The 144,179-nt window shown below is 43.8% G+C and overlaps 1 protein-coding gene and 1 pseudogene across 1 annotated transcript; both read right to left on the bottom strand.

Moving 5' to 3' along the window:
- Window positions 1–43,355: 43,355 nt before the first annotated feature.
- On the bottom strand, window positions 43,356–70,957 carry TGM3 (transglutaminase 3). The gene is made up of 13 exons (XM_063087547.1): window positions 70,896–70,957; window positions 70,142–70,344; window positions 69,542–69,781; window positions 68,860–68,978; window positions 67,359–67,487; window positions 64,152–64,329; window positions 63,912–64,047; window positions 55,499–55,602; window positions 53,301–53,546; window positions 50,959–51,264; window positions 48,479–48,636; window positions 43,885–44,018; window positions 43,356–43,503 (listed from the first exon to the last, which is right to left on the bottom strand). Exons 1-13 carry the CDS (start codon window positions 70,955–70,957, stop codon window positions 43,356–43,358), a joined length of 2,163 nt encoding a protein of 720 aa, XP_062943617.1.
- Window positions 70,958–121,698: 50,741 nt separating this feature from the next.
- Window positions 121,699–122,066, bottom strand: LOC134370507 (mitochondrial pyruvate carrier 1-like; annotated as a pseudogene).
- Window positions 122,067–144,179: the final 22,113 nt, after the last annotated feature.

Consider the following 144,179-nt stretch of genomic DNA (forward strand, 5'->3'; position numbering starts at 1 on the left):
CAGATGCAGCTGAGAGAACCCAACTGTTCTCTACTAAGCTTTCCATTTAGATAGAGATTTGTAAAAAACAAACAAACAAACAAACAAAAAAACAATGCCATTCTGACTAATGCTTTCTTTTTGGGGTAAAAATACAGTTTTTTAAAAATAAATATGTTATTTGTGTTAAGATGCAGTGGGTTGATTAGTTTTGGGGTTTTTTTTGTTTTGTTTTGTTTTGTTTTTTTTGCAGCTGGCTGGTAACAGGGATCAAATCTTGGACCCTGGTATTATAAACAACACGCTCTAACCAACTGAGCTAACCAGCCAGCCCTTATTAGTTTTTAAATGGATTAATGAATAAATATTTTGTAAGCTTCTCAGTGTTAATTTCCAAATAGGTAAATATCCACAGGGATAACCCACATAAACAAGTGCTCTTTGGGGCCGAGCCCGTGGTGCACTCGGTAGAGTGCTGCGCTGGGAGGGCGGCGACGCTCCCGCCGCGGGTTCGGATCCTATATAGGAATGACCGGTGCACTCACTGGCTGAGTGCCGGTCACGAAAAAACGACAAAAAACAAACAAACAAAAAAAAAACAAGTGCTCTTTGGGGTTCTCAATAATTTTTAAGAGTGTAAAAGGGTTCTGAAATTAAAATGTCTGAGAATTGCTGGTCTAGAGTATATCCTTTCCCTCTAGGATTCCAGTTCTGTCCTTTAAAAGAAAACTGCAGACTGACCAAAATCACAGGGCTTGAGGCTGTGGCCTCAAGTGAAGTTGGAAAAATCCAGGGCAGCTGTGCTCTGCAGGGGGCATCCCAGACTCCTCTGGTGCTGGGAACCCCCATTTCTAGAACCCCACAGCTCCAGCAACCATGGGCCTGGTGCTGCCCATGGGCAAATTCCAAGGTCGGAGCAGCTGGCTGGACAGAGGATCCCCTGGGTGCGCCAGCTGGGAGGCACCTACATTGTCTTGGGAATTCATCCTCACAGGCAATGAGTCAGAAGGACCCATCAGAGCTAGACCTGGACTGGTCTGGTCCCTGCCTCCTCTCCTCTCCGGACCTCTGTTAACCTGGCTATAAAATGAAAAATGATACTGCTCCCTCCCAGCCCTGGACGAAGTCATTGGGCAACTAATAAAAGCCTGTGAAACTCTAACTCATCTCTACATCACCTCATCCTGACAGTAATGACTGCAGTGACACAGTCAGCCAGCATTCAAGCTCGGGGGTGGGTGGGGGGTGGCGCTCAGCAGCCAGCAGGCAAGAGCTCTTGATCGCCGTCAGCAGATCTCATTCTTGTCCACTGTATACCGGCCAGAAGCCTGGGGAGGGGGCAAGCCAGGAGGCCAGAGGCACCAGGTGTTGCTCTGTTCGTCCATCTGTCCATCTATCAATCACTATTCAGACCCACAGGCTGCTGTGAAGCTGCAAAGAGCTCACTGTGTTATAGCTTTGGATGTACAGGAGCCACCTCTCTTACGATCCCCTCAATCCATTTATTTATCCATTCTTCATTTATTCACTCCTTCCAAAATTCATTGAACAAACACTTGCTCATGCCCACTAAAGGGTGAATCACTCTGGAGCCTACTGAGATGCCAGTGGTTGTGACACTTTTTCTTTGAATGTCTAGGTATCACCTGATTCTAGATCCTCCCCTTGGTTCATACTTGGCTCACTCATTCTGTAATGGGGATAGTGTTTTTGAAATATTTTCAGCTGTATTCCCGTAAGCTGTGTTGCCCTGGGACTCCCCACCACAGAAAGCCAGCACTTTCTGTGCTTCAGGGAAAGGGCAGAGGGGCGATGGCAATGGGCTGTGGTCCACCCTGACTGCCCAATTAGGTGTTCTTCTTTTTGTTTTGTTTTGTTTGGTCCCTCATAAGACAATGTTGTCTTTAAAACTAGCTTTGCCAAGAAAGGATTAGTAAACTCTTTAAACTTCCATTAACAATCAGGAGTCAAGCCTAATGCACTTATCCATCAAGGTTACTATAAGCCAAGGCCAGAGATCTCTGGATACGCCACTTAAGGGGAGCCCTTTCCACCAGGCAGGTGAGTGAAGCCCCCTCTGCTGACCGTGGGAAGGAGAAGGGAGACCAAGGGAGGACGAGCAGGTAGATTCTCTACCTGACCTCACCTTTCTGGACCAAATGTGTAGTGGCTACACAGTTTCAGGGAAAAAGCCAGAATTAAAAGGGCTTTTGCCAATTAACTTACAGTAGGAAAAAAGTCAGAACAGTGGTTGCCTTTGGGAGTGGTGTGAGGACAGAGATTGACTGGGAAGGGGCATGAGAGAAGTTTCTGGAGTAATAGTTTGTTTTATATCTTGATTGGGATATTGGTTGCATAGACATTTGTTAAAATTCAGAAAATGTAAACTTGAGATTGTATATTTTTTTGTATGTGAGTTTAACATCTCCCCCAAAAGAAAAAGCTGTAAACGAATTTTGAACTCTAGTTAAGGATAGGCATGCTGAAGTATTTAGAGGGAAGTGTACCAATGTCTGTAATTTACTTTTAAATGGACCAACAAATAAGATGGTTGGTTGGATGGATGGTTGGATGGATGGATGGATGGATGGATGGATGGATGGATGGATGGATGATAAAGCAAGTACAGTAAAATAATGGTAGATTAATGATAGATTCTTAGGAGGTGGGTATATGATGTTCACTATTAAATTCTTTTAACTCTCCTTTATGTTTGAAAAATTTTATAATAAAATTAAAAAGGATTTTTGCCTGTAGAAAAAAGTTTTTTTCCTGCTCTCACACCACAATCAGCACAGAAGATCTCTGTGACCAAAGTTATGGGGTTTCTTCCCACACATCAAGCAAGCCATCAGTTCTGCAGCAGACACTGGCTGGGTGTCCTCTAATCCAAATCTATTCTGACACTGTCTACCTGGTGATAGCCTCAGATCCCACAAATTAAGAGCTCAGTCCCCAAGACTGCCCCCACTTCAGATGCCAACTCCAAGTCCAGGCTTCTGGAACTTCTGACCAACCACCTGCAAATTGGGGTTCCCACGACCCCCTTCTTGGGTTCAATTAATTTGCTAGAATGGCTCACAGAACTCAGGGGAACACTTACATACATTTACCACTTTATTATGAAGGACATTACAAAGAACACAGATGAAGAGATGCATGGGGTGAGGTGTGGGGAAGGGGTGCGGAGCTTCCATGCCCTTCTCGGCTGTGCCACCCTCCAGCAACCTCCACGTGTTCAGCTATCCAGAAGCTCTCCAAACCCAGCCCTTTGGGTTTTTATGGAGGCTTCATTACATAGGCATGATTGACTAAATCACCGGCCATTGGTGATGAACTTAACCTTCAGCTCCTCTCCCCTCCACAGTTTGGAGGGTGGGACTGAAAGTCCTGCCTTGGTCTTCCTGTGACCAGCCCTCATCCTGAAGCTACCTAGGGGCTGCCAGCCATCAGTCAACTCATTAACGTAGAAAAAGACTTCACTTTGGAGAGTCCACAGATTTTAGGAGTTGTATGCCAGGAGACGGGATGAAGACCAAATACATACTTCATAATATCACATTGCCCCATGTGGTGTCATGTTGTCTACTTGCCAAGCCCCTTCTGAGTACCCTTGCTATATTTTGCAAATTTACAGCCTCAGCAGTCTCACTATCCAAAGGTAGAACACAGAAAACTCAAAGCCCTGTCTCCCTTGCAGGTAGGATGCCCACCGGTGACATCATATCAGCCTCAGGCAAGCAAGACTTCCAGCTCAGAAGTGTGCAATGACACGGACTCTCTGCATGACCTGTGTTTGCTGGCATGGGTGGTGGTAGAGGCCAGCTTCTGCGGGGATTATGGTCTCCCGGGAGTTGCATTGGCAGAGCAGGGGCAGGAGCATCAGTCACAGTTGCCATTTGCTTTCTTTTTAGGCCAGTTCTGAGGCTTGGGGTAAGATTCTTGGAAGTGGGGTGCTTCTGATAATTCTATGGATCCTCCTCATCCTTTGTATAAACTCATTTTCTTCCTGAAAACAGCATTAGCAGAGAGAGAAGACTGAGAGGTAGGCCTGAAACAAGTTTCCTGTCCACAGCAGGCAGAGATCCAGAGGTTCCCACGTGCCCGAGGGAAGGCAGTGGAGATGCAGGAAGGGTCTGTTGAGCCGCGGTGGCCTGGGGTTGGCACAGAAGCCATGGAGAGTGAGAACTTCTCAACTGGAGACCCATGGCTGGGACCACAGCCTGCAGTCCCGGGAGCCAGCGCCACACCCAAAAGGCCAGATAGGATCAGGCAAACATGAACGGTCCCCAGTCAAGGACCAGACCTGAGAAGTCTCTCTGTAAACAGAGGTCATGTGGGCCCCAAATTCCCTCAGGTAAGCCCCCGTTCCAGGCCTCCAGATGCAATCCTGGAGAAGATGAGGAAAAGAAGGAATCTGAGCATTCATGCAGGGGCTGGATCACCAGTATAAGATCACTTGGACTGGAGGAGTCTAAGATGTGATTGACCCAAGTTTGAAATGTGTTTTTCCTGCGACCCAATAGTACCAGGGCTCATAAAGACTAGATTAGTAATTTAAAAAATTCAAGAGAGGTATTTTCTTTACCTTTTTGAGGAATGACGACGCTCCCATTTGCTGCGTGCTTCCAGTGTGCCGGGTGCCGCTCTCACCTGCCTGTTACGTATTGTTAGGCACCAGTGTTTGTTCCGCTTTTCAGGAGAGGCAATTGAGGCTGAGAAAGGATACGTATAATCCTCAAGGTCACAAAGTCGATAATCGATGGAGTCAAAATTTGAACCCAGGCAGCCTCAGTTTAGAATCCGTATTTTTAACCATGGTGCTATGTGGTGAATTAACTTTCCAACCCCACTACAACTCTTTTAGAGTTTCTTCAGTTCTCTAATAGACGGGTAGTGCTACCACAGGCAAGGACAGGCTCAGCAGAAACACAGGAGGTGGCTGGGCTCTGGCTTCGCTGGTCCAGTTATCACTTCGTTCAAGATTGTGCACTTCATCCTGCCAACCACCAAATGTTTGTTAGTGCCTACGCTGGGCAAGGCATTGTGGATGAGTGAAGAGTTAGATACTACCTGCTACCAGGTGTTGCCATGTTCAGCATCTCTTCATTCATTCATTTATTTGTTTGCTCATTCATTTATAAAATGTTTATTAACACCTGGCAAGATGATAATGGGTGGGGTGGGGATAAAAATGAATAAGACACAGTTTCGAGCCTTAACGAAACTCAATGTCTATGAGAAAGAAAAATAAATACACAAAAATATCAACATATGGTAGAATTTGATGATTACTAACAAATGCATAAACAGAAGACTGACGAGGTTAGCTCAGATCTGGGAGAGGACACTTCCAGCAAAAGTTTCCTGGCAAGCCCGGGGAAGACCAGAAAATCATTTAGCAAATCTGAAAACACTATTCCTACCCTGACAGTGGAGAAACCCAGGCAGTGGTGAAAGCCAATCCAAAAATCATTGCAGAATCCCCCGAAGGCTCTGGAATTTGACAAATGCCTCTGTAAATGGAGGCTGGAGTGGAGGGGCTTATGTAATAAAATAAGAAGCCCGTGGCGCACTTGGTAGAGTGCTGCGCTGGGAGCGCGGCGACTCTCCCGCCGCGGGTTTGGATCCCATATAGGAATGACCAGTGCGCTCACTGGCTGAGTGCTGGTCACGAAAAAGACAAAAAAAAAAAAAAAAAAAAAAAAAAAAAAGAAGTATTGGTTGAAAGTCTATGAAGCAGTCAATTCCAGGCCCCCTTCCCACTCTGTGAGCTGAATGACCTCCCCTTCCCCGGTCCAACAGATGTCTGCAGCTTTATTGTTTGGAGAGCGTAAAACAGAGCAGCAATTTTAACAACTGGCAAGCATTTGGTGTTGAAATACTGAGTCTGTAGAAGATAAGCAAATGCAAAGCCTATACTTTGAATCATTAATTCCAGGAAAAACAAAGTGTTGTTCAGGAAAGGAAAAGTAAACATGCTTTTATTACATGGATCAACTGTGAATTTACAAAGTTGTAACAACGTAAGGACCAAATAGTAATCTAACTGGAACAATGACATAACAACTGGGAGGATGGGAGATGGGAAGGCTGTACTTGGGTATGGTGGTGGTGGGAATGTAAGAGGACTAAACTCTTGTTTACCACAGTGGGAAACCACTGGACAGACGTCACCATATTTCTGACAAATCAAGAAACAGCAATTATATTTTAAAGAAAATATTACTTAGAGATATGGATGCAAATTTTAAAATAATCAGGTTTTAAAAAAGGAGTATTTGTTTTTAAATTTTTTTGTAACAAGTTCCTTCAAACTTAGCAGCTTAAAATAACATCCATGGAAAACAGTGATAGCTTCTCCAAATTTAAGGGTAGAATTACCATATGACCCAGAAATTCCACTTGCAGGTATGTACTTGGAAGAATGAAAAACAAAGACTCAGACAAGTACATTACATGCATGTTCATGGTAGCACTATTTACAGTAACTGAAAGGCAGAAACAACCCAAATGTCCATCATCAGATGAATGGGTAAACATATTTGGGGATATACATATCATGGATTATTATTCAGCAATTAAAAGCATGGTAGGATGGAAGTCTACCAATTTAAATGTTATCCTTGGGTCCACTTCTAGTCAAGATGGCAGAATAGACAGTCCCCAGCATCACTCTCCCACAAGTCAACCAATTTACAACTATAAAAAAGCAATGACAGCCAAGCTGGGGCTGCTAGAGCTCAGGGGAAGAGGAGGAGAGACCTACAGACTGCATGAAGGCTGGAGAAGCCATGAGAGAGAAGGAAAGAACTGCTCTGACTGATTCGAGCCCTGGCCACATCCAGGCTGGAGCTGCTGAGTGCATAGAGCAGGAGCTGGCAAAAGCCACAGCTGTACTCTTCGGATGAAGTTGCTTGGAGGCGGCAGGGTAGAAGAGGGCCTTGGTGGCCCCCAGACCAGCAAGACCACTAATAGGGTTCCTGTGAACCCACATAGGAGTGGGGAGCCACAACAACTGAAAAAAGGAGCCGCTCAGAGGCCAATGAGTCATTGAAAGGGACCGGCACATGGCAAGTCCCATGGGAAGTGTTTGCAGCACAGGCAGTGGGTGAGACGTGCCCACCAGGAGAACACTGGGGCACAGCAAGGACAGCTGATCTGCCCCCCAATCACCACAGGACCACTCAGTGGAGACTGGTCGGGAACGCAGAGTCGCATGGGTGCAGTTTGATGAAGACTCAGGCCCAGATCAGAGTTTCTACACAAACCAGGTGCACCGGATCTCTCGAGAGCTGGAAGAACCTATAAAGTCAACTATTAAATCCTGAGCTGCACAAAATGCCTTTCCTAGGGAATCAGCAGCAAAGCAGCAATTTAGCTCAACCACAGAGCTCAAGTGCTGGTCCCCACAGGAAGTTCCCCCATTTTAGAAGCAAAGGACAACAAATCAATTCTAGTGCAGAGTTTAAATGGTGGGAACAGCAAATAATCTGACACAGAAATGAAAGAAAAAACAAAGTACCCGCAACCAGAGACAAAGTTTTATATCAACTAGCAAATGTCTCATTTCACCAAAGAACACCTATAATACATAGAAGGACCAGAATTCCCCTGGGCTACCAAGCCAGAAAGCGGGGAGGGCTGGGGCCTCAGCAATGACCCCCCAACACCCACAACCAATCTTGAGGGTGAGGAGGGCCTAGGCCACGGCCCCCGACATGCCCAGCCAACCCAGTGGTGACCACCGAGCCACCCCAGGAAGCACCCCAGGGTCTCCCAGCCAGGTGGTGAGGGACCTCGGGCCTCAGCCATGCCCCACCCCTCACACCCATAGCCAGCCCAGTGGCGACCACCGAGCCACCTTAAGAAGCACCCAGGGCTCTCTGGAGCTGGGGCAGTGGGGGCCTCGGGCCTCAGCCACACCTCACTGACATGTGTAACCAGCTCAGTGACCACCACCAAGCAAGAAGAGCCCTGGGTTCCTGAGCTGGGATGGTGGGGGGGTGAGGGCTTTTGCCACACACCCCTGACATCTGCATCCAACCCGGCAATGACCAAGCCACCGCTGGAAGGCCCTGGTCTCCTCTGTGGGAATGAGGGAGGTGCCACAGGCCTCAATCCCACCCCTCCTCCTTCCTCCTTCTTCCGTCCATTTCCTTCCCCTTCCCCTCTGCCCTTCCCTCCCAACTGCTCCACAGCAACGTCCTAGAACGTAAAAAATAATATTAATAAAATTACATTTTATTTAAAAAAATTTTTTTAAGTAATTAAATAAATAAATGTTTTTTTTTTTTTTTTTTAACACAAAAACACCCTCACAGAAACTCCCAGAATAATGTTTGACCAAATATCTGGCACCCTGTGTTGCAGTCAAGTTGCCACATAAAATTAACCACTATAGTGGTCATGTTATAATTCTGTCTACCACAATAAAGGAAAGAAGTTGCCACTGGAGAGTATGCAATTGGGGAAAAGGGAGTGGGTGACCGATGTTTTTCATGCAAACTTTGTAAGTTTATTTGACTTGTCCTTATGTCTAGGACATGCATCATGTCCCTCCCACAGGGTGAGAAGTCTGTGGTGTCATGTCTGCATGGAGCCTGTGACCCCATCTTCCATCTAGACCATGTCTGGGACCATGGACTTCCCTGGTCAAACAGCTCAGAGTCTGCTTCTAAATCCTGAACAGGTCTCTTCCCCAGGCCAGTCCTTGGTGGACTGGACACTGTTGTGTGCATCTCCAGACCTGAAAATCAGGCCAACTATTTGTGATGGGTGCAGATAGCACTTAAACATGTTGGCTGAGGCGTCTTTATTTAATTAAACTTTAAATTTTAAGATAGTTGTAGATTCACATGCATTTGTAAGACACACTCAGAGAGATCCCAGGTATTCTTTACCCACTTTCCCCAAATGGTAACATCTTGCAAAACTATAGTACAATATCATAAGCGGTATATTAACATTGCTATAATCCACCAAACTTACTCAGATTTCCCTAGTTTTTACTCATACTGATGTGTGTGTGTGTGTGTGTTATGAGTGTATATATTTAGTTCTATGCAAATTTTATCACTTGTGTAGGTTTGTGTGTCCACCACCATAGCCAATATACGGAACAATTTCATCACTAGAAGGATCCTTGGTGTTTCTCTTTTATACCCGTGTCAACCTCTCTCCTACACTTCCTCTGACCCATCTCTAACCACTGGCAACCACTACGCTGTTCTCCATTTCTATAATTCTTGTCATTTTAAGACTTATATAAATAGAAACATACAGTATGTAATCTTTTGGGATTGACTTCTTTTCCTACACAGTATAATTCCCATGAGCTTCTTCCAACTATTGTATGCATCAATAGTTTGTTCCAAATGCTAGCCAAGATACAGAGAACCTGGATCAGTCACATATTTCTGATGAGAATATAAAATGTTACAGCCACTCTGGAGACAGCTTGGCAGTTTCTTACAAAACTAAACAAGCAATTCCCATACGACCCTACAATTGTACTCTTTGGCATACATCCCAGAGAGAAGAAAACTTATGTTCACACAAAAACCTACGCACGAATGTCTGTAGCAGCTTTATTCATAACACCCAAAGAAGAAAATGGCCAATCCTTCAATGGATGAATTGTTAAACTGCTGTACACTCATACCGTGGAATTCTAAGCAGCAATAAGGAGGTACAAACTATTGATATGCACAACAAATCAGAGGTCAATATTACCTTAATACCAAAACAGGTAAAGGCAGTTCAAAAAAATTGGGGAAGTGCTCTTGTTTCTATTTACCACCAGCTATTTCCAAAAATTAGTGTTAATTCTTCTTTAAAGGTTTGGTAAAATTCGCCCATGAAACCGTCTGGGCTCAGAAATTTCTTGGTGCTGGTTGTGATGGGATTCCTCCCTGCTAGTGCCACCCAGCACTTGGTGTCTCTGGGTGGGGAGGGACATCTCAGGCCCAGCAGAGAAGGAGAATACTTCCCCTGGCTGCTTATTTTCAGTGGTCTCCTGACTGGTTCCCTTGCCAGTGCTGCTGAGTTTGCCTGGTGTTGTTGAAGGGACTTCCTGTTCCACCCAGGAGAGAAATCAACCTACCTGGGCCACCTTCAGTTGCTATGTTGGGGTTGGGTCTGTGTCACCTTCTTCTGTCAGGTGGGGCATGTAAGATGCTTTGCCACTGTGTTGTTGTCTTAGTCCATTTCTGTTGCTTATAAAAAAATACACAGAACTGGGTATTTTATAAGGAAAACAAAATTTATTGCTTATTGTTTCAGAGGCTAGGAAGTCCAGGGAACACAGATGCTGAAGGTCTTGGTGGTGGTGACAGTGATGGCAGGGTATCACATTGTGAAAATGGTGAAGCAGAGAGAGCAGACAGAGAGAAAGACAGACTCTCCTCTTCTTTTAAAGCCCTCTGACCACACCCCTGACCACCATTTTTCATCCATTCACTACTGCACAGTCCTACAATCCAATCACCTCTTCAAGGCCCCATCATTCAATGACCATAATAGGATCTCCCACCCTCTTAACAGTCACAGTGGAGGCTAAGTTTCTAATACAAAAACTTGGAGGACACAATTCAAGCTTCAATGAATTTTGAGGGTACATAATTCAATCCACTACAGTTGTTCTTCCAGTCCCGGGGTCTCTAGCCAACTCATCTTCCTCTTCCCTCCTCTCAGAGTTCTCCTTTTGGTGCCTCGAGTTATTGCTACAGCATATAGTTGTCCTGAGTGAGAATGAGCAGGGAGATCAAGTCTATGCCATCTTGTTTGGACAGGGAATCCCGAGGTGTGGCATCCTGAAGGGTGGCACAGAACCATGGGTGGGAAGGAAGGTGTTGCTGATTTAGGGCTGGGGCTGGGGGGTCTTACTTTTTCTACACTATCATTTATGGAACAAAATCAGAGCAGTCTAAAATTCATGACTGGTCTCCTAGGTAATTTTGAATATATATTTGTCAAGGCTGGAGAAGACAACACATATTTTTAAGCAGCATATTAACTTGGTTTATAACTTTTTAATATTTACCGACAAAATCTGTGGGCCTCCATTTCTATTCTTGTCCCAGCCTGGAAAATGCTAAGGGCAGACCTGATGGGTTTATAAACCATTGATAAAAAGAAAAAAAAAAAAAGTATTTTCTTCAAAAGAGGGAAAAACATTTTCTTATCTCATCTTTTTAATGAACTGATTAGAAAAAGTGAGCTTTATTTTATTTCTTCTTTGCATGTTTTTAAGAGTCATGAGGAATATGACGGGGTAATACACCAGGAGAGTCTGGCATCAGTCCAGGCTGACTCCAGCTTCCTGCGCAGCAGGGTCTTCCCATCAAACTCTTAACTTGATAGATATTATTGCTTAAGATCATGCTAAGAAAAAGGGAGCAGTTGGTTTAAAGAAAAAAATTAAGTAAAAAATTTAAGTAAATAGAAGATTCCTGGAAAACGAAGAGTAGAAAGCACCAGGAATATGTCTCCCAACCTAGACAACAATTGAATGGGCAGAATCTGTCTGATAAAACTATTAGTGGAACTCTGGAGTATACTGTGACTTGAAACTTCCAGAGGAAGGCTTGGATGGAAAACTGCAGTTAATTTTGGTCAATTTCAGCTCTTAGCACAGTAGCAGCTACCCATCTCCCACAGTAGGCAATTGAACATGCTTTCTGGGAGCAGCTTGCAGGCAGCTTGCAGGAACCGATGGAAGCAAAATGGACCCTGCCCTCCAAATATCAGGGATCTGTGCTCTGATCACTGATTGCTGCTCCTAATCACAGAGGTGCAGCTAAAGAGGTGGGTGGCCATTGGTGTTGCACCTCCCCTCATTGTTGCAAACCCCTTCCTCTCCACCTGAAGTGAATTCCAGGGGATTTAAAGGTGCCGTTCTCCCATCTTTACTTTCTTCCAGGGTACCATTCTTTATTTTCCTCTTTTTACCCTTTTAGGAGCCAGGTATCAAAGACTAGAACATTCAAAAGCAGCTGCAAAATGGAGAAAATTGAAAAGTTACTGCACATGCCCACTGAAAGGTGCAAGCTCATGGAAGACCTGAGAAGATGTTATGTTTACACCTCAGGACAATTATTGATACAGAGACATCCTACAACAATAATTAAAAAAAAAAAAACAGAAATAAAACTCAGCAAACAATTTTTAGAGTTATCAAATTATTAGATTGCAATATCCTGTTTTCAATAAAAAAAAAATCACAAGGCATACAAAGAAACATGAAAGTATGACCACTTAAGGGAAAAAAACAGAAACAACAGAAACTGTCCCTGAGGCAGGCCTGATGGTGGATCTACTAGACAAAGACTTTAGAGTTTAGTAGACTAGACAAAGATTTTAACTGTCTTAAAGATGCTCAACAAACAAGAAGAAAATGTGGAGAAAATCAAGAAAACAATGTATGAAAAAATGAAAGTATCAATAAAGAGAAACCAACAGGAAACTCTGGAGCTGAATAGTACAATATCTGAAATAAAAATTCACTGGAGGGATCCAAAGGCATATTTGAGCAGGCAGAAGAAAGAATCAGCAAACTTGAACAAAGGACAATGGAAATTATCAAGTATGAGAAACAGAAGGACAAAAGATTGAGAAAAGTAAACAGAGCCTTAGGGACCTGTGGGACACCATCAAATGGATCAACATACGCACTGTGGAAGTCTCAGAAGGAGAAGAGAGAAAGAAAAAGGCAGAGAGAATATTTGAAGAAATAAAGGCTGAAAACTTTCCAAATTTGATGAAATACATGAATATAAACATCTGAGAAGTTCAATGAACGTCAAGTAGGATAAACTCAAAGAGACCTACACCAACACACATTATACTCAAACTGTCAAAGTCAAAGATAGAGAGAGAATCTTGAAAGCATCAAGAGACAAGTAATTCATCACATACACGGGAGTCTCAAAAAGACTATCAGCAGATAGGGTGATGTCATCAAGCTGGCAGAATAGACAGTCACCAGTGTCCCTCTCCCCCACAATAAACCAATTTACAACTATTAAAAAGCAAACACTTCAAACCTGGGACTGCTGGAGCTTAGGGGAAAAGGAGGGGAGACTTGTGGAGTACATGAAGATGGGAGAAACCATGGCAAGAGAAAGAAGAAACTGCCAACTTTTTCAAGCCCCAATTGCATCATGGCTGGCCCTGTGAGAGGCAGGAAGAAGCTGCAGCACATACAGAGCAGGAGCCATCAAAAGCCACAGCCGAGCAATTTGTGAGAAGTTCTCTGGAGTCTGCAGGGGAGAAGAGGGCCTTGGAGCACACCATACTAGCCCCCAGGACTGAAAAACCACGGACTGTGTTCCCATGGACCACATAGAGTGAGGGGCCTCAGCCGACAGAAGAAAGGAACCACCCAAAGGCTGGTGAGTCATTGTGAGAGACCATGCATTGCACACCCCATGGGAAGCATGTGGAGTGCAGGATGGATGCTGGTTCACCAGGAGAACATTGGGATTCAGAGCAGGCAGCTGATCTGCCTTCCGTCTCCACTTGCCCACTCAGTGGAGACTGGTCAGGGCGATAGAACTGCAGGGGTAGTTTGCTGGGAAGACTCAATCCTGGCCCAGAATTTCCACAAAGCCCATATGTATCTGACCTCACAAGACCCAAGAGCAATTAAAAGGCCAACAATTAAAATCTGGTCCACACCAAAAGCCGTCCCAAGAGAATCAGCTGCCAAGCAGCAATTTAGTGCAACCACAGAGCTTAAGTGCTGGTCTCCACAGGAAAATCCCTCAATTTTGGAATTAACCAAAACCACAGACCAGAGACAAAGCTCTGATATTAACCCGTAAAGGTCAAACACTACCAAAGAACACTATAAAATCTGCAAGAGGTAGAAGTCTCCTCAAATGCCCAGAAATCAACATAAAGACATAAAAATCAAGAAAGAACAGAGATACATGACACCAACAAATGAAGCATCAGCAGTGGACCCAGAGGAGCCGTGGATTTATGAAATATCTGACAGTGAATTCAGAATAACCTTCTTAACAAGGCTTACGGAGTCACAGAAAATATAGATAGAAAATTAAATGATATCTGGGAAACAATTCAGGAGCAGAATGAGAAACTTGCAAAGGAACTGAATCAATTAAAAAAATAGAAATTCTAAACATAAAGAATACATTTTCTGAACTGAAAAACTTGATAGAAAGCTCCAACAGTGGACATAATCAAACAGAGGAAAGAATTGGTGAGCTTGAAGACAGAACATATGAAATTATCAAATCAGAGGAGTATGAAGACTAAAGGACAAACCTAACAAGACAGTAACATACACAATGACCATATAAGAGATAGGCAATATTAAAAGATGCAACTTGAAACAAAAAGTTGTCAAAAAGTGTGTGTGGGGGGAATGACACCAAAGCGTAGAGTTGGCTTTGGTTTTATTCTTTTTTCTTAGAAATCAAAGTTAAGTTGTTATTAGTCTAAAACATTCTGTTATAACTATAACATGTTTTTTGTTAGGTTCACGGTAACCATAACACAAAGTATAAGAGTCATACTAAAAATAAGCAGTAAGAAATCAAAATACACTCCTAGAGAAAAACACTAAATCATGAAGGAAGACAGTAAGACTTGAAAAAAGGATCAGCAAAACAATCAGAAAAAAATGGAACAAAATGGCAGTAATAAGTACTTATATACCAACAATATCTCTAAGTGTAAATGAATTAAATGCTTCAATTAAAAGACATGGAGTGGCTCAGTGGATTATAAAACAAGAACCAACAATACGCTGCCTACAAGAAATTCACTTTGCCTATAAAGACACACACCAACTGAAAGTGAAGGGATGGAAAAAGATATTTCATGCAAATGAACAAAACAGCAAGAGTAGCTATTCTTATATCAGATAAAATGGACTACTAGCCAAGGAAAGTAAAAAAAGATAAGGAAGGTCATTATATAATGATAATGGGATCAGTTCAAAAAGAGGATATGACAGTTCTAAATATATATGCACCCAACTCCAGAGCACCCAGTTATATAAGCTATTACTATTAGACCTAACAGGACAAATAGACTCCAACACAATAATAGTTGGGGACTTTAATACCCCATGTTCAGCAAAGGACAAGTCATCCAGACAGAAAATTAACCAGGAAACATCAGAAATAATGTCTACTGCAGGCCTACTTACTTAACAGATATTTATAGAACATTTCATCCAACAGCTGCAGAATACATATTCTTCTCAGCAGCACCTAGAACATTCCCTAGAATAGACTATATATTAGGTCACAAATCAAGTCTCAACAAATTTCTAAAAATTGAAATCATATCAACTACCTTGTCTAATCACAATGGAATAAAACTAGAAATCCACAACAAAAGAGGCACTAGAAACCATACATATACTGGAAATTAAACAACATGCTCCAAACAATAAATGGGTCAAAGAAGAAATCAAAAAGGAATTAAAAAAACTCCTGAAGACAAATGAGAATGAAAACACAACATACCACAACCTAGAGGATACAGCACAAGCAGTTTTAAGAGGAAAGTTTATAGCAATAAATGTCTGCATCAAAAAAGAAAGATTTCAAATAAGCAACCTTACATTACACCTTAAGGAGCTGTAAAAACAAGAACAAACCAAACTGAAAATCAGAACAGAAGTAAATGAATTAGAGACTAAAAAACAACACAGAAGACTGATGAAACGTGAGTTGGTTTTTCAAAAAGATAAACAAAATAGATAAGTCTTTAGCTAGACTAATGAAGAAAAAAAGAGAGAAGACTCAAATAAAATCAGAAATGAAAAAGGAGATATTACAACTGATATCACAGAAATACAAAGGATCGTAAGAGACTACTACAAACAGCTGCATGTGAACAAACCAGAAAACCTAGAAGAAATGGATAAATTCCTGGACACATAAAACTGATCAAGGTTGAACTAGAACTAGAAAAGCTAAACAGACCAATAACAAGTAATGAGACTAAAGCAGTAATAAAGTCTCCCAACAAAGAAAACCCCAGGACCAGATGGCTTCATTGCTGAATTCTACCAAACATTGAAAGAGGAATTAATACTAATTCTTCTCAAACTCTTCCATAAAACTGAAGAGGAGGGAATACTTCCAAACTCATTCTATGAGGCCAACATCAACCTCACACTCAAATCGGAAGAAGACACAACACAAAAAGAAAACTACAGACCAATACTCCTAATGAACACAGATGGGAAGATCCTCAATAAAATACTAGCAAACAGAATCCAACAACACATTAAAAAGATCAATCACTATGACCAAGTAGGATTCATCCCAGGGATAAAAGGATGGTTCAACATATGCAAATCAATAAACGTGATACACCACATCAACAGAATAAAGGAAAAGAACCATATGATCATCAATAGATGCAGGAAAAGCATTTGACAAAATACAACACCCATTCATAACACTCAACAAATTAGGTATAGAAGGAATGTACTTCAACTCAACAAAAGCCATATATGACAAATCCACAGCTAATATCATACAGAATGGACAAAAATTGGAGGCTTTTCCTCTAAGATCTGGAACAAGATGCGAATGCCCACTTTCCGCACTCTTATTCATCATAGGACTGGAAGTTCTAGCCAGAGCAATAAGGCAAGAGAAGGCAATAAAGGCCATTCAAATTGGAAAAAAGGAAGTCAAACTATCCCTATTTGCAGATGACATGATTGTATACATAGAAAACCCTAAAGATGTCACCAAAAAATTACTAGAACTAATAAATGAATTCAGCAAAGTGGCAGGATACAAAATTAACACAAAAAGATAAACAGCCTCCCTATACACCAGTAGTGAAATAGGTGAAGAAGAAATCGAGAAAGTAATCCCATTCACAATGGCTACCAAATGATGAAATACCTAGAAGTAAATTTGACCAAGGGGGTGAAAGACCTCTAAAATGAAAACTATAAAACATTGGTGAATAGAATTGAAGAGGACACAAATAAATGGAAAGATATCCCATGTTCTTGGGTTAGAAGAATTAACATCATCAAAATGTCCATTTTATGCAAAGCAATGTACATATTCAATGCAATGTCTATCAAAACACCAATGATATTCTTCACAGAAATAGAAAAAACAATCTTAAAATTTGTATGGCACCACAAAAGACCCTGTATAGCTAAAGCAATCTTGAACAAAAAGAACAAAGTTGGAGGCATCACATTTCCTGACTTCAAAATATACTATAAAGCTATAGTGACCAAAACAGCATGGCACTGGCATAAAAACAGACAAATAGACCAACAGAACAGAATAGAGAGCCCCCAAATAAGCCCACACACCTATAGACAGCTGATTTTCAACAAATGTGCCAAGAATATACAGTGGAGAAAGGACAGCCTCTTCAGTAAATGGTGAATACTGGATATCCACATGCAGAAGATTAAAATTAGAACTGTATCTCTCACCATACATGAAAATCAACTCAAAATGGATTAAAGACCTAAATTTAAGACCCCAAACTATGAAACTACTAAAAGAAAACATAGGAGTAATGCTACAGGAAATGGGAGTGGGCAGCACTTTTTTGAGTGAGACTATAGAGGCACAGGCAACTAAAGCAAAAATAGACAATGGGACTACACCAAACTGAAAAGCTTCTGCACAGCAAGGGACACTGTCAACAAAGTAAAGAGACAACCTACAGAATGGGAGAAAGTGTTGTCAAACTACACATCGGACAAAGGACTAATATCCAGAATATATTAGGAACTCAAACAACTCAACAGCAAAAAACCAAATAACCCAGTTAAAAAATGACAAATAACCCAGTTAAAAAATGAGCAAAGGAAAATATACATCTGACAAAGGATTAATATCCAGAATATATAAGGAACTCAAACAACTTTACAAGAAAAAAACAAGCAACCCAATTAAAAAAAATGGGCAAAAGAGCTAAGTAGGCATTTCTCTAAGGAAGATATACAAATGGCTATATGAAAAAATGCTCAACATCACTCAGCATCCGGGAATGCAAATCAAAACAACACTGAGATACCATCTCAGCCCAGTTAGGATGGCTAAAATACAAAAGACTCTGAACGATAAATGCTGGCGAGGTTGCGGAGAAAAAGGAATTCTCATACATTGTTGGTGGGACTGCAAAATGGTGCAGCCTCTATGGAAAATGGTATGGAAGTTCATCAAACAATCACAGATAGATCTGCTATATGACCCAGCTATCCCACTGCTGGGAATATACCCAGAGGAATGGAAATCATCAAGTTGAAGGTATACCTGTTCCCCAATGTTCATCGCAGCACTCTTTACAATAGCCAAGAGTTGGAACCAGCCCAAATGTCCATCATCAGATGAGTGGATACGGAAAATGTGGTACATCTACACAATGGAATACTACTCAGCTATAAAAACGAATGAAATACTGCCATTTGCAACAACATGGATGGACCTCGAGAGAATTATATTAAGTGAAACAAGTCAGGCACAGAAAGAGAAATACCACATGTTCTCACTTATTGGTGGGAGCTAAAAATAAATAAATAAATTCACACACACACACACACACACAAAAGTGCTCAAAATCACTGATCATTGGGGAAATGCAAATTAAACCCAGAATGAGTTATCATTTCATCCCAGTTAGAATGGCTATTATCAATAAGACAAAATAACAAATGCTGATGAGGATGCAGAGAAAAGGGAACCCTCCTACTTTGCTGGTGGGAATGTGAGTTGGTACAGCCATTGTGGAAAAATGTATGGAGGCTCCTAAGAGAACTAAAAATAGATCTACCTTACAACCCAGTTATCCCACTACTGGGTATATACCCAAAAGAAATGAAATCAATATATCAAAAAGACACCTGCACCCCATGTTCATTGCAGCACTATTCACAATAGCCAAGAGATGGACTCAACCTAGATGCCCATCAACAGATGAAGCTATTAAAAAACTGTGGTATATATACACAATGGAATACTATTCAGCTATAAAAAGAGACGTTATTCTATCATTTGCAGCAACATAGATGGAACTGGAAATCATCGTGTTAAGTGAAGTAAGTCATGCACAGAACGACAAATACTGCATGATCATAGCCATATGTGAAATCTTAAAATGAAAAAAAAAAAGTGGTTCTTATAGAAGTAGCGAGTAGAATAATGGTTACCAGAGGCCGAGAGAGGAGGGAGTGAGGGAAAGAAGTGGTAGACTAATGGGTACAAAACTATGCTATGTATCCTAAGTGAATCATTGTGCAGTATATACATGTATTAAAACAACTCACTGTACCCCACAAAGACGTACAAGTAAATGTTAAAAAAAAATAAAGAAGAAAAGGAAAAAAATGTATGACTACAGGCAAAAAAAAAAAAAAAAAAAAAAGGCTATCAGCAGATTTCTCATCAAAAACTTTGGAGGACAGAAGGCAGTGGGAAGATATATTCAAAGTATTAAAAGAAAAATAAAAAAACCTGTCAACCGAGAATCCTGCATGCAGCAAAACTATCCTTCAAAAGTGAGGAAGAAATTAAGACATTCCCTGATAAACAAAAGCTGAGGGAATTCATTACCACTGGACCTGCCGTAGGTGAAATGAATGGACACTAATTAAAAGCCGTATGAAGAAATAAAGGTAAATACATGGACAGTAAAGGTAAATACATGGACAAGTATAAAAGCTAGTATTACTGTGACAATGGTTTGTAAATTCATTTTTTGTTTTCTACATGATTTAAGAGACTAATACATTAAAAGAAAACAATTATTAGTATAAAAGTTAGTATTATTATAACTTTGGTTTGAAACTACGTTTCAGGACTCCAAGTTCCCAGGACTGCACCTGGGAGTTGACTCCACTTCACTTGCCCCCTGCCTCTGATCTCCTCCGTCTTTGTGTTCTGGCCCCAGAGCCCACCAGGACCACACATGAGGTCTCTCTTCCCAGGCTTTGGGAGTTCCTGGTGGATGGAGCCTTTGGTGGAGTTGGTGTCTTATCCTGAGTTTTATAGGATTTTTTATAAGGGACTAACATTAAGAAGCATCATTAGTTTGTGGTTTTGAACACACAGTGTATAATGATGTAATTTTGTGAAACTAACAACCGAAAGGGTGGGGATGGAGCTGTAAAGGAGGAGTTTTCATGTTACTGAAGTTAAGATGGTATAAATTCAAATTAGAGTGCTATAACTTTAGGATGTTCAATGTAATCCCCATGGTAACCACAAAGGGAATAACTATAAAATGATTCCAGTATGTGAGGTACTTAGAGCAGTCAAATTCATAGACACAGAAAGTGGAATGGTGTTTGCCAGGGGCTGCGGGGTGGGCACCGTGGAGAATTACTGATTAATGAATCCAGAGTGTCAGTTTTGCAGGATGAGAAGAGCTCTGGAGACGGATGGTAGTGACAGCAGCACAACAGTGTGAATGCACTTAATGCCACTGAACTAAACATTTAAAAATGGTTAAATTGGTAAATTTGATGCTATGTGTATTTTACCACAGTAAAAAAAAAGTTGGAAAAAAGTTTTTTAAAGGTCCTATTTTGGGGGGGAGATGGAAATGTTCTACATTTTGATTTGGGTGGTAATTACATGGCTGTATACAACTGTCAAAACTCATCAAACTGAACACAAAATCTGCATTCTATTGTATGTTAATTATATCTCAATAAAAATAAAACAACATTAAAAGGTAAGTAATAATAGAGTCAGTAACTCTCAGAAAATGGTGAAAATTGTGAAGACGGTTTACAATTGACAGAAGTTTGGCATTTATAGATGGATGACCTCAGAGCCATCCTCTGTGAGACTTTATAAATCCTTGTGCTTGGGAAGAAACCATTGCTGGTGACAACAGGGTAATAATGACAATCAGTTGTGACTGTTCAGTACATTAACACTTACACAAAAATTTCAAACATCCCATATGAATTTGCTTAAAGAGGCTGAAAACAACCGAATTACGTGTAATTATTTCCATTTTACAGATGAGGAAACTGAGGCTTATGGGGTATTTTGGCCATGGACTGCACCTGGGAGTTGTCTCCACATCAATTGCACCCTGCCTCTGATCTCCTCTGTCTTTGTGTTCTGACCCCAACCCCCACCAGGACCACACATGAGGTCTCTCTTCCTAGGCTTTGCGAGTTTCTGGTGGGTGGAGTCTTTGGTAGAGTTGGTGTCTTATGCTGAGTTTTATAGATGGCACTCTTCAGCAGGAGAGCAGACTGATGCCTATCTTGGGGAGCTGCCCTCTGACACAGCCCAAAGTGACTGTGTCACTGGTGGGTGGGGACCCAACAAATAAACCATATACAGAACAAATAAACCCTCTTTGCCTATCTTGAGCAAACCCTATGGCATGAAATGTCTGGGGTGCTGGCCAGGCCTGGCAAAGTTAATGTCAAGAGGATGAAACAAACCTGCCCACTGAGCTGGACCATGTGTTGGGGAGTTGACCCGTGCTGTGGATTGAATGTCCCCCCAAAACTAATTGAAGCTTGGCCCTTATTATAATAGTGCAAAGAGGATGGGGAATCCTGTTATAATATTTGACAGGTGGGGCCTTTAAGAGGGGATTAGATTGTGAGAACCGTGCCCTCGTGAATGGACTAATCTATTCATGGAGTCACGGGTGTGGTCATGATGGCTTTATAAGGAGAGCGAGTGAGAAGGTTAGCTCTCTCTCGCTCATGCCGACTCTTACCACGTGATACCCTGAGCTGTTGTAGAGAGTCACTGTGAAGAAGACCCTCATCAGATGTGTTCCCTGGACTTTGGACTTATCAGCCTCCAAAACTGTAAGAAGTAAATTTCATTCTTTCATAAGTTACCCAATTTCAGGTATTCTGTTATAAGCAACAGAAACAGACTAGACTAATACAAACGCCCTCCTACAGGTACTGAGAGGATGTCAGAAGAAGTATCCAGTAGATACAACACGGGGGGTCTTCACTACCCCATCTTTCATTCTCTTCTCTTGTCTCAACTAGTACAGATAAATATACATGAAGCAACAAATTGAAAGTGTATAAAGTTAGAATAAAAGCTCCTTCATTCCACTACTGCTATAACACCCACCCTTCAGGCGTCACCACGGTTGAGTTTTAAACAGTGATTCTTGAACTCTTTTTCTACTCTAAACATTACCTTGGCTGCTCTCCTCCATGCTCAGGCACTGTATTAGTCCATTTCTGTTGCTTATAACAAAATGCCTGGAACTGGATAATTTATAAAGAAAACAAAATTTATTGCTTACAGTTTCGGAGGCTGGGAAGCCCAAAGTCCAGGGAACACATTTGGTGAAGGCCTTGGTGGTGGTGACAGTGACCAGGGGTCTCACGTGGCAGAAAATGGTGCAGCAGAGAGAGAGAGACTCTCACGTGCTCTTGCTTTAAAGCCCTCAGAACCATACCCCTGCCCACCACTATTAATCCATTCACTCCTGCACAGTCCTACAATCCAATCACCTCTTCAAGTCCCCACCTCTCAATTACCGTAATAGGATTTCCCATCCTCAACAGTTACAGTGGGAATTAAGCTGTAATTTAATTTGGGGGACATAATTCAATCAATTCTCAGCAGGCACCAACAACAGATGTCCAAAACTCATCTTCTTATCTCCCCCAACCTGCTCTGATGGTGTCATTTCCCATCCTCTGACGCCAGCTGGAAGCCTGGGGTCCTCTTCTACTCCTCCTGCTCTCACCACCCACATCCAGTCACCACAGCCTGTCAATCATGGTCTTTTTTACGTAAAGAATTTTAAATATTGTATGAAGCCAACTTATTGATATTTTCCTTTTGGCTACTTTTTCCTGACACCAGTTGGCTTCTTGGAGGTAAGTGGGGAAAAGCTACGGTCACTGAGAAACTTGGATGAAGAGAGTTTAGGACAGTCATTGTCACGCATTCCAAAGAGGAGCCCTGGCAAATGTCTTGGGAGGCATGTTGGGGGCAGTGATGAGGACTGTTCTAGTTTGGGTTCCCCTGGAAACAAAGCTGAAGACAATCATGATGCGTATAGTTGACTTGGGAGGTGAGGATCATGAAGAGTGTCACAAGAAAGGGATTAATGTCAATACTGTGTGTTGATGAATGAATTACTATGGCCATCTGGGGCTTCATTTAGCTGGAACTAAATTTTCTCTCTCAGGAACTGTATGGAATACATCTTAGAACTGTCCCTCTAAAGGACAGTAGGGCTGATCCCAGTCTCCACTGGTAAAGGGTCACCTCCAGAGGTGTTAACTACCCCACACTTCTGGAATGCAGCCTTCGGAAGCTCCTCTGAGAGCAGAGTGGAGAGATGCATAGCACGTGCTTGATATGGGACCCTGCAGTGGTGGATGGCACTCTCTACCCCAGCTGTGCCCACCACAGGAGGGAGGTAGAATGAGCTCCCCATGCCCACCAAATCATGGAACTTCCCCGATTACTTTATCTACATAAAAGTTCCATTAGTTGTTTGATATGAAGGAAGCATTTTGCAGCTGGAATCATTTGAAAGCTTTTCTTTACAGTCTGATTTCAGCACTAGTGGGAAGATTCACTCTTCCCCCTCCCTAATGAGTACATAAACGTATATTCCCAATTCCCTGGCTAGTGCCTGAATTCCAGCATTAAAATCTTAGTCACTTGTTCAGTTCACACTGGACCTCTGTTAAGATGCAACTGCCCTGAAACGACCCTCTCAGAGTTGCCATTTATGCTCAGTGTAATTACTGCTTCAGATGTGATTTACATGGCTATTTCGCTGTTTTCTGTCTTTGTTCTTCTGTTACTTCTTTTGTGTTAAATATTTTCTAGTGTATCACTTTAATTTCTTTGTTGTTTCACTGTAATTGTGAGCTATTTTTTTAGTGGTTACCTTGGGGTTGCAAGTAGCATCAATTTTAAAAACAATCTAGTTTGGATTAATACCAACTTAATGTCAATTGTGTACACAAGCTTTGCTCCAATATAGTTCCATTCCCTTCTCCCTTCCTCGTGTATATATTGTTATACAAAATACTTTTTTATACATTATAAAGCCATCAACAAGTTTTACAATTGTTGTTTTATGCTATTGTCTTTTTAGAAATTATTAATTTTTTGGAATTGTGCTAAAACATACATAGCATAAAAGTTACCATTTTAACCATTTTTAAGTGTACACTTCATTGGCATTAAACACATTCACATTGTTGTTCGACCATCAACATCATCCATCTCCAGGACTCTTCTTATTTTGCAAAACTGAAACTTCATACTCATTAAACCATAGCTCTTTATTCCCCCTCCTCCCAGCTCCTGCCAATCACTATTCTACTTCATGTCTCTATGAATTTGACTATTCTAAGTGACTCATATGAGTGGAATTATACAGTATTTGTCCTTTTGTGACTGGTTTTACTTAGCAAGATGTCCTGAAGATTCATTCACATTGTAGCATTTTTTAGAATTTCCTTCCTTTTTTAAGGCTAAATAATATTCCATTGTGTGCAAAGGTACTTCAAAAAGTTCATGGAAAGATTCGTGTTTTATATATATATATACATGCATTAGTTTCCACAATTGTTATTTATTATTTTTTTTTTAAAAGATGACGGGTAAGGGGATCTTAACCCTTGACTTGGTTTTGTCAGCACCACGCTCACCCAGTGAGCTAACCGGCCATCCCTATATAGGGATCCGAACCCACGGCCTTGTTGTTATCAGCACTGCACTCTCCCAAGTGAGCCATGGGCTGGCCCTCACTATTGTTATTTTTTATTAAACTTTTTTTCTGAGATAATTATAGATCCACATGCAGTTATAAGAAATAATACAGAGGATCCTATGTACTCATGACCTAGTTTCCCCCAATGGTAACTTCTTGCAAAACTACAGCTTTAATTCCATTTTTCCACAAACTTTTTGAAGTACCCTTGTATATACCACATTTTGTTTATCCATTCATCCTTCAATGGACACTTGGGTTTCTTCCACCTTTTGGCTATTTTAAAGAATACTACTATGAACACGGGTGTACAAATATTTCTTTGAGACTCTGCTTTCAGGTGTTTTGGTTATATACCCAGAATTAAAATTGCTGTATTACATGGTAATTCTATGTTTAGTTTTTTGAGGAACTGTCATACTGTTTTCCATATTGGCTATACCATTTTACATTCCCACCAACATAAGGATTTTACATTTCCACTATTTACTTGGATAAAAAGAAACCGAGGCACTGATAAAATATCAGAGAATTTATTTGAGCCAATATATGTGACTACAGCCTGGGATGACATAGATTCAAGAGGACTTGAGCCATGTGTCCCAATTTGCAAGCCAGGTTTCAGTATTTTTAAAAATCACAGAGAAAGGGAAGACAAAGGAAAAGAGGGGACAGCCCCTTAATCACTACATCAGGTTTTTCTTTGGTGACTTAGTACCATATAGGCTAATGATTGGATCTTGTTTACATCCTTTTGACAAGCAAGAGTCACAAGATGTTTTTCACCATATCTGAGTTAATTGATCATTTCCTCTGGAGACAGCATGTCCAGCTTCCAGGTTAAAATGGCCTTATGGTAAATATTTCCAGGATGTCGGGAGGGGGCTTCTGGCTCATTTCAGGTCCTCCAAACGCATTAGAAATTTAGCTGGCCACGGTCAGAGCAGATTTCCGGTTTATCACCACCAACCCAACACAACGTGAGGGTTTTACATTCTCACAAATACAATACATGTGTACAAGGATTCCAATTCCTTCACATTCTTGACAACGCTTTTTATTTTTGTTTTTGTTTTTTAATAGTAGCCATCCTAATGGGTATAAAGTGGTATCTCATTGTGGTTTTGATTTGCATATTCCTAATGATTAGTGATGTTGAGCATCTTTTCTGTGCTTATTGGACATTTTGGTCATTGTATATCTTCTCTGGAGAAATATCTAATCGAGTCCTTTGCCCATTTGTTAATTGAGTTGTTTGTTCTTGAGTTTTAGGAGTTCTCTATATATTCTGGATATTAATCTCTTATCAGATATATGATTTGCAAATATCTTTTCTCATTCTGTGGGTTGCCCTTTTACTCTGTTGAGAGTGTCATAAAAGTTTTTAATTTTGATGAAATCCAATTTGTCTATTTTTTCTTTTGTTCCTGTGTCCTTGGTGTTATATCCAAAGAAGTCATTGCCAAACCCAACATCATGAAGCTTTCCCCTTATGTTTTCTTCTAAGAGTTTTATAGTTTTAGCTCTTTAATTTGTTTTGAGTTAGTTTTTGTATATAGTGTTAGGTAAGGGTCCAACTTTATTATTTTGCATGTGGATATCCAGTTTTCTCAGCACCGATTGTTGAAAAGACTGTCTTTTCCCCCATTGAATGGTTTGGTCAGCCTGTCAAAAATAATTTGACCATATATGTGAAGATTTGTGTCTGGGCTCTCTATTCTGTTCCATTGGTGTATATGTCTTTAATGCCAGTACCATACTGTTTTTACTACTGTAGCTTTGTAGTAGATTTTTAAAAGTCAAATAGGAAAAGAACAGAGTTACAAAAAACAATACATTTGTGCTTTTAAAAATCTTTACCTATGTAGTTATCTTTACCAGTCTTTTCTTCATGTGGATTTATGTTACTGACTAGTGTCCTTTTATTTCAGTCTAAAGAACGCTTTTTAGTATTTTTTGTAGGGAAGGTTGGCTAGTGATGAATTCTGTTTTTGTTTATTTGAGAAAGTCTTAATTTCTCCTTCACTTTTGAAGGATAGCTTTGATGGATATAGAATTCTTGATTGACAGTTTTTCTCTCTCAGCATTTTGAATATGTCATCCTATTAATTTCTGGCCTCCATGGTTTCTGATAAGAAGTCAGTTGTCAGTCTTATTGTGGATTCTTTATACATGATGAGTTATTTTTCTCTTGATTTCAAGATTCTTTCTTTGTTTTTGTCTTTAAAAAGTATGATTATGATGTGCTTAAGTGGGCATCTCCTTGATTTATCCTACTTGGAATTCTTGGATTCATAGATAAAAATTTTTCATCAAATTTGAAAAATTTCATCCATCATTTCTTTAAATACTTTTTCCATTTCTTTTCCTCTCTTGTCTCCTTCTGGAACTCCCATTATGTATATGCTGTTATGCTCGATGATGTCATACAGGTTTGTTTTTCTTTATTCTTTTTTCTTTCTGTTCCTCAGACTGGATAATCTCAGTTGACTTATCTTCATATTCACCAATTCTTTCTTCTACAATCTGAAATCTGCTGTTGGGTACCTCTTGGCAAGTTTTCATTTTACTTATACTATAAAAAGTCATACTTTTCAACCCCAGAATTTCCATTTGGTTCTTGTTTATAATTTCTATCTCTTTATTGATATTTTCCAGTTGGTGAGACATCATCCTTACACTTTCCTTTAATTCTTTAGACATGTTTTCCATTATTTCTTTGAACATATTTATAATATCTGATTTAAATCTTTGTCTAGTAGGTCTAATACCCTTTGGGGCAGTTTTTATTGAATTCTTTATTTCCCATGTGTGGGACATATTTTCATTTCATGTATATGTCATAATTTTTGGTGGAAAGTGTACATCTAAGATAATATAGGGGTCCTTCAAAACGTTTTTGGAAAATAGTATTAAAAGATAATACTAATCTTTCCATGAAGATTTTGAAGTACTGTTGTATAATGTATCAACTCTGGAAATCTGATTTCTTCCCTTTTTTTGCTGTGTTACTGTTTTTGTTGTTGCTGTATTTGCTCAGTTGGCTTAGTGGTCAACTAATGACGGATGAGAGATTTCCTTACATTCCTTGACTGATAATTTCTTAACCCTTTGCCAGTGCACTCTGTGTGTGTGTTGGGGCACATCTTTATCACTCAGGCAGTTTTTCACCTTTGCTTCACTCTTTATTTCCTGCTTGTCCAGGGCCTCAGGCCAGCCAGAGGTCAGATATTGGGGTTCTCTCTCGTCTTTCTTGAGCATGCACACAGAACAACCTTCTAGAGCCTCAGGAATATGTCAGATCTTTTTGATGTGGACATTTTACTCCCCAAATCTTCCTTTTAAGTTTTTGACCTAGGCCGGCCCGTGGCTCACTCGGTAGAGTCACTCGGTAGAGTGCGGTGCTGATAACACCAAGGCCGCAGGTTCGGATCCTATATAGGGATGGCCGGTTTGCTCACTGGCTGAGCATGGTGCTGACAACACCAAGCCAAGGGTTGAGATCCCCTTACCGGTCATCTTATTTAAAAAAAAAAAAAAAAAAAGTTTTTGACCTGGTTGTTGTTTGAACAAAATGGTGTCAGTGCCCCAGGCAGCTGCTGGTTTTTTTGACAGACACCCTGGAGATAGGCTTTTCTTTCAGAGCAAGCTCCAGGTTAAGTCAGAGAAGGACAACACTGTGAACGGATCTTTTCCAGGGAGCTACAAGACAAATCAAACAGTAGCAATTCTCCAGGGATGGGTCTTTCTGAGGTGCCCAAGCCTGATTTTTCCCTTCTGGTGGCTGCAGGCTGCTAGTTTTACAGATACAGGCAATTATGAGGCTTCTGGATTTAAAGGCTACCACAGAGAAGGAGAAGGGGGAGGGAAATAGGTCAAGTTTCAAAGCCACAAATCCTAGCGTTCTTATGGAGATTCGGCCATTTTTCTTGAGTAAGTGCTCCTCAGGTTGTTGCAGATTGTTGTAAATTTGGTTAATTTCCAGAGTTCTGTAAAAGTTGATTTTGACAATTTTTGTCCAGATTTTAAAAATTTTATGGAGGTCCTCATTCCTGAATTCCCACCACCAGAATATGCATTTTTATGTGTGTATATATTTTTTACTACGGAAAATTTCAAACATGTAGGAAAGTAGAGAGAATAGGATAATAAAGTCCCATGTACCCATCAAGCCAGGTTCAATAAATATTAATCACGGCTGACTTTGAGTTTTTCATCTTAGCCTGTGTCCTGAGAAAGCAGAGCCTGAGGCAAAGACATGCAGATACCTAATTAATAAGAGCTTTCCCAGAGGCAGAGCCAATACTACGGTGTGATACTGAACTAGCCACTTGCTAGGTGCACCTGATTGCCCTTCAGAAGCCATTGTAAACTGCTTTTCAGGACCATGCATCTGGGTGAGAAAGGTGGAAGAATTTATCCATTGAACTCTGTCTCCCTTTGATGAAAGGATTATCAGACAGGGCATGAACTCCTGTGCACTTTCAGCTGCACATGTGTGGATGCTAAGCTGGGTCCTTAGCACCAGAGGGGATGTCACAGACAGGGACAGAGTCCAAAGTGCAAGTTCAAGAGGAGGTGCTGTCAGGTGCCAGAGCTGGATCCTGCAGCGGTAACTGTGACAAGTGACAAGTGAACTCAAGAGAATCTGGGGTGCCTGATACACATCTATGCTCTACCCTGACCCCATGTCCCCCTCCCATGCTGGATTAGGACATACGCTTTAAACAAGCTTCCCAAGCACTTTTAATGCACTCTCTAAGGTGTTGGTCCTCATTCTTGACTGCACATTAAAATCTCTGGTTTCCCAACTCTGGGTTTGGCTAGTTGTTAAATTCTGGAGGCTGATTCCAGTCTAGGTCTCCCTCTGCTGGGTATTTTCAAGATTGCAGCAAGCTGTCCCTAGACCTCAGCATCCCTGGGTCTTTTCTCAATATTCAGCCCACAGCTATCCACATCCATCCCTGTGATTCCCCAGAGAAGGGAGCCTCTAATCTGCCTTAGGCAAACCCTCAGAACTCAAAGATGAGCTTCAGCCCAGGCATCTCCTTGGTGCCATGGACTCAGCCCTGATTAGAGCACTTCCGCCCAAAGGGGATCTTAAACCTCACCTCCTTCAAAAGTCCTCCCAATTACCTCTGGGCAGAATGAATTGTGTCCTCCCTGGCACTATCTAATTCTATGCTGTAGGGTGGTGGGGAACCATCTGATTAGAATGATGCCAATGCCTTGCCCTGGCAATAATAATCAAAGCTGACCTTTACTAAGCACTTACTCACTTCTAGGCTTTCTTCTAAGTGCTCAATATGCATGAACTCAGTCATCATCACAACTCTGTAAGGTGAGCACCACTCTTATCTGCATTGTACAAATGAGGAAACTGAGGCACAGAGTGTTTAAGTGATTTGTCCAAAGCCATACAGTCAATTAAGGGCAGAGCCAGGAACTTCAGAAAGTCTGGTGTAATGCATAATATTATATATGCAGGTAGAACATTCCTAATCTGAAAATCTGAAGTCCAAAATGTGCCAAAATTGGACACTTTCTGAGTTCTGACAAGACGCCATAAGTCCTCATTTGACAGGTTGAAGTCAAAACACAGGCACATAAAACAGTTTATTCAGTGTCCCCAAGGGAAAAAAAGACCTCCCAAGCTCCCTTCAGCTGCAACATATCTATTCTATACACACTCAGAGTCTCCCTTGCAAGCACACCACATAGGGTAAGAAAATGGCACGTGTGCAGTCAGGACGTGCCAACAGCAGGGTCCTCACGATGCTCCACATGGTTCCAAGACCCACGTGCGTTACTCACTGTGTTTTTGTGCTTATTTTCTCCTCTGTGGTGTAAAGATATTGTTGAAAATGCAAATATTCCAAAATCTCCAAAATCCAAAATCTGAAACACTTCTGGTCCCAAGCATTTCAGATAAAAGATATTGAACCTGTGTTGTTACTGTGGCCAGGTACCATAGGCGACCTGAAACCCACGATCACATTAGGTTTGCAGGTGAGAGGTTGGAACTCAGAGAGGAGGAGTAAGAAAATGGAGCAGCTTTGGTCTGCCTGTCCCGTGCTCGCCTAAACCAGGGTGCTTCTGCTGGCAGAATCCACCAAGTCTGCTCAGTGGACTGTCTGCCTCAGATGCATCTGGATGCCATAAAACTGCATATTCCTTGTGATTCTGAGACAGCAAGTTTGGGCATGGATTTTGAGAATTTGCATTTTATTGCACCCCCAGTTTTGTTTTGTTTTGTTTTTAAAAAAAGATGACCAGTAAGGGGATCTTAACCCTTGACTTGGTGTTGTCAGCACCACAGTCTCCCAAGTGAGCTAACCAGCCATCCCTATATAAGGATCTGAACCCTATACTTGGTGTTATCAGCACTACACTCTCCCAAGTGAGCCATGGGCCGGCCTTAAGCACCCCCAATTGATCCTAATTCACACAAAAGTTTGTGAAGACCTACTGTTCTGCCCCCACCCCCCCATTAGAGCACATCCTACCAGTCACCTTAGATAAAAATTGCTCGAGCATCTGTCTCTTTTTCTCTGTAATGGTTAAAAATGCTTTCTCTGCAAGTAACAGTATCTTGAGATACAGTTACTGAGAACAGTATCTGAGAACAGTGGCTTGAATCCTAAGGATTTTTATTATTTATTTAGTAAAATGTCCAGAATTAGTCTCAAGACTGGTGTAGCAGCTCAGTAGTGCCACCAAGGACCTCATTCTTTCACCCTCTCTGTCCCACTCTCCTTGGCTGTTGGCTGTTCTTCATGCTTGTTGTTTCTTTGTTACAAAAGGGCTGCTGCAGATCCGGACATCTTGTCCAAATAGTTACTTTCCCAGAACTTGTTGCTGCAAGGGCATAGTCACGTGACTTAGGCTCAGCCAAGCAGATGTTCTCACCTGGAATTTTCAATTGGGAGCTAGTGGCAAGAAGAAGAGGGAAAAATAGGTACTCCATTCTAGGGGACAATGATGACGGTTCTGGTGGCTAAAACAGATTCTCATGCCACAGTATTCTCAGGTCAAGCAATGACGTCCTCACCTGATGGGTTTTGTGATGAAGTTTTGACCGTGGTGCTGGCTCTGTGGCCACCATTTGCTCCTGCCTGTTTTCTAAGCCTGGTTCTCCAACTTCTCCAGCTAGTCTGTGAATTCCCTGGTGTCTTTTCAACATTTTCTCCTCTCCTTGATTCAGCCAGTCAGTTCCCATTGCTTACAGACATGCTTGGCTCCTTCAGGTCTTAGCTGAAACACAATTCCACAGGGAATCCTCCCCCGGCCACAGGGGAACCTTATCTATCATTCCCTGGACAAAGTCTGTGTCTTTCCTTCATCACACATATCACAACCTGCCAGCATTTATCCGTTTACTTGCTCTGTCTAGCTCCCCACTAGGATATGAGCTCCATGAGGCCGTGGGCCATTGTGTTCTTGTTGCAGACATAGTGTCTGATATGTAGTAGGTATTCAAAACAGTTGTGGTTGACTGAATAGATGAGTGGATGTGTGGAAGATTAAAGAGGATTGTTTTGTGATGGGGCTGGCCTGGGAGTCACCAGATGGGGAGATAAGCCTCTTACTTCCGGTCACATTCCTTCCTCCGTAGTCACCTGGAGACTCCCAGTTCTGCTCCTTCATGATGAGCAGGCAAATCATTGACTACAAGAGGGCATCACGAAGAGAAAACCATATTCTTAAACAGAGTCACAGGGTTGCCCCTGCCCTGAGTGGGGAGGGTGCCCGCCTCCCCAACAAACAGGCACCAGCCAAGCACAACAGGGAGCAATAACAAAATAATAGTCAGAGAAAGGCTATAATTGGCTTTAATGCCAGTGCATAATGTTTGCTTAGACATTGATAACCCTGGAAATGATAGGGGAGACATTAATGACACTGGAGATTATTCACCAGGCTGATGTGTATTTGGGCTTGTTCCAATTACTATTGCTGCATAACAAACTACCCCCAAAACTAAGAGGTGAAAAATATTCATTTATTATTGTTAAGGGTAAGGATTTTGGACAGGGCATGCTGGGGGTGGCTTGCCTCTGCTCCACAATGTCTGGGACATCAGCTTGAAGACTCAAGAGCTGAGGATAACTCAATGTCTAGGGCTGAAGTCACCTGAAGGCTTATTTTCTCACATGGTTGGTGGTTGATTCTGGCTGTAGGCTGGAACCTTAGCTGGGCTATTGGCTGGAATGCCTATGTGAGGCCTCTTCACGTGGTCTGGGCTTCTTTACAACATGGTGGTTAGTTTCCAAGGGTGAGTGTCCCAAGAGAGAGAGAGGCAAGCAGAAGCCGTATTGGAAATCTTTTCCAATTTATCAGAGGTCACATAACACCACTTCCACTGTCTTCGACTAGTCAAGGCAGTCTCAAAGGATAATCTATGTTCCAGTCTCAAAGGATTGGGTCTGGAAGAGCGTATAAAATTAGAAATATTACTGTGGTCATTTTTGGAAAATATAATCTGCCACAGGGCTCCTCCTCCTGCTCCACCCCATTAAATAGGAATTAACCTATGCAGTCAGGATCAGGCTTTTCCAGGTCCCCTTCCACCTGACTCTCTAGTCTCATGTCCCGTGGGTTTAGCAACACACCTTCCCTCTTTGTGTCTCCCCCTGCCAGGGTCTGAGGCCTACTGCCTGAACTGAGGAAATCTTAACATTCTTCAAGGCCAGCTTATCTGAATCCTCCCTGATTGCCCCAGTGTCCCAGTTGGACCATAAGTCTTCTTTTTCCTCTGAAACCTCCTTCTTCCAGGACTGATGTGGAGCTCTGAGCACCTGGGACCTTGATGAAAGATGCAGCTTTGACACCCTGGGCTTGGGCCAGGTTCCCAGGACAGTGATTAGGGGGTCAGACACAGAGAGGTGGCTGATGAGGGGTCAGAGTGAGCCTGGAGGGGGAGGTAAAGAGCGTCCCATTTTGGAGGCACACAGAGCTGTTCCATGAGACCTGGAGACATCAGTGGCATGCCTCCATTCTTCACATCCCACACCCAAGCCCTTGGCATGTCTTGAGGGCTCTGCCTTCTCCACGTCTCGGCCCACCCACTGCTACCACCCTGGCACACACTACCAACATCCATCTCTTACCTGGAGGGTCATAGTAGCTTCCTCCACGGACCCCTGCAGCAGCCAGAGGGATTCTTTCAAAACACAAGTTGGATGCTGTCACTTCTCCGCTCAAAACCCTCCTGGGCTTCCCATCTCATTCAGAAGAGAAGCCAAAGTCCTTACAATAGCTTACACAATCCTAGATGACCTGTGGTCCCCTCCCACCACCTGCGATTGCCCTCACCCTTACTTCCCCACTGCAGGAGCGCTGCTTCCTTTGTGTTCTGCGAATACACCAGAGATGCTCCCACCTCAGGGCTTTGCCCACTGTTCCTGGACTCTCTAATTTAGGTTTGCACTTGGCTCTCCCTCACAGTCAATGTTGGGTTTCTACCCAAATATCACCTGTCAGAGGGCCTGCCCTGCCCTGCCCTGCCCTGCCCCTCCCCACGCATGCCCTCCTCCTGACTTTTATTCATCTGCATACTAATCATTACTGGGATTCATATTTTGTATTTATTTGATTATTCCTCTTATCATCTATCTCTTTTTACCTTCTCCCACCTACACCCCAGTACCCACCCTTCTACCCTCATGATGACAAACTTCCAGAAAGCACAGATGACATGTGCTGAATCCTCAGAACCTAGTCACAGGAGGGCCTCATTAATCATCTGTGATGCAGTGAAATCTTGGCCATGGAATTTAATGGGCTGGTGACCCTGGGAGGTCACATAATGCAAGATGAGGTGAATCGAATTGCCAGTGTCACACACAAAAATATGAAAACCTTTCTGTAGAGTTATGCCCCCAGCCCCCACAGGCATTTCACCATTAAACAGAAGGCTGGGCCTTCAGCCTGAAGCACCTGCCACTAAATGACTTTACAAATGCCTGTAATTCCCCACAGACCAGTGGGAGGCGCCCCACTCTCATCCCTAAGGGCTCAGAAATATTGGGAAGGGCGCACTCCCAACTGACAGCAGGTGTGTCCTTTGGGGTGGAAGAGGAGCGGGAAAGGGGGAACTGTCTATTTTTTTACTCTCTTATATGCTTATATATTCAAGGAATTTTATACTGTGAACATATATATATATATATATATATATATGTATATTTGGCAGCTGGCCGGTATGGGGATCTGAACTTGTGACCTTGGGGTTATAAGGCTGAGCTCTAACCAACCGAGCTAACCAGCCAGCCTGTGGATATATTTGTATAAAAGTATTTTGATGTGTCTGTATATATTTTAAATTTTTTATTTGATGAGAAAAAGCAAATTTACTAGAGTGGCCATAAAGTCTGAATACATAAGTCATACTGCCTTATTTTCTTTCAGATTGAACCTCCTTGATTTTGTCTTCTGAGGCATGCTAAAGATGCAGGTTTATGCGATAAAAATTGAGGCCGTGTGAGGGACTGCTGGAGGTGGTGCATTAACATTCCACTTTCACTGCAGTTTTGCACAGCACATTGTCTGCCTTACGGAGAACAACATGTTGAACTTACCTTGTAATGTCACTGAGCATATCATGTGTTGTAATGAGATATCAACAAATCATTTCATGCATATTTACCTATGTTTCTACCTAAAAATTGGTAACCATTGACAGATAAACAAATGATTGCAATAAAGATACATGAAGACTAGTATGAGAGCAAGGAATGAAGAAAACTTGCTCGAAGGCTGTTTCCTCATTGGTACCTGGGTGTAAAAATGTCCTCCTTTGATGGTTGTTAGGAGAAGAAATGACATAATGGCAGGGGGAGCCCCTGGCATTGGGAAGGCTTGGGATTGAAGGCAGCTGCCTGAGGCAAGCTGATTCCAAGACAAGCGGAATCAAAGTTGGGAGGAGAAGGTCTAGAGCCAGAAGCAGGACTGGTGAAGAGGCTGCTTCTGGGAAGAGGAGCTCTGGCGTGCCCTTCTGCTGATACTTCTCAGCATAGGAATGAGAGAGCCGGTAGCCAAGCTGTCATAGGAGAGGAGGCTGGGAGGAGGCATTTCAGAAAGACCGCCTCCCAGGGCTGGGTGCCCAGGCAGAGACACGCTCCCATGAGTTTCTGCAGCACTTATTTCCTTCTCTCTTTGTAGACCTGTGATGGTATTTATCAGTGGCTCCTTCTTTAGAATTTGTGTAAGTAGCACTGTGTAACATACAGATTGGGCACTAGAGCCAGTCTACCTGGGTATGAATTCTAGCTCTGCTATTTACTAACTCTCCTGTGACCTAAGTAATTCTAAGTCTCAACTCCCTTATGCATAAAATGGGGATAATATTAGTACTTTCCTCAAAAGATTGCTAGAAGGATTCAATAAATACCCATTAAATGCTTATAACAGTGACTAGCAGAGTGTACACTCTAAATGAAAGTTAGATATTACAAATTTTTTTCAGACATTCCAATCAGTCCATTCATTTGTTTATCCATCTACAATCTCATTCACTTCTTTGGCTCTTTTGTAAATATTTATAGTGGTTAATCTATACTAGACACTGTGCTAAGTATGGAGGATGTAGGGCTAAAAGAAATATGATTCTTGTCCATGACAAGTACATAGTGTAGGAGGAGGGAGGGTAGATATATGCCAGATGACTTTAAGCCAAAATGGTATAGAAATTCATATGCACAGTGAAGGGGAACCCAGAGAAAGGTGGGACCAAGGGTGCTTGGGTTGCCACAGGGTGGGAGGAATGTGCAAAAGGTTTCCCAGAAGAGGGGACATTTGAGCTGGATGCTGGAGAGTGAATAAATGTTTTCATGGAGATGGAAAATAATAATAGTTAACAATACCCTTTACTGCATAACAAACCACATGAAAACATAGTGACAAAACAACAACCAGTTCTGTGGTTGACAATTTGGTTTAGGATCAACTGGGTAGTTTTCTACCAGTCTTCACACCAAAATCAATTTCTTTAGTAGCTGTGGAGATATTCTGAATATCTATTTCTTCTTGAATTGAGTTTTGCTAGTTTGTATCTTTCAAGGAATTTGTTCATTTCATCTAGTTGCCAAATTCATTTGCGTAAGGTTGCTCATAATATTCCTTTATTATTCTTTAAGTAGATGCAGGGTCTCCTATTCCTGATATTAGTAATTTGTGTCTTTATTTTTTCCTGATCAGCCTGGCTAGAGATTTATCAATATTATTCAACTTCTAAAATAACTCACTTTTAGTTTCATTGATTTACTATTTTGTTTTTCTATCTTCTATTTCATTGATTTATGATGTTTGCTATTTCCTTTCTTCTGCTTATTATGGGTTTAATTTCTTCCTCTATTTTTAGTTTCCTAAGGTAGAAACTAAGTTAATTAATTTCTTTGTTTCTAATACAGTAATTTTAGTGCTAGAAATTTCCCTCTAATTACTGCTTTAGCTATATCCTATACATTTTGATAAGTTGTGTTTTTAGTTTAAAGTATTTTGTTTTATTTATTTTTTTGGTGGCTGGCCAGTAGGGGGATCCAAACACTTGATATTGTTATGAACACCACACTTTAACCCACTGAGCTAACCAGCCAGCCCCTAGTTTACAATAATTTATAATTCCCTTGTTTAATTGCTTCTCTGACCCATGGGTTATTCAGAAAGGTTTTCTTTAGTTTCTAAATATTTTGGGACTTTCTGGACATATTTATGTTATTGTCTTCTAATTTAATTTCATTGTGGTCAAAGAACAGACTGTTTATATTTTTATTTTTCTTGATAGATCGATCCTTTTATCATTATAATATTATTCTTTTTTCTATAGTAATGATTTTTGTCTATTTTGTCTGATATTTGTATAACTGCCTCAGCTTTCTTTTGGTTACTATTTGTATGGTAACCTTCCCTTTCCATCCTTTTACATTTAACCCATTATGCGTTCATCCTTGAAGTTGATTTTTTTGTACAAGCATGTAATTTGTTGCTTTTTATCAAATTAATTTCATTCAGTTGCCTTTTAATTGGGTGTTTAAGCCATTTACATTTAATATATTCATTAATATGGTTGGGTTTAAATATACCACATTGCTTTTTACTTTTTTAAATCTCTTAACTGTTCTTTGTTCCCTTTCCCTCTTTTTCTGCCTTCTTTTTCAATTGAGTATCCTTTACTATTACATTGTATTTACTTTGTCGATTTATTAATTATAACTCTGGGGTTTTCTGTTTCTTTTCTTTTCTTTTAATGGTTGTTTCAGGTATATAGTATACATCTTTAACCTATCACACTCTATCTTCAAGTAACATTTTAATTCTTTATGTATTATATAAGAAATTTACATCAATATATTTCAATTTCCCCCTTCCTGGCCATAGTACAATTATTTTCATGCATTTTATTTCTTCGGTGTTGCTGTTATTTTTGCTTTAAATGTAGAGGAAGCCACCACTGAATTTCTTAGTGATGTTGATGCCTCTGTCACCAACTCATTACTGATGGCCTTGTTGAATGGTGAGTGTGTCCCCAGGGCCCTTTGATAGAACATAAACCTTTGCCAGGGGAGTAGTATCTCTTGGCCCCTCATGATATGTCAAGTCCAGCATGCCCACTTCCCTGAGCCTTGTGATTCCTCTCTGATCCACTATGACAATTTAGCCATTTCAACTATTCTCAGCATAAGACATCAATTTTTCCAGGTGTTTGGAGCCACTGAACCACAAGTTTGCACCAACCCCCAGAGTCCTTACTGGGGTGTTAAATCCTGTATCATAAAGGAATGGCCCCAAATCAATACATTCTTCCTCATTCAGGGTAATGTCCCAGCCCTCTTGATTAAGTACCCTCCACTCTCACAGTACTTCCCTGATCCTGCTATTGCATAATGGCTAATTTTTGCTGCTCCTTTGGAACACAGTTCCTTTATTCTCTTATCATATTGGATTCTTCCCCAGCTGAGCTGTGCTGCAGCTTAACATTATTTATCATCCTGGATGCCAAGAGAGGAGGTAGAAACAGATTCAGAGTGGGGCTCCTGTTGCCTTGCAGGGAAGAGGCTTCTTCAAAGCCTTCCCACATGGCAGTGGTGGGGAAGGATACTAGATTTTAATAGGAAGGGGGTCAATCACCTCTATAGGTTCTGAGGGTTCAGAAGAGTTTGGGAGGGCAAAATCTTTGAGGGCATCAACCCAGATGTACCCATTCCATATTGCCCAGGATGATATGAGATGAAAATGGGGTTCTCTTTGACAGCTGGATGGCAAGTGATTCAATCCCAAATTCCCAAATTACTGACTGGTTTCTTATGCCACTCCTGAAACCAACTGTCAGCTGGGTCCTCCAGAAAGCAGACACTGAGCTGTAGTTAGGAGTTTAAAAATGTTTATTAGGGGATAATGCCTTTGAAAGATAAAAGGAGGAGAAAGCAAGGTTGGACAAGGGAGAGCCTCGGATTCCAATGCAGATATGACAGTCTCAGGAAACCCAATGGGGATTCCCAGGGAAAATATTGCCCACTAGAGGAACCCAATGTTGGGAAGAGATCACCAGGCCTTGGTTCCCCTTCTGGCTCAGCAGTTTCTTGGGGCTACCCAGGAAGAGCATGGCCTAGGCTTGAAAGCTGAGATGGAGCCTGAAGGTGCTAACAGCTAGAAGCTGCTAGCAAATTGCTTTCTTTGCAGCTGAACAAGTTCTTTCATGAAGGGACAAATGAGTGACACCCATCCATAGCTAAAACAGAAATGGACCAGGCTTCTTCACATAGCAATATCGGGGCAGTGTTCCAGGAAGGTGAAAACAGAAGCACACAAGGCCTCTTGAGGCCTAGACTTCAGTGGTCACACAACCTTACTTCTGCCGTGTTCTATTGGTCAGAGCAAGTCAAGGGGCCAGCTCTGATTCAAGGGTAGGAAATAGACTCTACCTCTTGGTGGAAAGAAATGATGAAGTCTCCTTAAAAGGGGCATGCTTACAGGGATGGGAGAAGTTATTGTGGCTGTCTTTGCAAACAACCTGCCAAAAATAAATATCCTCAGATTTATTAAATAAATAAATATCATCAGATATTTATTAGATATCTGATGATATTTATTGAAACTCTAATGTGCACAAGGCATATTAAATCTTCATAAAATAGGTTCTATTCTTACCCTCATTTTACAAAACAGAAAATCTAGGGAAATAGAGGTTAAGCAGTACGATCGAGCTCATAAATCTAGTAAGAGATGGAGCCAGGCTTTGAGTGGAGGCCGATGGAACAGTGTGTGCAGTAAAGGGTCTGCACCTTCTCTGAATGGTGTGCTCCTGATGGTAGGAACTGTGATTCCTTCATCTCTGTGTGCCTGGCTGCTAGCACAGTGCCCAGCACATGGGAGACTCTCAATAATGTCAGTACAGCTAAATCAGTCAGGAAGCTTTAAGTACAATCTATCCAACTAGAAATGCCTTGAACAGTAAGAACACTTATTATCTCACTTAGTGATCCTGGAGATTGGTAGTTTTAGTGTTGGTTAATTCAATATGTGTCATCATTGTCAGAGCTCTGAGTCATTTTTTTTTATCTCTCTTTGTTTTCCCTCATGCCTACAGAAAGATTGCCACAGCTCCAGACATAAACTTTTCAGGACCCTATTCAAATTAAAAAAGGGCAGAGCTTCTCTTTCCCAAGTTTCTTTTTTTATCAAGGAAAAAATATTTTCCAAAAGCCTGTCATAAAACTTCCCTTACATCCCATTGGCCAGACTGGGTCACATGTCCACCTCCAAAGAAATTCTCCACCCAAGAGCGTTCCCAGCTTCTCTCTGGCCCTGGGCAGGTGGTAGGGCGTACCCGATGGATAAACTTGGGAAGAATAACTAGGTGTGTGTGACTCAGCTGAGCCTTTTGTCCTCTCAGCTCAAGGTAAAAACCCCACAGCTCCTCCAGGTTTTCTGCCCCTGTGGAAGGGAGCACCAGCCTCATCCAGCAGTGCCCATTTCTCGGGGGACAGGGCAATGGAGACTGCTGGTTACCCTTCTTTCTATAGTAATAGAAACCCTGAGTATGAGCTGGGTAAACAACCACTCAGCTGATGACCATACTTCCCAGCCTCCCTTACAGCTGCGGGCATGTCACTAAGTTCTGGCCAATGGAATGTGAGCAGAAGTAAAGTGTGTAATTTCAAACACCAACTTTTGTTCCCTTAGTGGGAAAGAGGGTGCCCGTCTATTCTGCTTTTCTTCCTTCCTGCTGGATGGACTGCAGACACTATGCCTTGAGCTGCAATAGCCATCTTGAGCCACCGGTGGAAGCTACAAGTGGAGAATGGCAGAGTAATGAGACAAAAGAAGACTGGGCCCCTGAACTATCTCCCTGGGATCGTGCCCAAGAGAGGAATCGATGCCCACCTTGTTTAGGACCCTGGTATTTTGGGTCTCCCTGCTGTGGCAGCTAATCATATACCCCAACCAGTACAGCAGAGTGGTCTAAGTCTGGGGTTCAGCTAGCCAGCCCATGCGCGTCTCACACTATGCTACGACTTCCAGCTTCTATTCTACCCAAGCAAATGCAGCGCTGTGGCCTCTGCCTGCAATCCCTTTGTTTTATGGCTAAAACCATAGAGAACCCAAGTGGGATGGAGGGTACTTGCTGATGAGGTTGATGCCTGAGGGAATTACAGTCAGGGGCAGGCCTCACATAGATGGGAGGACATGGAAATCTCTGGATTTCTTTCTTCCTCTCTGAGGCCAGAGCTGATGTCTATCTATTTTGCCCTAACCCTCCTCACTGGAGATTGGGGCAGAGTCTCTGAGGAGGAAAGGAATCCCCCTATCCCCAAGCCAAGGCAAGGGGCGAGCCCCAAGAATCCATTTGGAGAGGGTGGCCAAGCTTGCCAGAGCTGGATGCCTTCTCCAGGGCTGGGTGCCTTCTCTGGGGCAGAGGCTCAGGACCAGCTGTGCTCAGGCAGAGTTGGGGCCTGGGAGAGCTCCTGGGAGGGCTTGATATAAGGAGCAAAAGGGGACACAGGTTCTGGTGCTGACTTCCCAGGGGAATTCTGGAGGTAGGAAGCCCAGGTGGGAGCAGCTCATGATGCAGAAGGAGAAAGCAGCCAGGGACAGCCTGCTAACCCGCTGCCTGGTGGGGTAAGGAGGTGAGAGCTTCCCAAAGGCTAGTGGGCCCCGTGAAAGGGAACTGGGCTCAAGCCATCCTGCAAGCGGCCCTCCTTCCAGGGCAGTTAGAGGTAGCAGGGTCACCTGCAGGGCTGAAGCTGAGGACCACGTGGCCCGTGTCAGGCAACAAGCAGCACAGAAAGCCTGCATTTAAACACCGCAACAGAGGCATCGGTGGCCACGTTACATCGGCACAAGTCAAAAGACCATGGTTATTTTCTTCTATTTCTCTCTCTTCTTGCTCTGACTCTGAAGGATCTAGCAGCAGGAGGGGAGGAAGGGAGGGAGGCCGAGGGGTGGACAGTGCCTCCTTCACAAGCAGGGGTCAGGCCTGAGTCGAGCACAGGGGAGAGGCTTTGAGCTGAGGTGAGGTTGAGGTTTCTGTTGAGACTGAACTGGTCCCTTACACTCGGAAGTGGAGGCAGAATTGCCAAAATGGGATTAGTCAGTGCAAGGGACGGGAAAGGTAATGGGACCTGCTTGGGGTTATTTTAAGGAGCAAAGGCTGAACAACCATCTGAGCATGAATGAAGATAGAGAAGGTTCTGGCGAGTTAGCAGGGCCGTGGCCAGCTGAAGGACACTGTGTCCTTGCTACAAGAACAGGAGCATGGCACAAAAGAGGGAGAACCCTAGCATGAGCAGATGCCAGGCCACCACCACAGCCTGGTCTGCCAAAGGGTTCCAGCAAAGGCTCTGATGTCCCTTCTCACTCTGACGTGTATAGAAAGCCCTGAAAGAGTGTCCCTGGGCACACATAGACTGCTCGATGCCTACTGTGACCAAGAGCTCCCTCCCAGGGCAGCCTCATCTATTTCTGGACATCATATTAGAAATAGTTCCTAAATTGACTTGAAATGTCTCCCTATCTTTTTTTTTTTTTTGGTACCTGAAGCCAAGCAGAACAAGCCAACTCACTTTGGACATCGGAACACAGACAAAAAGGCCTCCCCAAGTGCATCCCCTCCAGAAGGGCATGGCCCCAGCCCCTCTCTCCTTCACCAGCTCAGGTGGAACAGCAGTCTTGCAGAGTGGTTCTGTGTGGTCTCATTTGTTGAATATTTATTTTGAGTATAAAGGTGTGAATGCTGTGGCTGATGATTAACCATCCCCTGCCCTCCTTAGTGGCCCCAACTGCAGGCTGGGGATCAGCGCACAGTCCAGACTGGCTTCTCCCCAGATGCATTCAGAGATTCCCTAGGTCAGGGGCCACTTGATCCTGCAGCATTGAAGGGCTTGAGGGATGAACAGGGCCATGGGATACACAGAGCAGGAAGCCATGGGGAGAAGTGACCAGGGGACATGCGAAAGTCATCAAGTCCTGGGCCGGGATGGGCCCAGCCTCCACCTGGGGTATGGGAGGATGGAGGCTGCACTGGAGCCTGGAGGTCCACCTCCAGCACCCGTAGGGGATGGAGTGGGTTTCCCAGGCTTGACAGCATGGGCAGGGGTCTCACTCCACAGAGGAGCCTCCCTGCTCTGTGTTACCCAAGTTTGTGTGGGGGCCACCAGGGCCCTTCACTCTGCCACGTCGATGGATAGCATGGCCTTGATGGCGGGGAACTTGTTGCAGGAGAAGTCTGCCAGCAGCTGCTTGGTGCCACTCCGAGTGGGCAGGATCTCAAAACGGACCCGGGACTGCTCCTTGGGGCTCAGGGTCGGCACGCTGGTGGGGAGGAGCACAGATCAGTGCTGATGTGAGATACCCAGACCTTGGGCTGGACGGGCCTTCTGCGGCCTCATGTCCTGCCTCTTCAGTGATGACTGGACGCCTCCAGCCCTGTGACCCTTCAGCAAGGGAAGCGGAGGGTGGGGGGATGGAGAGGGTCCCATGATCTCCCAAATATGTTAAGCCCCGAGGGCCAGCTCTAAGTTCTGGGGACCTAGGCTTCCCAGGAATTCAAGTTTGGTGAACGGCCAAACCAAATGCAAATGCAGGTTTTTAAGTTCCAAGACTCCCAACAGAGTGAAGAACCCAAGGCCAGAGGGAGTCTGTCTGCCCTGCCCCTCCCGACATCCCGCACTGGCCGCCAGGCCTGGGACTCACTCGATCTTGAGGTTGCCCCGCAGCAGGCCGCTTCCCTCCACCATCAGCACACAGTCCTTCACCGGCTCGTCCAGGGGGTTGGAGAAGAGCATCTGCACGTTCACGGGCTTCCGCACTTGGGCCTGGTCTAGCACCTGCGGGGAAGAGGGGCCACGAGTCAGGACGCAGCTGCCTGGGCCCTGCTGCTACTCGGTGAGGGCTTGGGGATGGGGAGGATACCACTGAGGATGAAGGAAGGGAGGACCACTTGTGTAGCCCTCCTAAGTGCCAGGCAGCCACCCAGCGTCTGTGCTGGGGTTTCCTCGGACATTTCCATCATCCCCATGCTGTGGACGGGAGGCCTAGGCTCAGAGGGAGGAGGGGCACCTTGCGGCAGAGCACACTGTCACTTCCTTGACGAGTTCACAAGCCCCGGTCCCAGTTCATCCAGGGAAGGGCGGCCCCTGTTTCCCAGAATTGACCAAGCCACTACGTGTTCCTTAAGACTTATGTGGACATTTTTTATGCTGAATTTGATCACATTACTTTCCTTGAACCTCCTGCTCCTTGGCCCTGTTTCTTCCCTGAAAGCCTCAAATCTCCCTCCCCGGGAGGCCCCACAGGTATGAAAGAAGGTGACCACAGGCCCCTGAGGCTGCTCAGACCCTGGCTCACAGCAGTAGCCCTTTCCGATCTTCTTTACAGGTGTTGGGTTCCCCCACCTCAATCCAGGTCACTCTCCTCTGATGACACCCCAGTGTACCAAAGCTCTTCTAAACTCCTGGAGCCCAGAAGGTTCCCTGTGTGCCATGTTGTGGTCTGGGCAGGGCTCCAACACTGCACTGTCCTTGGTCAGGGGTCAGAGAAGGTGGAGCCTGGGTTTTGGATGAGAAAAGCAACCTGGACCATGTACTTACACCGAAGGATAAAAGCTGTGTGCTTCTGCCAAGAGCCTGCTGTGACTCTGGGCAGACAAGTCATCTCTTGGGGCCTCAACTTCCCCAACTGGTAAAGAGAGACAATCACCCCTCCCCTCCTAGAAGAGACCACATGAGACCATGGAGGTGGAAGGAAGCATTTTGGAAACAGAAATTGAAATTATATGGCTGATGGATTTCTTTTCTTCTTTTGAGGATCACTGGAGGTTCCTGGCTTTTGCTTGTCCTGTTACTAATCCTCACAGCAAACATTTTACAGTGACACAGCTGAAGTTCACACAGGCTCAATAATTTGGAAAAGTTCACACACTAGGAAACAGTGGAGCCCAACTCGTTCCAAAGTCTTTGCTCTTTTCGTTAGGCCCGCAATACCTACCAATAATTTGTGAATAACCGAAGCATTTTAGAGACCATTTCTCTCACGGAACTCATTTAAATATATGACATAATTTGAAGAGTGAAGCATAATTTTATGCCATAGGGATATAATGAAGCTACATAAACGGTACCACATTTTTTACATTGATATTTAATTTGAGATTTCCATGGATTTGTTTCTCTTTATTACTGTTTACCACTCTCTCCTATTGACCCAAATTTGTAAATGCACCCAAAGGAGAGGATGAGGGCCACCAAAACCAGTGTCTGATTGCCACAGATCATGGCTCAATTTGAAGGACATCACCCTTTGGAACAACGTTCAGATTTTATGGTCTGATTCATGGTCTAAGGTCCTCAATGCTAATTGTCAATCAGTGTAAGATGAGATAATAGGATTTTACCCAAATTATCATCTTTTCGTACAGATCATCTTCATGAGTTTAAAAATCTGTGCCCTCCTCTGAAAGAGTTACGCATTGATTAATTCAATCAAGACAAGAATATTTTGATCCTTTAAAGGCTTAAGTAGAGGAGGAAGGAAGATCAGGGGCCTTTTAAAAAGATTAAATAAGAAAATTCTTTTTTTTTTTTTTTTTTTTTGTCTTTTTCGTGACCGGCACTCAGCCAGTGAGTGCACCGGCCATTCCTATATAGGATCCGAACCCGCGGCGGTGGGAGCGTCGCCGCGCTCCCAGCGCCGCACTCTCCCGAGTGCGCCACGGGCTCGGCCCAATAAGAAAATTCTTGATGGCACATTTCTAGCCTGTATGTATTCTGATTTCCTTTCTAAAGATATAGTATCTTTAAAGATAAAGTAGACTCGATCCGGAAATCCAAAAGATGTAGAGCAAAAGTGTTGAATAAAAAATAAACGCTATGAGAAGATTTGAGAATATTACATAAGAGAATATAAATGGGAAAAAACTAGCTTCATTTAAACAGGGATCATTTTAATGCAGAATGTTTTCGTAACTGAGCTGGCTGCTTGCCAATGTCATTTTCTAGCCTCAGGAGTTGGAATGGGCCCTCAGCTGTCCACTTTGTTAACAGAGATGGGACTGTTTCTTGGAAATGCCTTGTGAAGCGGGAGAGGCTTTAACACGCAGGGGACAAGCATGGACCGACAGTGAAAACGCTCCTGTGGGCAGGGAGGCACACCAGCTCGGAGCCAGGGAGCTCTGCTCTAGCCCTGCCCTGGGGAGAGGGCTATTTCTGTCTTACAAATGTTATCTACTGAGGATAGGTGCCAGGGGAGATGGTGATGAGCCCAGAACAGAGGGAACACCTGCCCTTGCAGGTTTTGCAGTTGGGTAGGGAATGGCAACCAAATAATTGCACAAAGATACAATATCAGCTGGGACAAATGTCACGAAGGAAGAGGACAGTTCTGAGGGCCTATAACTGGGGGCCATGCCTAATTTGAGGGGTCGAGAAAGGCTTCCCTGAGGAAATGACACCCTGCCTGGGAAGTATTTTATTATCCCATGACAGAGCTAGAGCAACTGAGACTCAGATTAAGGGACTTGCTCAATGTCACTGCTGATAAATGGTGGGGCCCAGATACAATGACAGGCATACTTCTCCTCCTTTCTACTCCCCTCCACCCCAGAATGGCTGTCTAGTCACTGGCTCCCTAGCCTCTGAGGTGGGGGACCCTCATTCTTTCTTTTTAAAAAATTGAAAAAAAATGTTTTTCAAGAGTGGATCTTGCTAAGTTGCCCAGGCTGGAGTGCAGTGGTTATTCAAAGGCGTGATTCCACTACTGATGAGCACGGGATTTTTGACCTGCTCTATTTCTGACCTGGGCCAGTTCAACCCTTCTTAGGTAACCTGGTGGTTTCCTGCTCCCAGGAGGTCATGATATTGATTCGGAAGTTAGTGTGGACACCCAGTACAGCACACCACAGCCCAGAACTCCTGTGCTCAGGCAATCCTCCAGCCTCAGCCTTTTGAGTAGCTGGGACTACAGTTGCATGCCGCCACACCTGGCTGGGACCATCCCTCATTCTGGTCCAGACTAGCCAGGTCAGTGAAGTGGTGTGATTGCAGGCTAGACGTGAGGGAGAACGAGACCCTGCATCAGAGTGGGCACCCTGGCTCCCCCTGCCCTCTGTCTGAGGTCAGGAACTCCAGCAGCAAGGGTGTGGCTCAGAGAGGGGTGGGGTCAGGTTAGCCACAATTATCCAGCTCTTCTAGTAATCTGGGTCTTGGGCAGCTGGTGGCATTGTGATTGGACAGGAAAAGGCAGTTACTGTCTAGACAGCTGGGGCAGATGGCAGATACAGCAGACGAGGGAGGGGCCTGACCCATGAGGCTTTCAGTTGGACCTCAAGTAAAGCCCCCATCTTCCCTGCCCATCGTCTGCATACCCGTGTCCAGTCTCTTTCCCCTCAGATCTGTGCTGTCTGTCTCTGGCACCCTCTACCCTGGGCTGGCAGGATAGAGCCCAGAGACCATAGGGTGAGGGACAGGCTGGGAGTCAGAACAGGTGCTCCTGCCTGGTGCTGAGGCTGGACAGAGTGGCACCAGGGGCCTCCCACAGACCTGCAAGCCCCTGCATGCCTGAGCTCCTGGGAGGGAGCCTGGGAGTGGAACCTGCAGATGAAAGCAGGCCCTAAAAGCAGACAACAAGGAGTCCTTGTTCTCAATCACTTTGAAGATGCCGTTGCTGGCTACTGATGTACCAGAATGTCTTGGAAAGGGCAGGGCCTGAGGTCTAGCCCTGGCTCTGGGAGTAACCAGCTGTTCCCTATGGGAGCATGAGATTAGGCTCCTAGTGGCCCATAATTCTGTAACTCGGGAGTTGAGAGTGGAGAATGCACGAGAATCAGGCCTGTTTCTGATCTGGTCCGTGAACAGGGGACTGGGCTGTGGCCTTGGAAGGACACATCAGCTCCCCGAGGGCAGCACCCACACCTGTGCCTCTCTTGATTCTCAAGTCTGGCAAGGCCCAGAACACAGCAGATGCTCAGTAGCTGAGTGAGTGGGGGACGAGCTGAAGAGAGAACCTCTAGCCTCCTCCTCTGCTGATATCCCCAGTGGGTCTAGACCTGAAACCAAAGATGCTGCCAGGCAAATGTGCCCATTTGTCTTGCCAGACAGGGAGCAGGAACACTGGCATGGGAGTTCTTGGCTGATCCATTTGGCAGAGGCTGAGCCCACATGGGGCCCATTCTCTGCCCTTCCAGCGGGAAGGGGCCTTCCTTTGTGGCCTGGGAGGGCTGTGGCTCATGGGGGCTGGTGGGGCTTGTGGGGGCCAGGCTGGCTGGGGGAGGCACCCTGTCCCATCCCTTTACCTCCAGGGTCAGGGTGGGGTTGTCCAGGATGACATCCCGCTCCACCACCACCTCGGCCTCGTCAGAAACCTTGCACACGGCTGTGATCCGGATCATGTTGTCCGCCTTCAGGTACTTCTCGTACTGAGCATACGAGATCTTCACGGGCTGCTGCACTTCTGGAAGGAGAAGCCATGGAAACAGAGTGAGGGGGAGCAGGAGCACCTTCTGAAACCTGCTGCACTGATGCCAGGCCAAGCCAGTGTGGGCGGCAGGAGTATCTGCAGCCTAGGGCTTGGCTGAGCCCTCCCTGGGCCAGGCCCTGTGGGAAACATCCCTCTGTTCTAGGCAGGCCCCAGAGGAGGGGCCAGGGAGAGACCAGGACTCTGGAGGACGGACTTGCAGGGGCTAAAGCTACAGCTGCTTTCCCCCCATCCTGGAAAATGCCAGAGGACGAGTTTCCTTCTAAGGGGCAGGGGAAGAATACAAATGTTAGCTGATTGCCTAGTGACAGTGACAACAATGGTGACAGCACAATAACAGGGTATTGGCTAAATAAATGCCTAGGATCCTCCCAGGCATACAGTAACCTGGGATTCCATTGCAACAGCATCCCCAGGCACCTTCCCACCTCTGGTCTCTTCTGCTTCTAGATCATCCACGCACTAGTCGGACAAAGCTTTAGAAGGCTTGGTTTTTTTTTTTTTTTTTTTTTCCAAATCTTGTCACACCTCTTCCCTGTCGCTTCAAAAATCTTCCGCGGCTCCTCACTTCCTTAGGGATGAACTTCAGACCCTTCACTTGGCCCTGAATCACCTGAGCCTAACTCACCTCTCCCCTAAAAGAACTCTCCACCCTTCCCATGGCTCCTTAGACAAAACAGGCACATTTCCACCTCCACGCTTTGACTCACGCGATCCCCCGGGGGGGGGGGGGGGAAATGCCTTCCCCCAGCTCCTCCCCACTCACCTGGCTCCTCCCCAAGCTCCAAGTCCTCTCTTGTGACACCACAGGCCACAGGACCTCCCCCTCCTCTCATGGTCCTGGGCACTGCTCTTCCGCATGAGGTCATGCTGGGTGGCCTGTAGGGGGGCTGGCACCCACAGTGTCATTAACTCTTTGAGGTAAGGTTGCAAGGAGGAAGCTGCCTCTGCTTTCAGCACTGGAGGAATTTGCCACGGCTGCCCCAAATGTGGAGAGGACAGTGGAGTGCCTCGGCTGGTCCAGCCCTCTCAGCCAGTGAGCACTGGGGCTCAGAAAGGGCAGGAGACTTAACCAGGGTCACCCAACAAGTATGTGACAGCGTCAGGACTCTAGGGCCACTTCACCCACCTCCCTCCTCCTTCCCCTTTCACTCTGCTGTCTCTTGCAAAAAGACTTTTTAAAAATCATTTCCTTCACGTGATTTTTGGGGAGCCTCCAAAAATAGCTCTTCCTTTGGGATTTGAAGGTAAACAAAAGGCAGGCAGGTGCTTCTGATATTGAGAAGATTTCTGCTAAAATTCTGCTGAAGACAGATTGCTAGGGGATGCTGCCTTCCAAGAGGTGTAATACCTCTTGGTTTCTCTGCAGACATTGTTCTTTGAAGATGGGCTGCATAATTAATCAGTTTTTATTAGTTCTTTATGTGAAGTAAATAACCACCCCACCCTTGTTAATCTGCTTTGTAAGTCCAAACTTTTCATAACAGCTTGAAGATTTTGTCAACGTGGGCGCACCTGCATTCTGATCCTTCCACAGCACCAACATTTATCTGCTCCGTGTGTTCCCTTCCCACCTGTGCCACCTAGGGGCAAGGAGTCACTGTTCCTCCCAAATGCTCAGACCTCTAAGAAACTCGTCACGGTTGTCAGGAATCAAGACACTCCATCCACCCCCTGGCAGCTGCAGGGGGGACATTGGGCAAGGGTTCAAGACCCTGTGGTATATGGCAGCCCTTCTTTGTGGGGTGGGGGTGAGGTGGGAGGGGGTGGCATACGGGAGAGGTGGCAGCAATACAACATAGAAGACAGGGAGTGGCACTGGATTTAGCATCAGGAAACCTAGATCCAAGACTTTGGCATTGCCATTTACTAGCTATGACACTTATTAATCTCTTAGGTAAGTTACAAATCTCTGCAGGCCTCAGTTTCTGCCTCTGTAAAATGCACACTGAAATCTGCCTTTTCTTAGAAGGTCAAATGAAGTAGCATGTAAGGAACCTCTCTGTAAACTGTGCAAGGCAGTATATACCTGTAAAGGATATTGTGCCAGGAACTGCCAACGCTTCCCTCCTTCCTCCCCCAGGGCGTAAAAGGATTTTGGTTGGCACCACCCTGACTTGCACTGTTGAGTGACAGCAACTTCCAAAGCATCAAAACCCAAGGCTTAACCACAGAGGCCATTCACTGCTCCGTCCTTAGTCAGGTGACTAAACTGGAGCCCAGTAGGAACCCTCCAGCCCCAACAGAACATCAACTACCTTCGATTTGTGGAGCCCCACTGACTCCAGGATGAGTTACCTTCTTCAGGGTCCAGAGATATTGTGACGGAGTCCTTCCACACCTCATGTACAAGTGTGCCATTGTAGACAATGGTCCAGGCTGTCATGTTTACTGTCACTGTTTTCACATCACTGGTCAGGTTTTTGAGCAGCAGGACCAGGTTAACTTCTTTGCCCACTGCCAGTATGCCAATGATCTTGAACTTCCCAGAGATGCTGGGCTCCTGTTCCTCTGTTCCAAATCCTGCAGATGTTGGGCCAAATGATGCATTGGGTTTAAGTTTCCCCAAAGCCTTCTGGTACACTTGTCTTTCCTGGCTGGAACCTGTGTGATAGGAAAAGACAGATGATCTCAGGGATATGGTGGCAACCTGGACAAAGGATAGTGCCCTGCCTGGAAAGGCAGCCTGGGACTAATACTGGCTCTACTGCCACACTGCGACGCTATGCTGCTCCTCGCCACTGTCCAACCGCTTCTGGTCTCTACTTCAACCTCCTTAACACAAGGCTCACAGACCAGCTGGCCTCTGGTGCTTTTCCAGTCAGTTCTAAATTTCCAGGAAGCTGTAGGAAAGTCTTATCAGCACCTGCACAAAATCACTGTATGGCTTGCTAATTTTGTTAATTAAGTTAGATTTCATGGTTTGGATTTTTTTGGTTTTTTTTTTTTTTCCAATAAAAGGTCTTTCCTGAGACTTAAAGAACAAACAGATAATTTTTAAATAAACAAAAATTGAGCCGAAAAAAGTTAGAATGAATTCATAAGCAAAAAGCAAGGTTTTGATTTAGAACTGACTTCATTAAAAAGTCTTTCAAAAGGCACTTTGAGAAGCAAAGAGTGACACTTTTGTCTGTGCCAGTGGAGAAGAACTTCCCACGGCTGGTATGGTTCCAAGTTATGACTGGTCTAAACTGCCAAGAGACTTCAGGTTTCAAAAACACAAGGGCTGAATAAAAGGATGGGTTTTCTGAGTCTGACTCAGGTTCTGGGTGCTGCTGAGCATGACAGCATAAATAGCCATGGAGAATGACGGTGATGTACCCCCAAATGGCTCTTGGAGCTGAGTAAACCAGCTCCGAGCATCTGAGCTGCGGCTGAGGAGAAGGTGATGACAGGAGCACCACACAGGTACACAAAGAATAATGGCCATGTTTATATCCGCAGACCACACTTGTGGTCTCCCACCTTCCCTAACCAACCTGGGAAACTTTTGAGGCACTGGATGACTTTTAAGCATGTCACAACTCAGCAAGCCCTTTCCCATAAGTTATGTGTAACAACTGGCAGAGACCTCAGAGACCAACTCATCCAAGTCCATCGTGTTAGAGTTAAGGCCATAAGAGAAGTGACAGGTCCTGGACACTCTGGGAATTAGGGGCAGAGAGGCGGCCCATCTCTAGGTGTCTGAACCACCGGTCTAAGGTCCGCCCTCCCCCCCCCAAAAGGAGGCAGGCCGCCAGTTACCCAAGCTGAAAGCTCCTGGTGGGCTGGCTTCCTTTTGGTGCTTTCCCATTCTCTAGTCAAGTCGTAAGTCCACACCCAGGGCTGATGGCTGTGCAGGGATCTGAGCCTTCCTGTGCCTGGGACCTTGAAGCAGGTGTGTTTGCACAATGAAGCTCAGAGCCTGATGCCTATATAGGTCACCCCCTGGGCTTACTCAAGACTAAGCTTCCTGCTGTTTTCTCCCTTTGGTGTTGCTATTACATAAATGCTTAGCAACCCATTTTATGAGCTTTTCCTCCCTGGGGCCCTCAGAGACAAGCTGGTATCATTAGGAAAGAAGAGCTGAGCAACATCAAGCAGCATGATCTGTCCTGCTGTCACGCAGGAGCTGGGACATTGCCAGGAGTCCTGCATTGACCCCCACCCCCCATCCTGGCCACACCTAGCTCCTCTCCATTGCTTAGGAGGTTTGACCTGGACAGCCAGAGCCCCCAAGAAGCAGAATCAAGGTATGAGAGAAAGGTAAGGAACCCTGCAGGATCATATATCCATGTAAGCAGTGCCTACAAAATAAGTCACCTTGGGAGGTCATTATTCCAGTGAAGCTTCAGATGTTCAAGTTGATAAAGATCACCACTGCTATTTATTAAGTCCTTAGTATGTGCCAGGCACTGCTCTTGACACTGCTACATGAGCTCATTTAAATCCGACGGAAGATAGTCTTTGCTAGTCTTAGTTTACAGGTGAGGAAACGAGGGATCAGAAATCATAAGATGCCTGCTTGAGGTCGCACAGTTGTAAGTGGTGGGACTGGAGTTTACCATCTGCCCCGGGTCATTTGTTCCCTGACCCCCACTCTTGTTTCTACATCATGACATTGAGCCCCGCGTGGCGCGGCCCTGACAGCGCTGTCCTACCTTCCGGGTACTTGTACTTCTCCGTGATGTCCACGCGGGAGTTGCTGCCTACTGCCTTGGTGCTCATGTACTTGCCAACTGAGCGAGTGTCCAAGGAGTTCTGCCTCTGGGTGCCGTTGGAGGTATTGTAGATCCAGGTGATGCGGTCGGCATTAACCTCCGCGAAGACGAAGGGCATGTCGAAATCCAGGTTCACGTCACCCTCTCGGACAGCGGTAACCGAAGCGGGGCCACACTGGAACACCCCTGGGGTCCAGGATGCAGAGGTTGGGTGCATGCCAAGGCTGGGCCTATCTGTGACATCCCGCCAGGGCCTGCTCCTGCGGGGCCTTCCACAACCATCCCAAAGCCCTGCTTCACCTGGACCAACTCCTTCAGACCTGACTGTCTGCCTGACTCCTCTGGCATTCAGCAGAGACCCTCCGGGGCTATTGCTATCTTTCTGCAAGGGCACCCTGGTCCAACGCCACCTCTCTGTGAGACTGGCTTAATTCTACATCGTGGGTGCCTAAGGTGCTGACCTGCTGCCCTTGCTCTGTTTCCTAAAGAGGAACGCCTTTCTGTCTTGGGCTCAGGGCTGCTGCCTCTTTTCTACCTCTGCAAATCATTCTACCCTAGAAGGTCGTGATATCACCTTCCTATTCCTGGAAGGATTCCCTGAACACCCAGACCACAAGGGTCTCTTGCTCCTCTGAGCTCCCAAGCCCTGGCTGTCACTTCCCTCCTCTAGCACTCAGCATAGGTAGCTCAGATGGATGGATAGATGGATAGATAGACAAATATAGATAGATATAGATGGATAGGCAGATATAGATACATGGATGGATAGATAGGTGGATTGATTGATTGATACAAAGATGTAGATAGATGGATGGATGGATAGATATAGACGGATGGATAGATAGGTGGATTGATTGATAGATATAGATAGATGGATGGGTGGATAGAGATAGATGATACAGAGGTAGACGGATAATATAGACATAGGCACAGATATATAGCTGTATAGACAGTTTCACACAGAGAGTGTCCAACTGAAAGAAGACAAGATGTAGCAGAAAAGAAAGAAGAGTGTTGTTCCATTTGTGTTTACAAAATAAACAAAAAAGACACACACACATACATACACACACACACTTTTTTATGTACTTGGAATAGTGACTTTCAACTTTTTTTACCATGACCCCTCAAAAGAAGTACATTTGACATCTTGGCACACGTGATACTGAAACAAAAATTTCATAGGTGAGTACAATGCACCCTGATATTTTATTTTATTTTATTTTTTTCTGCCTTTCCATTCCATTCCATTCCATTTTCTTTTCTTAAATGATAGCCACAACCCACAAACTTGACTTTATAAACACTAATGGGTTGCAATGAAAAGTTTGAAAAGAAGTGGCCTGGACATATCTGGAAGGTTATGCTCCAACCCCCAAATCCAGTAACACACTTTGCTTCTGGGAGAGGGGTTAGGAGTTGGGGGTAAGACAATGTCCATTGTGAGTCCTTTTAGAATGGTTTCAATTTTTTTTAACTACGTACACATATTACCTTATAAATCTTTTTTTTTTTTTTTAATGTTTGAAAGAAACAACTCAAAGCAACGGTAACAGACAAGACATGCTCTAGAAGTCAGAGGAGGGAAGAGGACAGGCTCCCAGAGAGACTGGGACCCAAGTCCTGATGGGAGAAAAGAGAGGAGAGGCCAAGATGGGAGCACAGGCCCGAGACAGGGACAAGGCAGCTTGGCAGAGGGATGCACGTGAAGGGGAGACAGCTGCTGCGACCATGGTCATGGAGACCTTGAGCTGAGCGGGGAATGGGGGATAAGTCCCAAGGGCAATCAGGAGCTACCAGGTTTCTGCATGGGAGGAACAGGCTGCTAGAGGCAGCACAGGAAAATTATTGGCAGAGGAGGCTTTCTGTCCCTTGGCTCTGGCACGTGGCAGGGCTTCCACGGGAGCAATAGCAGCCAGTGTGGGTGCAGGGAAGTCACCCTTTTAAACAGCAGTCCAAGCCAAATAAAACTCGGAGGAGAAATCTATTTTTAACATGTTTTTGTTTTAACCCAGTCATGCATTCCAGAGATGAAGAGGGCTTTTGGGTCAGTTCCCTGTGCTGCTGTCCACTATTGTAAATAATAAAGAGGCTCATGACTTCAAGCCAAGCCCAGAGAAGGGCCGGCAGTGAATTACCTTGGCTCCTCTCCTGGGGGGTAGCATCCAACACCTGCCATCCACTGTACGAGGGGCCCAGGTCAGACCGCACAAACCAGCCTTCATTCCAGACATGGAAATTCCTGCAGAGAGAACCAGACACTGCAGAGCTTGCACAGACCACACAGCAGGTGAGTGGCAAAACACCACATCTCTGACCTGACAGTGCAGTGCCCCAGTAGCCACAGAGTGACTGTGCAGCTGTTGTGCTAGGTCTTGGTGCACATTGTCTCACAGAAATCCTCACAGCACTGTGAAATGGGTGCTAAGTGGAAACTGAGGCTCAGAAAAGTTAAGGAGCTAACAATGTCAGAGTCAAGGTTTGGATCCAGATATGCCTAGCTCCAAAGCCAAAGCCTTGACCACCATGCTCCACAGTATTTCTGAGAAGCAGAAGAAATCTAGGTTGGAGCCAGCTACGCAGCGGGCAACCTGCCACAGTTTTCTCTCTGCATCCTGTGGGGGGACAGTTCTGTAGTTGGCGTGGGCTGAAAATGAATGGGCTTGCAGCAGGAGTGACAGGTTTGGCTAGGAGCCACGCAGCCTCTTGGCTGGGGTCTGAATTGAAGAATGAAATATACCAGTTCTAAAATAGTCTTTGTCAATGTCGTCACTTTGTGCCCCAATCTGTAAGCCTCAGTCACTCCTTGCCCCTCACCAGGCACAGCCAATTAGCCAAAGTCTTATTCATCCATCACTCCATTCTGTCCTCTCCTCCTCTCCAATCCACTGAAACCACAGTAACACTGGCTTTGGCAATTTTCAGTCCAACTTGAAGAGAATATAAGTCCAACATAAATCCAAGTTCTAGCCAACTTGCAAAAAAATTTTTATACTCATGAAGTGGGAAAGAGAGTTCTAAGCAGACCATCCACTTCAGAAGCAATAAAAAAAAGACTGATATATTTGACTAGGTAAAAATATTAAACTTACATTAAAATTTAATTATTAAATATTATTATTAAATTATTAATTATTATTATTTATTATTTTATTATTACTTAATTATTAAATATTTAATTTAAATATTAAACAAACACAAAAAACCTGTAGTTATGTTTCTGGTATGGAGGATAAGTTCATGACAGAGAGACCCTTTTACATATAACAATAAATTATGAAAAAAACCATTATGAGACAACAGCCTGAGAGTGAACAAAGCAAGGAAGATTTTAGAGGGGAGTTAAAACTTGGAGAAAGCTGCCAGCATGGGGGGAGTTGCACTTTCTGTGACTTTGCTTGAAGGACAGGCCACAGTTGGAGTCAAGTGCAGGGCAGTGAAAATTTGGTCAGTTGGCCCACTTCTTTCTGACCCAAGGAGCCAGGAAACAGAGCCTGAGTCAACTGGAGTTGCTGGAGAGTGAGGGGGTAGTTCTGGAAAGAAAGAGTCAGAGAAATGGAGCCCCCAGATTCATCTATATACTCTGTCCAAACCTCTGGGTGACCCTGGAACCATGCATGTATGAGGCAGACTGCAAGTAGTTCAACTAAAGATGAAGGATAAACTGAGATTGGAGCGGCTGCCCATCACAGGTGAGACAGTTTACAGTTTGAGTCTATCCCAGGTGAACCACTAAAACAAAATAACAGAATCCAGACATATCCAATGTCCAATGCACAATGTGAAACTGCTCAGCACTCAAAGAGCCAGAAAAATGTGACATCCTCTAGGGAAAAGACAATTAATAGAGACCAACCCTAAAATAATCCAGATGTTGGGACTGTCAGTCAAGAACTTTAAAGCAGCTAATATAACTATGCTCAATGAAATAAAGGAAAATATGCTTATAATGAATGAAAAGAGAGGAACCCTTGGCAGAGAAAAAGAAAATATAAAAAACTAATGAAATGAAAAATTTTAACTGGAAAAAAGTCCAGTATCTGAAATTAAATAATTCAATGGATGGGTTTATTAGCAGAGTAGAGATGACAGAGGAGTCAATAAACATGAAGATAGATCCTTAGAAATTTTTCTCCAAGAGAGAAAAAAATTGAAAAAAATTATAAAGTAGAGAAAATATGTACAACATGTTTGCTAGATATTTACTATATGAGAGTACTTCAAAAAGTTTTTGGGAAAAATAAAATTGAGAGATAATATGAATTTTTCCATGAACTTTCTGAAGTACCTCATATTAATATTATAAATTATTTACAAATCAATAAGAAAAAGACACAAAAGAAAAACACACCAATAAAAGGCAATGAGCAGGCAATTTTTATGAGGAATACCTATGATCATTGAACATATAAAAATAGTTTTAACCTCAATACTATTAAAAGAAAATTCAAATGACAAAGGGATACCATCACAGAGATACGTAGATTACACCTATCAGATGATCAGAGATTAAAGTTTAGGATGATACTCATCATTGTACTCATTTCAGGTGGGAGAACAAGCACTGTCATACACCACTGGTGGGAGTTTAAGTTGGTATGACCTTGGTGGAGGGCAATTTGGCAATGAGTATAAAAAAACACCTTTAAAATATACATATCCACTGAGCCAGTAATTCCATATCTAGGAATTTCTCCTATAGAAAAACTCACATGAGTGCACATAGATGTATGTGTAAAGATGTTCACTGCATCGTTGTTTATAATAGCAAAAACATTGGAGGAAAGATTCATCAATATGGGAATGGCTGGATAAATTGTGGCACAGTCATGCAATGGAATATCACATAGATGTCAAAAAGAATGAGCCAAATCAATCTAGTACTTATATGGAGAGATGTCTAAAATATATCATAAAATAAAATACATCAAGTTATATATCTGTTTGTGTATATACATATGATGAATCCATTTGAATTTTAAAAATTATACATTAAAAAAATTGGATAAAGTTAGTCTCCAATACTTGCATTGTCTTAGCCACCATGAACAATTTGGTGCATATGTTATACTTATATATATGGTGCATATTAGCTAAGTTTTACATTATTTATTTTTGTAATGTTTTTATTTTCTATAATGAGAATTACTCATTACTTCTATAATTAGAAACTAAATGAATATTTTTAATGAATATGTATATTATATAAATGGTAATAGCTAACAGAGTATTAACATAGCAAATTAAGTGCTCTAACTGCCTTACACATATTAACTCATTTAATCCTTACAACACTCTATAAGGTAGAAATAATTATTATCCCCATTTGACAACTCTGGAAACAGACACGGAGAAGTTAAGTGACTTGTTCATGGTTTAAGAGAGAGGAAATAAGCAGAGAGGGATTTCAATCCAGGCAGAAGGGAGAAAAAAGGGAAATTGATATTATAGTTAACAGCAGGGAAAGAGATAATGGTTCAACCATATAATGGAATATGATGCATTTAAAATAATCTTATTTTGAAGATTACTTAATGACATGTGGGAAATGCTCAAAATACAATGTTTAATCAAAAAACACATGATTAAAACTGATTGTGAAGTGGTTGGTTTCTAGGTGTGGGAAAAAGTAAGATGCATCTATTAAATGCTCTGTCTTATACTCACGCCTTGTAAAACGTATAATTTCAATTCTATAATCAGCAACAACTAATAGAGAAAAGATTGGGTAGAGAACTATCAAATGTTAAATATATGTGAACGACAGTATGACAGATGATTTTTACTTCTTTATATATTTTGAAATTTCCTATTATTGTGAAAAAAGTGATCATAAAAATTATCTCCAGGAAGACCCACCAGGTGTCTTTTTGAATGGAACTTTAGGGTTGGTTAAAATTCAACAAGGAAAGTCAAGGGAAGATAATCCTAGGTGGGCGAAAGGGGCCAGGGAGGGAGAGAAAGTGGTGAGAACACCAAGTTTCACATTCATTTCATTCCAAGGGGAAGGGCGGGGTGGTTAAAAAAAAAATTGGTAAGTAGCCATGTTTTAATACTTAGTTACAAGGTGGGAATTTAAGACAGAGCAGATAACAAATACATCCTGGTTCCTCCCTCATGCAGAAGCCAACTTCTTTAGTCACACATATTGGGGATGTGCACCTTTCACATGCCCATGGGTGCCATCACGGTAATTCTGTTTTGAGTTTCTGGTTGTGTGCCACCGTCTCCCTGCCACCCCAACTTTGAGCTCTGTCCCTGTCAGGAGAAGGAGCTCAGGAAAAGGACAGGCTGTAGGCATCAGAACTACCTGAGGCATTTATCAAAAGATGCAAATTCATGCCCCTCTCATCTCCCCCACCCAAGTTAGTTCTTATGTAATCCTTGAAGTTTATAAACTACTGCTCTAGAGAGAGCAACTGAGCTATGCTTACCTTTGAGCTCACGGGGTTAAGAGACCGTGACTAGAAAATGGCCCCAAATCTCCACCCTTTCTGTAGGCAAACTCCTAATTTGTCCTACCTAATGCAGTTCAGATAATACCTCCACCAAAGTCTTTCCTGACATGCTGAGAAAGCACCAGCCATACCTCTGTGCTATCTCTGAATCTTGCACAGAATTCAATGATCTCACTGCTTCTACTCCATAATCACCAATCTTTTTCTGCATCTATAAACTCCCCTAGCACAGTTCCTGCATCTTCCTCCTCTTGGTGCCCGATGTCCAGTGCGGGTATGTACTGAATCACATTGACTTAATTGGACTGTTTGGGGGCAAGGCATTCTTGCAGCCTTGGTTTCCTCACATTGGGGGCTGGCTAGGTGTTAGTGGAGGCAGAAATTCAGAAGCAGAGGCTACGGAGAGATCGCATTAGGGGCCAGGGATTTAGCCAAGGTGTGGGTGCCAATGGCTCTTCTTCAGAAGCACTGCCCACCTCCACCTCCCTGAGAGGGCTGGGCAATCCCCATGTGCCTTGGAGCTCTGCAGAGTCTACAGGTAGAGTCATGTCTGTGACTCTAGAAATTAAGGGATCAAATCAAATGAATTAAGAAAACAAGCCAGGAATGTCATGATAACCTTGGCCAACTGTTCCAAATCATTTGGTTCTGCTGAACGACTGAGCAAGCTCCAGAAACCTCCTTCGTAGTGGCCCCAAAGGGAACTGTATCAAAGAAGCATCCCAAAGTCAGCTCCCCACAAAGCGTCCTGACTGAAGAAAGTGAATACTCCAGAGTCTTGCGCCTTTTAAGCCAAACCACTGGCATGAGCAGAATGCCTCAGAAAAAATTACATCCCACTGGATGCTGTGAATGTGATTGAAAGAAAGATCTGGAAGAAATTGCTGAGGTCCCCTGATCTAGTCCTCCATTTTTCGGGTGGAAAATTGAGATGCAAGAAAGTTAAGGAGCTTATGTAATGTCATATGTTTAGTTAGAGTGCCTAAAGGTCTTTAGCTGTTTACCATCAGACAAGTCACTTCTCTCTGGCCCTTTGTTTTCTCATCTACAGAATGAGCAGATCCTTGTCTCAGGTCCCTTCCAGTCCCAATGTTCTTTGACTTGGTGGAGTTCTGTTTAAGGACATCTGAGTCCTACCCCTAGCTCGAATACTAATTCACAACGGGACCTTGGGCAAGTCATTACTCTTCACAGAGCCCATGAGACAAAGTTTAGTCTTACAAAGTAGTGGCATTTGCTGCCTAAGTGTGAACCAAAGAACCAGCTTCTCCACCTGAATGTCTTGGACAGCACCCAACCTAACCAGTGCTGCCATTGGCATCCAGCCAGCCTCCTCTGGAAAATCTCAAGGTAAGAGCTGGCAGATTTCTCAAACATCAGTCAGGAATAATCACAACATTCTCTGGCATCTCTCTGGTGCTTTATAGTTTACAAAGCTGCCTGGGTTCAAGTCCTGTCTCCATCACTTTCTAGTTACATGCCCTTGGATGAACTGCTTGATCTTTCAGTGCCTGTTTCCTCAACTAGAAAATGGGGATGATAATAATAGTGCCTACTCATCAATTGTAAAGAATACGTGTAAGCACTTAGGACAGTACCTGGCGCACAACAATTGCTCAACAAATTATGAGCTGCTGCGGTTATCATTGCTAAGCACTTCTGCTGCTTAACCCCATTTGATTCTCACAGTCTATTATGTTAGGCAAATCTGGACAAGGTTCGAAAGCTTCCAAGATTTATAACATACAAGGATTCAGACCAAAACTTTTGGTCCAAACCCAAGCTGTCCTTATAATAGTTAGTAATTTCACTCCAGGCAGATAATGACACTTGGTTTAATTCTCCCTTAGGTGGGATTTACTGTAGAAGGGGTGAGGTGGGCTGGAAGCTGTAGAGAATTAAATAATTCAAGCTGGTAAGAGACTTGATTTATATTCACTGATGGAGAAACTTGAGACCAGTAGGATGAGTTAAGTTGTCTTGCACAAGTCCCACAGCAAGATGGTAGTAGGGCTGGAACTAGGGCTTAGGCTCTCTTCCTCATACCATCCAGGGCTGGTTCCCCAACTTCTGCTGACAGGGAATGGGGTAGGGAGTGACCATCAGCCCCCACTGCTTTCTGAGAAGCATTCAAAAAGGGGGTGGGAGGGTGAGGGGTGACAGGACCCTCAGGAACAATCAGAGCCTCTGGACCTGGCACCCTCCCATGAGGCCAACAGAAATGACAGTGGAGCCACCATGGAATCCCTCTATCCACCCATACCTGTCCTAAAGGTGATTATATCTGGAAAAAATGATTAAGCTGATGTGGGATGGTAGTGTGAACCAGTAACCAAGAGACCTGGGTTCTAATTCCAAATTTAGCTTAAAGGCCCCACCTTCCTGCTTCCAGGAAGCCTTCCTTGAAGATTCCCTCCCTGAGTTCCCACAGTGCTTACTGTCTGAATCACTCACCTGGCACAGAACACCATGCAGTGTAGCTAAGTAGCCTCTACTAATGGCATCCCCACCCTTGTCCCCTAACAGCACCATAAATGCTTTTAGTAGAGGAACTGAGTCTTAAGCTCACTGGTTTCCCCGCAGTTTCCAGTGTGCAGAATAATCACAGAAGGGTTATACCAAAGGGGACCCACAACAAAGATCAGTCATCTTATTTAAACAATCATCCCCTTTTGTAAAGGAAACCAAGGCTAGAAGTGATCAGAACTGGTTGTGATGGGATTTTGTACACAAACAACAAAAGAAAAATGCAAGGAGAAGAAAAGACATTCATTTATGAGAAGCCAGAAAGCAAAACTTTGCCACAAGTAGCAATTCATTAGAGAGAAAGTTGAGCGTGAGCAGATCAAGAAAGAAAATCTTAAAAAAAGCATTCTCTCCCCCATGAAACCTGAGAATCTATGTGTCTCTGGGTGGATCATGTAAGCCTCACTCTCCTTTAGAGGGGAGGGGATGCTTTTATTTCTCAGTTCAGTGGTTGGCACAGAGTTGTGGTTTGTTTGTTTTAATAGCTGTTTTCATTAATTTCTATTTTCTTTCCCTTTATTCCATTAGTTACACAAAGCACATTTCAGAAAACTTGGACCTACTTATTCTGGGAATAATAAGTAATAAAAAATATTTTATATAGGCCATCACAAAGTTATACATCTGGAAATAAGATGGCATTGCTGTAAGGTTCTCTAGCCATACGCATGTGAACAATTATATGTGTGTGTATCCTTTGAAATGGATTTAAACACAATAGATTATTGACATATGTGTGTGGCACTTTATATATAGACACATAAATATCTATGTGTCCATACAGATATAGACACAATTTTCAACTACCATCTGGTAATAACTTGGCATATGATATATTATCTTAAATAGTTGTAACAATATCTATTTTTATGTATATGTACTTCTCTAGTTATAGATATCTCTATACATTTTACATAACCTACTTCCAGTTGGCATTTGTACATGTATGTATAAATTACATATCTCTGTGTGTGTATGTAGCCACATGTGTATATGGCATATTTATGGTTAGAAATATATATGCTCAGATACATCTAAAACTTTTTATTTTCATCTGGAATCCCAAATAAACTTCTAACTTTTCATTCTGTCAACGAATGTACATAACAAGTATAGACACATTAAAAGTAAATGTTTTACTTTTCTTACTCTCTTTAAGAAAGCCCATAAGTCATATGGGTTGCCTAAAATGAAGTACATTTCTAAATCTCACTGGAAAATCGATAGTTTCAACTTTTATCATTTAAAGTTGCATGGGAGCTAATGGATCTCATAAATTCAGGGTGGTTTCACAGAGCTCATGAACCACGTCTTTCACTGGTGTCAGACCTTTCACCTGAAGGCAGCGAGCTAGAACAGACCAGCAGAGTTTGCAGAGCACTGAGAAGAGGTGTCTCATGTCCTGCTATATGTGTGATCAGCACAGTAGCACTTCTATTCTAAACCATGTCCTGACATGTTACTTGCCTCCTAACTCCTGTTTGGAGCTGGATCCCAGGGGAACGGTGAGGCCAAGCAGCTGCTCAGCCTCGGTGCTTGCGGCTCAGCAGTAAGGTCAGATGCTTACCATACGCTATCACTGCCTTTGTCCAGGGGGTTTCCCTGGGCATCGTAGTACACATCCACGCTGAGGTTCCGGTCTGTGTCGTGAGCTGAGTTGAAGTTGGTGATCACCCGGGAGGGAATCCCCAAACACCGCATCACTGCAAGTCAAGGTCATTGTGAGGACTCGGGTTGTGGAGACGGTACCTCGGCTCACCCCACTCCTGCCCACTGACCCAGTAAAGACACATCACACCCGAGGTACCTGTGTTGAGGGTCCCGGCAAAGACCCAGCACTGGCCATATCGGACTGGTCTGAAGCCAGATTTTTTCCACTCCTTGAGGATCTCCACGCTGCCATTCCAGTTCCTTGGGTCCCGGCCACCCGTGTAACTGCCACTCCAGTTCCCAGCAAGTACACCGTTGTCATCATTGCCATTAATCTAGGCAGAATCCCCCCCCCCCCACAAATGAATCAACATCCTGCCTTTCCTATGGAGAGTGAAATGCAGAATTCACAGGACAAGGTGGGGAGATGAGAAAGGAAGTCAGGGGCCATCGAGTGGACTTTTCTGTGTCTTTCCAGGTGACTTGAGGATGATAATTGTAATAATAATTCCTTAGGGGTATTGAGAGGTGTGTGAGTTTAGGGGTGTTTTGCCTAATGGCCTGTTTGATTATCCTTGATCTATTCATCAATTCTGTGCTGCAGGGTGACATGGTAAACAAAGACTCCACAGCTTGTCAGTGGCAAGATAGGGTCAGAAATCCAGCCTGCAGAGGACATCTTGCAAGAAAGAACTCACAGGCTACCACTGATGTCTGTCTGTTTGGGAATCCAAGGTTAGATACTCTTTCTTGGTATACTGGTGGTCTAAAAAGATCACCTTAGAACCTTAGCAACTAACTTCTTGGAAAGAATAAAGATGGAATATTGCTTTTTTTATTCATTCATTCATTCGTTTGTTCGTTCGTTTATTTATTCACCTTAATGCATGGTTCTAGAATCCATAACACAATCATAATGCAGCGTGAAAAGAGCATGGACTTGGAATTGAGATACCTGAGTTCCATTGTCTTTTAGAGACACATAGTGAAATATCTACAGCAGAAATGTTGTCAAATGATGTAATGTCTGGGATTTATCAAATAATCTGTGGAGGGGGTGGTTGGAGGTGAAACGAGATTGGACCTGAATAGGTAACTGCTGAAGCTGATGATAGGTCATAAGAGTTCATTGTACAAGGAGTCTTCAAAAAGTTCATGCAAAGATTCTTATTGCCTTTTAATTCTATTTTTCTATGAACTTTTTGAACTACCCTCATACTTTTTTCTCTACTTTTATGTGGGTCTGAACTCTTCCATAATAAGAAGTTATGAAAAGAGACAGAGAGAAGGAGAAATCCATGCGACAAGACCCACCTTGCCACTTAGGTAGGTGATCACGGGCAAGTCAATGCACCTCTTTGGGCCTTAGTTCTTCACTTTCCAATACAGGTAAAATAGCAACAAATGAACCCTAAGGTGTCTTCCAGCAGCCAGGGTCTATGTAACTTTGACTATTTTTTTTTTATCCCAACTGTACAATGAGAGGCTGGGCCAGGATCTCTGAGGGCTTCCCCAGCCTGAGTCCCATTCCCTTTCTTTGGAGCATCTATAAATGGCAAAGGTGATGAGAAACAGACAGTCTGGAAACAGAAGGATCCTTGCCCAGGACAGGCCAAGCCCAGCCTTCCTGACCCTTCAGTTGCAAATTCTGCACCTCTTCCAGGAGGGCTTGGGCTGTGATCACAGAGTCAGTCAAGACGGGGCCTCCTCCACGATGGAGGATTGTGCAGCCCCTGCCCATCTCCTGAGTCACTGAGCTCCAGCAACCAGCGTGGTAATCAGCAGGGTCATCTCTGGCTGAAAACTGAGCATTTCAAAGCCCTGCACAAGCCATAATTAGCTCATAGCCCAGCCCAACAGGGAGGTCTGGAGAGAACATCAGGGAGGCTCAGCTGAGGAAATTGCCTCCAAGATAAAGTGGTTTGGCCCCAGGGTGAGAGTGAGTCAGCTGTGGAGCCAGAGCCAGCTGGCCTGCCCCTGTCTCCTGGGCCAAGGAGGCTCAGCCTCCTAAGCCTACCTGAACTCTCCCTACACTTGACCTCTGCCCTGGCTTTAATCCCATCTCCTCCAGGCCATTCAGTTCTTGAGGTTCGGTTCCAGGCCCACTTCCTCTCTGTCCCCTGCCTCAGCCACTCTACTCCTCACTGGTCACCTCAGGGCCTTCACGTCCCCTGGGCCTACCCCTCCCCTTTCCTGCAAGGCTCGTTTTAAGACAGCTCTTTCAAAAAATGCTCCCTGATTAACCCCAGATATTTATCATGCAGCTAAAAGGTCGTTCAAATTTCTAACCAAATAACTAGCTCATTAGTTTGGAAATTATCCAACTCAAAAAAGTAAAGAGACCAAGAAAGGCCTAAACCATGAACCAAAAAAAAAAAAAAAAAAAAAAAAAAAATCCAACAGTGAAAGACACTGCTGGGTAATTGCTTAGTTTAAGAGGGTTAAAGTTAAAGACTTCCTTTGACTTTTTGCTTTTGTTTTGTTTCTTGGGCGACTGGCTGGTATGGGGATCTGAACCCTTGACCTTGGTGTTGTAACACCACACTCTTACCAACTGAGATAAACCAGCCAGGCTGACTTTTTCTTTTTAATTTGTACCTTTTGAGCCAGTTAATCCCGTGTTTGGACACTTTCTGATGGAGCCATGCTCTACACACTGAGTGCAGAGCCGTAGATTCCTCTGGCGTCTAGCTTGTGTGTGTGAGTGTGGGTGAGTGTGTGTGAGAGTGGGTGACAGTGAGCGAGTGTGTGTTGTGGGTGGACAAGTCTCTCATGAGGAGGGAAGGGGTGAGAGGAAAGAGGCCCCGGGCAGGTGGCTGGCACCCTTTGTTCTGGTTTGGCTTGGGCCATGCACCTTGAGCAAGTGATTTCCGCTCCTGATTCTTGCCCCATTAGGTAACGAGGGGGCCGCTACCTTTCCATTCTGACACTGAGTGCTCTATGCTCTGGAGGAGATGGACTAAATTAAAGGAGGTCAGCCCTGCAGGCTCACTAGGGGGGCTCGCTTTCTTTCCCAGGATGCCCGATGGAGGAGCAGAGTCCAAGCTTTGCACCCTCCTGTCCCTGGTGGACACCCAAAGGGCAAGTTTCCTTCTCATCTGAGAGAGGCCTCACAAACAGCGGGAAGGGTTTGGGAGCCACCCAGACCTGGGTCCAGATCTGCCTCTGCCACTCACTTACCATGTGTCTCAGGCAGGCCCGTTAACTTAAAGGCACCTCAGGTTAGCAAAATGGGGATGGTCACAGCCACCCCCTGTATTAGGAGAGGCTTCAGGAAGACGACATATGTACAGAGTCCGTGCCTAATGATCCCTGGTGTTAATGTCTAGTAACGGTTAGTTATTATCATTTCCCTATTACTCACCATGGCACTCAGCACCCGGCCAACATATTTGGGGTCATTTCTTCGGGCCACGTCACTAGCAGGGTCACGGCGGAAATTCAGACTCTTATCCAAGACTGACAGGCAAATGCTCAGAATGTCATCTTCAAACTGTTCAAAATGGGTCCACGTGTTACAGTGAAAAAAATGACAGGTAGCGTTGGCTCACTGAGGCTACAGGCTCCACACAGGTAAAAACCACAGGTACTATCAAGTCCTTTCATTCTGTGGCTTCCAGAAGTGGGAGGTACTGAGGAATAGCCACCGCACCCAGCCTTGAATGCTGCAAACTTATCCAGAGCTCTCGCTATGCCGAAGACCCTGTCCTGACTCCCCTAAAGTGAATGGGAGAGAGCGTGGCATACACACTCCCCCGCTGCCGCGGACTCGTGAACGAGTTGCTTGGCCTGTCTGGCCTTGACTTCTCCATCTGTATAACAAGGGGTCAGGCCAAGCTAATCTCAATGTCTCCTTCTAGCTCTGAGTATAATCCCAAGCATATTATTTAGACTCCTGGGGACCTAGATATAAATTAGATAAAATATCTCACTAAATGATGTATTTGAAGCCATTTTCACAAAATAAGACTTGTTCTTAAGTCACTGCTTCTTAAACAGAAGGCTGAGCTCCTCTCGCCTGAGGTCCTTGCACGTGCTTTGCCTTCTGTCTGGAACGCTCTTCCCCTAGATATCCATCTGGCTCCCTTGCCTCCTTCAGGTTCCTGATCCAAAGCTCCTTCGTAAGTACACACCATCAAAAAACAGCGTCCCTTCCACCCCTAGGTGCCCTCTTCTTTTAGATTAAATTCGACATGGAAACACAACATATAAAACAGATAGCAGACTTGCTCTGGTTGACTACAGAATGGGGTCTGGAGATAGAGCAAGCATCTGCCCACCTCCTCCTGGATAGCCAAGGCACCCAGCCCGAGGTCCTTCATTCTAATGCCTTTATGTATCTTCTGGAAGAAAGAAAAGGTGGATAGGCATCTCTGAAAGTTTTCTAAGCTGAGCAAACCTGGGACTCTGTGGACTCAGATGGGGATCATGGTAATAAAGGACCAAGAGGCTATGCCTTTGAAAGGCCAAGTTCACATGCCAAGGACGTTTCATCATATCTGTACATGAAATGAATAAGAGACAGTGCCTTACTGCTCTGAGTGTCTCTACTGGGCCATCTACTTACTTGTGTAGCACGGCACCAATAACACTTCATTTCATCAATTGAGTTACATGTGTCTGTCTTGCCCCCTAGATTGGGGTTCCCCTTCAAAGACAGAAGATCTGTCTTATTCATCTCCTGTATCATTAGTGTGTAGCCTGGGACCTGGCACATAGTAGGTGGTCAATAATGTCTTCTGAACGAATTAATGAATAGAAGGGCCTACAAATGGACAGATGGACCTTTGGCCAATCTATGGGGGAAGCTGCCAAGCTTCTTAGGTGATAGGGACATTCCCCTCAGCTCCCTATGACCCTTTTACCTGTCCGAAGTTCCAGCCAACCATGCTAATTCGATTTGTGCTTCCCACATAGATGATGCCGGCATCTTCTTGAACATACTCTTCTCTTTCAGCGCTGTTACTCATGAAGACGCTATCCTCTGTTTGACACAAAAAGCAGATACCGGGGACTAGAATCCTACAGAGGACTCTAGACATCAGTCCTCCAGCCATTCCTGAGGACTGGCCTGGGGATTGGAGCTGGCCCCATCTTCAGCCCTTCCCCCAACCTCCACAGAGGAACTGTGCCATGGGGACAATGAGCTGGAAAGAGATGCTGGGATGACTGGAGGATCTGAAAATGACACCCCAGGGATGAGACACTTGCTCCTTCAGGCTGGTAGCCACCTCCATGATAGAATTGTGCTGTACACATTGTCCCTTATAATTTACCACATTATGCAGTTTGTAAAGGTTTGTGATGTCCACAGTAGCCCCAGAGAAAACAGCAGGATGTCCATTTAATGGACAGGAATTTGAGGCACAGAGAGGCAGTGATTGCCTGGACTGCCACAGCTAGTTAAGTGGCAGAGCTTCTTACTTCTAGCTTCTATGTTCTTTCCACAGCCCACAAACTTTCCCTAATTAAACCTGAACCTGCAAAGACTATTCCCCCATCTCCTTTCCATGGTCAGGGTTTAGATCAGAACTGAAAGATTCCTACCTTGCAGCCAAGGGTTAAAGAGCAGTATGAATGCCCCAAGATTCAGAGAAGAGACATGGCCCTGGGAGGAGATCTGAAGGCTCATTTGGTATCGTCCTATGGGTGCATTGGCAGGACTGGAGACGGAGATTGTCAGAGTGTTGTTATTGCTGGCCCCAAGCACCGCACGCCAGCCACCACTATTCCCATTGGAGAGTGGAAACACAGCCTTAGTCCTGGCTGACTCTGAGGGTTTAGGCCCTGTCAAAGAAGATAGAGGACGAAGGAAACCAAAGAACACTGGTCAGACTGTAGGGAGAGATCAGGTTCCAACGTAACCGCGGGGGCCCTCTGGGGGACATCATCCAGTGGAGGACACCATCATCACACTGGAAGTAACTGGACAGACTCTATCAGCCAGACCCCTCTTGATATGAAGATGACAACTCTCAGGTTCAGAGATGCGCAGCAACACGCCCAATGTCATGCTGAATCAATGGCAGAGCTGGGCTAGAGCCCAAAGACCGGGGATACCAGTTTGGCTGCCATCACCCCTTGGATGCACAGTCTCAGGGCTACTCAGGAGTATGGGGGGGATAGGTGGGGAGAATCAGCAGATACCTGTGGAGACTGTGAACTCCAGAATTTCTCTGGAGTCCAGATTTCGGTTAAAGATCAACATTAAATTGAAGGGTTGGCCTCTCCGCAAGGGGGGCTCCTGGCTGGAGAACTTGTCTGTGTGATGCGCAGAGCGGTTGGAGGTCATCTGCCAGTTGACACTCTGGAGTCCTAAGGCTGTGAGACAGAGAGGAGAGCCTGAAGTCCTGGGAGGCGAGGAATGGAGGTGTGGGAAAAGGGGGCAAGTTCCCCAAGGGGCAGCTTTGGGGTGAGGCTAGTTAGGGCTGAGCCACATTTCTAGGGAGAATCACATTGAAATCTGAAGACCTTGACCCGTATAGCAAGAACGTCACAACCTTTTCTATTCAATCTTCCCAGACTCAGAAACCCTAACTCACATGACACGAGGTCACAGAAATGCTCTGCCCTTTCAGACAGCAGAACCTCTCCACATACTGTCCCCACTGCCGAGAGTGTGTTTCCCCCTCCACCTGGTGAACTCGGCCTTCCAGAACAGGCCACGTGCTCTGTGACACTTCACCCAACCAGTCAGGAGAATGGTGTCACCAGCGCAAATACGTTTGTCCTGTTTTATCATCCCTCATTATTTTGTAGATGGGGGCTCCAGCAGAACTGGGAGGAAGGGAGTTCTCTCAACCCTGGTCTGGCCTGCTTTCTTGTCCCCTGTGTCTCCCCAGACACCAAGGGCCTTTTTCCACTCCCATTTTCAGCAAGCGTTTACTTATGCATCCTTTACCTTGTCCATGTTTGCAGGGCCTTTGTGTCGGTCTGGGCCTCCAATGCCAGGAGGAGAGCCATGTCTCTGAGCAGCATTTCTACGCCTGAAGACTGGGAAGTCACTGGCTCAGAGAGGACTTGCAAATGCTCACTGGCAAGAGCTGTGTATAGGAGCCAGTCAAAGGCCTGTGGAGTCCCTGGATATGATGCCAACGACAAACGTCTCCAAAACCTTGCTCCCCCACTTCTTACATGGTTGTGGAGGTGACAGAGCTAAACTGAGAAGGGTTTATAGAGACAACACGATGTGTGGGGAGTGGAGCCCATATAAACCTTTTGGGAAATCTTACTCCTTCAAATTAGGTTTAAGACATTATGTCACCCATTCCTCTGCAAACCAAACTGGTCTCTGTCTTTACGACGAGGCCACAGCTATGATGAGAAAGTGATAGCCCATCCCAGGGCTAGACACAATCCCTTTTTTATGTGTCTGTTTCTCTCCATCAGAATGTGCCTTCTTGATTTTTATATGCTGATGTCTAGCACATGGCTTGACTGTACTAGGATAATTAAATAAATAAATGAAGGAAGGAACAAATGAACAAAGAAAAAACTAATGTCATGAGATGACCATCATGACTACAGCTCAAAATTTCGTACTTAAGGAAAGGTGAATACGGGGCATGTGTTCAATAAACATATATACAGAGCACCTATTGTTTGTAGGACACTATGTTAGGCACAGTGTTGGGAGTGTAGAAATACCTGAAGTGTAGTTTTACCTCTTAAGGAGCTTTAGCAGCGGGTAAGCAAATGTAAGTGATAATGAACGATAGAATAGGGTAAATCCAGACGTCCCTGATGAAAAGTGCATGAGAGATGCCAGCAGAACAGTCACTTTTGGCTGTAGGGAGCAGGAAAAGCTTCATTGAAAATGCTGGTTCTTGCAAGGAGAGAGCATTTTGTTCAGTGCCACTGGGGCAACCTGCATTCTAGACAACGAGGAGAGGCTCCAGAGGCACAGGAGGGCGTACGTAATTTGGCTAGAGCACAGGCTCTGCTCTGAGAAGAGAGAAAGGTGGGACAAGATTGAGTGGGGGACCAGGGCAGGGCTGGGGAGGGGACTCCCATGAAGTAGATTTGGGGACCAGGCAGAGGGTCACCATAGATGCTCTCTCAAGTAAAATGCAGGCTCTCTGGGGTGGTGAGCCAAACACTCCTACTGGAGAGGGGGGCTCAGGAGTTGGTCTCGCCACCAGCTCAGGGAGCTAAAGGCTCATTCATTCATACATCCACCCACTCATTCATTCATTCATCCAACAAATATTTATTGAAAGAATAAATTAATACATTTTTGCACAAATTCAGGGAAACTAAAACATTCATGCAATGAACAAGAATCTAGTGAATGAAGGAAAGAGAAAAGGGAGGACAGGAGGGACAGAGGGAAGGAGGAAAAAAAGACGAACAGTCGCATACACAAATACAGACTGGAGACAGCCCAGATCTTAGACATTCTCTGGCAAACACTGAGCTCTACATGGCTTGTACACAAACGGGTTTCCAGGTTTCTCTAGGGCAATGGCCCCTGACTTTTTCAATCCCTGCCTCCTACCAATCTTGCTCACTACCTTCTGTGCACCCCTGCCAGTTGATACTAGGTAGCACTTTACTTTCTGTCTTGTCTTAGAAAAAAGAAGGGTTTCAGACCACAGGAGCCTCCCCAGTAATTCCTCACTCCCGTCAACCCCAAAGGATGCACGTCCCTCTCCAGGTGAAGCTCATATCCTAGACCACAAGCTCTTTGAGAGCAGAAAGTATGTCCCCAGATAGGCCTCTGCCCAGGAGGGACTCCACATTTCTAGCTGGCATCTGCCTCCCCTCCAGCAGGCCACTCCCTTCTTTGCTCTAGCAAAGGTTGTGCACTATTTGTTGTGGCTGTGTCAATAGCAGAAGTCTCTCCTACTCATCCCAAACAACAGCTCGTCCTATGGAGAATGACAATGAAAAGACTGAGCTCCAGAGTGCCTAGGCTGCAGAGACGCCATCCCACCAGGGACACCTGCAGAAAGGAGGCGGGGGGCACTTATCATGCCCCACCCTGTGAACTCCGGGGTGATTGTGGTGGTGATGATCATAGAATTAGGTGAAGTTTATGGGCATCTATGTGCCAGTCATCATTCAAAGTGTTTCCATGCTTTAGTCCATCAACGCTGTGAGGTGGGCACTTGTAAGATCTTTTTTTTTCAGAGGGGGGAGCCAAGGCATAGGGAAGCCAGGTACTATGGTCATGGTCACCCCACTCCTGAGCTCACACTCACCATCTCTGCCTCTCTGCCACCAAGCATGAGCCTGACAGTTCAAAGGAGCCTTGCTCTGCATTAGGGTGGTTGTGGGATATGCAAGGCCCCCCTGAGCTGAAGGGGGAGAAGTGGGATTCCCACTTGTCATCAGCCTACTGTATGTCAGCTGCTATTGACAGTATACAGAACACTTTATGTATATCATCGATGAACTCTCACAACCAGAAACCGAGGCTCAGGGAGACAAAGTGCCTTATCTGAGGTCCTATACCTAGCAGTCGGCAGAGCCAGGATTCTGCATCCAGGTGTCACGTAATAAGAAATATATATTTGGTCTCCACCTTTTCCTGGCACACAGCTCCTAACACCCTTGGCATCTCTGAAATGCTGAATGTCTTTTGGTATGTTAATGAGATGACTGTTGTCTGGGGGCTCCTGCATAGTCTCAAGATGGGTGCTGGTTGTCAGGGGAACCAACCACATGGTCAGAGGACTGGAAATTTCAGTCTCATCCCCACTCTGACCCTCATGGAATGGGGAAGGACGGGAGATTGACTTAATAGCCAATGACCAATCACTTAGTAAACCATGCCTAGGTAATGCAGCCTCCACAAAAGCGCAAAAGGACAGGGTTTGCAGAGCTTCCAGGTTGGTGACTACGTGGAGGTGTGAGGAGGGTGGTCCCCCGGAGAGGGCATGGAAGCCCCGTGCCTCTCCCCCATACCTCACCCCTCCCCCATACCTCACCCCTCCCCCATAACTCGCCCCTCCCCCATACCTCACCCCACGCATCTTCCATCTGGCTATTCCTGAGTTGTCTCCTTTCATAATAAATCAGTAATCTAGTAAGTAAATAGTTCTCTTGAGTTCTGTGAGCAGTTCTGGCAAACCCTCAAACATGAGGAGGGGATTGTGGGAACCCCCCTTAGAGCCAGTTGGTCAGAAGCACAGGTGAGAGCATGGACTTATGAATGGTTTCTAAAGTGTGTGGAGGGGGTAACCTTGTGGGACTCAGCCTTAACCTGCGGGGTCCATGCTAACTCCAGTTAGTGTCAGGACTGCGTTAAATTGCAGAACACCAGTCTGTGACCACTGAGAATTGGAGAATTGCTTGGTGTAGGGAAACCCCCACCCTACACCAAGTGGGAGAAGTGGCTAGAAGTATTGAGAATAGACTGGAAGAAAAAAGAGTGTTTCTTTTTCACAAGTTCTTACTGACCCTACTTACTGGCATGGTCCCTAGTTCTCCTTTTGGAAGGGGTCCCGTGGAGGACCTTGAGTCCAGAAGGTGCCCTTGGAGGCGCGGGGCCCTCACTATGCATTGCCCACCCCACCCCCACCTGTATCCTGACAAGTAGGAGTGAGTGAGTGCCTGGAAGGGATGAATGCATTCCAAGAGGGCAGACTTCAGGGGGCTGAGTAAAAGGGGAGCAGCATGCCTGTGCATCCCTGCGCGGGGAGAATAGGCCAAGAGCATGCCCCTAAATCCTCCTGTGTGGCTTCTAAAGCCCTTCTCCTTCCACTGGCTGCCTCCCTCAGTCATTGTCCCACCCCAGAACCCTAGGATCGGTTCTGCCAGCCCCCAATCAAGGATCTGATGATTCGTCTGTGGATATCTAAGGCCTTTCCTCCCCCCCACCCCTGCCACTACACCACCCTTGACAGAGCGCTGATCACAGCCTACTCTGCTGGAATGTGTTGGAAGGGAAAGGGAGAGAACATAGCTAACCATGGAAGGTTCTTCTTGAGTTTAGAGCTTCATGTACATTTATGAACCTCAGAGCTGTTTTCTGCACCAGGCTGGGTGAAGGGAGGGGACAAAAACATCATCTCTACTATTAACTCATCAACTTACACACTTAAAAAACATCAGAGGGAAAAGAAACCCTAGAGACAGATCACATGCTCCTAACCCTTACTCTGCATGTGAAGACACGCAGAGGTGGTTTGCCTTCAGAGGTATGTCTCTGGATTCCCATTCCAGTGCCCATCTCACGATTCCAGGAACCTCCGAGTCAATGCTTAGCTCCAGTGTCAGGCCTGGGGCAATTTCCCTGAGAATATCAATGCCACCAGCAGTCCCAATGGGGCAGAGACTGATACATGTCTATCCTAATCTTTATTTGCTCCTTCCTTCCTGGTAATAAAATCCCCCATAGCAATAGACCCTACGTTTCCCAGGCTCCACTGCAGCTGTGTGGTCACATGAATAATTTCTGGCCAATGACTTGTAGGCAGGAGTTCTATGTATTAACTTCCAGGGAGTCTCTTTTTCTTCTTTTTATAAAATTGAAGTAAAGTGTACATGACATTAAAACCACCATTCTGACCATTTAAAAGTGTACAATTCAGTGGCACTTTGTACATTCACAATGTTGTGCAACCATCACCACTATCTTGTTCCAGAACATTTTTATCATCCCCCAAAGTAACCCCCCCTCTGCAAACAGTCACTCCTCATTGCCTCCTATGTCCAGCCTCTGACAATCACTCATCTACTTTCTGTCTGTCTCTATGGATTTGCCTATTCTGGACATTTCATATAAACTTCATATAAACGGAATCACACACTATGTGGACTTTGGGTCTGTCTTTTGTCACATAGCCCAATGTTTTCAAGGCTCATTCGTGTTATAGGATGTATTAGTAGTTCTCGCTTTTCTTATGGCTGAATAATATTCCCTTGTATGGATATACCATACAATGTATGTTTATCCATTCATCTGCTGATGGGCATTGAGTCGTTTCCACCTTTTGGCTACTGTGAATAGTGCTGCTATGAACATTCGTACACAAGTATTTGTTTGACTACCTGTTTTCAATTCTTTTGAAGTAACTTCTCTTTAAAAACAGTTGGCAAATGCTGGCCCATTTTCCTCTCTCTTCCTCCACCTAGCTGTCTGGAGAATGGGTGTGATATGGACAGGTCTCCGGTGGCCGTCTCAGACCAGGCAGGGCTGTACCGTAGAGTGGGGAAGTTGACAGAGCCTGGACCCCTGAGGATTGGTCAGCCTTATCTGCCCAGACTGCCTATATCCAGACCTCTTGCCTAAGGAAGAAATAAACTTCTGTCTTATTTATTTTTCTAAGCCATTGTCATTTGGGGATTCACTGTCATTCACAGCCAAACCTAATCATGTACACCTGTTAATGTAACCCTTGTTCACTTATTCTGTGGTTCACCTTTGGCAGAGGTAACATGAGAAACACAGAGAAGCTTCCAGACTGTGAAAAGGAAGTTACTAGTGAGCCGTCTCAATCTTCATCAGCCTGGCTCTGTAATCGAGTCACCTGCAGCAAGCAGGTGAGAATGACTTGGTTGCTGGGTGTGTGACTGGGGTTTTCACCTCCTATTCCTGGAAGGACCTCACACCACAGAGGAGCTGGCAGGTGGCCCAACATGGCATGATGGACACTCCAGTGGCGGGGACTCTGCCAGGTGTCCCAACTCTACTGCCCACATCCCTTCTCTAGAAATGATGTAATTTTATCTTGCAGACTTCTAGAGTCAATTAGGGCTGATAGAAATACTAAAAATCATCTAGCTGAGTGGATTTTGAGCTTCTTTGATGGAGACCCCATGAGGAAATATATTCTACACTGTGTTTACCTACTTGGATCTATAACTGACAGAGTTTCACAAAACAGTACAAGTGCTGCTTACTATAACGTACTCTGGTATTTTCTTTTCTGCTTCATTCTTTTTTAAAATTGCTGGTCACAATTGACTAAAGTGGTTTCACAACCTGCTAATGGGTGGCAACTGGCACCTTGAAAAGCAGTGATGTAATCTAATATTTTCATATTACAGGTCAGAAAACTGAGGCCCCGAGAGGGGAAGCCATCTGCAGAGGTCACAGAGTAGTTTGGAAGCAGAGCTTGTCCCAGAAGCCAGGTCTCAGACATTAGCCACTGAGGGGCTGAGTCATTCCCAACGCTGCCTCCTCTACCCGCCCCCCCAACCCCGCCTCTGGACACAGGGAAAGGTGGCTCCAACTCCTGGCCAGCCCCACCCCTGGCTCCAAGGTCACGGGTGCATTCCTGCTCAGCTCCCTCCTCTCCTTTCTCTCTTTCTAGCCTGGGCCATTTCCTTTCAGCTTCTCCCATGTTCAGACACGGTCCAGTCCTGTGCAGCACAGGTGGCATAATTTCTTGGCAACCAGGCAGTGGGAAGCCTGGGGCTCTGCTGTGGGACAGAGCGAGGGGCTGGTGAGGCTCCCTGGGACGAAGAGGAATGAGCCCTGGACTGGTGGCCTGGACAGGCTGAGAGGCCTTGGGCAAGGGTCTCCATGTCTCTGAATCGTACTTTCCTCACCAGCAGAAAGGGGATAATAAAACCTGGACACCCTCCCTTGTAGGGTTGTTGTTGGGATCCAAGCACTGGGGCCCTCAGAGGGGGGGAAATGAACACCTTGTGAGCCCACATATAAAGGCAAAAACAACACAGGAGTAGAGGAGGGTTTGAGCTTTTTATGGGCTGCTCTGAGGACCTCTTATGTGCCACTGTGCCAAGCATCTTATATATGTTATGTCCTTTAATAGTCTCAAAAACCCTATGATGTTCTTATACCCATTTTACAGATGAGGGATTTGGAAGTAAAGTCAGGTTAAGTCACTTGCCCAATATCACATGCTCAGACAGAGCCTGGACCCAAGCCCAGACTGGAAGCCTTTTTTCCCTGACCAGATATGACTCCAAGCCACTGCCCTGCAGCCACCCAAGTTGGTTGTGGTGGTAACCATTCGGGCACAGTTCCTGGAAGCTTCCAGAGAGAAAGGGCCATCTACAGCCTACTCCCTGCCTAGACACCAAGTGTCAGGGTGAGAGGAGAGGAAGGGCTCTTTGGCTAATTGCCCTTCCAAAGAGAGTTTAGAACCCTGCAGACCAGTGGCTGTCAGCCCTAGCTGCACAGAAGACTCCCCTGGAGGTTGTTACATTGGTCTGAGCTCCACCCCAGACAAACTCAGTTAAATCTCTGGGTTAGGGACAGCACTGTTACTCTTTTTAAAGCTCTCCAGGTGATTCTAAGGTACAGATAGGACTGAGAATCCCTTCCTTAGGTCTCTGTATCCTTTTACACTCATGGAAGCTTTCATGTTAATTATCTCACCTGAGCCATGCAGACTCCTTTGGAACCCTCCTCTCAGCCCCCACCAAAGAACTCAGGACCTTGTCCCCTCCACTCCTAAGTGGCAAGGAAGAGAATTTCCTCACTGCAGCGCACGCCCCAGCCCGGCATGCAGGCCCTCCGGAGGAGAGTGACTGCCCCACCTGTGGAGCACAGCCCTGTAGGGTGGAGGCAGCAGGGAGAAGTTATTTGAGGTGAACAAGAGGAACACATAGTCGCAAGAGCTGGGGACTTGGGAATGTACGAAGGGGCTGGCGAGGGGGACGTGGAAGGACTTGTGCTAGCAAAGCTCTTAATGGAGAGTTCCCCTGGGAATTGCACTTGACTGAAAAATGGGCTTCATCTCATAGGGTCTTTTCTTAAGACCTCAAGGCAAGGAGAAAACTCATGAAGGAGGATCCCAAGTAATAATAAGGTGTGGTGACTAAGCATCTGTGAGGTGGATATCCCAAGAAGCCCATTGTAGAGATGGGAAGACTGAGACACACAGGTTACGTGACCCGCTCCAGACCACTCAGCTAGAAAGGGACGAGCTGAGATTCAATCCAGAGAGCGACCCTGGACTTGTGCTCTCAACCCCTCGGCTATCCTGCCTCTGCACATAGCCCTACAGTAACGCAATCTCATTTCGGCTATTATGAAGCTGCCGGGTGGCCTGTCCTTGGTGAACAGGAAGCAGCTGCAGCCCAGGTAAGAGACAGTGGGCAGGGCAGAGGCAGCTGGTCCTCACTTCAGACACTGAGCAGCTGGAGCCACAGGATGCTGAGCCCAGATGGGGCATCTGCTTTTCACAGTGTGCAGATCTTGCTCTGGTTCCAGATGGCTGAATCAGGGAGTTTTAGAAGATTTACAGAAGAGAAGAAGGCAGGAACCCAGGAGGAATTCCTGACTGCTTCCATGGGAGAAAGTGCCACTGTGTCCCAGCTTTAGGGGAAAATGTTTTGTGGCAGAGCCACAGGCCCAGATGTTGCAATGTTGCAGGCCCTCTGGAAACTGGGAAATGAAGCCCAGAGAGGGTAAGTCCCTGAAGCCAGGGCCAGTGCTCCACCCACCAAAGTAGTTGGCAAGAAAGCTCACTGCTCCAGCGAGACAGAGCTGTTAGTCCCCCAAACAGAGGTTCTGCTCTTTCGCACGCAGAAGTTGGGGTTTAGGTTTGTACCTCGAGAACTCTGCCTCTAATCCACGGCCTCCAAGTGGCTTTGGGGACGGAGAGCAAAGCTTTCCTTCCACATTGGGCCCAATCTGTGTTTACAGTCTGCACTCCTGTTCCCTGGAGTGCTGAACAGGCCAGGCCTCCTCCACCACCAGGGTTGCCACCCACGGCCCAGGCTGCCCTCTGCACCAAGGGGCAGAATAACTGAACACCCTCTGATTCCAACAAGAGCCTTAAATTAGGAGCTGGACATAGGGTCCTCTCAAACCAGCACACATGTGATCCTCACACTCCCCGGTCACACCTGCCTACACACCCACCTTTATTTTCCTCTTCCCTCTGCCCAGAACATCCTCACTCCACAAAACCATTCCAGACCAAGTGTAACTCATCGTCCATGACCAAGTGCCATGAACTGCCCGGGGCTTTCCTATCCCAAGTCCCAGCCAAGATTAATCTCCTCCTCCTTTCCGTCCCCATAGCACTCAGTTTGCATTTGTCGTGCAGCCTGATGACAGCCCACCCTGCCTGCTGCTTACCTATGGAGTGGCATTACCTAGCACTACTAGACTGAGGGCAGAAACTGCACCCACTTATCTCTGTTCTCCATGGCTCCTAGCTCAGCCCCTTCCCGTAGGTGTCCAACATGTACTTTCATTCACCAAAGAAACACTGAGCACTTCCCGGCTGAGTGACTGGAGGCTGAGCTAGGAGCTGCATGTGCGACAAATTTAAGGTACTAAGAGTATTCACCTGTGTCTCCTCCATGTTTTTTTTAATGGCTTTTCTCCCAACCAGCCATTGTCCTTATTCCCCAAGATCACCTCTGATTTAGATGTTGAGCTCTAAGAGCTCACTGTATTAATGAATCACAGGAGCCATCACAACAGGCCTCGGTGAGGTCAAGTGGGGCGGGCTCACACTGGGCAGGCTGTGCACGTGGGCCCACCGTGCATCCCGGACAGGGCTGTGTGCGTACACCCCGAGGGGCTGGGCACATGCTGGGGCCCATCCACATCCTGTCCCTGGTTTCCTTTCATGGGGAGAGAGAAGTCCGTACTGGAAGGCCCTCAAGGTCTGTCTATTTCAAGCCCTTCATCCTGGAAACCTGAGATTTGGTAGTGGCAGGAAGCACACAAGCAGTTCGTAGCAGAGCTCAGATGAGAAGCCAGGTTCAGAATCACTTTCCTGTGTCCCAGATGTCACACACACTCATGTATGAACTGAGTTCTGGTGGCAGGACACTGGAAAGGGCACTGCTGGGGCCTCTTAGGGATCCGCTGCCAACTTGCTGTGTGATCTTGATAAGACTCACCCCTTCCTGGGCCTCAGCTTTCTCCTGGGGGGAGGGAGGTGAGCTGGATGATAGCTAACTTCCCCTCTTGCTAAAGTCTGCAGGATCAGAGCTCCTCTTAGCATCCCAGCTGTGCTGTACATTCACAGGAGGACATGCGAGATGGGCTGGGACCCATTTTAGCAACCATCCTGTCCTGGTCTTCGTGATTTCTGAAACAGCCAGCATTTGCCTTTTGCATCTGGCTCAGTGATTTCTTTGGCAAACCTTCCTAACCTCCATTTACAATATTTTACAGGTTTGACTCATGCCTTGTTTAGGTTTGGCGTCACTGTCAAGCCACTAGGCTGAGCACCTGTGACAGGTGGTAATTAGCATGCTGCTTAGCAGAGGTGCTGATTAACAAGGGCCCAAATCCTCGACAGTAACCGCAGAGTTAAAGAACCTGTGCTGCCTGTTGCTCTTTTTCACCCCTTCCCTGGTGCTGTGCGTAAGCACCGTGGCAATCTTGTGGCTCACCTGCTCCCTCTGCTACTGGTAGGCTCAGCTCATCAAGTAGTCACTTTCAAAGAGCCTGCTGGCGCTTCCGATGTGTAGTTTACTTAGCATTCCAGCGAAGCCGATGTTTTCTTTCAAATCAACTTACATGCTGTCACTCTCTCACTCCCTTACAGCTGAGATGTGCTGTGCTTTGCCCAAGCTACTGACAGCTGGATCAAACATCATTGGAAACCCGGGAAGCAGGTCCCATCTGGCTTGACTTGACGTTTGACAACCAATGTGTAAAAGGACACCAACAAGGCAAAGGTCATCCTCTATCTAAGGGGACACGACCTCTAGCTGCATTGAACACCCTGCCCATTACTTAGAACTACATTCCAATCATCTTCCATCTGGGAATGTCCTAGAGGGACCAGGCAGCCACTGAGAAAGGGCCATCTCTGAATAGAATCCTAAAATACTAAGACCCAGTCTTCAGGACCCCCAAGGCAGACAGATGTCCCCCCAGACACTCTGGCCTCTCAGTTGGCTCAAGGCAAACACGGCTTCCAGCGAGGACCTGGTGGAGACGGTGCCACACTCACCAGTCATGTTGCGCCTTCCTTTGCCTCTTCTCGGGCTCGTCTGGAAATGGCACGGACAGACAGTGTGGGGAGATGGCTGCCAGGGATTGCCTTACCATTTATAGAAGCCTCTCCTCCACACCCCAATTAGAATTCTAATGAGGTGGGAGAGGCACCAGGTCATTCCTGTAGTGCCTGTAAACGTTTCACTTACGACATACTTGTCACCCAATGGAAGGTCATCAAGCTTGTGCAAGACCAGCTTGGGGAGAAGGGAGGAGATAAGACAGACACCTGAATAGTTTGCTTTTATGATTTTTTAAATAGATGAACAATTTCCTGGATTGTAGCATTTAGGAAACGATGCCATGTGCTTCTCGAAGTATCTTGTCCAGATCTGACAGTAGGAGGTTCTCTCTGAGTCAAAGAAATGTCTCAGCAGAGTCCATAAGATTGTGACCTCCTTTCTGGCTATTTGCATATATTAGCGTTTCCCCTTGAACCAGGCATGTGAGACACATCATAGTTCGTCTGCTCTGGGTCACAGTGCAGCAGAAAGAGCATTTGGTTTGGAGTTAGAAGCCCTCGGGTCCAGGGCTGGCTGGGTCCTGGGCCATCACTAAACCTTGAAGCCTGGAAACCTGGGTTGTGATTGGGGATAATCACGCCCACCCTTCTCAACTCACCAACATTCACATGAGATGGTGCGAGTGCAAGATGCATGTGTGTGTACCACCGGGGATTAAACCCAGCGTCGCCTGAAGGCGCAGGTCAGCTCGATTCCAGATCGATTCCAGATCGGAAGGAAAACTATTCTTTTTAACGAGGCAACAGGAGTAGCCTCTGGGCTTATGGTTCTGACGGAGTAAGTCACCGACCCTCTCTGGGTCCAGCTTCTGTGTCAGTTAAACAAAAAGGTGTGGGGAGAAGCTCTGACAGTTCACATTTTTTTGTTTGCTTGTTTGTTTTTAAGGAAATATGTTTTTCCAAAGATCCTATTATGAATATATTCGAGTATCAAGATTTCCTGTGATAGACAGTGGAGATAATATATTTTTAAAAAGTAATGCTTCAAGGAGTCATGACAGAGCAGACATTTCCCAGTGCGGGAGTGGAAATGAACGCCGAGCACAGTGATGATGGGGGTGGATCTTTAGGGAGGAGGTGGGGAGGCTGGATCTTGAGAAAGACAAGGCTGAATACACAGGTGGCTTGGAAAAATTCATAAAGAAGAATCAATGCCCTTCCTTCCTCCACCCTCTGTTCTCCATTTGAGGACCTCTAGTGACATCGTGCCTCACAATGCACTGGGACTACCAGTTTATGTCCGTCCCCATCCCTCAGCTGAGCTCCTTGGAGGTGCAGGCTACATATTATCCATATCTTCTCCTCAGAACTTAGCATTGGACTTGACCCATGGCAGGAACATGCATTTTTGAATAAGTGAATCAACTGGTCACTGTAAAGATGGGAGTAGTAACAACCACGGATTCAGTGGTGACTGTGGGCAGGCACTGGCTAAACACTCCACATATATGACCTTTTCATCTTATAGCCACCCTGTAAACATAGGTACTATTATCACTGCCATCTTACGGGGGACAAACAGAATAACCTGAGTCTATGCACATGAGATTCATACCCAGAGCCCCTTGCTTAACCTCGAGGCTGCTGTCCACCTGTGGTGGGAGCTCAGCCTTTCCCAGGTCTCTGGGGCGGGCCCCTGCTGTGGCACCAGCTGTGATGCTTTCATTCTGCCAAGTCAGTCCTCCCAGGAACCCCAAGAACTGCTGTGTGAACCGTGTGGGATGAATGGTGCAAAAGTGCTCCTGATGCTCTCAAGCACGGCATAAGGAAAAGGAGGGGTCTTGCTTACTGTTATTGTAGTCGGCCCAGCCCGGAAGCTGCGAAGAACAGGACCCTGGGCATTCCTTTCAATGACTTGACAAAGCAAACCTGCGGAGGTGACAGGCAGGTGGTGCTGCCCTTAGAGGAGCCTGAATCCATGCAGAGTTGGGTGCAAATTCTGGCTCTGCCTAGTCATCTCTCCTCTCAGAGCCTCTGTTTCCTCATCTGTAAAACCGAGGTGGATTTGCGGTAAGAATACAAGGAGACAATGAGTACAAATTGCTTAGCACAGCATCCGGCACAATCTAGTGTGAGAAGTTAGTATTGCTATTATTAGTATATTTATTATCCCTAAAGAACGCCACAGTCTCAAGTGTTGCCAATTTTGCAAGGGGACCCACAGGTTTGGATAGTGGTACCTGATCACATACCACTTAGTTCGCCCTTGGGAGGGTCTGGAGTCTATACATAAAACAAAAGTTTATATCATTTTATATTATTTATTCATGTATTGAAACATGATTGCTTGTACATATCTGTGGGGTACTGTGTTGAATATTAATACCTGTGTGCAATATGTGATGTTCACATCAGGATAATTAGTATATTCAACATTATACAATGTAATCATTTTTTGTGGTCCTTTACCCATTTCTCGCTAACCCTCCCCTTCCCCTCTCACTTTCTAACCTCTGATAACCTCTGTTCTCTCTTTTTGAAAGTTCAAAGAATTACTGTGATTGTTGTATCTTTCTTTCTTTTTTATTTGTTTATTTTTTAAGCTCCCACTTAAGAGTAAGGACATGCGGTATTTCTCTTGCTGCGCCTGGCTTATTTCATTGAACATAATTTTCTCTAAGTTCATGCATGTTGCTGAAAATGGCAGAATTTCATTGTTTTTATTGCAGAGTAGTATTCTATTGTGTATATACATCATATTTTCCTTATCCAGTCGTCCCTGGTAGCTGATCAGTCCTGACCCCGGTGTGTGGTGTGGTAGGAAAATAACCTGAGTTAGATTCAGAAGACCTGGATTCAAAGCCTGGCTCTGCAGCTTGCTGGCTGTGTGATCTTAGCTGAATCCTTTCACTTCTCTGGCCCTCAGTGTCCTTCACAGCCTGGCACACACATCTCCCAGGGCAGTAGCAAGGCTTAGAACCACAGGGAAATCATGGTTATGGAGTTCCTTTGTAGACAGGCTGGTGTCACACAGACATCAGGGACTTCTGCCTCCACTGCTGCTCCAGCCAGGCTTGCCTGTAGTCTGTTCACTGACCAGCAACGGGGCCCTGACAGGAGTCTATGCTGAGTTGATTTAATGTTAGCTGCTGGAGGATTGCACCCAGCTGCAGCCGCAGCCCAACCGCAGCCGTAGCCCCAACCTGCAGGCAGACTATAATTTGCACACGATGTCACAATTTCAGCCAAATGATTTTTCAGTTCATAGGTGGAGTCACCCAGCTACGCTCAGGATGAAATTCCTGCTTGGCCACACTTTCTGCACTTCAGACTCCAGTTAAGATGGAGCATGTGAATGCAGGCTTTTAAAAAGAGAAGCTAACTGATCAGTAGCTTTTTTCTCCCTCTAATTAAGGGATTTAGAGTTTCTGAAGATTTCACAACACATGTAGAGGCTCAGAATCTTAGAAGAATTTTTCCAACCCAGACTATCTCCCAGCACAAGAATTCCCTTTCCGGACACATTTCTCCTGACAGCTCCAGCAAAGGGGACCTTACACCTCTCACAGCAGCCCGTGCTTGTAGTAGAGAAGCTCTGGCTGTCACATTAGTTTCTAGCCTGGTTCTGTTTAAGGTCTATTTCCCCCCACTTCATATGAGCTCCGTGAGGGCAGGGACTTTGTCCAGACTGATCACAGCTCCATCCCCAGTGCCAGCGTGTGCCTAGGGCATGTGGTGGGCTCTCCACAAACTTGGGCTAAAGTGTATGGAAAGGACCAGAAAGCTCTTCCTGATTTAAACTGGAAATTTATCTCCCTGGAGCTTCTACCCAGTGACTTTACTGCTTCCCCCAACCCCTCACTGAGACCACATAAAACAAGCCTGTTTCTTCTTTCATCCAACAGTGACCATGTTCTCCCCCAACTCTGTCAAACATCTCTCTCCCTCCCCAAAAGTCTTCTCTTTTCTAGGTTAAACAGCAGTTTCTTCAACCATTCCTGATGAGTCATGATCTGGAAGCTTCTCACCACCTTGTTGCTCCTGTGGACCACGTTATTCCCTTCTTCTGAAAACTTTAATGACTCCTCATGGCTTAATACAGCCCAAATTCCTTAGTCTGGCTGTCAAGGCTTTCCAGAATATGTTCAACCTTCATTCCAATATATTCTAGTATTCTTATCTGAACTCTCATATTCAGCAAAATGTGTCTAATCATTTTTCTTAGAGCCTGACATGATGGTTCTTGCCTCTACACCTGTTTATAAAATGTATCTGCCTGGAACACCTTCCGTATTCCACATGTATCCAAGTCTGTCACCACTGCCCGAAGCAAGTCTCCGCTCCTCCTGAGCATTTCAGTGTGTTGTTATGGAAAGAGGATTGGTAATAAAACAGGCAAACCTAGGTTGAGGTCACATTCTAACTGTATGAACCACCTTGGGCAAGTCACTTAACCTCTCTGAGCCTGAGGTTGCTCCTCCGGAAAATGGGTATGATGCTACCTGCACATCCCTCCCTCTGGAGTGTTGTGTGGAATCATGAGAGGACACGTATGAAAGTCCCTTGTAAATGGCAAAATGCATTGACTTCCCCATCTCTGAGCCTCTTGAATGTGCCATGTGCCATTTGTCAGGTACCTAACAATACATGATCTAAGTTTGTTAGTAACATTTCTGTGAGTACCCTTGGAGTGCAAGATCCTCCAGGAGGGGAGTATGTGTGTCCACATGGTTGGCCACCATTCCTGATGACAGGCTCTGTGCTGATAGTTCCACATCAGTTAACTTTTAAGCCTCCCTAGGAGATAGGTATTACTATTCCATCTCATAGATAAGAAACCAGAGACTTGGAGAGGGTAAGTAACTTGGCAAGGTAACACAGCAACCAAGTGGCAAGGCCAGGGTCTGAACGCAGGTCTGTCTGACAGCACAGGTCCTTTCCCTAACCACCATGCCTCACTGTCTCTGACAAATCCTCTAGTTCAGTGAAACCTGAGCCTCAGTGAGGCCCACACCAGGTCTTTGATTAACAGACTGTTGTTACTGATCCTGGTGATGACGATGATGATAAATCAGGGCTGGGCAGGAAGGCAGGGCCCCTCTGAGACTAATATCAAAGCCTTGACTTTAACGTATCTATGCCATGTTTTCCACTTCTGCCCAAACAAACAAAACAAAGCCTTGAAGAAAGACTAGATGTTTAAAAGTCCTTTGTAACTCACTCCAGTGCTCATTTCATTAAATGCCGAACTCACTCCAGTGCTCATTTCATTGAATGCCTGCTTGTACGAGGGATGGTGAACTAGAGACACCTAGCCTTGACAGGAGGAGACAGACAAGAAGGAACAGAGCTTATTTAAAAACTGATAACGACTGAAAGAGGTGCACACGATTTGTAGAAAGAATTCAAAAGGAGTGATCTATCCTGATCATGGAGATAAGGAAGGGCTGTTTATTGAGGAGGAGGCATTTCAGGTAAACCCTGGAGGGAAAGATCACAGAGAGAGGCACTCCAGGCAGGAGAGGAAGTGAGAAAGGACAGAATGCAGCTATCCTGGGGAAAGACTGCAAATGAGTTTATCTGGAGCACACAGCACCTGGGGGCAGTGGGAAAGGGCGGATGGGCTGGCTCCACCCTTAATCATGGTGGGGACACTTAATCCTCGGCATCGGGATGGTAAATCAGCGTGCAGCCCCAGCTCACTGCATGTCTAAGGCCTCTTGATGGAAGGATTGGTTTACTCTGCCAAGTTGTCATCTGGCCATTTGTGAGCATGCAGCAGAAAAGCCAGACAGAAGAAAAGACACCACATCCCACTATGGTCTCCGAGGTCATAACTTGGAAGTGATGGCAAAGGCAGCAATGACAAGGGGCAGGTCACTGGGATTGTGTAAATTCTCAGAAAGGAGATGAACCAGAGAGGTCATCCAGCCCAACCCCTTCATGTGACAGGTGAGGAAACTGAGGCCTGCAGAGAAAGGATTTGCATAAGCTCACACAATAACTGACCTGAGTCCCAGAGCTGGAAGAGAGTTTCGGGGTCATTTTGTTCAACTTCCTCCTTTTACGGATGAGAATATCAATGCCCTAAGTCACCTGAGCTAGAATGCAGGCTTTCCAGCTCTCCAATGCTGCTCTTTCTGCTGTGCTGTTTTAGTCACTTCCTTTCTTTCAGTTGAGAAACACGTCTTAGAAAGGCCTATGGGGCTGGGTGTGCGAAATTAGGGAAATATTTTTCAGCGTTATCAATAGCAGCAAAAACGGTGTTAAGCATGTGTACAATGATCATGAAACGTGCTTTTTATATTCACCATCTCACCTGGTCCTTACAAGGCTCCTACAAAGCAGATATTAGTACACCGGCCATTTACAGGAGAGAAAATTGATATTCAGACAGGGTGTGTGTCTTAGCAGAAGCCAGACTGTTCTAAAGCTTTGGATTCCACCTCACGTTAGGGACTGATAATAAAAGAGTTTCAGGAAAAAAATGTTCAAAACCACATGTGTGCTGTACACTTTATAGTGACTTTTCCATACAGTACTTTGCTTTATTCTTGCCATCTGACATAGTATAAGCCTCTTGAGTATAAATGTGATTTGTTAAGAAACCTAAAGGTTTGGGAAGGGGTGAAGGGCTGTCCAGGGAGTGTGGTTAGTAAGTGGGGAAGTCATGGCTGGCCTGGGAGTCTGATGGCCTCAGGGAGCCTTCTCTGACCCTCACACTGTGGCTCACCCACTGGCAGATTCAGAATAAGGTGGTTCTTCTCAGGGCCCATTTCCTCAGTTTACCAAAATGATAACAGAAGTGAGGAGCTTAGTTTACACAGGCCCTACTCTAGTGCTTCCCCTCTCATGGTGCCCGAAAAAGAAATAGAATTTCCGGGCCGGCCCGTGGCTCACTCGGGAGAGTGTGGTGCTGATAACACCAAGGCCACGAGTTCGGATCCCATATAGGGATGGCCGGTTGCTCACTGGGTGAGCGTGGTGCTGACAACACCAATCAAGGGTTAAGATCCCCTTACCGGTCATCTTTTAACAAAAAAAAAAAAAAAAGAAATAGAATTTCCAATGATGTCTCAAAGACGAAGAAGAAAGATTTGAGGGAAGGGAAAATAATTTCTTCTAGATTTCATTCATCTATCCACCCAACTAATAGATTTGCAACATAACCAGTGCCACTTTAGACAAGCTCAAGTACAAAATGGCGCTGCCCACCTCCTCCCCTCCCCTCCCCCCTTCCCTTTATGAGAAGCCTCCTGACTTAAACAGAACCCCTTTTGCTTCCGCAAGGACACAGTTTTCCACCCGGATCCACATTAGCATAATGCCCCTTCTTGATGGTATCAGCCAGCCCTTGGCACTCTATATAAGCTCTACCACCCCCACACCTGGTGCTGTCCCTTTTTCAGGGCAGCCCTGGGATGCCTGCCACTCTGAGCACAGCCCAGCAGATTTCTTTCTTTAACAAAGCTTGAACGGTACCCGGCATCTTGGCTCACTTTCTTTCACCAACATTATAGGCGAGGCTCTCTTTAGACATTTTGGGAAATGAAAAACTGAACACATTTTATGGAAGGCGATTTGTATCAAAACCTGTATAAGTGTTCATATACTAATACATATACTAGGACGATCCACAAAATTTGTTAAAGAAGTACTTTGGAAAAATGTAGATGCTCAACAATAGGAAGTTTATTAAATTGTGGCAGATCTACACATTATCTATGCAGATATCAAAAAGGATGATGTAGTTATCTTAATGATTTGACCCTGAAAGATGTTACATGATATATTAGGTAAAAGCCAAAATTATACGTATGAATGAATTATTTAAATAAATATATATGAATGTGATACATATACACACTTGCTCTCACAGAGAAAAATATAAAAGACTATAGAATGTGAACAGTGGTCTATGTGGTATAATTAAAACATAATTTTTATTTGATTCTGTATGCAATTCTATATTTCTTCTCATTTTGATGATGGGAACATACTTTTATAATCAGAAAAATGACATATTTCCATTTAAAAAAATATGACCATATTTACATAGAAAGATATTAATAATATATAATGATATACTGAAATATAAAAAGATTTAAAAACCTTATGGTATGACCCAATTTTGATATATCTTTATAGCAAATACACCTATAGGAATTTTAAAAACCTAGAATGTAGTACAACAAAATACAATGTTTTGTATTCCCTGATTTTGTTTTGCTGTATTTTCTAGTATCTATAATGAATATGCATAAAGTACGTAACAAGAAAGAAAAGTTTTTCTTTTTTTAAAAAACGTTTTAACAAAATAGGGTCTCATCTTTAAAGAGTTGACAGCCTAAAAGAGATGAGAGCAGGATGCACATAACTGAAATATGCAAGAGGCCTCAGTAGGTTCACCTACCAAATTGAGAAAAGAATCATGAAAGAGACAACGTTGGCCATGCCTTAAAAGACAGATAGGAACAAACAGAAATCAGAGGAAAGGGCATTGCCATCAGAGAAAAGGTAGAAGCAGCACAGTGTGGCTATGTCCGAGGAGCAGCACAGCTAGAGGGGGTTGATGGCACATGTTTGACTCTTCTCCATTGGTGACCTGCCATACCTACCTGTCACCATGCTTAGTCACCAAGCTTCCCCATATCTTTTCAAACAAGGCAGCCACGAACAAGTGCAAAGGGCACATTTTCCCTACTGATTTTATCTTATCGCACAATGGATGGGGTAAATAAAAATGGATTCAGTATTAGAGAACTTTAGTGAATTATTTTATAGTTTGGGAATTAATTGGCTATTGGCTGGATTTGATTGGGAATTTTGGTTTTCACCAAATTGATGCAATGCTAAAGGTTCTTTCATTCTCAAGGACAAAGTAGTTTTCCATGAATCTGATTTAGATCTCGGCGATGCATTTCAGAGGGTTAGGGCTTGTCCTGGCATAACATGGGCTTTCACAGCAAGGCAGTTGATAGCTGGAAGAGTGACTTGCAGATGATACTATGACCCTCTCTACTAGGAGAGTCTGGACAATAGGAAGTGAGGGAACATTCGGAGAAATGGCTCTGGAATGTAAAAGTCTGGAAAGTCCAAACTAGGCTTTCCCTTAGAAATGTGGTAATAGTTATAGGACTTGTGCACAGGGAGCAGGAGAGGAAATGGAATTACTCATTCAAGTCAATTATAATATGGGATCAGATAAAAGATGTTCCTAGCCACTGACTGCTTCCAAAAGGCCCCAAACACTTGGTCTCTCTTAACCTTCTGCCCTGTGGCAAAGTGGCTGGGAGGACTTGCTGTGGCTTAGAGTCTCTGTCCCTGACAATTACATCAAGATGGAAGTGGAGCACTAAATTAGACGCTTGAGGACTTGGGGTCCGTCCTGGCTCAGTCACTAAATCACATAGAGACCTTGGGAAATGAGGGGTTCAGTCTAGATCAGTAGTCTTCATGCCATCTGACACACGCCCATCAAAAACACCTCTCATTAGACACAGTGATTGTCAATGAGCCATGGCCACCTCCACCCATTTCCTGATCTCACTGAGAATCTTTGAACAAAATGATCTTAATGTGTTTCACATATCCCCCTCCACCCCGAACTCCTTAAGTTTTAAAATTCTAGATTCAATGTATCATCAAAAGAGCCTTGAAAAAAATAGGCTCATAAACAATTATGTTTGTGTATACTTAGACAATATCTGGAAAGATTTAAAAGAAAATGCTAACAGTGGTTTTCTCTGGGGAAGGGACCTAGGAGCTTGATGTTTAAGGAAACAAAGAGACTGACTTTTCACCCCATACCTGTTCATTTTTTTTTTTTTACTGAATTCATATTCAGTTAGGAATTTCATTTGACTGCATGTGACAGAGACCTGAGGAATGGTGACTTAAGCAAAAAAGGGGTTTTATTTTTCTTACTAGACTGTCCAGATCTGGGACAATGTTCTGAGGACCTAGACTCTACAGCTCTCCCCCCCACTTTCTTGGATCGTGGCCCTCATCTGGCCCCAAGCTCACAGACAGCTGCTACACCTCCAGGTGAGACCCCCGTGTTTCAGGAAAGAAGGTAGAAAGGCAAAGAGCACTGCCAGCTGGCTGTGGCCCCTTTAAGGAGCTTTCCTGGGAGTCTATCTCAGCAATTCCGCTTACACCTCAGCTCCGCTCAGAACTGTGGGCACCACTCCCTCCAGGGGCGAGGGAGGCTGGGAAACAGAGCTTTCTTACTGGACCTCCTGCCAGCCCATGCAGAACTGGGCTTCTTGTTGTGAGAATGGAGAGAACAGATATGAACTTGGTAACCAGCTGTATCATACACGTATTGTCCTTCCAAAAAAAAAAAAAAAAAATTACATATCTCAATTAAAAAAATAAAAGCCTGAGAAAAAGTCAGAGGTGAGTGGTGACCATGTGGATGGTGGAGTGGGGAACTCCATGGACTCCCCCCAGTGAAACCACCATTTAACTGCTGAAAATTGTAAAAATAACCATTTAAACATTCAACATTGTCCTAAGGCCATACAGCAAATGGAAACACATTTATCTAAGGAGTTCTGAGATAAGGTATCTAAAGATTTGTCTACAGCAATCTGGAAATCCACTGAATCTCAGAGGGAGCAGTTAGGGCCTGTGACCTTTGAGTCATGTCGCTGGCCCACCCCCAGCTCATGTCACCCCAGGGTGACAGCTCTATTCCAGGTGGCGGCTCCTCTCCCAGGGCCCATTCATCTGTGTTAGGTAAGGGCTGACGGAGTCCAGATTTGGGAGATATTTAGCTCCGTGGTGTTTGGTTTTGTTCTGTTTTTTAACAGCTGAGCCTACTTTAAAGGAGAACTGCTTTGGTTCTTCTAGGACTATAAAGCCTGGACTCCCCATTACAACAGAAAACCAAGAATGATTGAGATTTCCAGGTTCGGGAACTCACTGTTTTCTTGGACCAGTCACTTCCCCTCTCTGGATTTTCACTTCCTCGAGAGAGGGAGAGGAAAACCTCATTTAGGAAAACAGGAAGACATCTCAGCACTGTCCCGAAGACTCAAGGGTCATAACCTGATCCTGCTGTCCCCATAAACTTCCCTTCCTCAGTTCTTTTCTTCTCTCCTCCCACAAGTGACCTCATTCTCTCTCCCCCCCCCCCCACCCCATCCCTTTCCCCCTCCCTCCCTGGCATCCATTAGAATGTTTATCTGCTGAAAAGCTCTGGAAGATGTATTGGAGTGTGTTGGAGATGAAGATTTGGTAGGGATAGTTAGAACTTCTGATACTTGGGTTATATCAGAGGACTTAAGGCATGAAGAATGCCCTAATGGGAGAGCTAAGAGCTGTATCTGGAGGAAACAGAACTAAGCAGGCAATTCATACAGAAAAGGAACTTTGGAACAAGAAGAGTAGGGCTGAAGCAGCCTTCCCGGTTAAGTAGGGAGACAAGCAGGTAGGTTTGTTCCTCCTCCTTTCCTGCTCTCCTTCCTTGCTTGGGAATGGAAGGGAAGGAAGGAGCAATGACCTTCAGTGCCTGCCATGTGCCAGCCACCATGCTTGGTTTGCTACTCATTCAGAGGTTCCCATACTTCATTCATTCACAAGCACCTTCATGGGTTTTGCCCATATCTGCACACCGGCTATGCCACTATAAATATTTTCTTTTAAATCAACCCCCTTCCCTTTTTTTCTTGGACTTATATAACAACTTTAGCCTTGTACCAATCAATAACATCTATAAAAGGGTTTGGTATGTTAATTATTTTTCTAATGCATATGAAAATAAACATTTAACTAATAAAATTAAGAAATGTTTGTACCCATGTCAGAGTTCTCTGTACCACACTCTGGAATTCATCAGTGATAACCCATTCAGTCCTTGCAATGACTCTCCCGGGTAGGGAGTATTGTCCTCACACAATACACGATGAAACTGTAAGGTTCAGAGAGGTTAAGTAATTTGCCCAAGGTCACAAAACTACCTAAGGTGGAGTAAGACTTGAAACCACTTTTGTCTTCAAGGGCTGTGCTCTTTCTTCTCATACTGCCCTACAGTAGGGAGGGAGGAAGAAAGAGTAAAACAAAAAGGAGATCAGCCCACGGAAATTCAATGCGTTTCATCCAACCCACTTGTTCAGTCCCTACGAAGAGCCAAGCCCCAGCGCCCATTCTTGCCTTCCTGGAAGATTCCTTGTTTCCTCTGCCACAATCAAGCCATGTCTGACTCAAACCTGGTGCTTGATTTGTGTTTGTCAAGTGGTGGCTTTGCTCCAAGGGCAGATCCCACCAGGGCTGACCTGGCGCCAAGGCTCCTGGAAGCCTTCCTAAGCCCTGCCTCTTCATATTTCTAACCCACCTTTTCACTTGCAATCCCTCAGATCCCACCTTCATGTTAACATCTTGCCTGGGCAACAGGCCAAGGCTTTGCCCTCAAGTTGGGACTTGGGATGTGTTTGCTATTTTAGGTAGTGGATTTATGCCAGTGGGTGTTCATTCTGGAACAGTTTGAAAGCATTCTTTCATATTCTCTTTTCACCTACAGAACCTAGTTGCCTAGCACGGAGAGGACTTACTTGCTTGGCAAAGAAGGGCAGGATTCTCCAACACCTCCCCTCTGGCCACTTCATCTTGGTCTCCCGATCAAAGGGTCGGCTAGGGTGGGATTCCTCCATGAAACTGGGAGACACAGTTGGGGATATGTGAGGACTTGGACTCAGCCTACCTCCTTGCTACATTCTCTGTCCTGCCAACAGCTGGCTCTGGTTTGGGAGGTAGGGGTGAGAGGGTCAAAGAAAAGTATCAGGGGTAATGGGACAAAGGAACTAGTATTTCTTATGGGCCTACTAAATGTCAAACACTGTACTAGATACTTCATATCTGTTATCTCATTTCATATTCTCAACAACCTACAAGCATGACAAATAGGTATTATTAGGCTCATTTTACAGGTGAGGAAATCCAAGTCTGGAAAGTTAAGGAACTTGTTTAAGGCCACACAGCTACTAAAAGGAAGAGCCAAGACTTGAACCCAGTTCTATCTGATTCCAAAGTCCACATTTTTTTCACTATACCAGGCTCTCTCTTCTTTAGATGAGATACTGTTACAAAGGGATGTAAAAATCATCAAGTTCACTATTCCCCAGGTTGTGTGCTTCAGAACACCAATTCTTTAGATATAAGGAAGAGGAGGCCAAAAAAAAAAAAAATTGGAGAAAGTTGGTTTTGGTGAAATTAAACAGATGTCTTTACTACAGGACTTCTCAGAGACTTTAATATTCTAATGTGCATGTGAATCTCCAAGAGTGTTGTAGTATGCCACATCACTCAAATTACTCAGGGATACTGTTTATTTTCCTGCAAAATATCCAAAAAACAGTGTTTTACAGAACAGTTTAGAAAATACTCATCTACTGGACTCCTTTATGTATAAAAGACAGGAGACTTGCCCAAGTAATATGACAAGATGAAGCAAGATATTTCCAAACACATCACAACTTCCCTCCTGTCCTGACTTCCTGTCTCAGTAGAGAGGCTCTGCCCACTTCATCAGTATTTAAGAATGAGATAAATTCCTACCATATGCCAGGCACCGGGGTAAACAAGACATCGTAGCAAGGCATGGTGGAGAGTCAACCCCACATCAAGTGATGACATTGAAGAGGCTGCAACAGCACAGGGTGCTGCACTGAGCCAGGCTTGCGGGGCTGGGGAAGCCTTCCTGGGGTACTGAGACAGTCAGAGGATGCCAGCTTCTGTGGGGTGCCAGGATAACTCCTGAGAATCTGGAGCATCTGCCCCCTTACGCACACATCCATTATAAATAGCAGAGCCATTTTCGGACTCCACCTCCAGTCCTGTCCTCAAAACTCTTCTTTCTTTTGTGACAGTAAAAGAAGCAATGGGCGTAAAGGTTCCTTTTGAATTCTGCTACTGTTGGATGAAATCCCTCTGCAACAGAGGCTAAATAGATTCCTGGGGTGCCTGACCACAGAATGATCACAGAAGGTCAGGGTGGAAAGAGATCTTGGTGACTAGCTAAACCAGAACACGTTACTGATGGAGGAGGTGATGCTGGAAGGTGAGGACTTGCCACGGTCACGGAGGTCCAGTGTGGTTAACTTGCAGTTCATGTCCAGTGTGATACTTAAGCTACACAAAGTGGAAAGTCAAAATGTAGCTTTTATGAGCCTTTGTCCCATCTGTGGGAAGCAGGTGAAGGCAGGGAAGCCCCATGTCCTGTGCCTTCCTGCTGTGGAGCCTTCACAATGATGCTAATAAGAACAAGACTAGCTGCCCCAGATTCTAGGAGGTGGGTACTGCGTCCTTGTCTGGCATCTGTCTCTACGTCACTGTATGCCCTTGGGAGGGTCACTGTATGCCCTTGGGAGGGTCACTGTATGCCCTTGGGAGGGTCACTGTCCCTTTCTGGGCCTGTTTCCTCTTCTGCAACAAGGAAGAAGTTAGGTTTGGGATGTTTCCTTTAGTTCTAAAGTTCTGTGGATGCTCCAGGGGAGAGAGGTTGAGCCAAAGGTCAAAGTAATGCCAACACCAACCTCCTCTCCGTGCCCCTGCTCTGCCACCTCATCTTTTAATCCTTGGCCATTTACAGGGTGCATTTTCTCTCTGAAGGTTATAGATCCTGTGTTCAAGAGATTCAAGGCCCAGAATGGGCAGCCTTGCTGCTGTCAGAGTATAAATCACAACGAATTTGCTGGGGCAACAGTGGGCCTGATGGGGCTGCTGCCCAGCCTGCAGGGAGGGAGAGTCTGCAGCACCTGAGGGATTGTGGAGAATGCGGCCCCTCGGCCTCTGCTGGGCCCATAGCTGCAAGCACAGGCCAGGGCCAGGCCCTACAGGCTGCAGTGCTGAGGTTCTGAAATGGTGCTGCAAGGTGCCTTGACAACCCAGCATAGGCTGAAGCCATGGGCCCTGAGATCAGAGACCATCCTTTCATCCTGCACTCCCTCCCCACTTAGTGGGCATTTTTCTGAGGGCAGAGGTAGGTGTTAAGCAGCTATTCTAGAAGTACCTTCTGCAGTTCAGACTATGTGGACTCCAGCTTTCAGTCCTGAAGCTTGTCCTGAAGCATGGTGGGTCTGGAAACCCAATTCTTTTTGGAATGTCTTAAGTGACTTTCCTCTGACTGGAGATCTTTAGCTGCATAGGACAGGAGGAGCATCATGATTACGGTCTTCAGCAATTGATGAGATGTCACCTTGAAGAGGGATCAGCTTTGGAATGGACTCCAAGGCAGAAGTACCTGGGTGGCAGGGTTGGGCTCAACATCAGGGTGACAGTTTCCAGAATTCAGAGGAAGGGAAACTACTTCAAGGGGTGGTGGGTTTGGCTACTGCTGAAAGACAAATGGAGGCTCAGTGACAGTGAATAAAATGTGTTGGAGACAGCTGGCAGACTGGCCAGGGTAAGGGGTGTTACACTAGATGGGCAATTTCAGGTCCTCTTCAATTTGGAGACTTGAATTCTGTAAAACACCTGATAACAAAATGTTTGCCCTTCTTGGCAGAGGTTGTTCAGTAGTGCCTGAATCCTTCCTGAAAGAAAATAATGTGTGATTTCTGCAGACACCTCTGCATTTATAAAACCACATCTTTTCCCCCACCTCTGGCTCTGTCATTCCTCCTTTGTGCTTTAGTAATAAACCGTTCTGAAGCCATTTAAGATTCTGATTTCTCTCTTCAGTCTAGAAATTCCTGGAGAATAACTAAGTTCATGCTGCTGTTAAAACACCTGGCCCATAGACTGGGATTTCAATACCAGGTGCTGCTTGGGGGTTGTTCAATATGTATGTTTTCCATTTTCTTTGCCAAGATGGCATTATTTTACACTTGCGATTGGTGGCTCATGGATTAATCCTCTGCTTTAATATCTTGATGAGATTAGAAATTTGGCTACCTTTTGCTGCCATCTTCAGTCTGCCTTGGGCTGTTTGGGAAACAGAATGCTAATTTGGTGTTTTTCTGGCTCTTCCAGAAAGAGTGAATAATTTAATTTATAGCCATATAAGTGATTAGCAATGATTGGAGAGACCTGAGATAACCCCAAATCCCTTCCTCACAAAAAAACAGGCAGGATAGATATTTCCCCTAGTAATATTCCATAGTGCTTGTCCAAAAACCAGATGTCAAGGGAGAACTTATATCGGAACATGATTGGACTTGAACTCAGAAAATATGGGTTTCAATCATGCTTCCCTCACTGGGACGAAATACTCAACCTCTTTGGACCTCAGTTTTCTCATCTGTCATATGGAGATTGATTCACTCACTCACTCAACAAATATTTGATTGCCTACAATGCACAAAGAACAGTGTGTAAGACTGTTCTCTATCTTGTGGCATTGCTGCATGCATGAATTGATTAAGATACAGTGAAAAAGTTTTGCAAATTATAAAATGCACTGTGAAGAGGGAGGGTTGTTATGTCTGAGATGGGATCTAGCATGTTTTTTCCTTTACAATAAAGCCCATAATATCTGGTTCTAGGGATGTGTTTCTTAGCAACAACCCCACTTTCTTTGTGGCACCGAAAACATGGTAAATGTGATCAGCCACTTTCCTTTCCCTCCAGCCTGTCCACGGTGAGAAGTCTATGCATTGGTGAAAGGAGGGAAGCCAACCTCCTTCCACGTTGAGTTCTCTCCAGTTAGCTGAAAGTCTGTTTAACTGCTAGGACTTCTTGAGATACACACTCTGCTAAGAAGCTCCACACATGTCCAAATTGAATAAGGCATCAGGGCTGCTTTTCTGTTCTATTTTTTATTTTTTATTTTTATTTATTTATTTATTTATTTTTTAAAAATTTTATTTTGTCGATATACATTGTGGCTGATTATTGCTCCCCATCACCAAAACCTCCCTCCCTTCTCCCTCCCCCCCCCCAACAATGTCCTTTCTGTTTGCTTGTCGTATCAACTTCAAATAATTGTAGTTGTTATATCTTCTCCCCCCCCCCCCCGGTTTGTGTGTGTGTGTGTGTGTGTGTGTGTGTGTGTGTGTGTGTGAATTTATATATTAATTTTTAGCTCCCACCAATAAGTGAGAACATGTGGTATTTCTCTTTCTGTGCCTGACTTGTTTCACTTAATATAATTCTCTCAAGGTCCATCCATGTTGTTGCAAATGGCAGTATTTCATTCGTTTTTATAGCTGAGTAGTATTCCATTGTGTAGATGTACCACATTTTCCGTATCCACTCATCCGATGATGGGCATTTGGGCTGGTTCCAACTCTTGGCTATTGTAAAGAGTGCTGCGATAAACATTGGGAAACAGGTATACCTTCGACTTGATGATTTCCATTCCTCTGGGTATATTCCCAACAGTGGGATAGCTGGGTCGTATGGTAGATCTATCTGCAATTGTTTGAGGAACCTCCATACCATTTTCCATAGAGGCTGCACCATTTTGCAGTCCCACCAACAATGTATGAGAGTTCCTTTTTCTCCGCAGCCTCGCCAGCATTTATCGTTCATAGTCTTTTGGATTTTAGCCATCCTAACTGGGGTTAGATGGTATCTCAATGTGGTTTTGATTTGCATTTCCCGGATGCTGAGTGATGTTGAGCATTTTTTCATATGTCTGTTAGCCATTTGTATATCTTCCTTAGAGAAATGCCTACTTAGCTCTTTTGCCCATTTTTTAATTGGGTTGCTTGTTTTCTTCTTGTACAGTTGTTTGAGTTCCTTATATATTCTGGATATTAATCCTTTGTCAGATATATATTTTGCAAATATTTTCTCCCACTCTGTTGGTTGTCTTTTAACTCTTTTAATTGTTTCTTTTGCTGTGCAGAAGCTTTTTAGTTTGATATAATCCCATTTGTTTATGTTTCCTTTGGTTGCCCGTGCTTTTGGGGTCGTATTCATGAAGTCTGTGCCCAGTCCTATTTCCTGAAGTGTTTCTCCTATGTTTTCTTTAAGAAGTTTTATTGTTTCAGGGTGTATATTTAAATCCTTAATCCATTTTGAGTTGATTTTAGTATACGGTGAGAGGTATGGATCTAGTTTCATTCTCCTGCATATGGATATCCAGTTATCCCAGCACCATTTGCTGAAGAGGCAGTCCCTTCGCCACTGAATAGGCTTGGTGCCTTTGTCAAAGATCAGCTGACAGTAAGTGTGTGGGTTGATTTCTGGATTCTCTATTCTATTCCATTGGTCAGTATGTCTGTTTTTATGCCAGTACCATACTGTTTTGGTTATTATAGCTTTGTAGTATAGCTTAAAGTCAGGTAGTGTTATGCCTCCAGCTTTATTTTTTTGGCTCAGCATTGCTTTGGCTATGCGTGGTCTTTTATTGTTCCATATAAATGTCTGGATAGTTTTTTCCATTTCTGAGAAAAATGTCTTTGGAATTTTGATGGGGATTGCATTGAATTTGTATATCACTTTGGGTAGTATGGACATTTTCACTATGTTGATTCTTCCAATCCAAGAGCATGGGATATCTTTCCATCTTCTTGTATCCTCTCTAATTTCTCTCAGCAGTGGTTTGTAGTTCTCATTATAGAGATTTTTCACCTCCTTGGTTAACTCAATTCCTAAGTATTTTATTTTTTTGGTGGCTATTGTAAATGGGCAGGCTTTCTTGATTTCTCCTTCTGCATGTTCACTATTGGAGAAAATAAATGCTACTGATTTTTGTGTGTTGATTTTGTATCCTGCTACTGTGCTGAAATCATTTATCAATTCCAGCAGTTGTTTTGTAGAGGTTTTAGGCTGTTCGATGTATAGGATCATGTCATCTGCAAACAGGGACAGTTTGACTTCATCTTTTCCAATCTGGATGCCCTTTATTTCCTTCTCTTCTCTGATTGCTCTGGCTAGTACTTCCAACACTATGTTGAATAGGAGTGGTGAGAGTGGGCATCCTTGTCTAGTTCCTGTTCTTAAAGGAAAAGCTTTCAGCTTTTCCCCATTCAGGATGATATTGGCTGTGGGTTTGGCATATATGGCATTAATTATGTTGAGATACTTTCCCTCTATACCTAACTTATAGAGGGTCTTTGTCATGCATGAGTGCTGAACTTTATCAAATGCTTTTTCAGCATCTATAGAGATGATCATATGGTCCTTGTGTTTGAGTTTATTAATATGGTGTATCACATTTATTGATTTGCGTATGTTGAACCAACCTTGCATCCCTGGGATGAATCCCACTTGATCGTGATGAATAATTTTACGTATGTGTTGCTGTATTCTGTTTGCTAGTAATTTAGTGAGGATTTTTGCATCTATATTCATCAAGGATATCGGCTTGTAGTTTTCTTTTTTGGTTATATCTTTACCTGGTTTTGGTATCAGGATGATGTTTGCTTCATAGAATGAGTTTGGAAGATTTGCGTCCGTTTCAATCTTTTGGAATAGTTTGTAAAGAATCGGTGTCAATTCCTCTTTGAATGTTTGGTAAAATTCTGCTGTGAATCCATCTGGTCCTGGGCTTTTCTTTGTTGGGAGCCTTCTGATAACAGCTTCAATCTCCTTTATTGTTATTGGTCTGTTCAAATTTTCTACGTCTTCACGGTTCAGTTTTGGGAGCTTGTGTGTGTCCAGAAATTTATCCATTTCCTCCAGATTTTCAAATTTGTTGGCGTATAGTTGTTTATAGTAGTCTCGAATGATTCCTTGTATTTCAGATGAATCAGTTGTAATATCGCCTTTTTCATTTCTAATTTTTGTTATTTGAGTCTTCTCTCTTCTTTTTTTTGTTAGCCATGCTAATGGTTTGTCAATTTTATTTATCTTTTCAAAAAACCAACTTTTTGATTCGTTGATCTTTTGAATTGTTTTTTGGTTTTCAATTTCATTCAGTTCTGCTCTGATCTTAATGATTTCTTTCCGTCTGCTAACTTTAGGTTTGGATTGTTCTTGTTTTTCTAGTTCTTTAAGGTGAAGTGTTAGGTTGTTCACTTGCCATCTTTCTATTCTTCTGAAGTGAGCGTTTAATGCAATAAATTTTCCCCTCAATACTGCTTTTGCAGTATCCCACAGGTTTTGGTATGATGTATCATTGTTTTCATTAGTTTCAAGAAATTTTTTGATTTCCTGCTTGATTTCTTGTTGGACCCATACGTCATTAAGTAGAATGCTGTTTAATTTCCATGTGTTTGTATAGTTTCTAGAGTTTCGTTTGTTATTAATTTCTAGTTTTAATCCATTGTGGTCTGAGAAGATACATGGGATAATTCCAATTTTTTTGAATTTATTGAGACTTGATTTGTGACCTAATATGTGATCTATCCTGGAGAATGATCCATGTGCTGCTGAGAAGAATGAATATTCTGAGGTTGTTGGGTGTAATGTTCTGTAGATATCTGCCAATTCCAATTGGTCTGGAGTATTGTTTAGATCTTGTGTTTCTCTACTGATTCTTTGCCTAGATGATCTGTCTAATATTGACAGTGGGGTGTTCAGGTCCCCTGCTATTATGGTATTAGTGTCTATTTCCTTCTTTAGGTCTAATAGAGTTTCTTTTATAAATATGGCTGCTCCAACATTGGGTGCATACATATTTATGATTGTTATGTCTTCTTGATGGATCAGTCCTTTTATCATTAAGTAGTGTCCCTCATTGTCTCTTTTTATGGTTTTTAGTTTAAAGTCTATTTTGTCAGATATAAGAATAGCTACTCCAGCTCGTTTTTCTTTTCTGTTTGCTTGGTAAATCTTTTTCCAACCTTTCACTCTTAGTCTATGTGAATCTTTATGGGTGAGGTGGGTCTCTTGTAGGCAGCATATAGTTGGGTCCTGCTTTTTGATCCAGTCAGCCAGTCTGTGTCTTTTAATTGGGGAATTTAATCCTTTTACATTAAGAGTTGTTATTGAAAGGTGTTGATTTATTCCTAGCATTTTATTGGCTGTTTGGTTTTCTTAGGTGTCTTTTGTTCCTTGCTTTCTGATTTACTGTTTGTTTTCTGTGTTTGTTGGTTCCTTAGGTTGTAGATAGTGTTTTTGTTAGCTTGTTTTCTCTTCATGAATGCCATTTTTATTATACTAGCGGGTTTAGATTTTTCTTGGGTTTTTATGGCAGTGGTAGTTATTTTTCAGGAACCAAACCCAGTACTCCCTTGAGGATTTCTTGTAAGGGTGGTCTTGTGGTAGTGAACTCCTGCAGTTTTTGTTTGTCTGAGAAATATACTATTTGCCCCTCATTTCGGAAGGATAGCCTTGCAGGGTAGAGTGTTCTTGGCTGGCAATCTTTGTCTTTTAGTATTTTGAAAATATCATCCCATTCCTTTCTAGCTTTTAGGGTTTGTGATGAAAAGTCTGATGTTAACCTGATTGGTGCTCCCTTATAGTTGATTTGGCGCTTCTCTCTTGCAGCTTTTAAGATTCTCTCTTTATCTCTGAGTTTTGCCAATTTGACTATGACATGTCTTGGAGAAGGTCTTTTTGGGTTGAATACATTTGGAGATCGTTGAGCTTCCTGGATCTGAAGATCTGTGATTTTTCCTATACCTGGGAAGTTTTCTGCCACTATTTTGTTGAATATGTTTTCAATGGAATCTCCATTTTCCTCCCCTTCTGGAATACCCATGACTCGGATATTTGAGCGCTTGAGGTTGTCTGATATCTCTCTCAGATTTTCTTCAATGTCCTTGATTCTTTTTTCTTTCTTCTTGTCTGCTTGTGTTATTTCAAACAGCCCATCTTCAAGTTCAGAGGTTCTCTCTTCAACTTCGACAAGTCTGCTGGTTAAACTCTCCGTTGTGTTTTTTATTTCGTTGAATAACTTCTTCAGTTCAGCAAGTTCTGCTACATCTTTTTTCAGGACATTGAGTTCCTTGTACATTTCCTCTTTCAGATCCTGTATACTTTTCCTCATTTCATCATGATATCTAGCTGAGTTTTCTTGTATCTCATTCAGTTTCCTTAGAATTATCACTCGAAATTCCTTGTCAGTCATTTCAAGGGCTTCTTGTTCTATAGGATCTAGAGTTTGAGATTTATTAACTTTTGGTGGTGTACTTTCTTGATTTTTTGTATTTCTGGTATCTTTTTTTTGGTGTTTATTCATTGTGGCCGGGGGTTTCACAGTTCACCGGTTTGAGACTAATGACTAACTAGGATGTTGCTGTGGTTGCCAATTTCGTATGGCTCCCTCCGTGACTGCTCAGTTGGCCTCTAGTGCCTTGTGTGTGTGGTTGTCTCGGGTCTTGGGCTTCTCCGGGGAGCCACCTTTCTGGTCAGCTTGGACTCTGCTGGGCTGGTGGATCACGTACCACAGGGTGTGTGATCTCTGTTGAGCTTTCACTTCCTGTGCAGGACTTCTCCCTGTTCCGTGTGCTCTGGCCCCGGCTGTTAGATCGTGCAGTGGCAACCCCACCGGGTGTGTGGTTTCTGTCGAGTCTCCCCCTCCCTGGCCGCACGTCTCCCCACTCTCTGCGCACTGTGCTGGGCTGGGGCGTGTCTTCTGCTCCCCTCGTCTATCAGCTGGGCCTTCAAGACCCTGCTCGGCACCGCCTCGCCCAGGAAGTCTACCAGGTTTCTGCTGGGCACAGACGACTGGTCTCTCTGGGTGCCTTTGTAGCTCTATGTAGATCTTTCTCGGGTCTTGTTCACCTTTGTATCCCCCCAGTATAAACCGAGTCTAGCGCCCACCTGCAGCCTGGTCTCCGGCAGGTTCAAGTGGACCTGGGAACTCTCCTACCACACTATTCCCAACCAGACATTCGTTAGGCTTTTTTTCCAAACTGGTGGCCGCAGAGATGGTATCTGCCTCCCAGTAACAGGGAGTTTACCTGGGGCTGGAATCCAGGGTATGGTGGAGTGACAGTCGGCCCGCCCGTACTTCCTTGCTGTCCTGACACTGGCCCGGGACATCCCCTCCACCAGCCCCGCCAGAGAACCGCGGAGGGAGTGGGAGCGGAGGCCCCTGCGCCAGGCCAAGCAAGTGGGAGGGCTCAGTGATGGCCGAGCAGGGCGGAGCTGCCCACACCTGGGAAAATGGAGGCAGCACCAGGCGGTGAGTGGCCTGGTGGTGCAGGCGGGAGCCACGTGGGCATCCACCCCCCGAACCGAGCTGTGCCAGGGATCACTCACAGTGCTGTGCCAGGTCGGGTGCTCGCTCTCTGTCTCTGGTTTGCCGTCTTTCCCAGTTCTCGGCCGCTGCCGCCTCGGGCTGTTCAGTCGCAGCGCGGCTCGGGCGCTCCCAGGAATCTTCTTTAATGCCGGCCTGAAACCTCGAATCCTGAATAGGGCAGCTGGCCGCCTTCAGCGCGGCCCCAGCCTCCGGGATCCTGGCTGCATCCACAGCAGCCCTGGCGCCGTGTTCCCTGTTTCGAGACTCGCTTTTGCAGCTAAGAAACAGTTCTTTTCCTGCTCCACACTTCAAAGCTGTTGTCTGTAAATGAGGCAGCCTTTCCTGCCGGGGGCAAAGTGGCGGTCACCCACCACGACCGGTCAGCAGCAGCAGTCCTCCCTTAAGAGATGGCAAGAGGAAAGTCCACAAGTTTCCCGGTTGCCTGAGGCCCAGTGGCCGCCTTTTCCACCTCAGCTACTCCGCGCCAGCCGCCGCAGCCGCCGCCATCTTGAAAAACCTGCTTTTCTGTTCTGAGGAAGCTTAAGAAGGCAGTAAGATATGGTGATGATAAACAAAAAACCAGCATTCGTACAGACATCCCTGCCATTCCGTAGTCCCATAACCTTCACCTGGTCACTTAACTGATGAGCCTCCATCTCCTTATCTGTAAAACGAGGATCATAACACTCAGACTAGACTACTTACCATGCAAATCTGTCGCCAAGCTCCAATGAGACAGTGTTGGGAAGCACTTTGTAAAGCTAAAAGACTATGTATCAATGTCAGGGATGTTTTCTCAGCACTTCCCACCTAAACTTGCATTAGCAATTGCAATGTCTGCCTGTCTCTGTACATCCTGATTACTAGTGGTGGCTTGGGCTATAACCACAAGGAACGGCACCTGGTTTTCAGATCATTATCTATTTAACAAGTTTCCAACAGTTCCGTTTTCCATGTCATCCTCTCTCCTTCTAAATACCTGTGTAGAATCATTTTCCTAACACAGAAGTTGAAAACTGATTTCACCTGGTATGTATGGCGAATGTCACCCAGTTCCTAGGAAGTGTAACTCTGTTTACTTTTTCTGTGTGAGCTGCAGTCATTAAGTCATGACCACCTATGAGGTAGCAAATGTGACTTTATTTTTAAGCTAATGACAGTACTAAGTTCTAGGCCCACTCCTTGCAACACCTCTCAAACATCTTCCCACAGCTCAATCTACTGATAGACAGCAATGATAATTTAGCATGTAGAAAGCACTTGAAATTTATGACTTGTTTTATTAGTTCTGCCTTAGATCTTCCCTAAAAGGATGGCCAATAAGACACTGGTGAAGAAATTGGGTCCTGGGTGATGCCATGAGCATGACAAATCACTGTGTCCATAGACAAGACTTATGTGATTAATTCCTCTAGTAAAATCCTACAGAGTTGGTTGGTTTTGACATTAATAATAAAGGGATTGTGAGAGCTTCATCCATGGAATCAATGAAAGTAATTGGTGCTGAAGGCCTTTTAAAACTCCACCAGTAAGCTAATGATTTCCAGAGGCATTTTTCTCTGGCTGGTGCAAACATTTCTACCCTTCCTAGATGGGTATCTTAATTTTCTCCAAGGTGGAACAGAGAGTGTGAGGCCCTGAGAAGGAAGATGACTTGTACAAAGTCACTAAATGAGTTGGCTATAGAGCCGAGGTTACAGCCCTTGGCACAAAGTCGGTGCTCAGTAAACACTTGATGAATGAATGACTGGATGAATGTAAATCTGAACTCACTTTTCTCCCCCCACCGTATTCTACAAGAAGCTATTTAGATTCCTGCCATGTTTTCTTTCTTCAGAGATGAAGTGACTTCCCTCAGGTCTTATGAAGTTCTAGTCCTACACTGTCCAGCATGACAGCCACCAGCCACCTGTGGCTACAAAGCACTTGAAATGTGGCTGATCCAAACTGAGACGGGATGTAGGTCAATCTCAAATTTTGAAGGCTTACTGTGAAAAAAAAGTAAAATATCTCATTACTGATTTGTGTATTGAATACATGTTGAAATGGTAACCATTTAGATAAACTGGGTTAAATAAAATATATTATTAAAATGAGTTACACTTGTTTCTTTTTACTTTTTTAATGTGCCTCCTAGAAAACTTTAAATTCCATTATGACTAGCATTTGTGGCTTGCATTATAGTTCTATTGGACAACACTGTCATCTAGTCTATAGACGTTTTGGAAAAAGAATTATACATTGAATTGTTAATGTTTCAATAAAAATTATTTCTTCAGGCTAGCCAAGAACCTAGAAAACAGAGGTAAGGGAAATAATTAATTTTCTTTTCTTTCTTTCTTTCTTTCTTTCTTTCTTTCTTTCTTTCTTTCTTTCTTTCTTTCTTTCTTTCTTTCTTCCTTCCTTCCTTCCTTCTTCCTTCCTTCCTTTTTTTTTTTTTTTTAAAGATGACCGGTAAGGGGATCTTATTTTTTATTTATTTATTTATTTATTTAATTTTTTTAAAGATGACCGGTAAGGGGATCTTAACCCTTGACTTGGTGTTGTCAGCACCACGCTCAGCCAGTGAGCGAACCGGCCATCCGTATATGGGATCCGAACCCAGGGCCTTGGTGTTATCAGCACCACACTCTCCTGAGTGAGCCACGGGCCGGCCCGGGCCGGCCCCCGGTAAGGGGATCTTAACCCTTGACTTGGTGTTGTCAGCACCACGCTCTCCCAAGTGAGCCATGGGCCGGCCCCTATTAATTCTATTTTCAACAAAAAAAGAAGCATTCTTCTCTCTTCTCTCTACCTTACTCATTTCCTTAAAGTTTCCATTACAATCTCCTTAGTCACATAATTGAAAAGCTGGGGAATCTGCTGAGGCGTTGGTAGCTGGCAGGGCAGCTGGCCAGCAAGACGTGTGATCAGAATAGCCACCATCTCAATCCCAGCTGCCACAGGCACAGGAATTGTATGTGAACTGGGGAAGTATTTCTGTAGTATGCTTCTGGTGAATGAGTTTTAATGAAAATGATTACCATAAATAGTGACATTTTTATAGCACTTTGCAATTTATAAAATACTTTTACGTGTATCACCTCAGTTGAATCTCATAACAGCTCTGTGCAATGGACATTATTATGATTCCATTTGACAGATAAAGGGACTGAACTCAAAGAGGTTGAAAAGCTTGTGCATAATCACACAGCTGCAAAGTAGTAGATCTGGTCTTAAACCCTGGTCTTTTAATACCAGGGCTTTAGCTCTTATTTCAGGGCATTCCAGAATCCAGTGTGTGAGCTCCGGCTAGCCTGGTCTAGAGCCCAGTGGCCCCAGGTTGCCCTTTCTGGCAGTACATCTCTAGCGCAGATCAACAGTGAAGGAGAAAAGGAAAGATTTAAGAGGTAATAGAAAAGGAAGAAACTCAAGCAGAGAAATACATATGTTATACCAGGAAGAGAAACTTCCCTACTGCCACACTGTCATCTCCACCGTAATTATCTCTCATATCCGTGCACATAGAGAAGCAAGGGCTACCGTGGCCAAATCCTCATTGGTGTAAGTCCTACCTGCTGCTGAGCAGAGGGGAGGTGCTACTATCTCCATCTAAGGGGTGGGGAAACTGAGGCTCAGAAGTATTAATTTCAGTGTTCACTCCACCACCCCAAATTGCTTTTGTGCATCAGTATACAAATCACATGTATTTTTATTATTGTCATTTATCTCTTTGTCTTTATTCATTAATTATTTTAAAATTATCTTGATTATTTTTATCCTTCTAGTTTCTTTGGGTTTACTCTGCTTTCTTTCTTTGACTTTTTAAATAGAACACATTAGGTCCTTTTTTAAAAAGTTTGTTTTGGGGCCGAGCCCATGGCGCACTCAGTAGAGTGCGGCGCTGGGAGCGCGGCGACACTCCCGCCGCGGGTTCGGATCCTATATAGGAATGACCGGTGCACCCACTGGCTGAGTGCCCATCACGAAAATGACAAAAAAAAAAAGTTTGTTTTGTAATCAGCATACTTAAGATTATCAATTTTCCTCCAAGTATCATTTTTGCTGCATCCACGGGTTTTGATATTTCCATTACGTAACATATGATAATATCAAAACCCAGTTCATTAATGACATTTCATTAATTTTTTATTATAATTCAGTGCTAAATACTTTATAATTTCTATTGGGCTTTCTCTTTTTTTAAAAAAAGATGACTGGTAAGGGGATCTTAACCCTTGACTTGGTGTTGTCAGCACCAGGCTCTCCCAAGTGAGCCACGGGCCAGCCCTTGGGCTTTCTCTTTAACCCATGGATTATTTAGAAGTATGATTTTTACTTTCCAAAAATTGTATTTATTTTTTGAATAGATAATATGTACATATGGTACAAAATTCAAGAGATACAAAAAAGTACACAGTGAGAAGTCTCTCACAAGTTACATCTGTGTGATTCTATGTATATAACATAATGGAAAAGACAAAACTATAGGGACAGAAAACAGATCAAGAGCTGTCAGGGGCTGCACTGCAGGTGGAGGGAGGGGTTGACTTCAGGGACAAGGGAAAATTTGAGGGGCGATGGAACTGTTCTATGCCTGCATAATAGTGGTGATCCCACGGCCGTATGCATTTGTCAAAACTTGGGAAAATGTATACTAAAAAGGGAGAATTGCACTACATGTAAATTATACCTTGATTTGAAAAAAAAAAAGTTACCTTTCCTTCTCTTACACCCTAGGCATCTTGTTTCTCTCCCTAGAGTTTTGCAAACTGAATGCTGTAAAGATATTTTTCTAAGGTTTATTTTTAACAATTTTTGTCATTTCTAATTTTATTGCATTAGAGTTAAAGATCATGGGCTAGCTGAACAATATTTATTTTGTGCGAGTATAGGAAAGACATATGTGGCTGTGGCTGTCTGCGCAGAGAACTACAGAATCATGGATCATCAGATCTTCTCCACTTCCTCTGCTCGATGAGCTTCAAGCTCAAAGCTGGCATCTTCTGCGAGGTTTCCTGGGCTCCCTCAGTAACTCATTGCTGTGTCTTGGGTGCTCTCCTTACACCATGGCTCTTCTCACACTCTCCAGCAGTTTGCCACTAGGCTGAGCTTCTCCAGGTGAGGGCCTGGCCCTGATGTTTCCAGGGCTACACAGTCCCTGAGATGGCGTGGGCCCTCCCAAGGTCTGCAGAGCCCAGGATCAGTGTAGGAAGAGGACATATGGGTCAGTACGTTCATGTGTATTTGATGATGATTCAGGGAACTTTGTTGTCATTTGGTAAGAACGAAATTTACAAGGTAAGGTTTGGAAATTAAAGACAATGCCTGCAAAGAGAAAGGAAATAACACAGGTCCTTAGGAAATCCTGGCAATTCCGGAACTCTGATGGTGGTTTTCCCCTTGATTTAGAACTTCCAGCCACGAATTTTCTCCTTGTACTGGAGCAACCTCTCTTTTAGGTACAAGGAAACTTCTAAAACTATCTAATTTTCCTGGAAGCCAGTTCACAGGACAATATTCTGAATTAGAATATATCCTTCACAAATCTCCACATTCTACTCTGATTCATTGGGAATAAAGGACCTTGAACACACATACTTCTATACCTAGGAGCTACTGATCTGTTAGAATCTACTAACACTGCCTGGAAAGTTTAGGGCGCTCTGGCAAAGTTTACTTCTCACCTTTCTGAATCACTGCTTAATATTCAACTGAAAAAGTCAAGATTTCTTTCTTTCTTTCTTTCTTTTTTTTTTCTTAAGCTCTGAATGTCATTATGTTGCTGTGACAAAGTTTAAGTGATCATAGGAGAAGCCTGCTAAGATGGCATGGTTATAATTCTTCATAGACAATCTAATTGTCATCAATGTTTCTAGGTTGTGATAGCCAAAAACTGGGATTAAACAGGGAGTGGGTGAGGTACAGAATGATAATCATCCCTCCCTTAAGTCTGTATACAGCAGGCAGATGTGGTAAAAGAAGGCCCCACCTTGCAAGGACTATTAATTAATCTAGTATTCACCTTAATCCAGGAAGTATTTAAAAACGCTGAGTCCTTGCTTAGCCATTAAGTGCATGAGTGTCAATGAAGTAGTCAATCTTTCTGAGCCTTGGCTCCCTCCGCTCTTTCACAAGTTGCTAGAGACACTGAGGGAGATAATGGATAGAGATGTCAGAGACAGAGAAGATTACTCCAGTAACCACTGTGTTTATCAGATGAGGGCCTCTGGTTCTCCTTCCGTAATGACGAGGAGTCTTCCAGCCTAGTCCCTTGGAGGTCAGGAGGTCCAAAAGAAAATATGAATCTGTGAACTTACAAAGGCTTCAGACCATATAAAACACTGCAACGGCACCTCTACCTCCCTCCTTACACATCCTCACATACCTTTCTACTTGGATAATTCAAACCTGTTCTTTGCAACTCAGCTCAAGCACCATCTCCCCCAGGAAGCCTCCCTGGACTGCCCAGCCCGAGCTCTAATGGCCCTCCTCTGGGCTCCCAGAGCCTCTCACACTGCACCATCATTGCATGTTTGTTTCTGTCACCTCCTCTGCTCCAGAGGCTAAAGGCCAAAGTCTGTATCTTTCCTGTTTGTGTCTCCTGGGGGTGTGGTGTGTGACACAGGGTGGACATGCAGTGTTTGTTGACAGACACTGGTGACCTTTAAGGCATTATTAAGAGCAGAGGACTTCTATCTCATAGAGTACTGCTTTCATGAAGTCTTCCCTCATCTCTTGACTAGATACAGCCTTGCTTTACTCCAGACAAGCCGGAGTATTTTCTGTCATCTTCTCTCAGGCCTTGTAGCAAGGAGCTTCAGCCTCTGGGCTGATGAGTGCAGCAGTGCCCAGACTGAGGCTACGAGGGCCTGAGAGTCGGGTAGGTGCTGTGAAGGGACAGAAGGAGAGGGGCCGCCGGGGAAAGGCTAGACCTCCTGCCTTCATTTCCCCCAGCTACGCTTTCCTGTGGCACCAGGAACACATTTTGGAGACTGAGTCAGGATTAGCTCTCAGCCAAGCATTCATCTCCCTTCTGCTCTGGAATGCCTGACTCTTCTCTGGGCTGATTCTTCTTCTGTGCAGGCCATCAGTCCTTCCCACCGGTTACCCACGGGTAACACACGACTTGTGACCTCCCAGCATCCTCTATGACAATGGTTCTCCATCCTCACAGCACACTATGATCACTGGAGAGCATTCAAAGATACTTTCCTGCAGCCCCACTCCAGAAATTCTGATTTGATCAATGTGTCCCAGGGCCTGGGCCTTACCCGACATACATAGCTGGGATCACTGTAGAGGCGAATAACATATCATTTAGAAAGTCAGACTAAATGGCCTCCAGAATGCCTCTAGCCTATAACCCTACATGTTCAAGCACATTTTCTGCTCCCCAGACATGCAGAATCTTACATACTGAAATGGCTGTTGGAGGTCAGCTGGTCCAGCCCACTCATTCTCGGATTGGGAAATTGAGGCCCAGAGAAGGTATGGGCTGCCTTTTGGAATAGTGCATGGCTCTCTGCACTGGGGGAGCAGGTGGGAAGGTTCTTAACATTTCTTTCAAATGAACTGCTAAGGTTCAAAATAAATAGACCCTAACCACTGCAGAAGCCCAAACTCTAGAAAGCATAGCTGTGTGCTGTGGCCTAAGCTGTTCATGGCTATTGTCCAGACAATTATATACAGGAAAATTCTGAAATCAGTGGAATTAGGAAGCTATCAAACAGGGATGAGTTTGAGCTCCAGCTGTACCATTCACGAGCCGATTGATCTTGGGTAAGTTACTTCTGTGTGCCTCAACTCTCTCATCTGGAAAACTGAGTGTACCATGGCATTGTGACGATGATGCCACCCAAGATGAAACTTGGGAGTCCTCTGATCCCTCACTCCTCACAGCCCATCGGTCTTACTAGGTCCTTCAGGGTCTGGTGCCTGCCTACCCCCAGGCCTCATTCCTCATCTTCCCTACCCACCCACCTCCACCTCACACCCCATGCTCTGGTCACTCCAGGTCCTGAAAGTTCCTGTGGGAAGCCCTCCCTGACTTTCCCAAGTCTGAATTAGGATCTGTCCAAATGCTGCCATGACACTCTGAGCTTCTGTGATAACCACAGAATGCATTACTACTGCAGCTTTGCCTGACCTCCTCCACAAGCGCTGCAGGACAAGGATTGCCTCGATCTTGATCTTCATCGTACCCCCAGTACCAGGTACTGTGCTAGGCAATATAGTAGGACTTCATTTTAAAAAATGATTAAACCTGTAAAATGATGTGATTTTGATTTAATAGGATTGTTACACAGAGTGAACGAGGAAGCACAGGCAGTATGGCCAGTGTCTGACATGCAGCAGTGATCAAAAAAATACATTTCTCTCCATCCCTGCCTACATTCCAGATTTTACATCTCATGATCTGGGTTCTAGCCTAAGTTTTGCTTCTAACCAGTTATTTGACTCCTCCGGTTCTGTATTTCCTTTCCATTAATTTAACTATATGGTCCTAATGAACTAAAAAAAAAAAAAAAAAAAAAAAGGATTCTGTGAGCCCTTTTCCCCTTGTCCCTTCCCTGCTCACCTCCTCTCCCTCTAAGAATCAGGAGTCAGGGAGGACACAGTCCACAGCTCCTCCCCAGGCCCTCTAAGTCTGAGGAACCATTCAACAGGCTGTTAGAAAATATTTCATTCTACCCCTACTCTTAAGTCCAAAGAAGTTCCTTCTGAGGTTAGGACTGCTCCCTTAATGGGCAAATGACTCCCTCATCTTGGTGCATGACGGCCCCGGGGACTCCAGGTACCACTTTGTCCCGAGGCTGAGCCCTGCCTGAGTGATGACAGGACATGTTTTCTCCACACCCTGAGCCTTGCCACCATGCACTCACCCTGTGTGCAGGAGCGTGAGGGGTGGAGGAGAGGGGAGGGCAGAATAGACTGCAAGGTAAGCTGAAAAAAGATGCATACACAGGCCTTGCAGTTACTGTCATGCTGCTGTGGCTGCCAGCTGGAGAGCTGGGGCCCTCAGGTAAGAAGCAGGAAGGAGGAAGGAGATAGGAGAAGACCTCAGCCTCTCCCACCATGGTATACTTACTTTCCCTGTTAATCTTTCTTCACCCCTCTTAGCTTAATTTAAGAGTTCCAAGGCTCTCATCATCTGTATTTCTGCCCCCATGGCAGCTCTTGAGTCTACACTAGACCACAAAGTGATACAGAAGTGGGAAAGAGGTCAGCCTCCAACTCTGGACAAGGCAGGGACCTGCAGAGCAGCTCTCACATCTTGGGCTTCCTACCAAGTAATGTCCATTCTAGAGTCTCTTTCTCTATCTACAAAGACTCTGGGGCCCATGATCCTATTCTCAAAAGTGCTAGAGCCACTACTTCAAAACAAAGATGTCTATCAATTCAATATGAATGTCTGCCAATTGCTTCGTGGAAAACACAGCTCCTGAGGTCCTTTCTTCTCACAGGCAATGCAATTTGAGTCAGACTTCTACTGAGCCTCCCTCTCACCATCCCCAACCAAAAGAAATAAGCTAAGCCTGTCTTCCCAGGAGCTTACCACCTAGCACAGGAGATAAGACATGGAAACAAATAGTCCAAGAGAGAATCAGATAAAGCTACAACCCAACCCAGGACAGAAATGATGGGAAAGAATTGAATCTGGCTGGAAAAATCAGAAAGATTTCTCAAAAAAAGTCATGTCTGAGCTAGACTCTGAAGGAACAGTAGAATTTTAATAGCAAAAACTCTCTCATTGGCTCTGTTGAGTAAGGCTGGGTTAGCTTGACTTGGAAAAAAACTTCTTGGGTTCCAGTAAAGAGTGTTTCTTATCTCTACTTCTGTTTTGGATACTGTGGGATTTTATCTCTGTAGGCCTCAATTTCCTTTTCTTGGTTTGTAAAACCTTGTTCAGTATGCTCAGCTCCTCCTTCCCTACCTTCTATCCTCGTTAGAGGCAGAAACCCAACACAAGACCGAAGACACAGTATGTGCCCCACAAAAGCATTCTGAACGGAATTTATAATTAAGGTATTCACAGCTCTCCAAGGTTCCTTTTAGGATTAACATTCATCATCTCCTAGGATTCCAATACATTTTTATAGAAAAAAGAAGACAGAAAAAGAAAGAATAAAATTGTGAATTTGTACCTGAAAAAGTTTGTTATAAAAATCACTACCACATTAACATATGGGAGAAAATGACTATTTTAATAGCAGATCAAAAAAGGCAGACACCCCAACAGAAAAATGGGGAAAAGACTTGAACAACCTCTTCATAAAAGAGGTTATCCAAATGGCAATAACATATGAAAAGGTGCTCAGCTTTATTAGTCACCAGGAAATGAAAATTAAAACCACGATATAATACCTTACTCATTCACCAGTTTGGCTAAAATGAAAAGGACTGACAATAGCAAGGGTTGACAAGGAAGTGGACCAACTAAAACTCTCATACGGTGCATGTGGGTATGGAAAATAGAATAACTACTCTGGGAAAATGTTTGGCAACATTTAGTAAAATGAGCATATGTGTAGCCTGTGACTCAGTCATTCCACTCCCAGATGTATACATAGCAGAACCTTGTGCATGTGTTCACCACAAGACGTACAAGAATGTTTATAGCAATACTCCCATAATAGCCAAAGACTGGAAACAACCCACATTTCCCTCAACATCAGAATAGATATATGTTCTATTTGTGTTTATTCACACAACTAGAATGCCACACAACTTGCATAATACCATGGATGAATCTCACATACGTCATAATGAACAAAAGAAGCCAGACAAAAGAGAACATGCTACATGACTCCATTCATATGAAGTTCAGGAGCAGGCAAAGCAATGATGGTGTTAGAAGTCACAACAGTGTTTACCCTTGGGGAGATGGATTAATGACTAGAAGGGGACACAAGTGAGGGCTTTGGGGATTCTGGTATATATATATATATATACACACACACACACATATATTTTGACAGAGGCAGTGGTTACACAAACGTGTTCACGTTGTGAAAATTCATTGAGCTGCACAGGCACATCTTGTTTTATTGCATTTCACCTTATTGTGCTTCACAGACATTGAATTTCTTATAAATTGAAGGTTTGTGGCAACCCTACTTCAAGCAGTTCTGTCAGTGCCATTTTTCCAACAGGGTGTGCTCACTTCGTGTCTCTGTGTCACATTTTGGTAATTCTTGCAATATTTCAAGCTTTTTCATTATTATTTTATCTGTTATGGTGATCTATAATCAGTTATCTTTAATGTTCCCATTGTAATTATTTTGGGGTGCTATGAACTGGGCCCATGAAAGACGGTGAACTTAGCTGATAAATGTTGTGTGTGTTCTGACTGCTCCACTGACCAGTCTCTCTCCCTTTCCTCAGGCCTCCCTGTTCCCTGAGATACAACAATATCAAATTTATAACAATTAATAACTCCACAATGGCCTCTCATGTTCAGGTGAAAGGAAGAGTCACACGTCTCTCACTTTATATCAAAAGCTAGAAATGATGAAGCTTAGTGAGGAAGGCATCTCCAAAGCCGAGATAGGTGAAAGCTAGGCCTCTTGGGCCAAACACTTAGCCAAGTTGTGAAGGGAAAGGAAAAGTTCTGGAAGGAAATTAAAAGTGTTACTCTAGTGAACACAGAAATAATAAGAAAGTGAAAAAGCCTTATTGCTGATGTGGAGAAAGTTTTAGTGATCTGGATAGACAAACCAGCCAAAACATTCCCTTAAGCCAAAGACTAATCCAGAGCAAGGATCTAATTCTCTTTGATTCTATGAGGAAACTTCAAAAAGTTCATGGAAAAATAGAATTGCATGATAATACAAATCTTCCCCTGAATTTTCTGAAGTACCCTTGTATGAAGGCTGAGAGAGGAGAGGAAGCTGCAGAAGGAAAGCTGGAAGCTAGCAGAGGTTGGTTCATGAGGTTTAAGGAAAGAAGCCGTCTCCAGAACAACAATGTGCAAGGTGAAGCAGCAGGTGCTGATGGAGAAGCTGCAGCAGGTTTTCCAGAAGATCTGGCTAAGATCATTGATGAAGGTGGCCACACTAAACAACAGATTTTCAATGTAAATGAAACAGCCTTATATTGGAAGAAGATGCCATGTGGGACGTTCATAGCTAGGGAGGAGTCGTCAATGCCTGGCTTCAAAGCTTCAAAGAACAGGCAGACTCACCTGTTAAGAGTTAATGTAGTTGGTGACTTTGAGTTGAAGCCAATGTTCGTTTACTATTCTGAAAATCCTAGGCCCCTCGAGAATTATGCTAAACCTACTCTGCCTGTGTGCTATAAATGGAACAACAAAGCCTGGATGACAGTACACTGATTTACAGCATGGTTTACTGAATATTTTAAGCCCAAAGTTCAGACCTACTGCTAAAAAAAAAAAGATTCCTTTCAAAATGTCACTGCTCTTTGACAATGCACCTGGTCACCGAAGAGTCCTAATGAAGATGTATAGAGAGATTAATGTTGTTTTCATGCCTGCTAACACAAACAACATTTATTCTGTAGCCCATGAATCAAAGAGTAAGTTTGACTTTCGAGTCTTATTATTTGAGAAATTCGTATCATAAAACTAAAGCTTTCGTAGGTATGATACCTCTGATTGATCTGACAAAGAAAATGGAAAAACTTCTGGAAAGGATTGACCATTCCAAATGCCATTAAGAACATTCATGATTCGTGGAAGAAGGTCAAAATATCAGCATTAGCAGGAGTTTGGAAGAAGTTGATTTCAGCCCTCCTGGATGACTTTGAGGGGTTCAAGACTTCTGTGGGGCAACTAACTGCAGATGTGGTGGAAAAAGCAAGAGAACTAGAATCAGAAGTGGAGCCCGAAGATATGACCGAGTCGCTGCAATCTCATGATGAAACTTGAATGGATAAGAACTTGCTTCTTATGGATGAGCAGAAAAAGTGGTGTTTTGAGATGGAATCTATTCCTGGTGAAGATGCTGTGAACATTGTTCACATGACAACAAAGGATTTAGCATTTTATGTAAAGCTAGTTGATAAAGCAGCATCGGGGTTTGAGAGGATTGACTCCAATTTTGAAAGAAATTCTACTTTGGGTAAAAGGCTATCAAACAGCTTCACATGCTACAGAGAGATCTTTTTAGGAAAGGAAGAGTCAATCAATGCAGCAAACTTCACTCCTGTTTTATCTCAAGAAATCGCCACAGCCATCCCAACCTTCAGCATCCACCACTCTGATCAGTCAGCAACCATCGACGTGGAGGCAAGACTCTCCACTTGCAAAAACACTACAACTCCCTCAAGGCTAAGATCATTGTTAGCATTTTTAAGCAATTAAGTATTTTTGAACTAAGGTATGTACATTTTTAACATAATGCTATTGCACACTTAATAGACTACAGTACAATGTAAACATAACTTTTATATGCTCTGGGAAACCAGAAAATTTGTGTGACTTGCTTTATTGTGATATTCGCTTATTGCAGTTGTCTGGAACCAAACCCTTGATATCTCTGAGGTATGCCTGTATACTAAGGATTACTCACTTTTCTGGACATATGTTATACTTCAATAAAATCCATAATTTTAAAAAAAGCATGTCAGAACCTGCTTTGGCTCCACAGCTACATTTCAAATGATAAGAAAACAATTTATGTCAGGGGATAGAGAATGGAGTGTTCCTGTTCTCTCATTATCCCTTTATAGATAAACCATATTATTTATTGAGCTATAATTTACATATGATCAATTCACCAATTTCAAGTGTAGGATTAAATGAGTTTTGAAAAATGTACAGTAGATACCCACCACACAATGATGATATAGAATATTTCCATCACTCCAAAGTGTTCCCTTGTTCTCTACAGCCAATCCCCTCCCCAACCCCTGGCTACTACTGATCTGCTTTAGAAACTTCACTATAATTTTGCTTTTTCTAGAATTTCATATAAACAGAGTCGTGGGGTATTCTCTTTAAAATTATTTTCTTTAAACATGACAAGGTACAATAGGTCACAATTTGGTTGAACTGAATGTGTCACACTGCATTTGTCCCTTAACACCACTGTATCTACCCTGGCAAAATGCCTTCATGAATGTTCTATGTTAAAGTGAAATTGGCTGGTTGAAAGTGGCACACCCTAAAACTACAGAAGGATTACATATTACATCTTGTATATGTAGCCCTAGAAGATAGAGTTAAGACCAAGGAGGCAGTGGCATGGGAGGCTGTCTGCAGCTTAACAGAGGGGAGATATCTCCAACAGCTGGAGTTTATCAAGACCCCAAATGTGCTGAACCCAAAGCAAATCATCTCCCTGTCCAGAGTGGACAAACAGGAAGGCAAAATGGCTAAACCATCAAGACACCAGAGAGGAGATACAGGCAGGAAACTGGACTCCGTGGCTTCTAATGTCCATTCCAAATCTAATATTCCATTATAGCTAATTGGGCTGTAAAACAAATCACAAATATTTTTGACATCAAGTAAGATAAAACAAAAAACTACATTTGTTAAAGCACACACTTTGCAGCAATACTAGAATCACCAGCTACTGGGAGGGGTTGTAACTCAAGACTGGAGAAACTGTTGGAAGGCAACAAAAACACATGAAACACTTGTGGTTAGGAGTGAATGAGCCTGCATTTTTCCACCTCACCAACTCTATAAACAGCTTCCATACTGTAAAATTAAGGAGGAAGTAGAAGAGATGTTTTTCAAGGAAACTTCTCAGTGCTCACTGGGCTCTAACCTCTTCTCTCCAATTAACATGGTGGGCTTGGTGAACCCCACCAAGTTCAATGCAATTTAGTGAACATTAGCTGTGCCTTCAAGGTGCTCAGCTGAGCAGTGTACAGGATAGGACATGAATGAGCTGTGGTACCTGCCTTCAAGGTAAATACAACCTCGGTCCAAAGCCAGCCTACAAGGCTGTAATGGAGGAAAAGCACAATTCCAGAAGAGTAGAAGAGAGGTCATGGCCATCCTGAGAACTTAAGGCATGAAGGAGTTGGGGTGATACTTCCCCTGGACCCTAAAGAACAGGCTGACTGTCCATGATGCGATGCAACAGAATGGCATACTTCGGAGAATTTTCCAAAAGCCAGACCATTTGTGTTTTTTTGTTTTTGTTTTTTTGTTTTTTTAATCTGTCATAAGAATTAGTGGACTTAGCTGGAGAATACTAAGAAATGTTGGCTTTAATCCATTTCCTTCAAGGGACACTTAGAATTTACTGAAAATAACAACAAAAATAACAAAATGAGCTGGGACTCCAAATTAATGGGTTCTATTTCTAAGACTGTGACACCTTAGCAGCTGGGCCTTGGCTTTATCACCTGAAAAAGAAAAGAGATTTTATTAAATCAATGGTTTTCATGTGTATTTCATAGAACCTCACCTCAAGAGTATGAGGTTCCATACTAACAGAACTGCAACATAACCAGCGCCACTTTAGACAAGGCCAAGTACAAAATGGCACGGCCCACCTCCTCCCCTCCCTTCCTCCTTGCCTTTACAAGAAGCCTCCTGACTTAAACAGAAACCCCTTTTGCTTCCGTAAGGATGCAGTTCTCCACCCCAATCCACATTAGCATAATGACCTTCCTTGATGGTATCACCCAGCTCTTGGTGCCAACATACCAATATAAGCTCTACCACCCCCACACCTGGTGCTGTCCCCTTTCCAGGGCAGCCCTGGACTGCCTGCTACTTTGAGCACAGCCCAGCAGATTTTCTTCCTTTAATAAAGCTTGAACGGTGCCCGGCATCTCAGCTCACTTTCTTTCACATACAAGCTAGGCTCACAGAGGCTCAATTTTTGTAAGGTTTCATTTGAATAAAGAGTTCTGCTACTTTACAAAATTAAAATATTGGGCCTGCTAAATAAATTCGGGGATTTGTCCTGTATCCAAAGTTGGGGACTTGAATGATCTCAAAGTACAGGTTCCAGACATTCTATGGTTTTATGTATTTGTTTTTACTCATTATGAAATCATTATTTAACAGTTTGTTTCTCTACCACCTTTCTATCTTCAGATTTAATATTTTCTTTCTCTTCCTTTTCTACCTCATTCTCTTCCCATATTCTTTTTCTCTTGTCTACTCTATTTTCCCATCTTTTAGGTATGTGTGTAGAAAAGAGTTAACACAGCTTGCCTGAGGCTGTTATTTTTACCAAAACAAAACAGGGTCTTCTCGCCCAGCGCACAGCTAAGCCAAAACACTGCCACCAGTTTCTAATGAAAAAAGTAGGCATTAATTGCAAAGTGCCAAGCAATGGAGAGCAGGTGGCTAATGCTAAAAGCCCAAACTCCCTGATGGCTTATGAACAAGGGAGTTTTTTTTAAAACAAATATTTAAATCATTTATTGTCATTAGGTTACAGTGTCTCAATATACACACTACATGGAAATACACAGATAACTTTTTCAAACACCAGAAATAAGATTTTAGGTGTGCAGTCAGCTGTTGGTTGCCTTGTGGTCATTAAAGACAAAGTCAAGAATTTGATGTATTTAGATGCTAGCACTTACACATATTTTGTTCTCTTTGGTTTTTCATTATGTAAATCCTAACAGATAAGATACGTATTACTACAGATAAAGCATCATCCGAAATTATTCAATTAATTGCATATTGTGAGCTACTCTTTATGAAAAGGAGTAAAATATTCAGTACTTGTAAGGCAGCAGAGAGGTGGTTCAAGGACTCAGCTCGTTCTATAAAAATAGGATGGTTAGTATAAATAGCAGTCAGCACATTTCCTTAGCAAGACTATTTATGATGATGAAATCTGTGACTCAGCAGCAGTAACTGGCAATGCTGTCTCTTTAAAGAGCTTCGTCTTCATTCTCCATTGTTATACAGATGCCTTTTTAGATGTCCCATGTTTGATAAGCCATCCTGACTGCATGAGCTGGACTACTTCGTTTGCTGCATGGCACGCAAATAGGAGCCAGTATCGAGGCTGCACCTTGTAAGTAAATCTCATGAATGTAGAAGAATAGCAACAGAGGGCAAATGTCATCTGCTCACTGATGATCTCTGGAGACTTTTTCATGTCATTGATGGCAGCAATGGGAAGACCCAGTTGGCTACTGGGCCCCCAAAGTGCATACTCATGAGGTAGTCCCGGAAGTCCTTCCTGAGGACATAGTCCTCCACTTTCCTTACCAGCATGCCAGCCGTGGCCGTGCCAGATCCCAGCCGGCTCACAGTCCATGCCATGCCACCTCTCCTTGGAGCACAATGACAGCCGGCCAACCTGGCCACAGCCAACTGCTGAGCAAGGGATTTTTAAAGCAAAAACCATAAGTTGGGTTCGGGGGTGCATAATCAACTTATGGATACCTCTGATCGGCTGAGTTTTAGGCAGCAAAGAGATGTTTCTAGAATCCTAATCATCAGTCTACTGGCTCCAAGCAGTCTGGGGTGTATGTGACTGTGGCCAGCATGTGGTTGGCAGTTTCCATCTGGTGGGGGTTTTGTTTCCTGCGAAACAACTCAAAGATACGTATCAGTGATGTTATCTTTGGACTTCAATGGAACTGAACATTTGACTTACGTCTTGGGTTATCGTTTAGGTTATTATTATTTTCTGCTTAACTGGCTACTCAATTTCTGCACAACTACATTTTTCAGCTAATGGTAAGCTAGCCGTTTTAGTTTTCCCAAAATCTTGAGCTTCAGGGACTCCATTATGTCTCCTGTGAGAGGGACCCAGGGAAGACCGGGGATACCTTCTTGGTCTCCTTATCTGCAGAAAGACCTGCTTGCAAGGTTGGCCCCTGGCTAATGTCTGCGAACCTAAGATTTCGGAAGGGTTCCTACCATTCCCTAAACGGTAAGGGTGGCTCATTGTGCTAAACTGGTTTGTACAGACAATGTGGTTTAGGCGGAACACCTGCTTTCCTTCGGAGAGTCTGGAATTCTGGTACATGTTAGGCAGAGGTACCTACGGGTACCCCAGTAAAACCCTTGGGTGCCTAGGCTCAGATAAGTTTCCAATCATAGATGACATTTCACACCTGTTGTCACAATTCATTGCTGGAGAAATTAAGTGGGTTCTACTGCCTCCACTGAGAGAGGATTCCTGAACACTTTGCACCCGGTTCCTTCACACTCTGCCTCACATACCTTCCCCTTCTCTGATTTTGCTTTGTGTCCTCTCACTGTACCAAATCACAGCTATGAGTACTATGATATGCTGAGTCCTGTGAGTCTTCCTAGCGAACCACTGAACATGGGGGTGGTTGTGGGGACCCTGGGCCTTGCTAGAAGGACCCTGACTCTGAAATATGGTAAAAGTGCTGTTTGAGAGAAGGCAGATTGAGGGGACAGGAGAAAACGAACGTTTGGTTATCAGGGTGGCTGTGGAGATACGGATGGTATAAAACAGCAGCTGAGTTGCTGTCTGTTCTGACAGGTAAAATTTACCTACAGAATTGGAAAGTGATAGCTCCAACTCCAGAAGAATTGGTTTGCAGGGTCCCCTGGCAGCTTTTGGCAGTGTTGGCCAAAGTGAGGGGGGAAATCCTAGCCTGCTTGATGCCTTGGTTTTGTTCTCTCCTCCAGCTGGGAGGAAAACAGGGCCAGCCATTCCCAAAGGTGAGCTTTGGGTGGGCCAAAGATGTTCAACATTTGTGTGGATCTCTCCTCCAAGTGGGAGTTAAAAAAAAAAAAACCAGAAAAGGAGGGGAGGTCCCCACAATTCATCGAATTTTTCACACCCTTCACTCCTTGGATTCCAGGCAAGATATCCTGGCAGCTATAATGTTAACCCTGTAAATGCTGAACTTACTGCTAGGGGGTTGAGTGAATTTGCCATAAGAAAATGAGGTTTTTGTTGTTGTTAATAGCTTTGTGCTCCTATTTTGTAGATATTGCATCTAGATGTTTGGTAAGAACTGATGAAAAGTGTAGTGATCACTCTAATCAGGGAAAACTGAAAAAAAAAAAAAAGAAAAATATTAGTGTAACACAACTTCCTTGCTTTTTGCCACTGAGGAGCAAATTATAATTTAAACTTTATTGAGTTTTCAAAAAGAATACCTTGACTAAGTCTCCATACTGATGATTTTTACTACAATTTTTGCCTATTGGAGCCTCTGGGAAAAGGCAGTCAACATGAAGAGAGAGCCAGTCACCAGATGAAAACACTTTTGGAGTTTTAAAAAGCAGTTTTTATTGCTTAATGACCTCTTGTAAATCATATCAGATCTTGTAAAATCTGACCCTACAGGTTTATGATTTTCTGGCCTGCTGTGCATATTTTTGAGTGGGTCAACTTGGACTCTAAGAATGACAAGACGCTGGGGCTTAGGAAAGCCTTCCTTGACCCTAGGACTGGGAACACAGCCTTTTGGCCCTCCAGTATCTCACCTTTTCTGCTGCCAAAGACATGCCCTTAGCCTTTTTGGAATCCTGAATTCACTGATCCTAACTGCCTACTTCTGACTCTGAGCAGAAACCTGGTACCATCTGCCATAGGCTATTTCGGCCTCTGCTGGAGCTGTGTTGAAATGAAAGCATGCACAGGCCCCATGAACAGGGCTTGGGCTCTGGGACTGCGGTGGATGCAAGACACCCCTCTGGGGCCCTAAACTATGAGAGAACGTCATGGATTCTGGCTGGACTGTTTGGGTCACTTACAAATGTCCACAAGAAAGAGCTTATGCTCTGATGGGACCATCTGACTGGAGCTGCTGATAGGCTCTGTATTTCCGATACAGAGACCTCTTGCATTCTAACTTGAGATTGTTGTTGAAAGCTGCAGGTGCAGGAGGGCACATCACAGGGTCTGTGACCTCTTCACTCATTCATGACAGATCAACTCTCAACCCCCTCTTGGAGATGCCTCACTGCTGTTGATTAGTTGCACTTTGCAACAACGGACTGATGACCTCACTCCTCTCCCCTCTCTCCAGGGACACACACCCGAGTGAGGCAATTTGATTATTAAATGCAACAGTAAGTGAATGATCTTTTCTGCTCAGGATAAAAGGAACGGGAGCCTACCTAAGTCCATGTTGAAAATTTTTGAAAATTCAGGATTTCATCCTTGACCAATTTCTGAACATGCTGTGTCTTTCTGGATAAGTTGTACAAATACGTTTATCTGTTAAAATACTTTTGTCCCTCTTGCATACAACCCTTCAAGGTGAAAGGTTTGGATGACAGCAGGGGATGATTTTTAAAATGTAAATTTGTGATTGCTGAATGGGTACACCGATTTTGAAACAACAGAAAGAAAATAAAAACTCCAGTACCAGGTTGCTGCAGGGGAGTTGGTGAGGGCATTAACGGTCTGTCTTTCAGAACAGAATGGCTCCTGGAAGTGTTCTACTCTTCCCATGCTGCCTTTCCAAGGCTGCTAGGAGCACTTTGAACTGCGAGCCTGTGATCACACCTGACAGCACTGACTGTGGGACGGCAGGGGGTGACCCAGCTCCGACACTTGCCACGCAGAACACCTCCAGGTGTCGTCCACACTCCTGAGGCAGGTGAACTGCTATCACAGCCAAGCAGAGCTTTAGTAACTGATGGCCTCGGGCAGCCGTTCTGAAGCCGAGGGTGGAACTGCATTAATTGGACTAAACTGGAAGCCTATGGTGGGAGGCCCCATGAAGGGGGGTCACAAAGGGTGCCTTGTCAACTTGCTCTTTCTGACTAATGGGGTGTCCCAATAGTTGTTAACTCTTCGTTGCCAGGGATACAACATGTGCCCTCTGGAGTCGTATTTCTTGTGTGTGTACCCGCCTATCATGAGACTGCCTCAGCCTTGGAAGGCACTCAGGTTGGCTTCAATTTACTGGCCAGAGCTGTCCTATAAATGATTTGATGCACTGGACCAGGTAAAAAAGGTTCATGCAAAAACTTAAGAAAGCCACCTGGCTTTATAAGATAGACCTTAGAAATCCCATCTGGTTGATGGGATTTGTTTTACCTGACTAAGCAGAGGAACCCTAAAGTGCATGACTGAGATCAGTACTGCAGGTTGGTCTCGCCTGCTGCATGGGGGGCTCATGCTGATTTTGCTGTAAAGATGCCTTGGCCAAGAGCCGAGGGGATGGACTGTGCAGAAGAGAGCATAGCAGGTCTGAGACTGCCATTCTTAGAAAGACCAGCTCACGAATTTCACTCTTGAAATGGTGTTTGGGAACATGGATTTTTGGGATGGATCCCACAATCCCTAAATGATAAGAGTTGTTTGCTGTGTGAAACTATTTGCACAAAGCTGAACACCTGCATTCCTTCTGAGAGTCTGGAATTTTGGTATGTGCGAGGCAGAGGTGCTTACGTGATCTACCCTGATAAAAATCCCAGATGAGCCTCCCTGATAGACAACATTTCACACCTGTTATCACAATTTGCTGCTGAAAGAATTAAGCATCTCGTGCACAACTTCCCTGGGAGAAGACTCGTGAACACCTGCACCTGCTCCCTCCAGACTGGGCTTGTCCACCCTTTCACTTTGTTTTGCTTTGTGTCCTTTCACTGTAACAAATCATGGCTGTGAGTACTATGATATGCTGGGTCCTCCTGGTGAACCACTGAACCTACGGGTGGTCTTGGGAACACCAACACAGTATGGAAAAAGGAAAAAAAAAAAAAAGATTGAAGAGGTTTATAGGAAGGGAGAGGAAGGAAGAAGATAGCACAGTACAAGAAGATGGGGGAAAAGGGACAAAGGAAAGACATGAGAGTCAATATAGTAGTAGGACTGAACTGAGAGGCTACTGGGGCTGTCATACCCAATGTGAACTCAAGGGCTCACAAAATTGTTCAGAAGACAGTCTTCAGTCATTCCCTGGCATAACACCACCGCCCCAGGGGAAGAGAATGACCAACACTCCCAACTCTACTGGGAAACATGAGCAGAAATGATAATAATTCTTTGCAGATGTGCAGGGTTTGAGAGCTTTTTCCATTTTGTTGAACTTTTGCAACCACTCTGTGAGGCAGACTGGACAGGGATGATTATTCTTTCTACTTCACAGAGCACTTACAGGCCACCTGCTCCTAGAATCAAAACTAATGGCCCCATTTGCTTGTACGATGATAAGACTTACCGTGATCTGTCACGCATGTTGGTTCACTGTGTACATCTGTCTTTTCCACTAGACTTTGATTTCCCTGAAGGGACATGGTCTGACTTTTTCTTCCTTGTCTTTTTATTTTTGGGGTGGCCGAGAACAATCTTTTCTAATGATAAATTCATTGTGGGAAAAATAATGAAAACAAAACAAAACAAGAGTCACATGTAATCCCTATTTTAGTCACTTCTGTATCCCACCTGGATTCAAGAATAGCCTGGCACATAGTAGGTGTTCAATCAACATTCACTGACCTGTTGTTAGCTAAAGTTTCTAGTTAGGACGGCACCTTTCTCAAGGGGCTATCAGGAGGTTTAAGTGAGATAATAGGTATAAGTGAACTTTGTAACCTGCAAGGCACTTTGTAGATCTAAATTAGCTATTACAATTATACATCCTCAACTTTATATTCATTTAAGAAAATCTTTGAGAAGATGACTGCGTTTTCCAAGTGAGCTGATGATTCACTGCTTGCAGTGGGTGCTGTACACAGGCCTTGATTCTCCAATTATAGATAAGGAAACTGGGGCTTAGAAGGTCTTAAAGACTTACCTAAGATTACATAAACATGTGTACTTATGTTGATCTGTGGCTTCTCCTCAGAAATAGGATTTGACTTCACAATTTGTTCTTACTTAATTTCCAAGTAAAGTTTTAATTGTTTAAAAGTTAATAGCTTTCAGGGATGTCCGATTAGCTCAGTAGCTTAGAGCACAGCCTTATAACACAAAGGTCATGGGTTTAGATCCGCATTCCAGCCAGCTGCCAAGATAAAGTTAATAGCTTTTTCTCTTCTCTCTTCCTTTTTGCTTTTACTTATCAAAATTGTCACAAACCTTCAAAACCCAAAAAAGACACACTGTCTCTTTATGGGGAGGTGGAAAGAACATGAGCGTTGGAGTCAGACAGGTTTGGATTTGAATCCAGACTCTGCTTCTTACTAGTGGGGCAACTTTGGGCAAAGGTCTTAATTTCCATGTCCTCACTGGCAAAATGAGGACAATAATAAAAGTTATGAAGATTAAAGATAGTAAACATATGGAGAAGATCTGGCTCTGTACCTGGCACCTCGTAGACGCTCTATAAATGATAGCTGAGTATCGTTGTCATTGCTATTGTTGTTGTTATGGGTAATAAGTTGAAACGGGGAGGAAGAATCACAAGGTTTGGCTATCACCACCATGTTACCCTAGTACAACTGGTCTGGCAGGTCACTAGTGAAACCAACATCAAAAGTTCTTTCCCCCAAGAGACCATGAAAAGAAAATGTTAACGTCAGCAGCTGCCACTTCTGAGACGAGGCACTGAGTAACATCAACTGTCCCATCCAGGTGTGACTTCTTTTCAGCATCAGCCTCACTGGCTCACCTGTGACTCACTAAACCTGGAGACAAGGGACGGGAATGGCTGAATTTGTCATAGCATCCCATGGATGAGTGCGTCTGGTAAGGACAAAGGAGACTAGAAAACAAAGCCCGGTATTGGGGTGGGGAAGGGAAAATTATAGCTCCAGTGAAGAGGATGAGGAATGGTCTGAGACAAGCAGCGTGCAGAGGTGAAACCTGGCAGCTTGAGGAGTCACAAGGATACCTCCCTAACCCAATTGTCTCTTAAAGAAACAGGAGATGGAAAATGTGAAAACAAACCACAACGAGAAAGGCACAGAGACAGAGAGCAGGGAGGGGACTCGAAGGTCACCCAGTCTCGCCATTTTCATATTGCAGCCACAGGAGTCTTCTGAGATGCTTCAGGCACTCCACAAATCAAGAAGTACTTCTTGCCAAGAGGATGGTTTGCTGCTGAGGAGCCTATTCAAGCTTTTGATCTGTTTTTGTTCCAGTGCCACAGATTTACACACTGGTGATATACAAGAATGCCCATGTTTTATAGGTGAGAATCTAAAGCCCAGAAAGGGGCTGGCCCATGGCTCACTCGGGAGAGTGTGGTGCTGATAACACCAAGGCCACGGGTTCGGATCCCATATAGGGATGGCCGGTTGCTCACTGGCTGAGCGTGGTGCTGACAACACCAAGTCAAGGGTTAAGATCCCCTTACCGGTCATCTTTTAAAAAAATAAAAAATAAAAAAAAATAAAGCCCAGAAAGGACAATTAACTTGTTCAAAGTAACACAAGGGCAGACTTGGGTCTTCAACCCCTAAGTCTTCCTTCCCTATGCCATGTAGGAATATGAGTCAGACACACAAGTTGCTCACTCCAGTTTACAGATGATGCCATATGTGGGACTCTACCTTCCCCAAACCTAAAGAAAGTCTTCATGAGAGCCCTTCTCTTGTCATTAGGAGGTGAGGTTCAGAAGGGCTTCAATATTTGGGGATTGGAGGGGTTCCTGCCTCCTGACACATTACCTCCTACGATAGCTCTTGCCTATTTACACCGGACTGACCTCTTATCTCCAGCCTCCTGGTTCAGGCTGGTTTGGCCCCGTTTCTTTTCACTTTCAGCCCCTCACCTTCCTGCCCTTCTGGGCTTGGCTTGGGCCCATAAACTGTGAGGCTGAGTGAGAAGTGGCTGTATTCCTCCATTTCCTCTTTCATTTGCTCTCACTGGGCCTGAGGGGGCTTCACTTCCTTGATTGCCCTCAGGCAGCCAATCGAAGTACCTGAGGACCCTTAGGAATCCCCCAGTTGTGCAGATCGAAGAACCTGAGGTCCAAGAAGGCCATGTGATTCACACAAAGTCACACAGTAATTAGCTTCTAATCCTGAAGAACAGATAGAATATAACACAAGGCAAACTATAAGTGCACATGTTAGATTAAAGCAAAGAAAGTTTAAAATACAAAGAAAGTTTAAGATGCTTTAGGGAGGAGGTAACATTTAAAACAAGTTAAATCATTCCACACGCATTTCATCTCCCTTCTAGCTGGCCTTTGAGGCTAGAAAGCTAAAAACTTTACCAGACTCCCTGCAGCTGGGGGTGACCAGGTGGCTTCATTCTGGACAGTGAGACACAAGTAAGTTCCTTCTAGTGTAGCTTCTACCACGTCCACCTCTTTCTTCCTGCCTGGAGCTTGTGTAATGCTTAGAGCTACAGCAACTATCACTGAAGAAGGTGGAGGAGGAAGATAGGATGGGCCTGGTTCGTGGATGGAATCCCTGAGCAGCCAGACCAGCCCTAGACAGCCTGACCTGAATTTCTGTTGCATGAGATACACTCGTCTCTATTGGGTTCTGCCAATGAAGCAGAACTTCTCTTATATGCAGCCGAACCCAAACCTGACTGGTTCACAGGCCCCAGAGAAACTGTGGGATTTCAACAAGCCAAGGCAGAAGAGAGGTGTGAGCAGACACTCCGGGATGGGGCTTGTTGTCACCAAAGCAGGAGTGAGCAGAGAGGAAGAAGGGAAGGATGAAAAAGGCAGGCTGGGGCTGGAGAGAGAAGACAAGGGGGATCCTCACATGGAGGGGGCTTCACTCTAAGAGCAAAGAGGAAGTGCTGAGAGAAGTCAGCAGTGCTGTTCTTGCGGAGCTGATGTTAGCTCCTTGACACTGAACGCCAGGTGCTCGGTGGGCAAGACTTGGGCCCTGGATGAGCAGGTTGGGTGGCTGCTGAGGAGCCCGGAGCAAGAGTGGGTGGCATATGTCATTCAAAGCTGCAGTGCATATATTACATTCCTGTTTGCTTAGTGTTTGCGGGGAACATCAGGGACCACAGTACCGCAAACTCGCTCGCATTCTGAAGGCCCTCCTCTCACTGTGTAACTTCCTTCCCTCAGCAATTACCAGGTTGGCAAACCACAGTGAGCTGAACCTGGCCCTATGGCTTCTAACGCATGCCCTGCTTGGACTGCAGCACATGGTCTGGAGTCACTGCTAGGAAAATGGAAGCAGAAAAGTTATCCAACCTCTGATGGCTCTGAATAAGTTCAAGGACCCTTAGGCAGCAACATGCAGAAAATCCTTCCCTGCTTTCACCTTTTGGTGTGTGTGTGTTTCTCTGATTCAGACACTTGAGCTTCAGAGGCAGATGCAGTAAAAAAAAAAAAAAAAAAAAAAAAAAAAAATACTGCTCCAAGGCTGCCCCCAACTAGCTATTTGAGCTCAAGACAAGATAAAACAAAACAACTATCAGTCCCTAGACTTCAGTCTCCCCACTTAACCACCTATACTTTGGGAGGTTTGGACCAGAGAAACAAAAGTCTCATCCTGCTCAAAAAAAAAATTTTTTTTACTGTTCATTTTTTAATTGACAAATAGTAATTGTGTATATGTATGGGGCATGATGTGATATTTTAATACATGTTTACTTTGTGTAATGATTAAAACAAGCTAATTAACAAATCCATTGCTTCACATACTTATTCCTTTTGTGGTGAGAACATTTTAAATCTACTCTTTTAACAATTTTGAAATATACAATGCCTTATTATTAATAAGTCACTTTTCTGTGCAACAGATCACTAAAGCTTATTCCTCCCATCTAACCGAAACTTTGTACTCCTCGAGAATGTTCTGACCCCAAGCTCCCTGTGCAGCACCAGAGGCCCCACTGTCTGCACATCTAACAAACCAGGCCTAATGCTGTGTGTGCTGGAGTCTGTTCTAAGTCCCCAGCTAGTTCCTTGAGGGCAAGAATCCTCTTTTCTCCACAGGCAGTATTCATATCAGAAACTCAATAAATCTCTACTGAATGAATCAGTGGGCTGACACAATTATTTCTTGATGAGGGCTTTGAGGGGGGAATGGAGATGCTCTCAGGGCCTGGAATTACAGCAACACATGGCACCATAATAAATGGATCTCCCAAACTGCAGGCCAGTCAGCTGTAGGAAAGAATGAGGCTGAAGTTAGTGCAGTTTTTCACCAACTGTATTCCAAAGAAATAGTCCCACTAGATGCTGGTAACATTCTGTGAGAAAAAAGTTCTCTGGTCAAAAAAAGTTAAGAAATTTTCTAACCTTAACCCAAATTCCACCCATCCTCCCATAGCCATTAGCCTAGTCAAGACTCTGAGAAGTGCTATAGTAAAGATATCTGATTAGTTTCGTGTAACTTGGAATTTCTCAAGCTTTCTTATTCATGGGACACGTTTGTGGAAAACATCTATAAGCATGAACATAGTTTAAGAAACACTAGTTTGGTGTAAATGCTTTCTACAGTGAAGTGAAAACTTTCACTTCTTGTAGTGAAAAGTTTTCACTTCACTGTAGTGAAAAGGCCCCTAGGACCAAAAGTCATTGGTCATTGCATAAGCAAATGGACAAGACATGGAAATGAAGACAGATATAAGAATTCAGGCCACTGTTATTATAATTACTATCTATTCAGTGAACATCTACTCAATATGAACTGATTATCTGCTATGTGTTAAACACAGGGCATGTAAAGATAAATAAGACAGGGTCCCCTCTCCAGAAGAGCACTACCTACAAGGGAAGAGAAAGTAGGCATAGAATAATGTACTAAGTATAAGCAGACATTATGGAAAAACAGAAAATGTACCTAGAAAGTAGACCTTGAATAATAAAAATAATGACATTAATAACAGTATACTTTCTATAATGCTTACCATGTACCAAGTATTGTTCTAAGCACTTTACACACATTAACCCATGTAAACCTAGCATCTGCATTTTGCAAATGAGATCAGTGAGGTTCAGAGAGGCTAAGTAACTTGCACAAATTCACACAGCTAGAAACGTGGCATGGTCAGGATTCAAATCCAGGCTGTCTGGCTCCAGAGTTCGTGCTTTTCAGCACTAGGCTTTACTGCCTTTCTAGGAACAAGCAGTATACCGGTTGGAGAAGGACAGAAACAATCCAGGCAAGGGGAATGGGGAAAATAGCAGATAGTTCTATGTGCATGAAACACAGACTACATGGTGGAGAAACAATAGGTACAGATAGATAGATGTTGCACTCTCTTCGTCACCTCTCTTCCCCCGGGTGATGGAGACGCAAAGTATTACACAAAGCCCATTTCTCCTGAGCAGTGAGAAACCCTGAAGGGGTTAAATTCCTGGAACCTTCAAGAGAGAGGCATTCCTCCTCGGGAAATTAACACAAGACTGGGGTTCTTTCTCAGTATTTATTCTCCAGGCCAGAAAGCTACAGAAAAGGAACATAGGTGGAGTTATGACTAAGTATAGTTTAACAATAGAGGCTGGTAACATCAGTGAAATAACAAAGTGACATTCCATAATGCAATTTGTAAAAGGTTAAGTTGATCCTCCAACAAAAGCTTGTTCTTAGCAACTACTGTCTTTTCCTACAGCAGTTTCCTCAGTATTTTTACATAACAATGAAGTAACTTTAGGTTAACCTGTTCCAAGGGCATCTGTCCTTGAGCCAACAACTTTGCTGTGTTACAATGCTTTTTTTTTTTCTTCAAAAAGATGACCCGTAAGGGGATCTTAACCCTTGACTTGGTATTATCAGCACTACACTCTCCCAAGTGAGCCACAGGCCAGTCCTACAATTCTTTATCTACAGCAGAGACTTTATCCTGGGGAAAGTTTCCTGTCTTTTGCAAGCTTAACATTTCTATATGCAATTTTAAAAAGTTAGGTTATATCTGAAACTACAGGGCTTTGGAAACTAGGCCCTGTGAAATACATTTGCTTTATAAATGTTAGTATATTCCACAGATAGAGATATTGGGACAAGAGTCAAGAATTGGGAGGACTCTCTAACCTATGCCAGGAAGTTCTTTTGTGTATGTGTTTGTTCTCTTTGCTTTTTAAAAATTATTTATTTATTTATTTATTTGCTAAAAGGGAAATTTATTTAATGTAAATGAGTACAGTAATAAGAAAGAAAAATCTCAAATCAACAATCACCTTTGCACCTTAAGAAACTAAAGAATGAAGAGCAAACTAAGCCCAGACCTAGCAAAGGAAGTAAATAATAAAAATTAAAACACAGATAAAAGTAGAAAGAGAAAGGAAAATAGAGAAAATCAATGAAACCAAAATTTTGTACTTTGATGAGATCCAAAAAATTGACAAACCTTGGGTTGGTCTGTGGCTCATTTGGGAGAGTGTGGTGCTGATAACACGAAGGCCACGGGTTCAGATCTCATATAGGGATGGCCGGTTGCTCACTTGGGAGAGTGTGGTGCTGACAACACCAAGTCAAGGGTTAAGATCCCCTTATCAGTCATCTTTAAAAAAAAAAAATTGGCAAACCTTTACCTACATGGATGATGAAAAAATAGAGAAGACTTAACTAAAGTCAGAAATGAAAGAGGGGTCATTACAACCAAATTTACAGAAATCAAAAGAGTTATAAGAGCATACTATGGATAACTTGTCAACAAATTAGATCATCTTGATGAAATGAATAAATTCCTAGAAACATGCTACCTACCAAGACTGAATTATGAAAAAACAGAGAGTTTGAACAGAACTATAGCTAGTACGATGAGTGATTATTGTTTTTTGGATTCCTGATGCAGGACTCCCTTGAGGATTTCTTGCAGGGCTAGTCATGCGGTGGTGAACTCCCACAGTTTTTGTTTGTCTGGAAAATACACTATTTCTCCCTCATTTCTGAAGACAGCCTTGCTGGGTATAATATTTTTGGCTGGCAGTTTTTCTATTAGTATTTTGAATGTATCATCCCATTTTATCCTGGCCTGTAGATTTCTGTCGAGAAGTCTGCTGTTGGTCTGATAATGGCTCTTTCATAGGTGATTTGATGCTTTTCTCTTGCTTCTTTAAAAATTCTCTTTGTCTTTGAGCTTTGCCAGTTTGACTGTAATGTGTCGTGGAGTGAATCTTTTTGGGTTGAATCTGTTTGGGGATCTTTGAGCCTCCTGGATCTGAAGGCCTGTGTCTCTCCCTATATCTGTGAAGTTTTCTGTTATTATTTTGTTGAATAGGTTTTCCATGTCTTTTCCTTTCTCTTCCCCTTCTGGAACACCCATGATTTGAATGTTTGTGCACTTATGATTGCCTGCTTGTTCTCTTAGAATTTCTTAAATTTTTTCCTTCCTTTTTTGTCCTCCTGGGTTATTTCAAAAACATTATCTTCAAGATCAGAAATTCTTTCCTTTGCTTGTTTTAGCCTGCTGTAGCTTTTTGTTACGTTTTTTATTTCATTGAGCGAATCTTTCAGTTCTATGAGTTCTGCTACATTCTTTTTTAAGGTATTAATCTCTTTGTAAATTTCCTCCTTCATATCCTGAATTTTTTTTCTCATTTCATTATGTTGTCTAACTGAGTCTTTTCTGATCTAAGTGAGTTTCCTTAAGATTGTTGCTTGGAATTCCTTTTCAGTCATTTCAAGGGTTTCCTGCTCTATAGGGTCTGGTATTTGAAAATTACTTTATTCTTTTGGTGGCACCACATTTTCTTGGATTTTCATATTTCTAGTATCTCTACATTGATATCTGGTCATCTGGTAGAGCACTTGCTTCTTCTATTACTCAGGAGTGGGCTCTGAGGAAAGAAATGTCTTTTCTTTTTCTGGTCTCCACTGGTGACTCTCCTTGTGTAAATGCAGTTGAGTGTCTGAAAGGCCACCTGCATAGTCGCTGTGGTACGTAGCCACTTTTGCAGCAGCCATGGCTGTGGGGTGGCTGTGGTGGGCCACTCACATGGAAGTGGTGTTTTTGGCGTTCTCCTTACATACTTCCGGGCAGGGGATGCTGCCCTCAGCTCCTGCCTAGGATCCTGGGCATGCTCTGCTTGTTGCCTGCTTCCAGGCAGAGGAGGCTTCCTTTGGTTCCTGCCTAAGACCTGGTATGCTCTCTTCAGGAAGTTTTGATGCATTTTGTGGGCTTGGGTCTTCATACCTTTTCACGAATGTCCTTCAGGCAAGAAAGGAAAATATGAGCCTTTAGGGAGGTCTGGAAGAGTAGCTTGAAGAAACCTCCATGAATTTCTTTTGAAGTCTCCTACCACCATCTGGAAAATTCATGAGAATTCTATATTTTACACCATAATAGAATTGTGTTGATTTAATATAAAGAATTTTAACTGCTTACCAGTTCAATTAACGTTTTTACATGGAACTCTAGGAGATATGCCATTGTTTGTTCTTCAGGTATCCCTGGCAACCTGCTTGCCTTCCTGGTTCCCAGCTGGAGGCACAGCTATAAACAACAGGAAGTCATTTCAGATGTCTGAGCCGGGGATGAACACATCCAGGTTTTCAAACATAACTGTTCAGAATAGTAAGATCCTAGAAATAACTTAAATATCCACCAAGAGGGAACTGGTTAAATAAATTACATGTATACAGTAGAGTATTACATAAAAAAAATGAGAAGGATCATCATGTACAGATAAGGAAAGCTCTCTAAGGTAACATATTAAATGAAAAGAGCAAAGTGTGGACCAGTCTGTACAGTGTATTCCCATTTGTGTGTAAGATGTGGAAAGCATGTGTTTTAAAGACATTCCTGCATACGCATGCTTATACAGGCAGAGAACAATTTTGGAAGAGTATACAACAAACTGTCAACAATGAGTACCTCTGGGGAAGAGTACTAGGAATATAAAATGAGAGAACGTATTTTTCATTGCATACATACCCTTTGGTACTATTTGAATTTCTACCATGTGCATGTATTACTTTTCAAATAAAAGCATAATTTAGTGAGTCTTAAACTGTTCCAAAACAAAAAGTTAAAAAATTGTTTTTAAGACAAAGAGAAATTGAAAATAACTCTGGCAGCAGTAGATCATGGATGGTGGATGGGGAAAAAAAGAGAGTAATTATAGGGAAAGTCCTATTAAAAAGCCACTGTCCAGTTAAGTGTTTTGTTTGGGAGTTATTTGGCCAAGGCTTCTTGAACAATAGTGTCCCAGTGAAGTACTAGACATCACTTATGTAAGAGTGAACTTTTTTTTTTTAAACAATAATACCCTTTGAGAAATTTCTAACTACTTTGTAACTGCATGACTTAACCTGGTGATAAAAGCAGTTATTAAAAGTCTATCTTTTACAAAAAAAAAAAAAAAAAAAAATTCACTGTTCTAGAGTAAGATGATAAAAATTGAACTAAGGAAATGGCAGTAGGGTAAGGAACAAGATTGAGGGATATTTAAGCAGTAGAAACTCCAGGACTTGATAACTAGTTAGTTGTGAAGGGTATAACAGAGGTAGAAGTTAAGAATAACTTTGGTGGGGCCGACCGCGTGGCACACTCGGGAGAGTGCGGTGCTGGGAGTGCAGCGGTGCTCCCGCCGTGCAGGCTCGGATCCTACATAGGGATGGCCCGTGCGCTCCCTGGCTGAGTGTGGTGCGGCGACACCAAGCCAAGGGTTGCGATCCCCTTACCGGTCACAAAAAGGACAAAAAAAAAAAAAAAAAAGAATAACTTTGGTGATAGGAAAGATGGAAGACCTGTTCACTAGGAGAAAGAATGCAAGAGAAAGAGCCAGAATGTGGGGGGGATGATACGTTCAGTTTTGGACAAACTGGGTGTGAGGTATCTTAGGACATTCAGATAGAGGTGACCTATCAGAAATGTGAGTCTAGGAATTATGATGATAAACAATCACACTTTCCTTACTGATGGCAATTGACTGAGTTCTAACAGAACAAAGAATGAAATGTGATTACCTTTCTGTGTGGTAAAGAGTTAACACAGCAGGCCTGAGATTGCTATTCTCAGAAAGGCTTGCTTTGCAAGGTTGGCCATTGGCTGACATCTGGGCAGTGTAGGCAGTGACAGTTCGCTACACTGATATGAAACTCGCTCTAAATGATCCAGGTGGCTCTCTGTGCCTAGACTGTTTGTGCAAACAATATGGTTTATGCTGAATACCTGTTTTCCTGCTGGAAGGCTGGAATTTTGGTACATGCTAGGCAGAGGGTGCCTAGGTATCCAATCCCCAATAAGTACCTTGGACACTGAGTCTCTAATGAGTTTCCCTGATAGACAACATTTGACATGCGCTGTCACCATGTGTTGCTGGAGGAATTAAGCACATACTACGCAACTCTACTGGGAGAGGACTCTTGGAAGCTGGCTCCTGGCTTCCTCTGGACTTCACCTTCTGCTTTTCCCTTTGTTGATTTTGCTTTGTATCCTTTCCCTGTAATAAATCTTAGCTGTGAGTACAACTATATGCTGAGTCCTGCAAGTCCTTCCAGTATGTTACTGAACCTGGGGGTCATCCTGGGGACCCCGACACACTTTCCTTCAGGTGGGGGGTGAGGGGAGAAGTCTACAGTCTAAACCTGCATGGCCTCTCCGTACTCCTCATGATCCAGTCTTTCTCAGTCACAGTTCCAAATGAAGACATAACTTCTAAAGGCTTGTTTTAAAGAAACCAGTTTCTCATGAACAAGGTGTGGCACAAGTGAGGTGTGATCCTGCAGCTGCACCTGCCCCACAGCCGGGCAGCGTGCCTTGGACCAACTTGCTTGTCTCTGGGAGCTTTACCAAAATGCCTGGTGGTGACTGTGTGGCCTCTAAGTGCCTATTAATTCTGACAGTCTGTGACTGTGTGATTGCTCCACATGGGAATGGTTTGGGATTCTCCTCAGACAAATTCTAACCAAGGAAACAAAGGCTGATGGGCACAAAGCCTATAAAAGGAGGTGCAGGGTGAATCTTCCACCCCTGGCCAGAATCCAAAGTAGCCCCAATTAACATGGGATGAGTGAAGAGTGATGCACCAAGGACTTTTGATCTTGAAATCCCCAACCTGTCCATTTCAGGAATGGGCTCCTTCTGCAGCTGGGACCTGGCTCCACGGGGGTCTCTGTCATAAAGGTTTGTCTCAGGGAGGAGCTGCTAGGACAAGCAGTGGCTCCTTGTGCTGCCTGTGGAAACTGCCAAGGTCCCAAAGTACTAAGTGATGCTTCTTTGAGAAATGTAGGGGGTCAGATGGCCTTTTTGTATTATAAGTCACAGTGTTTGCTGCTGCCACTCCTGATAAGAGTATCACGAGCTGGGGTAAAAGACAAGGCCTGGCGAGCCTGTCACTGTCAATCCCCATCACCCAAGGGACTGACTCCTTCCTAGAACTTTAACATTGGCCACATTGTCCTTTTCTTTTTCTTCTCTCCAGAATACTCCTCATTCCTCCCAGAAAAATACCACATCACCAGTCTTGAAAGTAGCACCCTACTCAACTATAGATGGGAGAGCTTATCAGGTTACAAAGGGTACAGTGAGGGTGCTACTCACCCAGTTTCATACCTATATGTATAAGTAGGTCACTGATTTTCCTATACAATTATAGAGACCATCTAAGTTTGTAAGACTTAATCTTTTTTTTTAGAGAATCCTTAGTCTTAATTCTTTGATATAGTTATCTGAGTTTAGCCTTGCCTATAATCTGGGTCTTTCTCTTGGCAGTTTATTAAGAAATTTCTATTCTTAGTTTCACCAAAATTCTATTTCTACTCAAACTAGAAGAGTTCCTCTATATTCCTTTACCTTGCAGAAACAACCGTAGTCCTGAATGGTTAAGATCCAGAAAGGCTTGTTTTCAAACACCACTGATGGACTTTGGACAGTCTACATCGTCTCTCTGAGCTTCATTTCTCTCACCTGTAATACAAGGGGCTATGAGGGGTACATGCAATCATTCATGTGCTGCACTTGGCCTTGTGCCTTTCACATATCAAGCACTGAATAAAAAGTAGCTATTATCATTACATTACTTGACACAGCTAAGGCTTTTTGAGCCTCCAATTCTCCTTAGTCTCTGAAGCTCAGGTTTTAGAGGTCCCCACACTGACAAAAGTATTGACTTTTTCTCCCATTTCTCTCTCTTATATTTTATCAACTCACTACTTGTTTTCTCTTTTCTTATCACCTTATGGGTTGTTCTCTAAGACATCTGAGTCCTGTGGGCACTTTTACTCTTGGTGAAGCAACCTTTATCCTAAGTACACACTCTGTACTTCCGTGCATTCTTAACACTTTTCATCATTAGTCGATTAGCCCATGTTCAAAGAGAAATTTACAGACTACAGGCAACATTTTCATGTCAGACAAGACGCAATTTTTTCTTCATATGAGTCACTAGGAGTTAATGGTTTTAAACTTTTAGTTGACACTTAATAATTGCACATATTTATGGGTACAGAGTGATATTTTGATACATGTATAGAATGTGTAATGATCAAATCAGGGTAATTAGCATACCTATTACCTCAAACATTTATCATTTCTTTATATTAAGAACATTCAAACTCGTCTCTTCCAGCCATTTGAAAATATACAATAAATTATTTTTAAGTGTAGTCACCTAGCACTGCTATAGAACACCAGAAGTTATTCTTCCTATCTAGCTGCAAGCTTGTATCCCTTGACCAGCCTCTAGGAGTTAATGAATAATGAAGGCTTCCAGAAAATAGTTTGTTTCCTGATTAATTCTGAGTTTTGTAATACCTTTAACAAGGGTACGTGGTTTATTAAGACATCTAAATAACCAATTTTCTTTTTTGGACATAAGCCATGTGCATTCTAGATGTTTTTTTCCCCCTGAGGTTCTGTTCAAGTCCCACCCCTACTGCCAGAATAACAACAGTCATATGGCACATTGTCTACTTGTATGGGTTTCTGGGATCTGCAGGGAAAAAATAAGTATGAAATCCCAATCACAAATCTAGCCAGGGTAGCCCCAAGGAAAGGCAAAAAGGGGTTCTGAAATGTTAGACATAAGAAACAGTAAGATTTTGCCATCAGGGAAATGTGAATCAAAACCACAAGGAGATACCACTTGATATCCACTAGGACGGCTATCATCAAAAAGACAGGTAATGACAAGTGTTGGTGAGGTTGTGGAGAAATTGAAATCCTCCTACAACGCTGGTGGGATTGTAAAATGGAGCAGTTGATTTGGAAAACAGTCTGGCAGTTCCTCAAAAGGTTAAACATAGAGTTATCATACAATCCCGCAATTTCACTCTTAGGTATATACCTGACAGAGATGTCCACACATATCCACATAAAGTCTTGTTCATGAATATTCATAGTAGCATTATTCATCATAGTCAAAAAGTAGAAATAACCAGATGTCCATCAACTGATGAGTAGCAAGTAAAAGGTGATATATCCATACAAAGAAATATTATTTGGCAATAAAAAGGAATGAGAAACTGACACATGCTACAACATGGATGAACCTTGAAAACATTAGTTAAGTGAAAGACACCAGTCACAAAAGACCACATGTTGTATTGTTACTTTTATATCAAATGTGCAAAATAGGCAAATATGCAGAGACAGAAAATAGATTAGCAGTTGGCTAGGCCTGAGGAGAGTTGGGGGGAAATGGGATTGACTACTAATCAGTACAAGGTTTCTTTGTAGGGTGGTGAAAATGTTGCAAAACCAGTTGTGGTGATGGTTGCTTAGCTCTGTGAATACACCAAAAACGATTAAATTGTATGCTTTAATTGGGTGGGTTGTATGGTATGTGAATTATACCTCTATGAACTGTTATATTAAAAATAAATAGATAAATAAAAAGGAGAAGTACAGGATTTTATCTTGATAATACAGACCAAAGGTCAAAAGATAGTTGGCAGAACTGCGAACCCGTAGGTGAAGCTTATCATCAGTGTAAAACTGGCAACACATGCTCTAAGGAAGGCACTCTAAGAAAATCCACATCTTCAAAAACAGATCAAAGTGGATCATCTAAAAAGACACTTCAATACCATCTTGCCTAGGCTGCTTTAAATTATTCTGTAAACCAATCTGGATTGTTCAGGAATGATATTTAGGAGGTTGGAGGGTTATGGCAGTTTCGGCTGCCTCTAGGGCATGGGAGGAAAGGAGCAGCAGACACATTTCTGTTGCTGGGCTGGGGCTTGCCATTCTCCGCATGCAAACAGCACTTTTGGTAATACAGATCTGCAGGATGGAATGAGCCTGATCTGGTCTAGAGGAAAGCCACTCCTTGTGACGAGGCCTTCAAACGTGTTCCCTTCCAGGAAGGTGAGACTGACAGACGAGAACAAACAGACAACCAGAGACAGAAGTCAGTTCCAAAGGAACGGCCGGCCCTCCCCGCTGCAGTTCTGCATCCATGGATTCAACCAATCACATATCAAAAATATTTGAAAAAAAAAAAATAAATAACAATACTGTACAACAATAAAAAATAATACAAATAAAAAATTTAGTATAATAAGTATTTAAATAGCATTTACATTATATGAGGTATTATAAGTAATCTAGAGATGATGTAAAGTAATTCGGGAGGATGTGTGTAGATTATATGCAAATACTATGCCATCTGATTTAAGGGACTTGAGCATCCACAGATTTTGGTATCTGTAGGGTCCTGGAACCAATCCCCTGCTGACACCCAGGGACAACTGTACTATGCGACGGCCACAGCTGGGAGGTCATGGCTGCTTCCTAGAGCTGGCCATAATCACATATCTGCTTGCCCTCCACTGGAAAGCAAGCTTCCCCAGACTCACTTCCTCATTCACTCCATAAACACTTAGTAGGAGCAAGGCACAGCCATACTTGCTGCAGGCAACAGAAAGAAATACTGTACTTATATATGTCATAAAGCCTCAAATCCTTTCTGGAATAAGGAGCAGTATAAATAAATAAACATAACAGGAAAAGCAAGGCATACACACAGAAAAAGATCAAATTCTACATAAAATATACTATGAACATAACCGTATCAACCAACCAAAATACTACAAAAAGGACGAGAAATATTTTTTAAGTGTGCATTATGTTTTGCCTTTCCAGTGTGAAATTATATAGGAATTTTTCTCTACTTTTTTATATTTCTCAAAGTTCTATAATAAGCACAGACTGCACTTTTTATGACAAGATAATAAACTTCATTTAAATTCATTAATTATTTAATTCAATGGATACTCACTGAGTGCCTGTTGCACCAGGCACAGTTCTATGCACTGAGGATTCAACGGTGAGTGTGTTTGACATCTCAAGGACCAGGCAGGGCAGTGTGGCTTTGGCCGAGGGATGGAGGGAGAAGACTGGAGAGTAACAGGATCATGTAGATAGTTGTAGAGCATGAAAAGACTTTGGATTTTATTCTAAATGGAATTAAATAAAACACTAAGCAAGAGTTAAATGCCCTTGTGGGAGTGAGAGCAAAATACTACAGTCACGTGCCATGTAATGACATTTTGGTCAATGACAGACTGCATGTACAACAGTGGTCTCCTAAGATTATAATGGCTATACCTGTAGCCTAGGTGTGTAGTAGGCTATACTACCTGGGTTTGTGTAAGTGCACTTTATGATGTTTGCACAGTGACGAAATTGACAAATGATGCATTTCTCAGAATGCATTCCATTGTTAAGTGACACATAACTGTATATAATTGCATGGCTTCGATATTACAGTTAGGACTTCCGAGGAGGGTGAGGACACTGGACAGGAGCAGTTAGGGAATGCTTCCAAGAAGCAGTAAAATGCAAGCTGGACTTGAAGGATGAGTAGGATTCTTACAGACAGAGGAGGAAGGCCGTGAGGGAGGGGGACATGCCACGGCACTTTCTTTAATAAAATTAAAACTAAAAGCTTACCCTTAGAAGCAAATATTTTTAAAGGAAGGAAGCTTTGTGTTGATAACGAGACCTTTTATTTGAGATACGAATACATGAAAAATCGTGACAAGAAATCGTCAAAATGTTGTCTGATATACCCATATTTGCTCCCATAAGAACTAAGAGTATGTTAAACCTTCTGGCTCTTAATAAATATTCACGTAGGGAAGAAAAGGAAATCCCACTCAGAGAGCTGCCCAGAACTTTTGTGCTTTTGTGAACCTAGAATGGTAAGGAAGAACTTTCAATTCCTTTAATTTTTTTCTTTTCTGCTTTCTCGGTGTGCTTTCAAGTGAGACGTGCCTGGTTATCAAATACTCGTACAGACTTTTGGTTGAACACAAAACAACCATAGGCTGTGTGTTCTGAAAAGACAAGAGGTGCTTGGCTCCTCAGTCATTACAAGAGTACAATTTTAGAGTACTTCAGGAACAGGTAAAGTGCCAGGCACAACGTTCAGCCAACTGTGAGGGTTGCTCAACAAGCAATTACTGCACAAGGGGCAAGCAAAGAAGGGAAGGAAAAAGGAGGCCAGGGTGGTATTATACAAATAAATGAAGAGCTCTTGTTTTATATTCTCCCACCAAGCAGAAGGCAGTGCAGGTTCAGTGTTAGTTACCCCCAACCTAGCAGCCCAGGTAAGCTAATTCCTCCCCCAGGTCTAACAGTCCCTCCAACACCACCAGGTCAGCCTGGCAGTTATCAGCAAGGGATATAAATTGGGAGTCCTGCTTTGAAAAAAAAAAAAGACAGCTAGGGGAA

Source organism: Cynocephalus volans, chromosome 1, assembly GCF_027409185.1.
Source record: "Cynocephalus volans isolate mCynVol1 chromosome 1, mCynVol1.pri, whole genome shotgun sequence".
In the NCBI taxonomy this organism is placed as follows: Eukaryota; Metazoa; Chordata; class Mammalia; order Dermoptera; family Cynocephalidae; genus Cynocephalus; species Cynocephalus volans.

Excerpts from the sequence above, each read along its gene's own strand:
- TGM3 (XM_063087547.1), bottom strand. The coding sequence starts at position 70,957 with ATGGCTCTCCTCCTGGCATTGGAGGCCCAGACCGACACAAAGGCCCTG. Across the intron at positions 69,782-70,141 it reads GGAGTTCACAGTCTCCACAG|GGCCTAAACCCTCAGAGTCA; the intron begins GTATCTGCTGAT and ends CTTCTTTGACAG. Across the intron at positions 55,603-63,911 it reads AAAGGCAGTGATAGCGTATG|GAATTTCCATGTCTGGAATG; the intron begins GTAAGCATCTGA and ends TTCTCTCTGCAG.